Source organism: Xiphophorus maculatus, chromosome 11 (assembly GCF_002775205.1).
Source record: "Xiphophorus maculatus strain JP 163 A chromosome 11, X_maculatus-5.0-male, whole genome shotgun sequence".
Taxonomy (NCBI): Eukaryota; Metazoa; Chordata; class Actinopteri; order Cyprinodontiformes; family Poeciliidae; genus Xiphophorus; species Xiphophorus maculatus.
The window spans coordinates 31,659,843-31,781,738 of NC_036453.1; the positions used below are offsets into that span (position 1 = coordinate 31,659,843).

Below are 121,896 nucleotides of genomic sequence, written 5' to 3' on the forward strand. Positions count from 1 at the left end.
AAAGGCTAAAGTAAAGTCAGAGCATGCAAGATAGGAGGAAAAGACAACAAAATAATAAACATTTACATTTGGTAAAATACTTACCTAGTTGGAAGTCCTCCATTCAAATTCAGCAAGTCGTTGGAAGAAGGTGGTGATCTGGGAGTTGACACTGACTACTTTCCTCTTGACAAGACTTCCCGTCTTGCGGCTTGTACCGACTTTGGCTGTGCATTTGGTACCAACATCTGGATTGATCCTCACAAAGAATCTTTTAACAGAAATAAAATATATTAATTGTAATTTTTAATGAAGACGTACAATACAGCAATCAGCTATGATTCTTCACCAACAGTCAAACTGTCATTAAATTTAATTCATAAATGGCTTGGTGTAGAGTACTTGCCATTGTATCATCTCCAGCGTGGTGGATGCTGACTCCTGATACTCCAGATTGAAGACAGAATATGACCCAAAAAAGACAGCAAGGACGCTGGCAAAGTCATGTAGTTGCTCAGGCTCGAAAAATACCTTCTCCTCCATACTGACCATCCACCGTGTTGCAGACATCAAGCTATTTCCTAAAATAGACAAACCCTTGTCAGGCTAACGCTAGTGAGTAAAAGTACAGACTACCATAACAATTACATACATTGCTACGAAAAAATTATAGTGATAGAAAATATTCCTCTTACCAAGCATGATTACCCTTGGTGTAGTGGGTAAAGTCATTTCCATTTCAACAGACATCTTGGTGGAAGATACCTTTAAAACATAAAAGGAATACTCTCTTAAATATGAATTACTGGTAGTAATTTATATTTAAAGGGCCAGTTCACCCAGATTACAACAGGTTTTTGAAAACCTCATCCCGGAGACTAGACTAGACTTTACCCCTACATCCTGCTACCACTCTGAAACAGCGGATGTGAATGACAGTTTGTGGGGCTAAATGCATTTTTTAAAGCATTACATTCCACAAGTGTTCAGTCTGACTTCTGCAATGGCGGTGACTCCTGTGCATGTGGGACCTGAATGCAGAAAATGTTCTGAAGGAAGCAGGACATTGCTCTCTTCCACATGCAAAACGATAATTAGCTGTGTGTTGATGTTTCTTCACATGACTACAAAATTCTGTAAATTCTGAAGTACAAATGCTGCAGAATTTACACCTGTACATAGTTGCACCTGTTAGTACTGACTTAGCTTTAAATTTGCAGGAGCATGGTTTAAACATGTGAACAGTCCTTATATGTAACCAGGGTTGGAAATTAACTTTTTTGTCCACCTGCCACTGTGGCTGAACCAACTCAAAAAATAACAAAAACCACTTTAATGTTTTTCACCTTTGTCCTCATTTACAGACTCTTATACACTATGTTGGAGATGTAATGGTACTTTAGCAGGCTAACCAGCTGTAGAAAGCTCAAAGTTATAGATTAGGTTAGCTGCTCCTCTACATTTCCAGACTATTTTGTGGCTTCAAATATGTTTGAAGAGCTGTCTTTTTACCTGTTGTCTTGTCTTTTGAAGAGATGAAGCTATGTTAGCAGTCAGCAGGACAGAACTGCAGAACCACTTGGAGAGAAAAAGCTTGGGAGTTAAAAAAAAAAAGGTCATCTGAAGAAAAGGAAGAAAAAGAACAATGTTAGAAATTCATCCTTGCTGACCTACGTAGCTAATCTGCACTTTTAACATTTGCAAGATCATGGTTTAAACAAATGAACAGTCATTAGATGTAAAAAAAAAAAGGGGGGGGATCAATTATTAGTTAAGGTTATATTGTTCGACAAAGGATGTAACAACAATGCTAACAGACACTCAGCACTGAGCTCATCTCAACCCAAAGCCGCCCGAGGAAGATTAAGCGGCAAAAGTCAAGCTAAAAGCTTCAACGGTAAAATTAGCACCTTAGCTAACGTTAATTCCGAACCAGCTCAAAAAATAACAACATCATATTTTCCTATCTTTCACCTCATTTACAGACACGTAACTTATAAGGTTGCAATATGCCAGTTATATAAAACACCAGAGTTAGTAACGTAAAGGTGACGTTATTTTACCAGGCTAACCAGCACAAACGAGCTCATGCTATAATGCTAAGTTATAGCATGATGCTATAAGCTACGTTAACTCCATCTAAAATGTACATTTCCAGCCTAGGCTTTGGCTTCAAACAGTTTTCTAAGAAGTGTTTTTTTACCTGTCTTGAAGAGCTGAAGCAGTGTGAGCCCACAGCACGGAGACAGAGCTGCACTTGCACTAGACCCTTTTCACAGTGACGTCAGACAATGGCCGCCATAACTCAAAACTGGGTATCTTTACTTCCGGTGTGATTTTGCCTTGGGAACCAAGCTGAAAACTTCCCGCATTCTCATAATCTTAAGGATATAATAAAAGGTAAGTTTAATAATAACAGCATTTAAGTGTTAGATAGCTGTTACTAATCATTGTAAATTCACCATTCTCTATCTGTGTATAAAATAAACAGCCTCCGATCGGAGAGTAAACCACCTAGCAGCAGCTTTAGCCACATTTAGGAAAAATATACTCTCTGTCAGCGCAAAAAACGCAACCGGTGAATCATTATTTTTTATAAGTTTAGAAAAAACAAGACAAAAGCCACAAATAACAGTTGGGCTTGACGATATTTCTGTTTTTCCAGCAACAAAATGCGCATCTCCATGCACTGTTCATGTTTCTGTCACTGCTAACTGTCACAGAGTCTCTCCCAAAGACGCAAAGAAGGAATAAAAATAAATACACAAGAAAATATTAATGTGCAATGATTTGGATAAATAACTTTAATCTGATTACTGGATTTGAAATACGAACTCGTTAGATTATTCGTTACCGAAAAAGTGGTCCGATTAAAGGCATTACAAAGCAGCGGCGGCACCGGACATCTCTGCTTATAACAAACAAATCCCTATTTTATGGGATGAGTGGCAACTCCAGTCTATAATTTAATAATCTGATCAAGATTAGAGCCTAAAACGTTATAGTTCAAAAACAGTAAAAAGTTCTGGTTAAGGAACAGTTATGTCACGTAGTTAGCTAGCTAACAAAATTCACTAATGCTAAGCTAACGGTTACGCAAAACAAAAATACCTACCTTCATAGTCAAACAGGTATTGTTCGGTGAAGAATTTGTAGCCTTTGTCTAATTTAGATTTTTTTGTCAGAGAGAACTGGTTTGCAAATCGTGATATATCTTCAAATCTTATTTTAGGCAAATGTTTTAGAGACTGTGTAAACTCCATGCTCCGGTGATCTGTCTGATCAACATATGCTGTCAGATTTATACATCTCTCTCTCTCTCTCTCTCTCTCTCTATATATATATATATATATATATATATATATATATATATATATATATGAAATAGACAACTTTATCATTACTTACTATGTACACCGGAACTAAGGATACACAGCTTCGAGCCAAAACGGAAGTTGTGTGACGTCATGTGAAAAGGGTCTATTGGAGAGAAAAAGCTTCGGAGTTTAAAACAAACGTCATCAGAAAACAGTCGGAAGCGAAGCCACGCTTGATGACGTAGCTAGATAAACTGCATGTTAATGTTAGCTAGGATGTGAAAAAATCAAAAGTACATGCTCTCTTTATGCCTTAAAAATATGTTAACCACTAAAGGAGTAAAAATACAGAAACAGGGAACCACGATGAAGCAGCTATGATGACCGTTGGAAATCAAATATAATTCTTACTGTATATTATAAGTACAGTACCACTACTGTAATGTGTAAACAGTAAATTACTGCAAATTCAAAACATACAGTAAGTTACTGTAATACTATGTACTATACCCATAATGCAATGCAAATTACAGTAACTACTTGTAAAGATGTCTTATGGTAGTTTTACTGGTCATTTTGTGGTATTTAACTGTAAAAAATACAGCAAAGGCTAACAGTGTAACCAGCCATGATGGTAAAGCCAATCATTAATCTAGTTTGAATTGAAGTTGGTAACGTTTTATAGTGACAATTCGCAACACATATCATCTTAAGGCAAGTAGGTAGAACACATACAGTACAGACCAAAAGTTTGGACACACCATTTAATTCAATGAGTTTCCTTTATTTTCATGACTATTGACATTGTAGATTCACACTGAAGGCATCAAAACTATGAATAAAACCTGTGGAAATATGCACTAAACAAACCTGAAAGGTTGAAATGGTTTTCACTTCATAGGTGTGCCCTGTCAGGTTAATAAGTGGGATTTCTTGCCTTATAAATAGTCATGAAAATAAAGAAAACCCATTGAATTAGAAGGTGTGTCCAAACTTTTGGTCTGTACTGTATATGCAGTTATGTAGAATCCAGCTCATGATAACATAATCTAAACAATATCATTAAAATTCAATACTATATAATGCAATACAGTCAAGTCCAATTGATGATTCAGTATTAGCTGGTTTAATGTTATCTGTTTAAGGAAGAGCAGCCATAGCATCATCTCTGACTTTGCGGTAATTTTCAGAGTAGGATGGCAACAGCGACTCAATAGAAATACACCTATCTTGATACTGTTGAAAACCACCACATCATAGCGCAACAACTTTTTATCAAAAAACATGAGTTTTTTCAAAATCTATTCATTTCTGAAATTTTATGTTGCACAATTTTATGGTTAATGGAAATGCAGCTACTGACACGACATGGTGACAGTTTTAATAAATATGGAAAACATATCTTTGTAAAGGTAGCTTTAAAGGAGAAATTGAAACAGTGTTACATTAAGACTGAGTGGGACTCAGCTGAAATGCATATTACTGGTTCTGAATCTGGAATGCTTTACACATAAAATACGCTTGTGTGTAGCAGTAAGTGAAAATCACGAGTGGAACAAGATTGCCAGGAAAAAAATTGAAAATGTAATGTTAAAGAACACTGCTGTAGAGTGAATAGTGCAACCTCCCACGTCCACTAACAAAATTGGGACCTATTTAATTGAAAACCTGCACTCCCTGACTTAGCCTCCAGAGAATCTAAACAACCTATTGTCAAAAAGCTGCTACAAGACCTCTGATTCTTATATTTTTCACAAGGGACTTTGAGACTTTTCCACGCATTCATGCCCACGCAGAAAAAAAAGCTCAAACACCCCTTCCATCAGACCGCCTCGCATGTAGGAGTAAGTTAAATTGTTCTCAGCTATCTGTGGATTGTAGGAGAAAATGCCTGGAGAAATCCCACACAGACACACAGAGAACATGAGATCCCACAAAAATAGGATCAGTTGCTTAGGAACCGAATTGTTCATCGGCTGTGGGTGTGATCACGTCGGAGCAAGGTGTGAGCTTTTATTCACATAAAGACATGTAATGCTCGTGGCACCTGGGGGTGGGTGGGAAAGGTGAAGCAGCCACCAGATGAGGGGGAATAAAGGGATTTTATTAAGAAAATAAACATTACATTGAATAAAGCTTAGTAACTGGAAACTGAACCTTTAATCTAATGTTGTCATCCTGAAAAATAGTTTAATTGAACTTGATTGAGGCTATAACCCCTTATAGTCCATACATACATAGTCTTGTACATCTGTAAATAAATATTATATCTTGTAGAGCACTTCTGGATAGATGCAAACTACATCTCGTTGCTTGTACTTGTGACAGTGCAATGACAATAAAGTTGAATTCTATTCTATTCTATTATTGTGTTATGTAACAAACAGTTGCGTTTACAGTTACTGGCAGTCATAACAGGCGGGGATGTGTTGTTTAAAACGGGGAACTAGAACTGCAGATGAATTCATGCATTAATGTGGTGACTGAGTGAACTGTTAGATGATATAATGGGCTCCTGCAGCATAGACGCTAAAAGGAACGTCCATTTAATTGAATGATTATGGAGAAAAGCGGACAGAATTTGGGTGAACCTTTTCATCACTTTCTGTTTTATTATTCTATCACTTTCAACACCAAAGTGAGCAACATTTTCCCACAGCAGCTGAACTCAGAACATAACAAATAAATAAATCAAATTTAACAACAGCTGCTGTCACAAACACATTTCACCCTAGACACATCGATATTCTCAGTACTTTTCTGAGTGTTTCTGAGACAGTTGAAAGCAGAAGTTTATATACACCAAACAAAAAGACACATAGGCTACATCTTTTTTTTCCCTCACTATCTCAAATCAGACCTAACTTCCCTTGTTCCAGGTCAGGTAGAATCACCAAAATGATTTCCATTTGCTGAACACCACAATAAAGAGAGAAAGAATATGTCATATTTATTTATTATCTTTAAAATTAGACATGTTGGCTAGAAGTTCTTCTGGATATTCTGCTCGAGTGCAGAATCTACGATTTCATCAATTACAAGAAGAACCTCAGAGTGGCTGTTAAAATTGAAACCAGTTTTAAAAACAATTGGTCTTAATCAACTTGAACCATGTATTTTGGTGTCTAGAAAATGAGCAGTTTCTAAAACTTCTTGAGTGTCAAGCCACATTGTGCTGCTACCTATCAACCCCAGCCAAGCCAAGTCTGTCACCTAGCAACCCAAGTGGAGCTCCACTATGTTTGGTCAGTTGGCTTTACCACTGTTTGCATTGTATAATAGGTGCTGGAAAAGACAAGTGTTTAAACTTAGGGGTAGAACTGGCCCCAGGCATAAGCAAACTAAGCAGTTGCTTAGGCACTCAGGGCCATTAGGGGGCCCCCCTCAGTGGAGCTCTTTTTTGCTTTTTGGTTTTTTTGTAATGATTTCTATGTCATTATATAGCAAGACACAGAGAAATACCAATGGATTCCCTGGAATGATGCTAACTAGCTTGTCATTGAATACAACGTTGCTCACCTTTTTTACTCGGACAGAGGATAAAGGTTATGGTGGCATGGGGGGTTAGAGCTGCTGCTGACTGACTCACCTGTTAAGTGTGGTAAAAGGTACAGGGACAAGTTAAATATATGAATATCTTGGTATTTCTTTTCCTTAATTCATTAAATGTTAGTGAAATTGAGGCAAACCGTAGTCTGTAGCTAAGCTAACTATGCTGAATGGTTGATAATGTCATAGAGTCTACCCATCTCTCTTGGAGAAAAACTGTTACACATTCACACTTGTCTTTTTCTCTCTCTTATTTCTCTATTTTAGGGCTGAAATGATTCCTCGAATGATTCGAGTACATCAATTATTAAAATTCCTCGAGGAAAATTTACCTGCCTTGAAGCTTTGTTAATTTATGTTTTATTATTTAGGGCGCCGTGTTCCGGCTGGAACATTACTTGCGTTACGCGTAGCTCTGACTTCCGCCTCTGAGTTGTTGACAAAAACTAAGTGTTAGCGGCATAATGTCCAATTTTCAAGTTCGGCCCGTGAGGATTTTATTGATTAATGATAATGTCCAGGTTTTCATAATTTTTGGGGGACCAATAAGCATCCTTAAAATGACTGGCGCAATGCCTGAAGTACGGCAGCCTTCCTCCTCTGGGAGCTGCTGGTTGAAAGCGAATGGCGGGAAGAGCTGCAGGAGTATTTATACAGGTGAGCAGATAGATTGAACACGGCGGGCAGCTGAGTAGTTAATGCTTACAGTGTTAGTGTAGCTTTACGGACGAATCGCACAATAAATTTCATATCATCCCGGTCTGAACAAACGTTTGGCAGAAATCATCGTGGCGGTAAATGGCTCGTAGATGAGTTTCTGAGTGTAAAGACCGTACTGCTCCCCCCGTTCTTACTTTTGTCCCCTGGTCTATTTATACCGAAGTTTGGCTGTCCCCTGGTCTATTTCCTGCCCTCCACCCCCGTCTTACATTCGTTCATTCGCCTGCGCCCCACCAGCCCGAGCCCCCCCTCCAGGCGACATTTCCTGTATTCTCAAACCCAAAGCTTGACAGGTATGGGGCAAGGTGAGAGTTAATTTATTAAACTCATTGAAGATGAATACATAAACTAAAAGCTGGAGTATAGACATTTTTTATAAGCATATTTGTGAGCTTACCTCTTTATTATTAAATTGAATATAATTTCAGATCTTTATATAACTTTTCTTCTGGTTAACTTAGAAAGTTAACCAGAAACACTAGACCCCCACCAATTTGCATACAGGCAGAACAGGAGCACAGAGTACGCAGTCTCTATAGCGCTGCACTATGTCCTTTCTCACCTGGACAGTAAGAACACTTATGCCAGACTGCTGTTCTTAGATTTTAGTTCAGCATTCAACACTGTCATCCCATCACAACTCATTACCAAACTCACAGACCTCGGCATCAGTCCACTCATGTGTAACTGGTTGCTCGACTTCCTGACCAGTTGACCTCAACATGTCCGGCTGGACAACCACTTCTCATCCACCATCATCATAAACACCGGAGTGCCACAAGGCTGTGTGATGAGTCCCTTCCTCTACTCCCTCTTCACCTACGACTGCAGACCTGTCCATGGCTCTAACGCCATCATCAAGTTCGCAGACGACACCACGGTGATCGGCCTCATCAGAGATAATGACGAGGCCGCTTACAGGGAGGAGGTAGACCGTCTGGCTGAGTGGTGCGACAAAAACAACCTGCAGCTGAACACCGAGAAGACCAAGGAGCTTATCGTGGACTTCAGGAGGAACACTGACCCACATCCACCCATCCACATTAAGGGGACAGTGGTGGAGCGTGTGGACACCTTTAAGTTCCTGGGAGTCCACATCTCCAAGGACATGACCTGGACGACCAGCTGCTCCAAACTCATTAAGAAGGCGCATCAGCGCCTCTTCTTCATGAGGACCCTGAGGAAGAACCACCTGTCCTCAGAGATCCTCACGAACTTCTACCGCTGCACCATTGAGAGCATCCTCACCAACTGTATTACAGCTTGGTACGTGAACTGCTCTGTCTCCGACCGGCAGGCGCTGCAGAGGGTGGTGAAAACTGCCCAGTATATTGCCGAGGCACCGCTCCCTGCCATCAAGGACATCTACAGGAAGCGGTGTTTGAAAAGGGCCGGGAAATTCACAAAGGACTCCACTCACCCAGCACACACACTCTTTTCCCTCCTGCCCTCTGGGAGGCGCTACAGAAGCCTACGGACCAGAACCACCAGGCACCGGAAGAGCTTCTTTCCCACAGCTGCCACGCTTTTGAACGCCTCCCGACATAAAACATAAACTATAAGGACTGGACTCCCCTATCCTCTCATACAACAATAACACATGGACTCACACACACACACACACATCACGGACTGTTTTCTTCACGCACACATACAACCTGTAAATTTTATCTGCCATTATTTATCTATAATCCATTCTCTAACATTCTTGTATATTCTGTATAATCTGTGCATACAGCTCCCATATTTATATTTATACACAATATCTATATCTCTTGCTATAACCTCTTATAGTCCATACATACATAGTCTTGTACATCCGTAAATAAATATTTATATCTCGTAGAGCACTTCTGGATAGATGCAAACTACATCTCGTTGCTTGTACTTGTGACAGTGCAATGACAATAAAGTTGAATTCTATTCTATTCTAAAGTGAGCTATTATTGTTACAGGTTAGTTTTCTAAATTACAAAAAAGTAACTGTTGGGGATGCTCAAATATGAAAAATTGGACTGATATTGATATCTGATAGTAACACTGGTATTATGCCAAATTTATCTTTTTTTTTATCCGATTACTCGATTAATCGTAAGAATAATAGATAATAATATCATTATTATTAATAATAGACTTTATTACTAAAATATTCATTTACAACAGCCCTACTCTATTTGAAAACCTGACTTTATTATTTTTCTAGGCAGCATATAACCGCCACATTCGTTCTTGTCTTGTACTGACTGCTGCTGAACACCGTCGTGCTAAGCAGGAACAAACCATTTCATGCAGATCCAGGGGGTATTCAGTGAAAATATGGATGTGTACTTTTTGGTCTGGGAGTGGTAACATTTAATTTTTACTGCTAAAAACAATTTTAAAAAACACAATAACAGTAACTGACAGAGCCCCATTTTTTTTATATTTCTAAAAAAAAATATATATATATATATATAAAAAAAAATTTTGTGGGGGTGGGGGGCCCTGTCAGTCAGGGGTCCTTGGAATTCTCCCAACTTTTCCCCATTATACAGCGCCCCTGCATGTATCAGCCAATCACAGATCCCCAAAATTAAGGAAATCTGCGCTGATAAATGTAAATAAATGTATCCTATACATCCATATAGGATATAATGTAAACAATGAAATTCGTAAATAGCAGAGGACAGGTCAGGTGTTCGAATAATCTCATTGTCTGACTGTTGATTGCAGCAGTCCACATTGTTAGCAGGAATAAAGAGCCCCAAAGCCAAATTTCACTGGTTCCCCATGGAGACTTAGAGGAACAAGTTGAGATTTAATTTCAGCTGTGTTTTTACTTCCTTTCTACCCATTTTTGTTAAAAAAGCATTGTGTGTGTTGAATTTTAAAGCAATGATTCTCAGGCTACGTTTTAGCTTCTTGTGAGCAGTTACTTGCATTTCATTGGCAATATTTTTTATTTTATTTTTCAACAAAGTTTTACAGCAGGAGAAGAATCATAAAAATTCTCCCTACAACACAAAGCTGTGCTGCAGTGATAACGCTAGCTCAAACAAAAATAAAGGGCCTGGTAGAGAGTTGATTTCAGCTATTATACAGTAGTTTTATTTCAGTCAATTTTTATAACAAATAAAATCATAAAATCTTTCATGACATTTGCGGCAATGTCTCATATGATTTGTTAAACTGCTTCTTTTTTAATTTCCTGTAGCTTGCTTAAACAGCACCAGTTTAAGCTTGAGCATAAACAGATACAATAAGCCAGGTTTTTGTTTCAAATCCCAGTAATCTAATTGATCTAACTTTCTATAAATGCTTCAGCCACAACATTTTTGTTTTTTTATGTTATGAATTAAATTGCAGCATCCTTCCAGGGACTCAGGGAGGGGGGCTTTTTTTTTCTTTTAAGCAGTTAAGCTGGAGAGTAGAGCATTTCTTACGCATCAAAGGATCATTTAAATTATTAGAATAGCACAATGAACGTTTACTTTTTGCTGCACGATGGCTGCCTTAACCCATTGCCACATGCTACTGTCTGGTTCCCCTCGGACCAAGAAGGTTTTAGTATACTCTTTACATCATCTGTCATTTACCTGGTAGATAGACTAGGTAAAAAAGTAAATAGAAAATGCTTCCAAAGTCACAAAAACTAAAAAGAAAAAACCTCAGAAAGCTTTTAGAACTTTGATCAAGATCACTTTAAATGACTGAAGGACAACTGGAAAAACAGAATGAGTTTTGTGCTCTCCGCTCCAGGGTTTGTATTTTCACTTTTGCAAGCTGTCAGAGATTTTATGTCAATAGCTTCCTAATCTTTTGATCCTTGTGAAGCAGTGCATGAGTAGAGCTTTTTCTCTGTTTTTTATTTTTTGAGTTAACCTTGACAAGACTGTGGAACTTGTATCACATTTTCTGGCCTATCCCATGCCAAGAAAGTAAGCCATGCAGAGTAGTGGTCTTATTGGTTTAACAAATTCTGTGTTTAAAATTTTCATGTTTGTTACTCATCACTCTTGACATCACTCACTCATCCCGTAATGTTCATTTCTCTCTGTTAAAACCATGACAAAATGCCTGTAAAACAGAACATTGCTGATCGTCATCTACAAGGCTAGCAGCAAGTTATTCTGAAAAATTCAAAAGTGTAAATCCTCATATTCAAAATGTATACAATTTGTCAAACACCAACATTCAGTGACGGCATCATCATTAAGAAAGAAGTTAAAAGAAAATCAGTTGATGAGAAGCATTTCCTCTTCCCAACATACGACTTGATTCATTTTTTCCGAAGCAGTTTCTGCTGTGCAAAGAAGGAAAGTTGTTTTGTGTCTTGTTTGTGAGTGTGTATATGTGTGCATGCATGATTGCACCATGGTAAACTAGCTTTTGTGCAATTCATTACAAATTCTGCTGACAAGAGACTTGCAGGGAAAGCAGTTGTGTGCGCGTGGAGGGAATATCAAAAATACCTTCTTTGCTCGGAGATGGCCTGCAGCTTTAAAGATATTGCCTCATTCATGCAAGTTCGTGAAATAGAACACAAACAAATAAACACTGGCTGGACAGCAGTGTGTCCATTGATATCAGATTAGTATTCAGAGCCAAAAACCCTTCTCATTATTGCTGGCAGCCCTGATTACAAAGATCTGCAGAGGAAAGGGGAATAATATGGTTTAGTAATAGGCAAGCAAATGAGGTACAGTGTGTCTTTAAGAAAATAGGGTAAAAAAAATAGTACATTTAGACAGCTGTAGGATACTTAAAAATTAAAAATGCTTTTACTACACATGCACAGAGTACATAAATACTGTAGGCTGCACTTGTCAGGGCATAGTGAGGGAAGTGGGTAAGGAAGGAGAGAGGGAGAAAAGGAAGGTAGGGATGGATGGATGGATATCCTTTTCTTTGGCCATTTTCTCTAAATATTCTTTGTTTTTGGTTGGTTATGTCTCATTGTCTGTTTTTTTTCTGTTCTGTACCTGTAATTTAGCTTCTCTTGGATTTCTGCCTTGCAGCACCTTTTAGCCAGGTTTTTGTTTCCTGGCTTAGTTAGTTAATTAAGCTTACTTTTTGCTCGTTTATTGGGTTGCCTGTGGGTTTTATATCTAGTTTCTCTCCTCTTTTATGTTAGGTACCATTTACTAATGTCCGTTCTTTCTCTTGCTGTTTTAAAATGCCTTAAATATCATATTTAAAACCAATCAATCAGATGATCTCTACATATTAGCAGAGCTGTGGTTAGGAATGTGTTGATATACTCCATCTCTCCGTGATATCTCAGCTCTGGTCGTCCCTGCAGAAGATAGTAGGGGAGCTGAGAAGGTGGCTGGAGAGCCCCTCTTTCCAGAATGTCTTTAAAATGGCAGAACTATATATTTTCCAACCAGAGTGCCATTTTACAGCACATTCAAGTAACTATGTTACTTTTGGTATAAAACTGCTGTATTATCAAACTTAGCTTAAAAGAAATTTGACGTTGCAATTTGATGGCCTGAAATTGGCCTCTGTCTCTTTAAGAAGCTCTTTCTGACACTTGGTCTTGTACACATGAAAGGATCAAAGCAGCACTCCAGGTATGTTTTTGATGAGGGAATAACATTATAACAATATAAAGCTCAAAAAAGTTGAATTTATATAATAATCCCCCCTTAAGGAGTGATGGTGGCGACTGTGTAGGAGTTTGCCCCACAATTGGCGGGTTGCTGATTTGATCCCCACCCCACCCTCCTCTGTAGTTGTGTCCTTGGGCAAGACACTTCACTTGCCTTGCCTGCTGGTGGGGATCCGGAGGGCTTGGTGGTGCTGGTGCAGCCTCGCTTCTGTCAGGCTGCCCCAGGGCAGCTGTGGCAACCATCAGTGTGTGAGTGAAAGGGTGAATGAGTGTAGTGTGAAGCGCTTTGGGGTCCTCTGATAAGGCGCGGTACAAGCACAAAGTCATTTATATTTAAGAGCTGTTGCACAGGAAGTTTCATGTTGGATAAGTTTGTAGCAGGATCAAAATGCAGACAGGATTTTGGAATTGTCATGAAATATGCAATTTAATGATTCAACGGAAAAACGTACAGAGTGTAAACTTCAATCAAACTGAAAACCTTTGAGATTGAAGTAATGCAACAGAAGGAGCCAGTAGAGAACAATAGCTGGGTTTCCAAAATAAATTTGGTTAATGAAACAAACCAATTCCAAAAGATTCACTTTATACAATAAAACGCTTTTATGCTAGAATAAAGTGTTTTTTCGGCAGTATCAGTATTAGTGCATTTTACAAAGCTGCAATGGAAAAACTTTTTCTGCATAACACAAGTCATGTGATCATCAACCAGATATTTCTCCTGTCGCAAAACACGAAGAAGATGCCATCATCAGGCAGCTGATGGCATGGCATCTTTTTTAATGACATTGTATGAACAAACTTATTACCATGAGATATTTTTCTTTTCCTTTTTTTTCTCAGAAGAGTTTTTGAGACGCTAGGGGCTCATATTTTTTTGCGACAGTAGGCAGACAGGAAAGAGGGCGAGGGGGGGCATGTGGCAAAGGTCGCCGGGACCGGGAGTCGAACCCACAATGTCCGCGTCGAGGACTAAGGCCTCCAAACGTGGGGCATGCTAACCCCCTGCGCCCCCATTACTGTGAGATTTTAATCACGTTTTATATTTATAATGGAAACCCTGCAATTGCAAAATTGTTGTTTTTTTGTTGTTGCTGTTGTTTTTTTACATAGTGGAATATCAACAAAGTTTTGCATACATTTGAAATAGAAATACAACTATTGTGCCTGGAAAAGTTAAAGGAGGGAGTGGAAATGACAAAGGAACCAAATGAACTAATTACAGGTGACTCCATGAAGCTGGGAAAGGATGATAAAATGATTCACATCTGGGAATATAAGCTCAATAGCAGGCTGAAGGTGAGGTGATAAAAAGCAGAGTATGAAAAAAGGGGAAAGCGATCTAAATCTAAAAGAAACAATAAACAAGAAGAAACACTTATCTAAAGAAAAAAATCAAAAGCACAAACAATGAGAATAAATAAGGGCTATAAAAAATGGTAAGATATATGGAAATAAACAAAAAATGATCAGAACAAAAACACAAATGTACACACTATTATATTACAGATTGAAGATAGAATCTTGTTTTATCCTATTTGTATACAAATGAGAAAATAAACTGTGTTTAATCAATTTATTTTGCCTTATTTTGTCCTTATTACGGTTACTTTTTGCTATTTATCATGTAGTATCATTTCAGGAAACAGAAGAACAAATTAAAACAGATTATAAAAGATGACTCACGGTGGTAAACCGTTAAATATGACTAGAGTGGGAGAAATTTCCTTAAGAAGACCAGAGGAGGTAAAAAAAACAACAACAAAAAAACAAAAACAGGGTTTTTATGAGTGTTAATAAGATTTTCTCTTATCTTTGTGTGGAAATTTCTTCATAAGCTTTATATTTCTTTATAAAGGGATTTTTACTGTCATAGCAAAAGAAAAACTCAAAACAGTAAAATCACATTTGTTCACACTGCTTTAAGGCAAGTAGACCTTGTGTTAACAAGTTGCTAGTTGTTATCATCTTCTTATATGTTTTAAATACGTGTTTCTTCCAATTCTACAAATATTAAAATGTAGTTCCATTTGAAATGATTGTTTGCAATATAAAAAGGTTAGTTTTTCTTGCCAAAATCCAAATGAAAAAACAAGATAAAGTGTTCTGTGACCGCTAAACTGCTCAGGAGACTATTAAAATAATTTTTTTTATTTCTACTTTTTAAATATCCTTTAGGAGCTGGCAAGGAATGCTAAATGCTACTGCTAGCAAGTACATAAATGGGAAAACAAAAACTAATGAGGATACTGTGTACTTTCTTGCTGTTGTTTGGATACTGACTGAACATCCAAGAGAACAATATTTGGGGTTTTAGTCACATAAACGTTTCTTGTACTGTCCTGGACTCATAGTTTGAGATTAACAACACCAAGACCATCTGCTCATCTTTTTTTTTTTTTGGCACCAACCCTACAGTTAAGGTCTTGTTGCTGTTCAGCTCAGTGCTGTTGTATGACAGATTGCAACCTTCTTGTTGTAGCTCACAGTCTCGTCAGCCTTTTTTCCAGCCTCAGCAGGCAGCAAGCAACCACGGTTAAACCGGTGATGCTCGGTGATGGGCCAACAGAACTGGAATCTGCAGAGGTGTGAAATTGAGCAGGGCTTTAAATGTGTCTCTCCAGCTCACTTTTTATTTGTCACACAGTCACTTCTTTGTGTGCAACACTATGAAAGCCCTCAAGGAGAGAATATGAAAACATGTAAACCTTTATCTCTTTAGGATTCATCACACGAGGACTTTAAAAATGTACAAAAGACACTGAAGTCTTCAACAGAGATTCAAGCAGCAGCAGGAAGACTCAGTTCTAAGCATTTTCACCACCTCCAGGTAAGTAGCTAATAGTACTTCACTTAGGACAACTTATTTTCTTAACTCCTCCTGCAGGATTCTTTTATTAGTTTGGGTAATTTTGGGAGCTGCGTGGACCTGCATTAATCTTAGAATAGGTGCCACAATCAGTCTCCATTTAGGAGTCTTCAAACATATGCCACACTTTAAGCTGTGTATGAATATTTGCATAAATCTTTCAGGAGGCACTCATCTACAGCGAGTTCATCATCCAGGGACCCTTACTCCCTCCACAACCATTCATTTTTCATGGAGTCCCACTGGTGATGGAGCATGTCCACAAGTAGGGCCAAGAAATTACTGAGAGACTCTCAGGCACTATATGGTCCAAATACTAAGAAGCACAGAGACCTTAATCTAATTCCAAGTTCTTCTTTGATTTTATGTATTATTGCTAGCCGCCTCCCAAAAATACTGACCTTTTTTACAGACAGCAAGTTGCTGAAATTGCTTACTTCCGAATAAATAAACTAACAACCTGAAAATTGCCAATAGAACAAAAAGAGTACAAAATCTGAAACTAATTCAGTTTATTATTGCAGGTTTGATTTGAACTCCACTTATTTTCTGCATTGCTTCATGGGAGTATCCATTAGCAACATATTCAAAATTCAAACATGCATAACCACTTCTAACATTATGAATTATACACAAATATTAAAACCTTGGTGTGAGACTTTAAATGACCTAACAACATGATTTCAATGAGGTTCTTTAAATCCTCAGTAGATCAAGGTATGGCCTCATTGTTGAAATGTCTCCTTGCTGTGCTCTCCTTTTCTCATGTCTATATTTGGACTACATTTAGAGCAGATTGCCTCCAGCAATCTTCCAGTCAAGGATGAGACCCGTTTGTCTTTAGCAGGGGGCTTTTGTGGACTAGTTTTTGGCAAAAAAAAAAAAAAAAAAAAGAAGAAGAAGAACCTAAATCTAACATAAGAAATCTTCAGGTATGAAAAAGGGCTAAGTAAGGATTTTTGTACCTTTTTTAGAGTCAGACATTCCCATTTCTCAAGTTTTTTACTCAAGTTTATTATTACATTAATTTTAAGTCTGGTATTTGACAATTTTTGAAAGCATTCAATGGCTTTTCAGAGTATGTATGTCCCTGTTAAATTGCCAGGTTTTTGTGATGTAGAAAATTACACTTTTACAGTCAGACTCAGTAACATTTATATATTATTATGAATATGCGTTCTGGTTATGCTAATTTCTTTAGGAAATATAATTACATGCCTTTAATGAAGGTCACATCTCTACTAAAATGTGCTTATTTGTCTGATGTAATACTCTAACCTCAAATGTGTTTTTATTAGCAGTAAGTAGAAAATCATCATAATTAACTGGAACAAAGGCTTGAAAAACTGTTTGTGTGTAACTAATCTACGTGATTAAACTGAGTTGCTGAAGTAAGTGAAATTGTCAATCATACTCTAATTTGACTGTGCATATACGTTGTCCAATTCAATTGACAAACAAAATCTGCAAAAGGAGAGAATGCAAAAAAAATGAAACAGAAAAATGTTATGAAATGCGGTGTAGAGGTGGTGAGGAAGACACTGTAGACCCAGGATGCAATAAGTAAATGATTTTAACGATGAATGTCCAGAATAACACAGTCCAACATGGTCCAAACAATGGGCAGCACAGTCGAGCGGAAGCCAGGGCTTGACGCCGGTAGCAACCGTTAACACAAAGGTCATCCTTTGTGTTAACGGTTGCTACCGGCGTCGACTGGGACTGACGGACTGGGCACACAGATGACAGAGACTAGACACCAAATGAGACGAGGACTCGACAAAGAACAGACACACAGGTGACACTAAATACACAGGAGGTAATCAGGGAACGAGAAACACCTGGGAGTAATCAAAGAGAGACAGGACAACACGGAGACACAGATACACAGGAAACTCAAAATAAACACACAGAAAAACACAGATCCTGACAAAAAAAAAACCTTCTGAAAGTGTGCAAACATGGAAGGAACAGGTATTGAAAATTGAAAATTACATTCAGAACAGCAACAATGAAGATGAATTTCAATTAAAGGTTTCAGTTTATGGAACAATCAATGAGCTAAAACAATCTAAAATCTCCTGCATTTAAAATAATTTTTAAAATCATTGTGATGAAGCATTGAATAAGCTCATGTTTTTTTCTGTGTATTTCAAATATATCTTGAGTTGAAAAAAACTAATTTTCTGTGAATATGGGACATATACTGTATAAGTTTATACTTCTTTCTTTCATTTATGATTTCCTTTAGATGTTACATAAACCATTCATATTTATTATGAAGTGAATGAAATAAACTAAGAAAAAAAAGAAATATAACAACTTGTTGAAGCATCTTTTATTATAAATGTAACGTTCAGTCTTCTTTTCTTGACTTGACACATTTCCATTACAAATGTGTGTAAAATTGTCTTTTTTCCACATTAGCGTAATATTGACAATTTGGCAATTACGGTGTTTCCATTGTGAAACACGATTAAAATTATACATGAATAAGTTTAAGTGTTAAGTTATTAAAAACATCATTCTCCTACCACTTCCTGTTTTCTTCTTCGTGATTTGAGCCAGTTGCAAAATCCGATTGTTGATCATGTGACTCATGTGATGCAATAAAAGTTTCAATTTCAAAAAAATAAGTATTTTTTTGAAATTGGTGTGTTTCTATTAAGCAAATTTATTTTTAAAATGTCAAATTGCACAAAATATAGTCAATTGAAACACTACTATCTACTCCTCTTTGCAAAGGTTCTCCAAATCTATCACATTATGAGGAGAAGTGTAATCTACAGCCCTTCTTGGATCACCTCCAAGAGTTGATGTAAAAGTCAGTGCTTCCCTAAAATTTGGTATTTCCATAGGGGTATGAACAATTTAATATATACTCTAAATAATTTCAGCTGGGTTTTGAGGGCATTTGTTACCAATAGCCTATCACAAATCCATGAAGAATCCATGAATCCATAAAAAACCTAAAGATACCACAGTGTGCTAGACAAAATTGTGTTTTAGCACCAAGAATATTTCCAAAGCACCATTAGCTGAAAACTTGACATATAGAGGATGATAAACTGAAGGATGATGCATTTCTCAGGTTGTGTTGGGTCTTTGACATGTTTATGTGGTACAGCTCATCTGTAGATAGTTTTAGGTCTGGCATGGTTTCTTTTGTAGTGTCACTGTGAGGTGCAAAGACTAGACAAAAGAAAAATAGCAAAACATAACAGAAGACATTTTAAAAAAAATACTTTTGCTCAAGACCACTGTGCGGATTACAAGAAAGTCTGGTTGCCACACAAGCATGTGCACTGTTGCGTACCATTCCAAATCACCTCTCATCTTGATTTTTGCTTCCTTTGTCCATATTATCTTTTTAAAAACTGACAATAATTTATCTGATATCCAGAACTTGATATTAAATTTTCATCACAGCCACAGTTCAATTAATTAAAATTTTTATCAAATCAAGCAGAACATGACCGAAAGAACAAGCAGCCGAAATGGGTTTTTTCCGTAGGGTGTCTGGGCTCTCCCTTAGCGATAGGGTGAGAAGCTCAGTCATCTGGGACTCAGAGTAGAGCCGCTGCTCCTTCACATCGAGAGGAGGCAGTTGAGGTGGCCCGGGCATCTGGTCAGGATGCCTCCTGGACGCCTCCCTGGTGAGGTGTTCCGGGCACGTCCCACCAGGAGGAGGCCCCGGGGAAGACCCAGGACATGCTGGAGAGACTATGTTTCTCAGCTGGCCTGGGGAATGCCTTGGGATTTCCCCGGAAGAGCTGGAAGAAGTGGCCGGGGAGAGGGAAGTCTGGGCCTCCCTTCTGAAGCTGCTACCCCCGCGACCCGACCCCGGATAAGCGGAAGAAGATGGATGGATGGATGGATGGATGGATGGATGGATGGATGGATGGATGGATGGATGGATGGATGGATGGATGGATGGAACGTGTCAAACTCAAGATCCAGGAGCCAAATACAGCCCACTGTAGCTTTTTATGTGGCCCATAAATAGAATCTTCAAGATTACAGTTGTGTGCTTAAATATTATTTTATCAATAAAATTAATGAAGTTTTTATGTGTATACTGCCAAATTATATCTGTCTCTCAAGTTTGAGATTCTGCAATCACCAAAATCCATGTAAAGTCAACAGATTTCTGCAATAAACTCAGTTATGCATAAGCTCAAAAGAAGTGCAAATTTTCAACATAAGTTGTCAAAACATTGTGTTAATGCACTAACTCCCACTACAGGTGGCCGTATTTTTAAATTTTACATTGCTTCCTCAGTCTTATTGGATATCACACTATAGTCTGTGATTGATATGAAATAAGGATGTAATGATAGATTATTTTTCACTTCCAATACCAATACAGATATCTTAGGTTCAGTATCGGCCAATACCAATCCAAGACAGACAAACAGTGCTGAATTGACTTAAAATGTTTCTTTTTCTAATCACAGACATAACTCTGCACCAGTACACTATAATAATAATTTTTTTAGCTTTATGTCATGCTATAGTGTTATTCCCTCATAAACAAACCCGGAGTGTTGCTTTAATTCTTTTACGCATATTTCAGAAATCCTTTAATTTCCATGGCAACCAACCAGGTGCAAAACGCCTGGGTGGACCAAGCTGCCCTGTGAGGCGCAACTCTTCATCAAAGCAGTCCTCCTCTGCAGCTCCTCCACTCAGCTCCTTCAGACTAGCCAGAAGAAATTAGCAAGCATTTTGTGGAACTGCCCATTTGCTGAACTCATTATACAGGCTACTTCTCAGTGCAATACTGGTAAAAAAAAAAAAAAAAAAAAAACATTATGTAAGGGTTAATAGAGAAGCAATGTTGTGACATCTTCATAAAAACATAGCATCAGAAACAGCAGGAGTTCTTAAAGAGACAAAGGACCAATTTCAAGACACTTAATTTACAAAGTCAAATTTATTTTAAGTCATATTTGAAATATAGAATTTTATAACAACTGACAATAACTTTGTTGTTTGATTGTGCTATGAAATGGCACTATGTGTGGAAAATACATAATAACAGTTTGTTAATATATTTTCTCAATACATTCTGTGGTACAAACGGCCATTTGAGAACATTCATGATCTTGATATGGCCCAAAATTAAAGTTTGACATCCTGGAATAAATCATTAAAAAGCTAAAGTTAAAACATTCAGATCAATTACTGTACTTAATTTCACTCAAAATTAGACTCAAATCTGTAGATTTGCTGGCCACCCTCATATGGGTTTGTCATCTAAAATCAAATGAATAAATACTTTTATGGTCCTTTTTGGGTATGATTTATTAATATGCAAAGTGTTGAGCAGAGGAGGAATCGGTGTTTTACCTCTTCTGGGCCGGGGGTTGGGGGAGGAGGAGAAGAATCCACCCATCCCTGCCAGCTGACTGGTAGACTGTCCGGGAGCTTTAATGCAGCTGCAGCTCTTCATTCAGATGCTGAGAGGAGCAGTAGCTCGCCAACGGAGGAGGGGACTTTTTGTCTTGCAAGGGGGGGTGGGGGGAAACAAGAGACAGCCCATTTTTAATCTCATTTCGCTCCCTTCCATACTCACTTTGATGCATATTGAGGGATTTTCCAGCTGCCTGTAATCGTTAATGTGGGGAAGCGCTGCCCTGGATGCAGACAGAGGATTGCGGCAATCCAAGGCACCCTGAATGATCGGATCTTAGCAGCACCAGCAGCATCTCATTGTATGAAATGCGTCACCACGATCCGGTTTACACATTTCAGCCCTGCACTCACAGACTGTTTTATGTGATTACTGCTTTGCCAGGTAAGAATCCGCCTTTTATTGGATTTCTTTTATATTTAGCGTCTAGATATAATTATTTCAGACGTTATTCTCTGCATAAAGCAGTTTCTCGTCCTAATACGCTGCAGGAATTAATAATCTTACAGGCCTATTATTACAGTAGATGAGCTACTGTCCCGACTTTTCAATGTGGGCATTTAATTCAGCGCCTGTTTTTGTCTTAAGAGAGCCAGTAGCGCGCACAGTAATTGCTCACACAGATCTAATTATTGTACCCAGAAGCAGGTCAAATTTGGATTTGGTGGCAAGTTTTTTTCTTCCGGTTCTGGCTCAGCGGGTCACATATATGTCTTCTTATCGGTGCAGGTAACCACATGTGCGGGCCGGTGTCACCGCGCTGAGCCCAGAGAGCACGAAGGATATCAGGGGTCAGTGAGACAAGAGTGCTCGGCAGCGGGGGAAAACCAGGCGGACCGGATGACGTCCAGAACCGCCGAGGCCTCTGGGGTGCCGGCGCCTCCACAGCGCTGCCTCGGCGGTCTCCAGACCAACAATGGCACCTGCGCGGAGCAGCTCAGCGTCAGCCTCTTCCCGCCGCTTTCTTCCACTCTCGCGCTCCTCGTGCTGGTGGCTGTTCTCGTGGGGATCATCCTCGTTTCCCTGGCAACGTTCCTCTTCCACAAGAGGAAGCTCCGGAACAGGAAGATCCAGCGCGCGCAGGAGGAATACGAGCGCGACAGTCGTAGCCCCGCGCGCGCAGGCCCCGGCGCTGGGGAGCCAGCAAGGCCGTGCGTCATCGTGCGACCGGTGAGGCGTGATGAGAAGCCCTCGAGCCGGAGCGTGGACAGCGAGGACAAACAGACAGTTCCACTTGACTGTTAACTCCGAGAAACTTCAGGGAATGAGACTGTGGAATAAACCGGAAAAGCAATAAGGCACAAAGAAATCCCACTTCCCCCCACATCGCTGCCGCTTGTAGACGACTTAGATACATTAGGGCTAGAAAGCAGAATACCGAGCAGACTAATAGACCTAGATATAACTCCAAACTTTCATCATTTCAACATTTCATTAGTAAAGAGCCAAGCTACATCAACATTAGAAAAGCAAATGAGAGTTTGGGTAAACATGGAGGCTCACCCCGAAAAATTTTTATTGGGGTGGCACAGATGAGGAATATATATATATATATATATATATATATATATATATATATATATATATATATATATATATATATATATCGCCCATTGCTCCAGGAAAAAGGAGCACGAGAAACTAGAGAAATACCAGGGCCTCAGGGAGGAACTGGAGAGGACCTGGAAGGTGAAGACCACAGTGGTGCCTGTGGTCATCGGGGCCCTCGGGGCAGTCACCCCCAAACTGGACCAATGGCTACAACAGATCCCAGGAACAACATCAGACATCTCAGTCCAGAAATGTGCAGTCCTTGGCACAGCCAAGATACTGCGCAGAACCCTCAAGCTCCCAGGCCTCTGGTAGAGGACCCGAGCTCAGAGGATAAGAACCACCCGCGGTGGGTGAGAAGGGAATTTTCTGTATATATATATATATATATATATATATATATATATATATATATATATATATATATATATATATATATATATATATATAGGGGCGGGTACTGGAACAAATAATTAGATTAATCATTAGTTTAGCTAAACTAATTTAGTAATGATTAATTGTTAACTGGAGTGCAGACTAAATAAATAAAATCTGCTGAAAAAACGTTATATTCAGAGCAGTTTTTAAGCCAAAGCATTTAAGATGAAATACACCTCAAATGGAATAGCTTTAGCTTCACCTGGTTCAAATTCACTAAAGGAATGTTGTGTTATTGCGTTATAGGCAATATTTTTAGTTTTCCCTATTTAAAAAGGAATTAAACTATATGTTTATTTTCATTTCAAAGTATTTCTAATATTGTACAAAACAGGTTTAAATGGTCAAATGAAAACTATACAATGTGCAATTTTTTTCATCCGATTAACTTCAATAACTGAACAATAAAATAATTATTTGCTTCAGCCATAATTTTATAATTTTATATATATATATATATATATATATATATATATATATATATATATATATATATATATATATATATATATATATATATATATATATATATATATATATACAATATTTGTATTAATTTATTAGGTTTAACACTGATGTCTTCAGTGACTGTATGCCTTTGTATAAATTGAACATGATTCTCTTGGGGGGCCAGTTGAGTAGTTAGCATGTTTCAACGAGGGGGCCATTGACCCCCTCCCCCCCCTTTTTTTGGAGGTGCCACTGTCTCCAATTAAGGATTCCTTTGGGAAAAAGGATAAATCAATGGATAATGTGCCGAAGTGTGGAAAGAAGACTGAGAAGGAAAATGATGCAGTAGATTGACTTCTTCAACTAAGTTGGACTGTTTTAATGAATTTGATCGAGGTGGGCATTGGACATACAGAGGTTAGCATTCGATATGTTTTGCATAGCGCTATGAGATTGCTTTGGCTGTAAACTGGTATTCTATTAATATGTCGAAAGTGTTTCAGCTAAGACATGAGAACAGTTCATACTGATTCATGAGAAAAATAAGTGAGATGAGAAGTTGTCATTACGAGACATGACCAGAGGTGGGTAGCCAAAAATTGTACTCAAGTAAGAGTAAAACTACTTTAACATATTTTTACTTAGGTAAAAGCAAAACATAATTGTCCAAGAAATTACTCAAGTGAAAGTAAAAGAAGATTTGGTAGAAAGGCTACTCAAGTACTGAGTAACTAAACAAAACATTATGTGTTTGATATTTAAAATTTACATCAGATGAACCAAAATATGGAGTTATGTGGAAAGTTTGGTATTTTAACTAACAAAAACTACAGGTGTGCATTTGTGTCTGGTGAATTGCTAGTTAAAACAAGCTTCATACTGTAAAGTTACTCACATTTGGTAGAGTATCTGGAAATTTTACATACGTAAGTGTAGCAACACTTCATAATAAAATTACTCAAATAAAAGTAAAAAGTACAGTATAGTAAATATACTCCTAAAAGTGTTTTGTTCCCAAAAACTACTCAAGTAAAAACTGAGTAAATTTAATTAGTTACTACCCAACTCTGGATGTGATGCAGAAAAGTGGGATGAGCGGGAGAAATAAGTGTTCATATTTAGATAGGAGGATATTTACTGTGATGAAAACAGTTATAATGAGCCATGTGATAGACAATAAGTGTATGAGACAAATGAGGGATAAGATAAGGTCAATAATGAAGCATGATGAGAATTGGTAGGTTGTAGAGCAGTTATAACAATACAGGAAGCAGAAAAGATGAGTTGGGTATGAATAATACATAAGCAGGGCATATTGAGTCACGAGGAGGGTGAGTGGGATGAAAGGGAGTCATAATGAGGCACAAGGAGGATGAGTGGGATAGTTATGACATAGATGAGAAAGTCGAAAACATAAGAACAGATAGAAAAGAGCCTGACAAATGACAACAGGTCTTAACAAGGAATAAGATAAGTTAGAAATGAGGTCATAATGTGGACCAAAAAAATGAGAATGAGAAAAGGGAGGATGGATAGGAAGAGAATTAAAAGGATGAGAGGGGTGAGAAGGACGAAAGGGATGGTTTGAATAATAGACAAGAACTGTAGGTGTTATGAAAAAGAGGAGTAAGAGGAATGAGTAGGTTGAGAAGGACAAGTAGAACAAAAAGGTATAAAGAGGGATAGGGAGGAAACAGTAAAATGGGGCTAAAAGTGGTAGAAAAGTGAAGCACTGAGGATAAAAATGAAAAGTGAGATGAGAATAAAGAAGATTAGTGGAATGAGAAGGATATGTGGGAGAAAATTGAGTTGTAACAAGTGATTAGGAGGACAAGTGGAATGAAAATAAGGTGGAATATGTTATTCTACTTTGAAAAAATTATAAGGGCTGAGGAAGACGAGTGGAATGAGAAGAGTGAGTGGATTTGTTAGCATGAGGAAAACTGTGGTGAAAAGACCAGCCATTTTAAAAGAAGGCTTGCCACAAAATTAAATGTGTTGCAGATGTGTGGTCCTACTCCTGAATATAAGTTAATACTTCATCTAGGAAGCTGACAAGTCCTTTTAAAACTGTAAGTATTTGCCTGCATATTTAATTTAGCCCTGCCTCATTTAAACATCAAAGATGTTCAAACTTTAAATCCTCACTGGGATTTGACACATGGATGTGTTAAATTATTAAGACATGTTGGAACAACTCAGACCTTGGTAGCTCGCTGATCTTCCTTGGCATGCCCTCTGACACACTACCAGTATGTAGTTAGACTATAATGGATGTTGTGGTGCTGTTAGGCAGTGCAAAGCTGCATATATGCTATAGAAATGGCTTATTTGTTTATGTAGTATTTTTTCCTTCAATTAAGTGACTTAGCAAATTTACAAGTACTGTCCTCCAATGTCTTTTAGACATTTGTGGGTAGCTTTAGATAGCTTTAACAGGATGCAAGACCTTTTGCTGTAGTAATTCACACAAACCCTTTTTTCCCTTAAAGTGTCAAATAGGCTAGTACGTTATAGCGCTTATAGAGTATTAAGATTTTTGAGTATTTCTAATGTATTCTCTGACATGTATTATACTGAGAAATCTTCCAGCAGAGGTGTTTGGTTGAAGCCAGTCTTTTTTGATCCTTCATATTGTATCATTGTGAGCCTGATAAAAATACTGTGTCATTTATTATATAAATTCATTGTAAATTGTATGCCACTATGCGAGCTGAAATGTTTTGCAGTAACATCTTTCTGGAGTTCATATAATCTGCCTTATCTGAGAAAACTCTGTAATAATAAAACTTTATAAATAAATGTGTAATACTTTCACCCCTTGTTTCAGTGTTCTGGCTACAGCAAAGGTACATCTGCTACCACCTTTTGATGTAAAAAGAAAATATAAAAAACAGACTAGCTCTAATGTAAATCTACATTTGATAAGCTGCAAACTCGCTACTATAGCAGATAGCCTGACTAAACAGCTAAGACAAGTTTTTTACACTCCTGGTTTTACTCTATGAAGAGCAGGCCAACAAAAAGCCGTGGTATCTTGCACAATGAAATCTTTCCATCTACTACTATTAGTTATTGCAGGTGATTATACAATATTTGGATGAATATTGTATTTTAGATTAATTTTTGGAGATTCTCAAGATAGTCAGATTCTTAGAATTTTACACTAGATCATTAATGTCAGACAGATTTTTATTTCAGGTCACATCAATATTATGAATGTCCTCAAGAGCTGGTTGTTGCACAAACTAAAACTTCCCATTAACTAAACTGTTAAAATAGTAATAAATAGTTGCCTTTGAACTATCATTAACAGCTTATTTAAGTTACTCTAAAAGTTAGATGAAGCTGAACATTTTTTCACATTAGTGTAATTTGGCATTAAAGAGAAAAAATGGCTTTGCCTTGATTGATAAAATAATATTGAAACACACTGTTAGTTTGAAGATTCTGTTTATGTCAGGGCCACATAAAGAGTTACGGCAGGCCGGATGACTGAAGTTAGATGACAATGAATAACAATAGAGTGCATATATTTCTTATATTTTGTAATTAGAAGACTTAAAAATTGTGAAAAATGACTAAAAATATATGTCTTTACATTTGTTTTTAGACATTGAGTATATTCTCAAACAAGAAGAGCCTTTTGAGTAACATTTAGCAAGAACAAAAATATACTTCCAAATTTGGATGATGATTTTTGCATCAGTAAAGGCACCATCTATTTACTGTAGCAGTAAATAGGGTTAGGGTTAACCTACATAATCCCCCCTCCACAAAACTTTACACTTGGCACAATGCAGTCAGACAAGTACCGTTCTCCTGGCAACCATCCCAGACTCGTCCATCAGATTCGTCACACCACAGAACGCGCCTCCACTGCTCTAGAGTCCAGTGGTGGCATGCTTCACACCACTGCATCCAATGCTTTGCATTACACTTGGTGATGTATGGCTTGGATTCAGCTGCTCAACCATGGAAACCCATTCCATGAAGCTCTCTGTGCACTGTTCTTGAGCTAATCTGAAGACCACATGAAGCTTGAAGGTCTGTAGTGATTGACTCTGCAGAAAGTTGGCAACCTCTTTGCACTATGCGGCCCTTCTGCTGACCCCGCTGTGTCAGATTATGTGGCCTACCACTTTCTAGCTGAGTTGATGACATTCCCAAACACTTCCATTTTCTTATAATACAGTTGACAGTTGACTGTGTTTATCAGCGAGGAAATTTTACGACTGCATTTGTTGCACAAGTCAGATCCTATCACAGTTCCACGCTGGAATTTATTTAGCTCCTGAGAGCGACCCATTCTTTCACAAATGTTTGTAAAAACAGTCTGCATGTCTAAGTGCATAATTGTATACACCTGTGGCCATGGTTGTGACTGGATTCTGATAACTTGGATGGGTGAGCAAATACTTTTGGCAATGTAATGAATGCCATTGAGGCACATGCGGTGTCACATGGCATGTTTGCAAATGAGTCTGACTAGATCTTAATTACATTAACAAACTCTCCTGGTGCATAATATTGATCTCCTCAATGATACTTGCACTGTGATTCATGTGCAAGGGTCATTGAAGAATGTAAACTATATGCACTAAAAGCTATGTTTACTGAATAGAGAATCAATGCTAACTGCATAAATGAGCAAAGTCACCTGAGCAGACTTCATCAATTCTTCCATGTGCTTTATTGGTACAAAGGTTGAACATCCCCTACCTAAACTCAACGTCTCTCTGTAATGAAGCCACATCATGTCCTGTGGGAGGGTCAAAGGAAGTGAGTCTACATCTGTCTTTATAGTTGGCCAAGATCCAGGACATCGTGTTCCTAATTGTCCCCAACAAAAAAAGGACATGAGAATATGAAGCAAACTTTGGCAAGACACCAGCGAGCCCTGGAAGATGTTCTGAAAGCCTGCTCTTATCTCATTGGCATGAGTGCAACAAAATGAAACTGTTTTTCTCCCCCTTCAGGGAGACTGGAAGGAGCATAGTGAAAGATGACAAATGCATTTATACTTAAGCATATGCTTTCTTCCGAGCAATTTACACATTAAAGTTGTTGTTCCAACAAAGAAAATTCTGATTGACACAAACAGACATTAGCATTGTTAAATGTCTATAGCACAGTATGTGATGTAGGGCTGAAACAATTAATCGGATTAATTGTGACAAATCAATTATTAAACAAATCATCAACGGGCGTGCCGCGGTGGTGTATGGGATAGCGTGACCCATATTTGTAGGCCTTGAGTCGACGCGGACATCGGGGGTTAGACTCCCAGACCCGGCAATCTTTGCCGCATGTCTCCCCCACCCCCTACTGTAATATAAACGGACACTAGAGCCCACAAAAAGACCCCCTTTAGGAGTAAATAAATAAATAACTTTACGGGGAAAAAAATCATCAACTGAGTGATTGATATAGTAGTTGATTAATTGTTAACTGGTGCATAAAAACTCACAAAAGGCAACATGCTTACAAAACTGTACATACATTTTGTATTTAATATAAAATTTTTGTAAATGTACTGCTCAAAAAAATAAAGGGAACACTGTAAGTGTTAAACACCTGTTTAAGTGTTCCCTTTATTTTTTTGAGCAGTGTATATTCTAAGCAGAATTTCTCATCCCTATTTACACCATTATCTAATTCAAATTCTGCAACAAAACAGAAATCTATTAGATATCTTCTTCTATCCAATTATTAATCAGTTATTTCAAAAATCTATACCATAATAACCTTGCAATATATTGATGTTAAGTCAAGCAGAATGAGCTAGAAGTATTTTTGGCTGCAGATTAATCCTTTACTACAAATGGATACATCTGCTTTAGTTTACGCTTTAGTAAACAAGCGTTTACTAAAAGGAATGCTATTTCTGCCTTTTTATGCAATAACATGTTAATTCTCTTACTTAAAAATGGAACTATTTATTTGCACCTTTTGATGCCTTTCTAATATTGTATAGATAAAAAAGCCTTAAGTGGTGAAACAAAAAATCTCCAGAATGAGAACAGTTTAATTGTTAGTAATCAATTACTAAAATAATTGTTCATAATTCCCCCTCCCCAATGTAATTTTATATATATATATATATATATATATATATATATATATATATATATATATATATATATACTGCTCAAAAAAATAAAGGGAACACTTAAACAGGTGTTTAACACTTAAAGTGTTCCCTTTATTTTTTTGAGCAGTATATATATATATAGTGCAGACCAAAAGTTTGGACACACCTTCTAATTCAATGGGTTTTCTTTATTTTCATGACTATTTATAAGGCAAGAAATCCCACTTATTAACCTGACAGGGCACACCTATGAAGTGAAAACCATTTCAGGTGACTACCTCTTGAAGCTCATCGAGAAAATGCAGAGTGTGTGCAAAGCAGTAATCACAGCAAAAGGTTGCTACCTTGAAGAAACTAGAATATAAGGGGTATTTTCAGTTGTTTTACACTTTTTTGTTTAGTGCATATTTCCACATGTTTTATTCATAGTTTTGATGCCTTCAGTGTGAATCTACAATGTCAGTAGTCATGAAAATAAAGGAAACTCATTGAATTAAAAGGTGTGTCCAAACTTAAACACTTTTGCCTTAAACAGATGAAGCTTGGTGTAATTCATTTGGGTGAGCCACCTTCTCTTGCCAACTGATATATGAGACATTAAAATCTGTCTGCTTCTTAGTGGGAAGATTGGATTTGAGTGGGAATAAAGGGAATTTATCGACGACTGTATGGACAGTAGCAGTTACAGATGGCTAAAAAGTAAGAGGCTAATAGCTTAGGCTGGTGGTGAGTAGCCACGAAAGTGGCCAGAGGTTGCAGTTTGTCACAGACAACAGAAAGTCAGTGCTCAGTGATAAGGCAGAGGAATGCTAGAATATTAGTACAGCCAAATGATGGGGAACATAGATAAGAAGGTGAACCATTATGCAATCATACTATGTATTCATGTGGTAACCTCCGGAATGTAATGTCACAATTAAGTAGCGCTGTCCCAATTTGGGGAAATTTTTCTGCTATAATTTGAGAGCACACATTTTCAGTTTGAAAGCAGGACTACATGTCTTTCTTCTCAAAACTTGTAATGTTTGTACTGGAAATGTATGCTCTCTTTCAAATATTCACTGTGCTCTCTCAAACCTTTCTACTTGCTTGAGCTCAAAACTTGCCTCTGCGCAGTTCAAATCTCCACTTGCAAACCTTTCTGCTTGCGAATTCTTTCCTGCTTGGTCTTGAAACAAAAAAGTACCATCGCCTGGCAACCGCTCAGCAAATAGAATTAAAGTGTTGCATTGGGTGCGTTTGTTTCCTTCTGGTGGGCGTACCCACCAGAAGGAAACAACTTAGAGATAAGGATTTTGCCTATGCAGTTTGGAATCAATAGCTTCACATTGACTTACATGACAGACAGCAAGTCTGTGTTCTCATTCTTCACTAAATATCCGCACTACTCATCAATCGCTAACAGTAGGGCTGTTGTAAACACTTATTTTAGTAATCAAGTATTCTATCATTAACTGATGAATAATTGAGTAATTAAATAAAAAATGTATAAATAAAATACTGTTAAATTACACTATACCAGCAGTATTACTATTGGATATCAACATTGGCTCAAATTTTTATATTTATGCATCGCCACAATTACTTTTCTGTAGCTTAGAAAATTAACCTGTAACAATAGCTCGCTTTTTAAGTTAACCTGGAATTTTTTATATTTTTTATTTTAATTTATTTTATTTTATTTTATTTTTTTTTTACAAAAATCTGATATTATATTCAATTTGTGGTCATGACCTGCCAGTGACCTAGCACCCTTTGCAGGTTGTGTCAAAGGGCGCCACGACCTGGCAGTGATCTGCCACAACCTGGCACAGGCTGCAGGTTGTGGCAGTCGCGACCTGCCACAGCTTAATAACAGCATCTGCTAGCTTCTCTAATATATACCGCAGCTTCTTTGTCAGATTGAATATGAATTATTTTATTTAGAAAAAAAACAAACAAACAAATAACCGATGGATCTGGCACAGCCTGCTACGGAGCCCCCTAGAGGACATGGGGAAAACTTTTCTTTTGCGTTTCCTGTCAAAAGTATTACATTTCCTCTTACGTTTTGCGTTCCCTCGCAATAAGCAAATACACCCTGGTCTATTTTGGATACAGTCAATTTAAAATGTCTAATATATACACATTTAAAGAGCCTCAGTGAAAACGTGTTAGAAAAATTATCTAAGTTAATTTACTTGTGAGTTTATTTGAAAGGTTATGTTTTCATATTATTATTCTGTTTGATATTTACTTGATTCCTTTTCTTCTGTGAAACACTATTAACCATTTTTAGGATGTTTGCCTGGAGGCTAGAGACGTTTGCACATTCCTGTGGTATCAGCTTCATGTGAAACTGATTAGTTGCGGTCAGCCTTATGCCCTTGTAAGGGCATGCCCACAGGAGGTTCCAGAACACCCTGTAGCAAAGGTCATTGGTCAAATTCTTTGTATGACTATGTGAAAAAGCCCAACCTCCTTCCTTGTATTTTCTAATAAAGCCAAATGCAGAGAAAGATCGGGTAGAGTTGATCCCAGGCAGTGTTTGACAGCGGTATTCCGTGTCTCGGGTCCACTCTCCTCTTCTGCAGAAAAGTAAATTGTGTCTCTGGTTGATTCTTTGCAGGTTAGGAATTAAAATAAACCTATCACGTGTTCTTAAGGTGAAAAAAACGGACTGAAAATTGATTTATTCACTACGGAAGTGTATATCATGGAGGAGAAAAATTAGAGCGCTGTCACGTTATAAAGTGATTGTTATATTGTACAAATATGATAATGTATTGTATAAATATAATGTCCATATTGTACGAACTGTTAAGGATTCTGTGTTTTCCTCTATGTCTTTTATCTGCTTACAAGCACACGCTGCAGCTTACATAACCATGTTTATGTGTGACTGTTGTCAGTCATACATAAACAGACTGAAACTGATTAGACTACTGTTTAGGGAGGGTACAGATTGCAGAAAAGAATAAAAGCTGAACTCGCGCTACAATCTCTGCCTCACTTGGTTGCATCCATAAGGTGAGCTAAGTGTGGCCCAGCGCTGGACGGTGAATGTAACTCTGTATCTGTTCCATTTGTATGACATGTATGGCTTGTAACATTTAATCATTTTCTGCATTAAAAGCCTGTTTTATACTTAACCAAATCTTATTATTCCTCAAGGTAATAATAAACTGAGGGGTTCTGGTCGGGTCCCAAAATTTGGTAAACAGACGTGAGTGTGCACAGAGACGTAATAGTATGAGCATTCTGAGCATCCTAAACAGAATTTGTCTGCACAGAAGGAAACGTCAGTTCGATCCTCTAGCTGTGGCGACGTTCCTAACTGAACGTTTGGAACGAAGCTGAAGTTGGCTTCCGATTCGGGAAATGGCTAAAGGTGATTATTACAAAATGAAAGCGTCTTCAATCATAACAAGGTGCATTTGCATCTGAGCAAAGGCTCAGATGCCTTTGCTTAACATTTTCTGTTCAACTCAGAGTGTGCATACTATTACTAATTTCAATCACAATGCGAGGCAGCATCAGTATCTCTCCATATTTTAGACCAAGCAGCATGAAGGAAAACTTGACCAACTCCTATTAGCCACTGTGCTAGCCCTCCTTATGCCTGAAGGAAAAGCATACTACCGCCACCTCCTGGACATGACATTATCACGTTTATACAAGATATTGTATTGTATTATTCTATTACGTTCGTACAATATGAATATTACGTATATACAATAAATGATCATGGTTGTACAATATAACTATCACGTTATAACGTGATAGCACTCAAATGTTTTTCCTCTGTGATAGCAATACACTTCTGTAGTGAATAAATCGATTTTCAGGTTTTAAACACGTTTTCACTGAGGATCTTTAAATATAGTATTGGAAATTTTAAATTGACATTTGTGACTGTGCAATAGACCAGGACGTATTTGCGTCCTGGTCTATTACACAGTCCAGCATTAAGTTTTGCGTTCCCTCGCAAAATTTAAGTTTTGCGAGGGAACGCAAAACTTATTAAGAGGAAATGTAATACGTTTGCGAGGAAACGCAAAAGAAAAAGTTTCCCCATGTCCTTAGGGGGCTCCGTAGCACGTATCTTAAAAACGTCGTTGTGGATGGGGATGCCGTGGAGAGGAATGGTTTCTGGTAGAGATCAGTGTTACAATGACTCTGAATAAGCTGTTGCTATATGACAGCTTCATGGTTGTCATGACATAGTAGCAGTTCAATTTCCAGGCATCAGAGATATTTCACAGTAATGTGTCTTGGATGACGCCATTAGTTGTTGGCAAACATTGCTAATTCACCTCATTTGCTTTTGCCGTTCCTCTCTAAATCTGTTTGGCTGTATGGTTAGAAATCCGGGCAGATAAATGGGGGACACGATCCTCACCCATTAAAAACATAAATAGGTCCATAAAACAATTTAATTAAAATATGAGAAAATAAAATATATATATAATTGATGGAAGAAATGGTGTGAAATTACTCCTCTCTCTCTCTACTATTTGGTCATGTTCTGCATCCATGAAGCCTCCTTTTCAACTCCTATGTAATTTGGGGTCATAGTTCAGGCATCCTTTAAGATTTTGAGATGATAATCAGCTCATTCCAGTTGTAAAAACAATACTTTGTTGCCACGGTTACAGCTTATAAGAATTGCCAGAAAGTAAAAAATAGGAGCAAAGCAGAAGGAGTCAAAAAAAGCTATTCCAACATGATGTAAGCATAAAAATGAAAGCTTTCGGAAAGAAATGACACAGCAGAAGATTTTCTAAAGATATTCAGTATTCCTAGAAACGAGATGCAATCTGTAAAAGGTGAGGTGTGACAATCATTGCTGTAATTAGCTCATTCATTTGGACTTCCTTCAAGCCGTGGTGGAGCTGCTTGCTCCCTCAAGGCCTGATAAATAAATCACTGAGAGCGCTAATTAATAGGACTCCATCTTGAAGGAGTCATTAAACTAACATTCTGTGTGCAACCTGCCAATGTATCTGCTGAGGAGCGGCAAACTCCAAAGGGGACACTTTAATAAGAGAAGCACAGATATAGAAGAAAAAGAAAATAAAAAAAAAAATGTCTCTGCAATAATAAATACTTCACAGTCGACTGCGTCATGGATTGGAAAAATTCACAGTCTGTGCTTTACGGCATGAATCCATGAAGATGAAAACATTTTTCAAGGTGAGGGGATGAATCAGACCGGTGTTTAGTTGCGTCTTTCTCATACTGATGAGGCGCTGCCCCCTCCACTCCCTTCGTCCCACTTGGAGTTTGCAAGTCGCTGCGATTTTTCGGCTGAGCTGCATTAGCAGATTGGTTTGGTGCTCCGTATCTCTGCTCACAGCAATGAATAGTGTCAGTTCACTGTCAGGAGGAGAGCACAGCACTGCTCTCATTCTCACCCCTGCTGTCAGGGTTTGAGGAGAACAATTTGTCACCAGGAGACCCACTTTATATGCTTCATTACTGTGGCTTCAAGCTGGGACTTCAAGGGTACAGTACCAAAAAAACAAATAAATAAAAAAACCTCAGCTGCAAGCAAAAGAAGGGGTAGCCTGAGCTAAAGAGGGTGTTCAAAATACCTGTTACACAAATTTGTTCTGGTTTTGCTTTTCTGTCACCCTCAGTTATTTCAAGTCGTCAAATTAATGTTAATATTAGACAAAGATAACCTGGCAAAGAGCATTAAAATGACCACTTAACTACGTTATCCAAATCAACCTGGCATCCAAGTGGAAAATGTCTTAAAGGGTGTCTGCGCATCCTTAGATAAATTCTTAAATGCATATATCTATAATAAAGACCTAGAAATATCTAAAATAAATTTTAAAAAGATTTGTTTTTTATCAGATTTTGTTTCTGTTGTTCGCATTTGCCTAATAACTGAGTCTACTATTCAGTTGTGGGGAAATTTCAATGTATGACATGTTTAAAATCACTGAAACTTCACTTAATTTTTGTCTGGATTTTGATTTTAGTTTTAGTCCCAGTATGACCAGTGTCGGAGTCTGGTCCGCATTGCCGGCAGTAAGTCGGGCTCGTTTCCGGTGAGAGTTGGACTCCGCCAGGGCTTCCCTTTGTCACCGATTCTGTTCATCACTTTCATGGACAGAATTTCTAGGCGCAGCCAAGGTGTTGAGGGGAGCCGATTTGGTGGCCTTAGGATCTCATCTCTGCTTTTTGCAGACGATGTGGTCCTTTTGGCTTCATCAGGTCGTGATCTGCAGTTCTCGCTGGAGCTGTTCGCAGCCGAGTGTGAAGCGGCCGGGATGAGAATCAGTGCCTCCAAATCCGAGGCCATGGTCTTGAGCCGGAAAAGGGTAGAGTGCCTTCTCCAGGTTGGGGGATGTCCTGCCCCAAGTGGAGGAGTTCAAGTATCTCGGTATCTTGTTCGAGCGGGAGATCGACAGGCGGATTGGCGCAGCGTCTGCCGTCAAGCGGGCGCTGTACCGGTCCGTCGTGGTGAAGAGAGAGCTGAGCCAAAAAGCGAAGCTCTCGATTTACCAGTCGATCTACATTCCCACCCTCATCTATCTCAGGGCGACTGTGGCTCTTTGGTAGAGTAGTCGTCTTGCGATTGGAAGGTTGTAGGTTCGATTCCAGCTTCCTCCTGCCACATGTCGATGTGCCTCTGGGCAAGGCACTTAACCCCAAATTGCCTACCGATCTGCGTATCGGTGTATAAATGTGTGCGTGTTTGTGAGTGCGACTGGGTGAATGTGACTCTAGTGTAAAGCGCTTTGAGTGGTCAAAAATGACTGGAAAAGCGCTATATAAGTTCAGTCCATTTACCATTTTACCATATGGTCATGAGCTTTGGGTCATGACCATAGATGTTACATCAACAAGTGCACAGAGGACGTTAGCATCACTAAGAACATTATCAAAAACCCTGGATGACTAAGGAGGTACGGGAAATGCTAAAAGCACGGAACTCAGCCTTCAAGTCTGGCGACAAGGAGGCATTGAGGCAGCGAGAGCCAACTTGAACCGTGCTATCAGGTTAGCAAAGCAAACCCACAGTCAGAAAATACAGGAGTTCTTCCACGACACTAGCAACACCAGGAGTATGTGGCAAGGCATAAAGGCGATCACAGACTACAATCCATCCTCCTCCCCAGTGGGTGAAATTGATGCTGACTTTCTAAATGGACTCAATAACTTCTTTGGGAGGTTCGAGGCACTGAACAGTACTCCGGCAAAGAAAACTGTTCCCCACCAGGAAGAGGAGGCACTCTGCCTGGACACAGCCGATGTGTTGAAGACTCTGAAAAGAGTCAACCCACGGAAGGCCCCAGGCCCCGACAACATACCTGGGCGGGTGTTCAGGGAATGAGCAGGTCACCTGGCTGGTGTCCTAGCAGACATTTTTAACACCTCACTGGACCAAGCCACAGTGCCAGCCTGTCTCAAAACTGCCTCCATCATTCCGGTGCCAAAGAAACCTCAAGTCACCTCTTTCAACGATTACCGGCCTGTGGCTCTGACTCCCATCATGATGAAGTGCTTTAAAAGGCTGGTAAAAGAACACATCGTCTCCAGACTCCCCTCCACATTCGACCCGTTCCAGTTTGCCTACCGCCAAAACCGCTCCACTGAGGACGCCATCTCCTCCACCCTACACCTGAGCCTGGCTCACCTGGAGGAGAAGAACACTCATGTGCGGATGTTGTTCCTGGACTTCAGCTCAGCGTTCAACACAATCATCCCACGGCATCTGGCAGAAAAACTGGGACACCTGGGCTTCAGCACCCCCTGCGCAACTGGCTGCTAGACTTCCTCACCAACAGACCTCAGTCAGTCCGGATCGGACAACACACCTCCGATGTCATCACCCTCAGCACAGGCTCCCCTCAGGGCTGCGTCCTGAGCCCTCTGCTGTTCACTCTGATGACACACGACTGCGCCCCCAGGTTCGCCACCAATCACATCGTGAAGTTCGCGGACGACACAGCGGTGGTGGGCCTCATCAGAGACGACAACGACCTGGACTACAGAGAGGAGGTGGAGCAGCTGGTGGACTGGTGCAGAGACAACAGCCTGATCCTGAACGTTGACAAGACGAAGGAGATGATCGTCGACTTCAGGAAGAACCGGCCCAGCCACGCTCCACTGCTCATCAACAGCTCGGCTGTGGAGGTGGTCAACAGCACCAAATTCCTGGGGGTGCACATCACAAACGACCTCACCTGGACTGTGAACACCACGTCTCTGGTCAAGAGGGCACAGAAACGCTTGTACTTCCTGCGGAGGATGAGAAGAGCACACCTGCCCCCGCCCGTCCACAAGACGTTCTACAGAAGCACCATAGAGAGCATTCTGACCAGCTGCCTCTCTGTGTAGTGTGGAGGCTGCAGCGCCTCCGACTGGAAGAACGCGAGGAGAGTGGTGCGGACAGCAGAGAGGATCATCGGGGCCCCCCTTCCCTCCATTCAGGACATTTCATCCCAGCGCTGCGTGTCCCGAGGCCGAAACATCATCAGTGACCCCTCACACCCCCACCATGGACTGTTCTCCCTGCTGCCCTCTGGAAAGAGGTTCCGCAGCATCTGGTGCAGGTCCACCAGGTTCTGAAACAGCTTTTTCCCACTTGCCATCAGACTGCTGAACTCTTAACTGGACTGCACTCAAAATCTGGTCTCCACTTCATACCTTGCACATGTACAGAGCTAAGTAACTTCCATTTGTCTGTTATTGCGCAATAGCCAGCCCCGCCCACTCCTCACAACTCTCCTGGGCTGACTACTGACCAGTTCTCTGTCTAACAGGTCCGGAAAATCTCTAAGACCTGGGTATTACCCTAAAAGAGATCTATAAGAGATAATCTATTCAAACTGGTGGCGAAAGCGATTCGTCTAGCTCTAACTACCTCCGATCCAGAAGCTATGACCCTTTACAGTTAAGAAACAATCAGCTGAGTAGCCCTCGCAGCTGCATAATTCCAATAACCACTTCTGTTAACGGTAGCTCGCTTCCTAAAATATAACTCGCTCTTGGAACCGGCTAGATTAAATTTAGTGACTTGGATATAAGTCCCAGGGTCATTATTTACACTCACTAAAGGAAATTATGAAGCCTCCCAATTACTAGAATCATGTACATTTGTTTTACCCCAATTAGAAGAACTGAAAAATAATTAAATGACTCAATTAATTCCAATGTCCACCAACCTCATTAGAATTTTATATTATAAATTTATTGAGCAAGCTTAAGCAGGGATATGTGACATACAAATCAGTAATTAATTGTATATAATTCAAGAGCAGTATAATAAAATCAACATGCATAACCATACTATCCTGTCTCTTTTCCCTAACCTATGTCGCAAGTTCTGAGATGGACTTTTAGGGAGCAGATTCAACTCACACCCAGTTGATGTTGGATCTTGGCAACAGAAACATCCAGAATCCTTGGTCAGAGTTTTTGTCCTTGTGTGGAAAAATCCTCCTTAGAATAGAAGCAAAGCAGAACGGGTCCAAATCCTTTGAAAACCCAGCTCTTTATCCCTCAGGGACCTTTGTCTTTTCTCCAAGTCTGTTGCAGAATTTGAGATCGTTGGGTTGAGGCAGGGCCGACGGTCGAATCAGGAACCAGGGCTAGGGTGGTAGGATCTTGTCCCTTCTTAGCGGCGCGAAGTCTCAACTTCCCCGTGGTTCCGAGGTGCGGTCCTATGCTGTTCCTCAATCTGCTTCTCCGTGTTGACTCGTCTCCAGCGCCGCGGACTAAGAACAGTTGCTTCCTCTTTTCAGTCTCCTTTTATACTTTTTCCACCCATGTATGTGTATGGGGAGCTTGGTCTACGTGACTTTCTGACCATCTGCTGAGTCTCGTGGAAAGCCCCGACAGTCCCCATCCTGTTTGCTGAGTCTTGTGGAAAGTCCCATCTTTCCCCACCTTGCGACATATCCTGACAGCAGGACCTCACCCATCATGCTGACTTTACCATTATAACTTCCTCTCTTTTCTATAACTCACTATATTATTTATGACAAATCATTAAACACATACATCCTGTATTAAACCCATTTGAATCGATTTTTAAATTATCACAACTTTGATATTCATTAAGAATTAATCACATTTCTCACTAAATCATCAAACATAATACACATTGTTGTTTACCATTACAGATCATTACTCAGAGTTACATTTCAGAAAGTTATTTAGTGATTACTTATACCCATATTACCAATTGTATTCATACATATTCAACTTAATTATTATTTTAATCAAATCACAAGATTGCTTTATTTCTCTCAGGCCTTTATGCACCTTTTCTGCGTGTACCTGGAAAGATCTCACAACCCCATGCCAGTTTTCTTGACACATTTTACTGTCAGTCCTGCACTTTATATTTTATATTCATGTAGCAGCATAAATGGTACGCTGCCACTTTAAGACCAATTTCGGCTGCTGCATATAAGCAGGTCTCTACCTGCCACAAGACTACTTGCATCATGACATCAACTCATTCTGCTTAGTTTGTTTGCTGAGCTGTGCTGGGTAAGCGTGGCTGTTTCTTTGTTTGTCAGCTTTTATCATAGCAATTAATCTGGCCGTGTGGTAATTTACAGGTAAGCAGCTACCATAAATTATAGTTTTTATCAGCAGTGTATTAATAATCTACTCTATTTTTTAGCCTCCTGCCAAGTCCCTGACGACTATTAAATTTGGATTAGGCCTGTCACGATAGCAAATTTTGCTGAGCGATTAATTGTCTCAAAAAATTATTGCGATAAACGATAATATTTTCTGAAGACCTTTTTACACTGATTTAATGGAAATGACGTAATAATGCATGTGATTTCCTGCCAAAGATAGATACACTTTATTTTCAAAAGAATATTTAACACTGGAGCTGATAAACTAAATAAACAAAACAACCAAAAACAAGATGGATTCTCAGTCTCCATTAACAAAAAATGTACTTGATAAAAACTAAACAACATAAAGCCAAAGTGGAAATAAATACTGCATTCAACCCAAAGAGTGCAGATTATGAAGTCTGTATATTATGTTGCCCTTCAGTAATAATTAGATTTAAATAGAGAAGATGGGCACATCGACTACCTGATGCAATAGTTCACACTACATGATTTTTTGCTCCTATTTTTCCCCATACAACAATCTTAGACCTTTGGGCTTCCTAAGATTGTGTGGTGTGTTACGGTAGATCCTCGTTGCCGCTCCGATCTAAATCAGGGGTTTTCCCCGACTGGGAGCGTTAACGCAGCCTGTTGAAAGTGACAGGTAGCCAATCAGAAAGCGCGGATTCTCCTCTGCACTTTCTGAGGGGAAATTACGTCGGGGAATCCCAAACAGCTGACACGGCGCAACCCGAAGTCCAGCCGACGTGGAAACAACATTAATGTTTATTCAACATGCAAAGAATATAGAAATGACAAGAGGAGGAGTTGGAGCGAAATTGCTACCGCAGTTGATAAACCCGGTAACTTTTCAGCTGTTCTTCGTTAACGTGACATAAATAGGTTCTAATGATTTTCATTCAGTCAGGACTTTACGCTGACACTAGCCACATGCATTGCAGGTAGATTGTAGTAAAGCATTGATTAATACCTGGTTTTAAAATTAGTTCACTGGACTTGTAGCCATTATTTTGTGCCCATTGTTGGACACCACACGGCAGGACCGAACCCGATGGAACCGTTATACCTAGGATTTCTGTCGACTAATGTGTGGTCTGTCAGGTTTTGAAAATGGGCCGACAATCGGCCGACAGCTCTAAGATCGTGTCGTGTGCGCTGGGCTTTACACTAAGGAAATGAGGAAGGGAGGATCAGTGGAGAGCACCGGAGTTGAGCCTTTTTTCATTCTGTGTCATCAACAGAAAGAGAAAAAGGTCGGGAGAGACGATAATGCCGATAATTGAAATGACGTCGATAGTTTTAATTTATTGTACGATTAATCGATTTATCGTTTATCGCGACAGGCCTAATTTGGATGTACACTCGCTGCTGTTTTGCCTACGATGACATATTTTAAAAGATTTGTATGAACTTTCCCCCGCTGCCGGGAGCGCTGATGGCACTACGAACGGGATAAAAAGCAATATTGTAGTGCTATTGTATCACTGTTTTACTCATATTGTTTCATTTTTTTGTCTTTCTTTTAGGGACTGAGGCTTCTGTGGTGGCGGTGGTGACCCCTGGTGGGGGTGTCTTGTCTTGTGTGTTTTGTTGGAACACCCCTTTTTTTGTGTGTGTTTGCCGTGTCTTTGTAGTGTCCAGGGTGATCCCTTTTCTTCACTGGATGTTGCCCCTTTCCTCACTACTCTCCCCCCACTGGTAAGCCTCAGTTTCCTTTGAAATTTAAACATTTTATAATCAACTTTATTAAAAAGGCATTCACTGTTTTAACTATTCAATTTCAGGTTATTGTTAATTTAAACAACCTATTAAAGTTTAATAAATTTTTTGTAGAACTGTCTGAATCTTGTCTCATTCCCAGTAGAACGTACCTGTGTCCTTATTATTATTATTATTCTATTTTCCTGGAGTTATTCCAGGTGGCGTTGTCGGTTTCCCTTATCTTAAACTTTAACATCTTACATTTGGGTTTCCTAATAAGGAAAATCCACTCCAGGTTGCCACATTCATATTTATTTTCATATTTTATACTGTATTTTATTCTGGAGTAACCTCACAACATTGGAACCTCAAAACATTGTCCTGAGCCGTATGCAACGAAATTTTGTTCTGTATACACCCTGTGCATGCAAAATGATAATAAAGTCAGTCTAAGTCTAAGTCTGACCGAAAGAATGAGATCGCGGATACAAGCGGCCGAAATGGGTTTTCTCCGCAGGGTGTCTGGGCTCTCCCTTAGAGATAGGGTGAGAAGCTCAGTCATCCGGGAGGGACTCAGAGTAGAGCCGCTGCTCCTTCACATCGAGAGGAGCCAGTTGAGGTGGCTCGGGCATCTGGTCAGGATGCCTCCTGGACGCCTCCCTGGTGAGGTGTTCCAGGCACGTCCCACCAGGAGGAGGCCCAGGGGAAGACCCAGGACACGCTGGAGGGACTATGTTTCTCGGCTGGCCTGGGAACGCCTCGGGATTCCCCTGGAAGAGCTGGAAGAAGTGGCTGGGGAGAGGGAAGTCTGGGCCTCCCTTCTGAAGCTGCTACCCCCGCGACCCGACCCCGGATAAGTGGAAGAAGATGGATGGATGGGTGGATGGATGGATCTTCAGTCAGAGGCTTCTTCACATGTGTTGCAAGACTGAAAGCTATCGGAAATCCGTTTTTCATCAACTTGGATGATGAGCTATGACACATTTAATTTACCTTTGGGATAAATTAAGTTTTGTGTTAATGGAATTGGAATTTAACTGAACGTAGAATTTGAGATTGAGTTCTGGGGTTTCTGCAGTTTTTGTAAACATTACACATAAAGACTTTGTGTTGAATTTGCAGAGACATTCACTCAAAAGGAAAGGGTTAAGTAGTGCCTCAAGATTGGGAAAAAATGAATACAGATCAAAATACCAGAGCAAAAAGGGTAAAATCAAGGAAACTGGCAGATAATTGTGAATTTTTGCCACTCTTTTAAATCCAAGTGGACATGTTCTTGATTAAAATATGGATTTAACTCTGCTGCTGTCTCCAACGTTGTGCGGGGGAAATTTGCAGTCCATTGTCTCTTTTAGCTTCCTTACAAATCTATGATGTGAACTGATTTATTATTTTCCAACCTGCAGTGGTCTTTGTGCATATCCTAGTCAGGGAGAGCTTAAGTTACAGCAGTGCAACTGGAAACAAACAACCAGCACAATACACGCTGGCTGACATTGTTAGCCTCCTCCTTGGGCCCTGCAGTGCAGAGAGGAGCTTTAAGATGAGATTACTGATGGATGAGGCGACTGCCCGCTAACACTCCTGCAATTTATGGCTGAGCGACTTCATGTCCTGTATAGTAATCCATTTGGGTAGACACTGCATCATTTTCTTGACAGCAGAATTAGGGTTCTGTGTGATTGCTAACCTTTGTTTATTGCACAAAGGCTTTGCAATATCCAATCCAGCACAAAGGCCAGGGATATTTTTCTTGCTTAGAGTGTTATGTAAAGCAGTTACAGTTGTTTCAGTCTAAGCATGCAGAGCAGAATGGTGACTCACTAAGGTATTCAATTTCAACCCAAAACACTGAACTTGCTGCACAATCCTCTTACAAAATACATACTTTAATGAAAAATAAGAAGTCTATTATTCATGGAAACACAAAAAATCACTCTGAAGGTTGATGGGTGTTTTCAAACTTTTATGTTTTTTTCTTGGGATTTATGTAACCCTTTATCAAATTTAATTATAATTTTATTTTATAATAAAGAAAAAAGCAGTCTCACTGGGATCTATAATGAATTATTCTATCAATTTATTAAACAGAAAATTATCAAAAAGTTTATTTCAGTAACAGCATTCAAAAAGTGAAATTTAAATAGTTTCATTACACACACAGTGATCTATTTCAAATGTTTAATTTTGATGATAATGGTTTTACCACTAATGAAAGACATAGAATTCTGTTTCTCAGGAAATTTAACCAATAAAAAACATTGTTAATAAAGAAATATTATGACCCACACAATCATGGGGTGAACTGCTAACTTGACAGTCATACGAGACGGTCCTTTTTGTGCAGGCTGCCAATGACATGAAAGAAAGTAATGTTAAGGGAGAGTTGAGTGGAAGGAAAAAGTGTCATAGGAAAAGGTGCAAAAGCAACAGAGCTTTAAGACAAAAACAAAAGTCACTCAAGAGTTGTATATTCACTCAGGTTTTAATTGTCTCCTAGACTGCACAGAGGGGGAAATAAGTATTTGATACCGTGATTATTCAAGTTTCTCACAAAGACCATAGAGGGTTGTAATTTCATTTTCATTATAGGTACATCTCAACTGTGAGAAAAGAAAAATTATTTTAATTAATGATAGAGGTCAGACATTAATTCTTGACTGGTGTGAATTTTCTGTAAGACTTTCTCTCTCCATTCTCTGTAGGAAGGAAAACTTGAAAAATCCCATATTCCCACTGATATCAGATGTACAACTGGATCCATCAGTAGGAGGTCTGAACCCTCTATATTGTGTTTCTGTGTTCAAAGCTTTGCAAGATCTGAATATGCCATATATGAGTGAATTTCACTTTAAATAGTTTTCAGTTAAAATTGTAGCAGTGCACTGTAATTAAAGGAGAACCTTACCGGCTGCTTTTAATGACTCATTATGTTATGCTCTTTTCTATTTAGCACTTCTTCTGCTGTCCGACTCAAAAGTCAGTGAAGGAGGAGAAAAAAAGCTTGCTGCTAAAGAGGATCAATCATGAGATTCATTAATGAGGCTCCGGGCACATTAGCATTCATGTGCTAATGTGCTATTTACAATTGGCCAAATGTCCAATACAACCTCTGAAGGAGATAAACACGATTGTATCCCGATGCTTTCTACCTTAGAGCCATACAAGTGAGAATGGATGCATGTGACTGCCAGATGTGGACCAGGCTGGATCTTTAGAAAGGTGTTTTTCGTTTAGCTTTTTTTCTCATTAAATCTGCAGTAGGAAACTTTTGCAAAAATATGTTTTTACCTTATTTGTGAAAACTGTCACCATTTCACGACATTATGGTATGAGACAATCTATGAAAAAAATCAAAATCCTCCACCTCTTTTCTTCCCTTAAAAAATGCATCGCTCTCAGTTAAAAACAACCAATCAGAGCCAGAAGATGTGTAAATCAATGCTGCTCAATGTGCTAGTGGCAGGGAAACAATGTACCGTTCCAGGAAAACCATTTATTCGCCGTCATCAGTGACTTTGCTAACTAGTTTTAGCATTTGTGGCAGGCTAAGTTGTGGTAAATCAGCTGTTGCAGAGAGCAAGTGGGAGCACAAGAGTGATTGACAGCACTAAGACCCTCCTCCTTGCTTTGACTGGTTGTTTCTGAGTTTTGTATTTCTGCAGTTAAAACTGGAAGCGCTAGAAGGCAGAAGAGCTAAATTTTTTACACAGATTATCTATCTTACTGTCTACATAATCAAGGGACTCCAGATGAGAATTAGCTTGTACTATAATCTGGTACACAGCGCCTACATTGTCCCGTTTTAAATGAAGTTTATTATTCACAGTTTTAACAAATATGTAACATGTTTTGTGTAAAAGTTACATGCTGCAGTTTTACTCAAATTCAAAAATACCTTATCGATTCCAAAGATAAAAAGAGAAAAGTATGAAAAGTATTGGCAAAAATCAGTCCAACATCCAAAACAAGAAATAATAATTGTCCAAAATAAAGTAATATTTCCCTCAGAAAGACAGAAACGAAAGCTTGAAAAAAGAAAAAATTCTAACTGAAAATACAGAGCTACTCCATCGGGCTGCCACACTGAGCAGCGCAAATCCAGAATTGAGAATTTAATTTAATGCGGAATAGAATATCACGCTGAAGCTGAAATTATGAGAAACTGGTGGATTTAAAGGCAAAGAAGTATATTTTTATTGTTTCAGAGGGTTTTTTTAAATCAACAGCAGTCACATGTTAGAAAAAATTATCTTTCACTACACTTCCTACAAATCTCCACTTTTTATTTTGTATATATTGGAGTAAACATACAGTTAAACCTGATGTGGTAGCAATAAAGAAACGAAAAGCTTTTATTTAAAATGTTATTTCCTGTTTCAATTTAAATAGTCCACATTATATTTGCTCTCCTCCCTTCTTCTGCTTGGGTTTCTTCTTTTTGCCAGCTTTCCTGTCAGGTTGCGTTTTGCTCTTCTTGGCCGGGTTGGTCTGTGAAGCAGCAGAACTATCGGCTGATCGTTTCTGTTTAGTCTTCTTGTCTTGTTTCTCTTTGGCCATTCCTTTCTGCTCCCCTGGCTTGGTGGCCGGGGCCGACTTCTCCCCTGCTGGCTCCAAAACAGGCTTGTTGCGCTTTTTACGTTTTTTTGTTTCTGGCAGGAAACCTTTCATCTTCTTGGGAGCGGCCGCCTGCTCGCTGTCCTTGTTGGGCTTTGTCTTGTTAACTTTGGGCTTCCTAGAAGCAAAATATATAAGTTATAACCAAATGAAATGATCAATTTTATAAGCTACACCAGACTGTAAATTAGGGCTGGAACAATTAATTGTGATTAATCAATTATTAAAATAATTGTTATCTAATTTAGTAATTGATAAATTGTTAAATGAAATATAAAGACTGAAAAAAGGCCACCTCTCCTTAGGCTGCCACCTTATCGTGGTGGAGGGGTTTGAGTGCCCCAATGACCCCTGGTCACGCAAGGCAGACAAGTCCTAGGTGTGGGACCAGACAAAGCGCCAGAAGACCCTTATGATGGACAAGAACTTTGGACTTCGTGTTCCCTCGCCCAGAAGTGGGTCACCAGGGCCCCACTCTGGAGCCAGGCCTGGAGGAGGAGCAGGATGGCGAGCGTCTGATGGCCGGGCTTTTACCCATGGAGTTCGGCCGGGCTCAGCCCGAAGAGGAGACATTAGTTCCCCCTCCCATGGGCCCACCACCTATGAGAGGGGCCAAAGGGGTCGGGTGTAATGTGAGATGGGTGGCGGCTGAGGGAGGGGGCCCTGGCGGTCCAATCCTCGGTTGCAGAAGCTGGCTCTTGGGACGTGGAATGTCACCTCTCTGGTGGGGAAGGAGCCAGAGCTAGTGTTTGAGGTTGAGAGGTTCTGGCTAGAAATAGTCTGTCTCACCTCCATGCATGGCTCTGGTTCTGGAACCAGTCTTCTTGAGAGGGGCTAGACATACTTCCACTCTGGAGATGCCCACGGTGAGAGGCGTTGGGCAGGAGTGGGCATACTTGTTGCTCCCCATCTCGGCGCCTCTACGTTGGGGTTTACCCCAGTGAACCAGAGGGTAGCCTCCCTCCGCCAATGGGTGGGGGGACGGGTCCTGACTGTTGTTTGAGCTTACGGGCCGAATGATAGTTCAGATTACCCACCCTTCTTGGAGTCCTTAGAGGGGGTAATGGAGAGTGCTCCTCCTGGGGACTCCCTTGTTCTGCTGGGGGACTTCAATGCTCACGTCGGCAATGACAGTGAGACCTGGAGGGGCGTGGTTGGGAGGAACGGCCCGCCCGACCTGAACTAGAGCAGTGTCCTGTTGTTGGACTTCTGTGCTCGTCATGGATTGTCCGTAACGAACACCATGTTCAAGCATAAGGGTGTCCATATGTGCACTTGGCACCAGGACACCCTAGGCCGCAGTTCGATGATCGACTTTGTCATCGTTTCATCGGAACTGCGGCCGTATGTCTTGGAAACTCGGGTGAAGAGAGGTGCGGAGCGGTTTACTGAACACTACCTGGTGGTGAGTTGGCTCCGGTGGTGGGGGAGGAAGCCGGTCAGGCCTGGCAGGCCCAAACATGTTATGAGGGTCTGCTGGGAACGTCTGGCGGAATCCCCTGTGAGACGGAGCTTTAACTCCCATCTCCGGCAGAAATTTGAACACGTTCCGGGGGAGGTGGGGGACATGGAGTCTGAGTGGACCATGTTCTGTGCCTCCATTGTCAAGGCGGCTTATCGGAGCTGTGACCGCAAGGTTGCCGGTGCCTGTCGTGGCGACAACCCTCGAACCCGTTGGTGGACACCTTCGGTGAGGGATGCCGTCAGGCTGAATTAGGAGTCCTATCAGGCCTTTTTGGCCTGTGGGACTCTGGAAGCAGCGGATGGGTACCGGCGGGCGAAGCGGCATGCGGCTCAGGTGGTCGCTGAGGCAAAAACTCGGGTGTGGAAGGAGTTTGGAGAGGCCATGGAGAAAGACTTCTGTACGGCTTCGAAGCGATTCTGGTCCACCATCCGGCATCTCAGGAGGGGGAAGCAGTGCAGCACCAACACTGTTTATAGTGGGGATGGTGTGCTGCTGACCTTGACTCGGGATGTTGTGGGTCGGTGGGCAGAATACTTCAAAGACCTCCTCAATCCCACCAACATGCCTTCCATTGAGGAAGCGGAGCCTGGGGACTCTGGGTTGGGCTCTCCAATCTCTGGGGACGAGGTCGCCGAGGTGGTTAAAAAGCTCCTCGGTGGCAAGGCCCCGGGGGTGGATGAGATCCGCCCAGAGTTCCTTAAGGCTCTGGATGTTGTAGGGTTGTGTTGGTTGACGCGACTCTGCAATATCGCATGGACATCGGGGGCAGTTCCCCTGGATTGGCAGACTGGGGTGGTGGTCCCCCTGTTCAAAAAGGGGGACCGGAAGATGTGCTCCAATTATAGAGGGTTCAGGGTGTTCCAGAGATGTTCCAGGCACGTCCCACCGGGAGGAGGCCCCGGGGAAGACCCAGGACACGCTGGAGGGGCTATGTTTCTCGGCTGGCCTGGGAACGCCTTGGGATTCCCCCGGAGGAGCTGGAGGAAGTGGCTGGGGAGAGGGAAGTCTATGCTTCCCTTCTTAAGCTACTACCCCTGCGTCCCGACCCCGGATAAAGCGGAAGAAAATGGATGGATGGATGAATGGAATAAAAGCCAATTGCTGAGGGAACAACACACTTGAAGCAGAAGGTAAGCCAAAACTGTACATAAATATAAACATATTTTGCATTTTTATATATATACATATATATATAAAACCTTTATAACGGCAAATATGTTCAACCCAAAACTCCTCAAGTGACATAATTGTAGCTTCATTTGTTTCAAATCTTGCAAAAATATTTATAAAGCACCCTTTACTATCCAATTGTTAATTGGTTAATTGAAACGAATTGAAGTTTATGCAATAAAATATTTATTTTCTTATTTAAAATTTTTTATTTGCATAGTTTAATGCATTTCTAATATTGTATCAACATTTTATTTAAGGGATTATGTAAAAAATCTGCAGAATGTGCCAATCTTTTATCCAATTAATCATCTGATTAATTAATACAATAATCAATTACTAAAATAATTGTTAGTTGCAGCCTGACTATTAATACAAAAAATTGTGTTTATAAAAACATCTCTATGATTTACATCACTCCAAAGTGTTTCATCACGGCCCAGTAGGTGTCCTCCAGTTTTCCCGTCTTCTTGAACGAGACATTGCTGGTCAGGGACTGCAGGACCTTCTTTAGCTGCTCCAGGTCCACAAACAATTTCTGCACAAACAGAAAACTTAAAAACTGCATTGTGTTGATTTTTTTTTCTTTTGAGTCCAGATTTATTTGATCACCATGAGCCCACCCACCTGCTGGTGAATGTGTTTGACCACAAACTGACAGAGCTCCAGGGTTTTGACCAGCTTCTCTTTGGCCGCCTTGCTCTCAGCTTGGCCAACCTGAGCCAGACTCTGTAGGCAGAACACAACAGAGACGTTATATTTCAATTCATGTTGGTCCTGCTAATTATGACCAACATAATTAGCAGAACCTACATTTCAAAGTTTGTCTTAAAATGTTCAAGACAAACCATTAAAGGGAACCTTTCAAGCAAAATTCACAATTTCTAGTTTTTATACTTCTGTTTGGGTCTGTCTGCAAAACAGGTCATTTCTAAAACCTCCCGATTGTTAAGTCACAATCAATGGGCACTGTGGCGTTACCTGGTCCCATTACCTAGCAACCCAAGCAGAGCTGCGCTGTACAATGGTTGTTGGAAGAGAGAAGTATTTTGCCTTTTCCAGCAATTCTAAAAAAAACACTTAAAAAAACATTTAAAGTACATTTACAAGGAAAAGACCAGACAAGGAGTAAATCTTATTGTATTTTAGCAAATATTCTATTTTCCAAATAAGTTTTTTTGTTGTTGTTGGTAAATGTAAATACTTATTTTTTCTTTAAGAGACCTAAATGATGGTCTCACAGCTCTCATGTGTCTTTAAGAGACCTTGCATTTGTGATAATATTTCATTGGAAGCATTTGATACCCCATATATTATGGATAGACATTTTAACTTAATTTGAACTCTTTGCATTTCAGATTTGTCTCCATGTATTTGCCCTTTTTAAGTTTTCAACAAAAACTTTAAAAGTTCATTATAATCCTAATGATTATGATTAATTAATGATTATTAATCATAATCATTATAATTCTGATTAAAAATCCTAATCATAAATATCAAATATCAAAATAAGCTGTTTAAAACAAGCTTATCTTTGCACCTTTTAATCAAAAACAGCAACTTAAAAACATTATCTGAAACTACAAGAAATGTTTTTTTATCTTACTTTCAAAATAAATATGCAGGAAACTCTCAGAAATCAAGGACAGAGAAGACAGTTAAGGAGGACAGGACTGTTCTGTTCTTGCGTTTATTTCAGGAGCAAAGGCACCAGAGGAGGAGCTGTTCTGGGACGATTTACAGGAGCATGTAATTACGCAAGTCTTCACCCTCCGCTCACTGGAGGACGCAAGGAGGACAGCGAGAGGAGCAGCGCCTCCAATTATCATTTATCACTGCACCATGCAATCTCATAAAGGTTCCAGATTAATGTAATTAGAACGCAAACAGGCTTGAAGCTTGCATTTGAATGAATATTTCTGCTCAAAGTGGAACCGTGGTGTGCAGCGGCTGCCTTGTGTGCATGAAAAAGACTTTCAATCAGTTCCACAAGCAGAGAGGGACAGAATTTAAACAGGAGGAGGCAGACCTGGCTGCTGATTAGAGTTATTGAGCAGGAAGTGAAGAAAAAGTCTGATTAGTAAATGTAAAATAATCTAAATACCGTTCCAACGAACTGCTAGTTAAGGTTTAGCTCATGCTTTGCTAATGGTTAGGTAACTAAGGGTCAATTTGTTTGTCTAGAAAGTCTGGTTTGTTTTGGGAAGAGTGAATGCACAATTAAGCCTTTCGCAATAAGCAAAATATCAATTAATTGCACGGTAAATTAAAACAAGCTCTATAATTTCCATTTGCATGATTATTTGTTTTTAACGAGTTTTTCTTTCTTTCTACCAAAGGCTGGAGTATTCAGCACTACTTGAAAATGTTCTCAAACAATATTATTGTTTATTGCAACAACTCTTGGGACAATTTATTGTCCAGCAAACTTTGTTATGTTGACTGATCTGAAAAAACAAAGAAAAAAACAACAAAAAATACCCACTCTGGTCTGTCTAAAAACGCAGGTCTCAGTTCAGTTGGAGTGAACTCTGATATGGTTCGAATGCATATGTGAATGCCAAGTGGACTGCAAACTGCTCCAGAAGCAGCAAGCGGACTATAGCACAGGGCATTCTGGGTAAAGTCAACCAAAACAAAGAAGCGAGGTAGAATAGCAGAAAATCTAACAATTTAAGTCCCCAATCAAACCGAGTTAGGGGTGAAAACACCCTAAGTTACCAAACAGGTTGCATCCTCCAAGCCTAGAGAAGTGGGATTTAGACTGGACCTTCACTGTTGGATTTCATCGATTTGATGGAGATGTGTTTCCTTACCAAAACCAGCTGCGCTGAGACCTTCTCACAGAGCTGCGTCCACTCATAGCTGCTCAGAAGCTGCTGGATGTCTTTGCTCTGCATCGCCCGCAGGACCAACACACACGCTTGACACTACATATGAAATGAGATCCATGAAAGCAAGAGTTATGTTCCTTGTAATCAAATTAGTTCAATTAATTCACTCTTGATTTTTGATTTGATATTTGATTTTTGCCAGTTTGAATACAAATAAGAATTTGTTCACGTTAAATGTTAAATTATCAGTGTTTGGTTTTATTTATACCTTATTTTGTGTTTGGGAAGGATTTTACCTGCTGATGTTCCCGGACTCCTGATGTGATGTGCTGCACAGCCGTATCCAGGAGGTTCACACAAAAAACCTGGACCAACCATCACAAAGTGTCATGTATGCTCTGAACGAGACACTATGAGTAAAGATGTGCACCTGGACTCACAGGGAATCTGGTGAACAGGTCGGTGAACATCTGAGAAGTCAGAGGGCTCTTCCTTCGGTTCATGAAGGAGATCAGAGCCTCTCTGAAGAGGCTCGACACCCGATCCACATCCACGTTCCCCATAAACTTTGGCTGTGGTTAAACACGACATGAGACAGGCGTGAGGTTCAGACTTTCTGTCTGAGAAGTTGGCAAAAAGAGAAAGCTTTAAATTTAGACAAGTCAAGCTAGACTCCCATTTAGCTGCTTCTGAGTCCTGAAATCCTTCCTGCTGGCTCACTTCCCACTCATGACAGGATAAAATGACAGCCAGGGGGAAAAAGCCCATCAAATGTGCCGCTCTGCTGTACACTAACCATCTCGTTCCTGTCAGAGCTGCTCTCACTGAAACTTCTTCACTTTCTCTTCAGTTTTTACCTGTAAATGAGGTTTTTTTAATGTACCAAGAGATTCACTGCAGATTTCCTGATTCTACATATGAGCAGCTGGTGAATGTCAACATACTTGAATTAGGGTTGAAACTATTAATCAGATTAATCGATTATTGAAATAATAACCTTTTTATTACTGCGGACCGGTCAAGACTTGGCAATTTTTGCTGCAGCTGGGAGGGAGGGAGCTGGGGGATGTCAGATAATACTTCTGCATGTTGATGTTCCCGCTAAAGCCTTTTCTCCCCCCCCTGATTTTTCCTTTACGACAATCTTACAACGTCCTACAGTGTGTGGTGTGTTACGTGGTGGTGTCAACATTGTCTTGGCCCGATTATCGCAGCCTATGGGGTTTTCCCTGACAGGGAGCGAGAACGCAGCCTGTTGAATGTGACAGGTAGCCAATCAGAAAGCACGATGATGTAAGAACGGAGGGAATCCCAAACAGTTGACACCTCCGATGTCCATGTGGAAATGATTATTATACGTAAAGATCATTTTTATATATGTTTATTATATGTGGTTATGTTTATTCAGTTAAAAATGTCAACTACGAAAAAACATAACTCACCTCCAAATCACAGTGCAGCAAATGGAGCGGCTGCTCCTGCCGTCTTTTATCAAATGCCTTTTCTTTTTGTTTCATCTTTTATTGCTTAAAATGAGTCCACAAACTATCACTGCTGCTTCTACATCGTCATGGCAATGTTATGACCTTTTCTAGGTCATAACATGGCCAAAACATTTCAAATTAAATTGTTTTTTATTTGTCCTTGTTTGATTATTTTAAATTCATCTATGGTATGTTGGGGGTTTTACTGGATTTTCTTCTGGAATCGGGATGTTGGTGAGTGGAATCGGTTCATGTGGTGCGTTGCTCCTGCCGTGTGGCTGGACACACGAACCGATCGAACCTGTTGGACTTTTATCGGCTCGTGTCTGTGTGGTCACAAAATCGTCCAACAATCCTTAAATCGTGCCGTGTGAACCAGACCTAAAACTCACAAGCTCTACTCCGCTCATCTCATCTGGACCACTGCCCTAAAGCTCTCTGACTCTGGTTGCTATGGTAACGTTTACATATCCCTTCAAATAAAATACAGATGCGCCACAGAAAAGAACATTTTACTTTCATGAAAATTTTAACTCACGATAACGACTAATGGAGCCCTGAGCTTGTTTCTCTGCAACCAGACGGTCCATCTGGGAGTGAAGAGAGACAATGACACCCGAAGTGTTGCTTATGCACAGGGTGCTTGGTCTCTATGTGGCGAAGCAGTTTGAAGGCTTCATTCAATCATTAGCGAGCCGGTCACCATATCATGCAGAGCGGGCTTGGAATGTGGGAATAAACTACTGGCATAAATCCATTCTCCTGCCTCTTATCTGGACCTTTTCCCCTCGCAAAGAAACTTTCCAAAGAATCTGATATGTTTCTTACTCATTTTGCTGCTTGTGGGCTCAATGTTGGTGCGCAAGACGTAACCGAGAGAATCTGGTTAAAGAATTTTCAAAAGTAAAGAATCCTCCAGACTCAAATAATACATAAAACGGAAATATTTAATTATTTCTTGCCCAATTGGTCCACGGACCCTTCTGTAGGTGACCTATATGGTAGGACCATAGACTTTGATGCATCTGTCCTAGGTTCTATTCCCAGTCCTGGTCCTTTTACTGCGCTCAGTCTAGCTACTGATGAATAAAGATGACTAGTGCCTAAAAACCAGCCCTCCCAAAAAACCTTTGTTTCATAAAAACATTTGTTGTCTAGTGAAATTTGTCCTACAGGACAAATTAAACGGACTGAACTTATACAGTGCTTTTCCAATCATTTTGAGCACTCAAAGTGCTTTACACTAGAGTCACATTCACCCACCAATACACAGATCAGTAGGCAATTTGGGGATAAGTCCCCAGTGGCTCATCAACATGGGCTGGAATTGAACCCACAACCTTCCGATCACTAGACAACTACTCTACTCATAGAACCACAGTTGCCTCACAGTTGCCTCAAAACATTTCAAATTAAATTGTTTTTTTATTTGTCTATCAACTATGAAAATTATGGCTTGATGGTTGTTACCCTCACAATAAATTGTTGCTACAATTTATCTATATTCACCTTAGTGTGATTAATCTAGATGCTGTTTCATTTTAGAAAATAGAACAAAAATAATAATATTCCACTTAAAAAAACTTTAAATAATTCAGCAATTAAGACAAATCAATGCTTGATGGTGAAAATGTAAAATAAAATGTATATATTATATAACAGAATTTTCTTTTAACACTTAAGAACGTTTGTTTTATTGTTGTGGAGAAATACCTTAAAACCTGGGGAAGTTAAAGCTGTCATGTCTTTTTAATAATAAACTAATTAATTGAAAACACTGGAGATATTTTTTCTTTTAAAGCTAAAAATGTCAGGATCCCTTTTCATGAGATTCTTTTAAATTAATTTCAGACACTTTTGAAGGCATCTGACAGCAGCTTCATCCTTCAGCTGTAAAGTCACTGTGAAAATGTGAGAGAGGCAGCAACTATTTCTATTGTGAACAATGCAGTTTATATTGGGCTGAGGACAATACTTAGTAAACATTATCTTATGTACAGCATTCTCCACAATGTTTGCATTCTTTCCCAATTAAAATGTGTGAAATCTTCAAAAGTAAATATATTTTTGTTACATTTGCATAATTAGAATAAAAATATTTAGAATTATATTATTTAGAAACAGTACATATATTCAAAGATAGGAAAAGAAATCCCATGTAAAAAAATAATTTGTTGCTAAACAATCACTGGCAGAACATTTATCAGCAATTGTGAGTGATTGATCAGTCATACCAAAGGATGCATCTGGGCTAAAAATACTACAAACACCTGAAAACCGCACGCAACATCAATACAGTATTTTCATCTAGTTTCTAGTGCAAATATGTTAGGACACTAAAAATAAGACAAATCCAACTTCCAAATAACTTTTTAGCAAGATATAAGAGATCAGTAAAAAAAAAAGCTTATTAGTGAAATAATAAGATGGTTCTCAACCTTTTTTGGGCCACTGTTCCCCTATCCATTACCCAGGTCTGTTACAGCCCCATCAAAGAAGATGTAGGCTACCTCCACTGAATGTTATTTTATTATTATTATCATTATTGTTGCTGTTATGATGTTTATGAATGTTTCTGTATTTATTATAAAAAATAATTACAGAAAAACACATAACTAAATTGCTAGTTTCCTAGAGAACAAAAACCCCCAGTGTGAAAAGAATTATTTTTACAGGCGTCTAAGAAAATTGCAATGGAGATTCTGCAGCCATAACAGCAGCTAATCAGAACGGCTAAAAAAAAAAAGAAGAAGAAAAAAGATATCAAACTTTTTCAGCTTTTTTTCTTTTTCTGAGCCATTTCGTGATATATTAGTTGCTAAATCTTGCACAAAATTGCCAGATAAAAGATGTACAACTGCACCAGTTTAAACTGAACATTAAATAATGGCAACTACAACTGTATCAATCATAACTCTACTTGTCTTCAGTGTTTCTGTCAGTTTCTTGTGGTGCAGTCGGAGCTGAACTTTTCACTGTTTCAGCGCCGGATTCTCCATTTTCATGCCCCGTTTTACATTTACTTCATTGCTCCATTCTATGGATGCCAGACTGACAAAACCTGCTACAGCAGCAGAAAAAGTCCTGGTATACTGCTAAGTAAAATTTAAAAGCAATGGTACAACCATTGCATACTGGACCATTTAAAGCACAAGTGTTAGCTCTGCAAAATGAACACTCTCTACTAGGCCTGTCGCGATAAACGATAAATCAATTAATCGTACGATAAATTAAAACTATCAACCTCATTTTAATTATCGGCTTTATCGTCTCTTCCGGCCTTTTTCTCTTTCTGTTGATGACACTGAATTAAAAAAGGCTCAACTCCGGTGCTCCCCACTGACCCTCCCTTCCTCATTTCCTTAGTGTAAAGCCCAGCGCACACGACACGATCTTAGAGCTGTCGGCCGATTGTCGCCCATTTTCAAAACCTGACAGACCACACATTAGCCGACAGAAATCCTAGGTATAACGGTTCCATCGGGTTCGGTCCTGCCGTGTGGTGTCCAACAATGGGCACAAAATAATGACTACAAGTTCAGTGAACTAATTTTAAAACCAGGCATCAATCAATGCTTTACTACAATCTACCTGCAATGCATGTTGCTAGTGTCAGCGTAAAGTCCTGACTGAATGAAAATCATTATAACCTATTTATGTCAAGTTAACGAAGAACAGCTGAGAAGTTACCGGGTTTATCAACTGCGGTAGCAATTTCGCTCCAACTCCTCCCCTTGTCATTTCTATATTCTTTGCACGAAATGTTGAATAAACATTAATGTTGTTTCCACGTCGGCTGGACTTCGGGTTGCGCCGTGTCAGCTGTTTAGGATTCCCCTCTGTAATTTCCCTTCAGAAAGCTGGAGGAGAATCCAGGCTTTCTGATTGGCTACCTGTCACATTCAACAGGCTGCAAGCTCCCAGTCCAAAACCCGATTTAGATCGATCATTAAGGAATTATTGACTTAAAACAAAACTAACTTACTTGTTACTTGATCTTACTAGTTTTGTTTCATTTTGAGTGTAATAAGATAATTGCACTAGAAATTAGACAAAGATACTGGGTAAGACTTTGTGTTTTTGCAGTGTGGAAAGTGTCAGCTGCTAACACCTGCTGCCAAGTAAACCATCTGAATGTTGGGTGAAGCACCATGTGTTTCCTGTTTTCTCCTGTACCAATAATCTAAACATAGCAGCCTCCTGCAGTGAGAAGGTCATGACAAGTGAAATCCAACCGTGAACTGGATCAAAGTGTGCAAACATACATCATTTACTGATGCTGTTGCTCCGTCAGCTGTAGTCTCCTCTTTGGTCTCAGTGGGTGGAGCGCCACGCAGCACCTTCACCACATAAAGAGACGCACTGAAGGGAAACATAACATAAGCAATGAATTCACACAAACAGGTAAAAAAAAATCTGCTTTCCTTTGCGAGCTCTGCTCTTCCTTGAGGGGGTCAATAGAGGAGCGTTCACAAACACGGAGGGAGGCATGTGAGAAAGTTCAGCATCATTTTCTGTAGCCTCTTACCTGAAGTAGTAGAGACACAGAGATGAGTCTGACAGCTTCTGGGCTTTGCTCATCAGTTTGTAAAGCAGGTCGTGGAGCTCCCCCTGCCTGTCACCGGCAGTCCTGCAGTAAACTTTGGACCTGCACAAATGGTTCCTGGAGAAAAGAAGGAAAAAGTTCAAATTAGGTTTAAGAATATTAAATTATAATGCTGCAAAGGTTTCGAACAAAAGCTTAGGGAAGCAACACCAGAACAGGGATTAGAATAAACTTAGAATCCAGAAAAACGACCTTAGCAACTACTTGTTTGACTTTTATTCCTCCAACCCAAAAAAGGAATTAGACCAGAGAATACTGACTTATACTTATCTACCAACATTATTAGACTTCTTTTAGACTCTTGTTTTTCCAACCCAGAAATGGAATTAGACCAGAGGATACTTAGCAACCCTGAACAGGAACACCTAGTTTACATACTTTAGATCAACATTATATTATTATACTTCTTTTGCTCTTTCCTTATTTTGTTTGAATTTCCTTTTAATTCCTGTAAAGAATTTTGTATTGCCTTGTTGTTGAAAATGTGCTATATAAATACAATTACCTTTACCAGCAATTATAATTATACCTGATGAGAGAAAATGTATTTTCTCTTTTAAAAGTTCTCTTTAAACTTTCATTGTTACTTATAGGGCAGCAAATAATGATTATTTTAGTAATCGATTAATATGTCAATTATTCTGATGAAAAAGGTAGCCACATCCATCCATCCATTACCATACACACTCAGCGTTTCCCCAAGAAAACCTGGTAGTATTTAAACCGACACCCAGAGATGTCTGGAGCATTAGATCTTAGGAAAGGTTATTATAATTAAGCAAAACTAACAAAACAACAGAAATTGAAATTGAGAAAACATTTTTAACTGAAATAAATAAAAATGGTAATAAATGGGAAAAAACTATAATTAAATTGAAGTATATCATGCGTTTATAAACTAAAACATATTGAAATTATAGATATTATCCTTCATTTGGTGTTTATTTATTAGTCTTTTGAAAAGAAATGAAATTGATTTACTCCTCCAATCAAGCAGTTTCCATCACGTGTCAAGCGCAAAAGTTGGAGAAAAAACTTTTTTTCCCCAACTTCAGTTGATTGTTTAACAATAATTGAATACATTTTTTGAAAATCATATTTTCTGTTGAGTATTAATTACCCAATCGATGTAATTAATACTCAAATTATTCAAAGGGTCAATATTTTGACATTATGAATTCTGCATTTAACCAAAATATGATAAAAGTACACAAACTAAACTAAAACTAAACAATATTTAACTAGCTAAGACTAAAACAAGTCAGAATGGAATCAAAGTAACTATAATGAAAAACCCAAAACTATTATAATCCTGATCAGAGCCTGATGAGACAGTTTCTACCTGAAGATATCTGCTGCTCTGCGGAGGAAGTCCTGCTCCTGCTGCTCGCTCCCAGAACTCATTCCTCTGTCAATGATGTTTAGCAGCGGCTCCACTAAACCCAGAATGAGAGGACTGCCGGCCTGCCGGGCCACAAACACCTCAACCAGGTCCAACACCTGAAATGGACATGTTATCAGGTGATGAGACGTTTTCCCTACTAACTGGTGACCTACTTCAGGCATCTGAAGCAACCAATGAGATTAGTGTTGGGTAATAAATCAATGTTATTGATTAATCAATTTTTAGTCTTTGAAGATTTCATTTTTGGAAAATCTGAACTTTGTTTCATCAGTGCACTTCTTGGATTTTCATAAGTGTGATGCCAGATCGCCCAGAGCTGCCATTTAGTTTGACAAGCATCTTTTACAGCTTCTATTTATTTGTACGTTGAATTCAAGTGAACTCTACAACAAAATGTCTGGCTAAGATTGTTCTTTTCTTTCGTTTTTTATCATTTAACTTTTTATTAGTATTTTTCACTTTTGTTTACATACACAATGTACATGAACACTTCACATTCAACATAACATAAAACTTTAGCTTGGGAGCTATTCCTCTATTTGACCTTTGTCCCGTCTAGTTTGTCTAGTTCTTTATTTTTGTCGCTGTCTTTGGTCTTGAATGATGTCCATTTCATCCACTTCTCTTCCACTTGTGTTTGTTGAAGTCTCAAACGATGTGTCAGTTTTTCCATAATTTAGATTTCTTCTATTATTCCAGTCCATTGTTCTTGACAAGGAGGGTCTGCCTTTCCCCATTTCCTCGTAATAGCTTTCTTGCTAGCTATTAACAATATCTTAATCAGATACCTGTCTTTAACCCTTACTTTGATATTGTTAAAATTGCAAAGATATAGTACCACACTATTCATAGGAATATCATATCCCAGAATCTTTTTCAGTTTCATGTACATTTTTCCAAAATTGAACAATTTTAGGACCGTTCCAGAATATGTGAGAATGAGCTGTGTTCATTGATCCACAATTCCGCCAATACCCCATGTTTGTGTCCTTATATCTATTCTTGACTTTAGGTGTGATGAAAAATCGTATTAGATTTTTCCATGCGAACTCCCTCCATATCCATGAATTGGTGGATGTCTGATGTGTTTTCCACATATCCAACCAATCTTCATCTGAAATTGTCATGTTAAGCTCTGATTCCCACTTTTCTTTTATGTACTTAGTTGGATGTTTATTCATCATCAGTTTTTGATATAGAGTAGAGACTATTTTAATTTTTGTTCCACTGAATTAATTTATCACAATTTTAATCACACCATTCACTTCCACAGAGGGATCCCATCTAATTTCTCTCAATTGCAGGTACCTGTGAAATTCATGTTTATCTAAATTATACTTCTCCTTCGTTTTCTGAAAACTTTCCAGCTCCCCATCTTTCTGAAGGGTAAACCATCCTGTGACCCCTTTGCTTAATCATTGTTTTAACCCTTTATCATACATTACTGGTTTGAAATCGCTATCATATGATACCACAGGTGTCAAACTCCAGTCCTTGAGGGCCGCTGTCCTACAGCTTTTAGATGTGCCACAGGTACAAAACACTGGAATGAAATGGCTTAATTACCTCCTCCTTGTGTAGATCAATTCTCCCAGCCTTGCTAATGACCTAATTATTCTATTCAGGTGTGGTGCAGCAGAGGCACATCTAAAAGTTGGAGGACACCGGCCCTTGAGGACTGGAGTTTGACACCCCTGTATGATACACACCTGAGCATTTTCATTTCTTTCTTTATCATGTGTTTTTTTAATGTTTTGAACCACAATTACAGTGTAAACACTGTAATTGGATTCATGTATTTCTTGATCTTCTCATATCTACAGTATCTTCATCCCCAATAACACTTTGCATTTAGCTATGTAGTCTGGTGTGCACCAGCATATGACATGTCTGAGCTGAGCTGCACAGTAGTACTCCCTTAATTTTGGGAGACCCATAACCCCCTTGTCTTCGGTAGCTGAAGAGTTTCATATTTAACTCTAGGTTTTCTGCCACCCCAAATGAATCTTGATATTACTGTATCTTGTCCCAGATCGCAAATTTTGTTTGAAGAACCTCTATTGGTAATGGCTGGAACAAATATACAGTCATGGCCAAATGTTTTGAGAATGATTCAAATGTTAATATTTAAAAGTCTACTGCTTCAGTTTTTATAACAGCAATTTGCATATACTCCAGAATGTTATAAAGAGTGATCAGCGTAACAGCAATTAATTGCAAAGTCAATATTTGCCTAGAAAATGAACTTTATCCCCCAAAACACATTTCAACTTCATTGCAGCCCCCTGCCTTAAAAGGACCAGCTAACATTGTTTCAGTGATTGCTCCATTAACACAGGTGTGGGTGGTGATGAGGACAGGGCTGGAGATCAATCTGTCATGATTAAGTAAGAATGACACCACTGGACACTTTAAATAGAGGCTGGTGCTTGGCATCATTGTTTCTCTTCTGTGAACCATGGTTACCTCGAAAGAAACACGTGCAATCATCATTGCACTGCACAAAAATGGCCTAACAGGAAAGAAAATTACAGCTAGAAAGATTGCACCTCAGTCAACAATCTATCGCATCATCAAGAACTTCAAGGAGAGTGGTTCCATTGTTGCCAAAAAGGCTCCAGGGCGCCCAAGAAAGACCAGCAAGCGCCAGGACCGTCTCTTAAAAGTGTTTCAGCTGCGGGATCGGGCTACCAGCAGTGCAGAGCTTGCTCAGGAATGGCAGCAGGCAGGTGTGAGTGCATCTGCACACACTGTGAGGCGGAGACTCTTGGAGCAAGGCCTGGTCTCAAGGAGGGCAGCAAAGAAGCCACTTCTCTCCAGGAAAAACATCAGGGACAGACTGATATTCTGCAAAAGGTACAGGGAGTGGACTGCTGAGGACTGGGGTAAAGTCATTTTCTCTGATGAATCCCCTTTCCGATTGTTTGGGACATCTGGAAAACAGCTTGTTCGGAGAAGACAAGGTGAGCGCTACCACCAGTCTTGTCTCATGCCAACTGTAAAGCATCCTGAAACCATTCATGTGTGGGGTTGCTTCTCAGCCAAGGGAGTCGGCTCTCTCACAGTCTTACCTAAAAACACAGCCATGAATAAAGAATGGTACCAGAATGTCCTCCGAGAGCAACTTCTCCCAACCGTCCAAGAGCAGTTTGGTGATGAACAATGCCTTTTCAGGCATGATGGAGCACCTTGCCATAAAGCAAAGGTGATATCTAACTGGCTCAGGGAACAAAACACAGAGATTTTGGGTCCATGGCCTGGAAACTCCCCTGATCTTAATCCCATTGAAAACTTGTGGTCAATCATCAAGAGACGGGTGGACAAACGAAAACCTAGGAATTCTGACAAAATGCAAGCATTGATTGTGCAAGAATGGACTGCTATAAGTCAGGATTTGGTCCAGAAATTGATTGAGAGCATGCCAGGGAGAATTGCAGAGGTCCTGAAGAAGAGGGGTCAACACTGCAAATATTGACTTGCTGCATTAACTCATTCTAACTGTCATTAAAAGCTTTTGTTACTCATAAAATGATTGCAATTGTATTTCTGTATGTGATGACAACATCTGACATACACACATGAAAACCAGAGGGCAGCGGATCATGTGAAAATATAATATTTGTGTCATTCTCAATACTTTTGGCCATGACTGTAGAAGTTTTGCTTGCACATTCATTTTAATAGTTTCAATTCTTGAGTTCAGATCCAAGGGCAGAGTAGTACATCTATCTATATCTTTTTGTATCTCTTGGCTTATTTTATTGTAATTTGCTTTATACAGTGTAGATAACCCTTTGGTAATGTTAACCCCTAGGTATTTAATTTCCTTCATATTCCATTTGATGGGAAATGATTCCTGAATTTCTTTCGATGGAATGTAATTGAGTGTTAGAATTTGTGTTTTGGTTACATTAATTTTATGTCCTGAAAGACAACCATACTTTCCAAAGAGATTCATCAGCGCTGGTAGCAATTCATTTGGCTGTTCAAGGAAAGTTATTATATCGTCTGCAAAAAGCCATATTTTGTGTTCCTCTCCATTTACTATAACTCCCTTAATTTTATCGTCTTGTCGTACTGCCTGCGCCAGAGGCTCTATAAAGAGGGCGAACAGTGCAGGTGACAGACAACACCCCTGTCTGGCTGATCTTTGTATTTTGAATTTGTCAGTCAGGCTTCCGTTTATTTTAATTCTCGCTGTGAGGTGATGATATAATGTCTTTATACACTGTATTGATTTATTACTGAATCCAAATCGTTCTAATGTTTTATATAGAAATTCCCAATTTACTAAATCAAATGCTTTTTCTGCGTCAACACTTACTAGTATGGTACTTTGTTTCTTCAGCTGTGCTTGATCTACTATATGTAGAACTCTTCTAATATTATCATGTGTTTGACGTCCTCATAAATCCTGTTTGATCTTCCTCTATCAATTCTGTTACAAAGGTATTTAATCTATTAGAAATAATGGTTGTGTACGTATATCTTATAATCTACGTTTAACAATAAAATTGGTCTATAATTGCCACAGTGTTCCTGATCTTTTCCTTGTTTTGGGATGACTGAGATGATACTGTAGCTTCACTCCATGATGGAGGTATTTTATTGTTATTGAGTGTCCAATTGAAAGAAGCTGTAAGTACTGGCGTCAACTCTTCTCTAAACATCTTGTACCACTCTGCCGGGTATCCATCACTGCCTGGAGATTTATTATTTTTTAAAGTATTTTTTTGCCTGTTTCACTTCCTCTGTTGTGATTGCTGCTGTCAGTGTCTCATTTTGTAGTTTGCCAATTGTTGGTAAATCTTATGCATTTAAAAAGGTTCTCATTTCAGGTTGTGTATACAGTTTCTCAAAATATTCTAGAAAATATGATGTAATCTTCTCATTATATCATGAGAATTCCCTCTGCATTATCTGTTAGTTCACCTGTGTAGGGGTTTCTAATTTTATATATTGCATTAAGTATTTGTTGTTTGCGTATATGTTTCGCTAACAGCTTAGTTGCCCTTGAACCTGCTTCGTAGTAATTCTGCTTCCTTTTTTCAATCTCTCCTAGTAATATGTCATTTATTTTGGTTTTAACTGCCTTGGTTTCTTGGTAAACCTTTGAGTCTTTTGTTTTCTGATATTCCTGCCCTAATTCCCTAAGTCTCTCCGTATTTGCCCTGTATGTCTGTAGTTTAATTCTTTTATCATGCGCAGTTTCAAGTATTAACTTTACCCCGATGACTGCCTTCATGGCATCCCATAATATTGTTGGGTCTACAGTTCCCTTATTATTTTCTTCAATATATTGTTTTATTTCTGTTTTTATTTTTTCTCTCCGTTGTTCACTATTCAATATTCCCACATTCAGTCTCCATATCGTATTTCTTTTCCTGTTACTTAGACATATCTTTAAATAAATTGGATTATGGTCAGAAACATCTGCCGCTCCTATCCTGCATTCCTTCACTCTGTGTTTGTCATCAACCTTGGTTAAAAAATAATCTATTCTTGACTGTACTCTGTGAGCAGCAGAGTAATGCGTAAAATCTTTTCCTAATGGATGTAGGCTTCTCCATACATCTGTCATTCCCATCTCTTCTAATGAGACATTTATAAATTTTGCTAAATGCATTTTAGTTTTGTTGTGACTAGAATGCCTTCTGTTTCTATCGCTATTAAATCAAATAGGTTTTTGAAATAGTTTTTGTTACTCTCCGGGGTGCGTATATATTTACCAAGGTTATTAATTCATTTTCGAGTCTTCCTTTTAATATTACGGTATGTATCTTCCTTCTTTATCTTTTAATTCCTTTTTGTAATCAAATTGTATTGTATTCGAAATTAATATTGCAACACCTCTTCTACACCCCTCTTTATATGAACTGTGGTATAAATTCCTGTAGCCATACTTTTTTAATTTTTCATGCTCTGTTTTGGATAAATGAGTCTCTTGTAAGAATATAATTTGTGCCTTTTCCTTTTTCAGTTTTGTCATCACCCTTTCTTTTTTACTCAATGCATTCAAACCATTCACATTCAGCGACGTTATCTTGATATCAGTCATAACTATGATTTACTATTCCCTTTAATATGCTCCCAAACAACTCAAAACAGAACCAACATGAACTTTTGCTGACTAAACATAAACCAAAAATCCGACGGACTTTCAAACATGGGGTATCCTTCTTCCCCGAGTCCCAGTTGGTGGGTGGAGAAGAGATCCTCACCTCTACTGAGGGCCCCTCCCTAGATCTAGTACTACTCCCATCCTGTGGGGTACCACTTCATCTAGACATGTCCAACTTAAATATCTTACCCTCTCCCAGTTGGTTTTAATTTTATCCTCTTTTCTTGTAGAGTCAACTACTTCTGAAAGGAAAACATTCCAAGATTTCCACTGGAAGCTTTGTAGTTTTTCTCTCACTCTGTGTACCGCGTCTCGTTCCCATTCTTTCTCCTTCACTCGCTGCCATCCCGCGGCTCCTCACTGTATCTCCTCCGCTGCCGCGGCGTCTCCTTCTGGCTCACCAACTGTGTAGCCCCTTTCCTTCATGTCCTGCACTGCTGTCCTGGCGCTGTTGTATGTCTTCATTCCGTTCTCCCAATGAATCTGAATTTTAGCGAGTGGTGTCTGGAAACGTATTCGTTTCTCCTTCAATATTTTTTTAATGCCCATATATGCCTTTCTTTTCTGGACAACCTTGGTTGGATAGTCGTGGTCAAAGTAGATTTGTTTACTCGTTACCTGGATCTTTTTCTGCCGGGCTTTCTTCAAGATTGTTTCTTTGGTCTCAAATTGTAGAAAGTTAACCACGACTGACCTCGGTGCTGCATTTGGGTTTGGTTTTTGGTGAGGGCTCGATGGGCTCGTTGAACCTGGAGATCGATCCCCTCCAGGAGTTTGAGTTTCAAAAGTTGTTCCAGAAATGGTGCTGTGGATCACCCTTCTACGTCTTCTGGTAAGCCAAAGATTCTGATATTGTTTCTCCTTGATCTCCCTTCTAGATCGGTTAGTTTTTCCTGCATTCGCTGTGCTTGTTCCACCATCTTCGTTAGCACCTCGTTAGCATCCATCTTCCACTCCTCCACCTCCACTATGGGTGTCTGTGCCTCGCTAATGTTCACTTGCTGTGCCTGTAGCTCCCGGTCATTCTCGGACAGCCTACGGTCTATTTCTTGTCGAAGATTCATGATTTCTTCCTTCATTTCTTTCTTCAGCTCGTCCAGCTCCCGGCACAGCTCTTGTTTAAGGGCTTTAATATCACCTCTAATAGCTGCGAGCCCATTTTGCAGCGTCTCCATGCTATGGTGTTCTTCCATTTCCTCTGCTGGGGCTTTTTCGTGCTCGCTAGCTTCGTGTTCGGAGATTTCTTCCGTTACAGGCAGCTCTTCGGTTCTGTCTTGCTTTTTATAATTTTTCCAGCTTCTTCTCTTGCTTTTCCCACTCATACTTTAGATTTATCTATCGAATTCCAATTTTGTTGTGGGCATTTTTACCCGACTCTGGAGAGCTAGCTGACTATGCTCCTATTCCCTCCACCATCTTGTCCCCTTCCCCTCTTTTCTTTCTTTTTTTAAGCAAAGGTAAAGTCATAATATTACAAAACAATATGGTGGAAAATATTAAGAATACTATGGTTATGAGTAAATCAATACATAACAATTTTAAGATTACTATGGTTATTGACTGAATCAATGCCTAACAGTGTCATGATTCTTGTGTAATGAACGTACTCATGAGAGTCTTCTGAAGCCATTTCTCTGAACGCTGCATTACAATAAAGTTATTCAATTGTTTCTTGTTTGCACCCTCAAGATGTCCTTGAATGTTTAATTTCCCTTATGAAAGAACATGTGCATTCTTTCTGTTTTGTAATTAAGTAGATAGTCAAACTATATCGGGGTGTCAAACTCCAGTCCTCAAGGGCTGATGAGCCTCTGCTGCACCACACCTGAATAGAATAATTAGGTCATTAGCAAAACTCTGGAGAACTGATCTACACAAGGAAGAGGTAATTAAGCCATTTCATTCCAGTGTTTTGTAGCTGTGGAATATCTAAAAACTGCAGGACAGAGGACTGGAGTTTGACACCTGTGAACTATGTGAATAGAATGAAACTGTAAGAGCCATATGAATGAAATAAGTAATTATTGATATGACAGGAGCATGAGGCTTTGACACTTGGGTGGTGGGTGCGTCAATGTGGGCGCGCCTGCTGAGGAGTGAAAAGAAGGTTACCATGAACGAGACATTCCAGCGTTGATTGTCCAGAGGAACTGCAAACCTATCTTATGAAATATGCTTTTGAAGATTGTATGAATGAGTTGTATTCATGTGAGTGTGCAGCTGTTTCTGCTTCCCCTTCTTTCAGAGCTGCACACTGAATGTAACTAGGGTATTCCCAATTCTAATAGAAGCAGGGTAAGACTCAGTTGAAGCTTCAGAGCATAGGCCGAAATCTGTAACTGGGTTTCAGCTGTGTTCTCCTTGCAGGTAAAAAACTAAGTTCTGATTCTTGTTTCTTCTTTGTGTCTGTGTTTAGGTAATTTAAACCCAACAGTGTGACTGTCACCAAGTATGAATGGGAAGGTTTACTGGCTTTGTGTGTATGAGGAAGGGGGTGCGCGGGGTCATCATAATTTCTGTTGATAGTGTTGTGGTGCCGTTGATTGTTGGAACTGGTGCATTGTTTGTCCTGGTCAGTCTGTGTTTCAGTCCTTGCAAAGTTTGTAGTATTTTAGATGACAATCTAAAATGGAATAAACCAATAATTGACGGAACAAAGAAGTGACCTGGAGTTGATTGAAACGCATCGAACAGATGAGAGTCCCTGAGTTAACCCAGTGGGGCCCTCTACCACCACTAGTTTACGGCACATTTAGAAACCTTTTCTATAAAACTGTGTGCTGTGTTCTGCTTTAAGCTCTTTTTCTCCTGTGTTCAGTGAGCAGAGTCTTCAAACGCATAAAGCCTTCAAATAAATACCGATAAATATATATTCTTACTTTGGTTCTTGAAACAGTTTTTTCTCATTCTTTGCTAAATATAATTGCTAAATATTATTGACAGTTATAATTGATAACTGGTAGTCTTAAGATTACCAGAATAAAGTCGTAATATTATGAATAAGCCTGTCACAAAGAAAAAAGTTAATTTTGGACGATAAATTGTCACAGAAGTTATTGTGATAAACAATAATATTATTGCTTTGAGACAATTTTCTAGTAATATAATGGTAATGGTAAAATAATGCAAGAACACTGTACATTATTGATCTTTGGTTTCCAAAGATCAATAAAATTAACATTTAGCACTGGAACTGGAAGACATTTTAAATTCGATGTCTCTAAACAAAATTGTCCTTCAAAAAAGGGGCTATTTGAGACCAATGCACCAGACTGAAGAGTTTTGTCATCCAGTTTTTGGTAGAAAGAGAGATAAGAAAGAAAAACAATAAACAAATAACAAAACATTAATTATCCAAGCTTTTTTCCTCATTAAAACAATTCTTTTCTTGTAATTTTAAGACTTTATTCTGGTAAAATTTATTTTTAATTCTGCTAATATAATGATTAATTTCTCGTAGTTCATACAATTCATATTGAGATGATTGAAATAAAAAACATTTTTGACATTTTTTTTTTGTCATTTGCATTTTTGTCTTTTAGAAAATAAAGCAACAAAAGAAAACTTATTAAAATCAAATGTGGTATAAAAGAGATTGGAGATTTTATTTTTAAGCCATCTTGGCCAGCTCTAGCTGAGGGTAAGTTACCTTAATCTTAAATTCCCGGACCAGACCCCTCTCTTTCTGCAGCTTCATCTTCTCATTTTTCTTTGCCTGAATCTTCTTCTTTTGTTCTGAGAACAGCGCCGACAGGCTCTTATCGAGCTGCATCATAGCTTCATCATCCAGATCTTCATCGCTGCTGGCGTCCTCCTCTGTGGCCTAAATAAGCAGCATTTTATTACAAAGATAAGCTGAAGAGGTTTAGACTTAGAACCAGACAGGAAGTGCTGACTGGATGACTCACCAGAGCGTTCTGCTGCTGGAGGACCTTCATCAACTCATGGCGAAAGTTTTGGTCCACTTCTCCCTCCTCCCTCTCTTTTTCCTCCTCCTCACCCTCACTCTCCTCATCAGAGCCATCCTCTGACTCATCATCCTAGCCATAAAATATTTTTGTTAAATCAGCCTCTACATCTGTAAACTGTGTGAAACTACAGAAGAGGGAAAGTCTGTAACCTCCATGTCTTCATCTTGTTCCTCGTCATCATCATCCTTCAGTTTCTTTTGTGTTTTGTTTCTGTCGTCAGTGACGACTACAGCGCTGTCTTCCTCATCTTCCTTCTCTGGGTCCAAGACCTTTCAGAAAAACACAGCAACACTTCCTAAAAATATGCACACAAGCAGTAAATCTGTTTTTGTATCAGACTAAAATTTTTACCTTTTTCTCCAATTTTCTAGGGCTGCAACTAAAAACGGTCTTAGTTATTGATTCATTTATTGATTATTCTGATGACTAATTAGCAAATGCTCCATATCTTCATTTAAGGTGTTTTTATATAACATTAGAAATACATTAAAAGATGCAAACAAACAAATAAATCAATTTATATTTTAAATATAAAATAAAACATTTCATTGCCTACGATGCAACAATATAGCATCCTTTTGTGAACTTGAACCACGTAAAGCTAAAGCTATGCCACTTCAGGTGTTTGGTTATGAAATATATGCGGACAAAAGTGTTTTTCCCCAACTTAAATGCAACACGTATTTTAGATAAAAACAAATTGAATGTTTTTGTCTTAAAAACATGCAATTTTAAGACAAAAACATGTCTTAAACATGCTCGGAATATTTTTGTTTTCAGCAAATGCCCTTTTTTGAGTCTGCATATTTCAGTTAGCAATTAATTAATTACTAAATTAATTAACGATTGATGATTTATCAAAATTAATTGTCTTGACCTTAGTTTATTCTAATAATTCAGTTATGGCAAAATATTGGCATGCAGTGTCCGGTATCGGATGCAAAATGTAATTTATTAAGTTTTGTTTTGAAATATAAACACTACAAGCTCCTTAAGTTCCACCTTAATAACTCTCATTCAGTCTCATGGTGGAGTAGTACACATTTACAGACAAAAGAAGGTGCTTTTGTTAATTCAGTCAGCATTTATTACAGCCAACAAAATGAAGTTAAAATGTAATAACTTTTTTAAATCCAGCTTATTATAAAAAATGTAACCCATTGTGTTATGGAAAGATGGTGGATACAAGAGCCTCTTAATTAATCGTTAGTCGATCGATAAAAATCAATTTTAGATTAACTCAATTCATAACTTGCACTCCCATTTTCAATGAAAGTTTCTCAATAAATTCCCACACCGCCCATCAAAGGTGTCACAGAAGTAACATTTAAAATCAAGATGTTTCAGCCAAGAAGGACAGAAACAAATATAAGCAATTATAGGGAAATTAGTCAAATAAAATAATTAACAGGTTACTTCCTGAAAATGTACAGGTTTAAAATCCAGTTTCTACCGGTTACTCACATCTACGATGGCAGTGAGTGCTGCTGCAGTTACGTGGGGGCAGATGGAGCTGAAGACCGCCCTGCAGACCTGCCTGATGTGTCTGCTCTGCTGGGACAGCAGGGACAGCAGGATGTCGACCATCACCTCCACCCACTCTGGCTCCTCTTCGTCCATAGCTGCAACACGTTCATGTTACAGGTGGAGTTAATTATTATTCTGAAGGTCGGTGCTGATTATTTAAATCGGAGTTACTCAGCCTCACCTTGTTGTTTCTTCTTCTTGTTGGTTTTCTTCTCCTGGGCTTTATCAATGCAGCTCTGCAGGTCCTTCATAATGTCCAGCACCTCATCTGGAGCCTTAAGGACAGAGAAATTCAAGTTAAACATCTGGACTCTAAGAGCTACAGAAATCCTCTCCTGCAGCAGAGTTTCCAAAAGTGCTCAAAACTTTGTCGATATTCCATATTCGTCAAAAAATAACCAAACAATTTATGTTTTTTTTTCCATTGACGAAGAAATGCAATTAAAATCTTGTGAATAAGTTTTTTAAAAAAAACATGCTGCGCCATAATCCTCCTACTACTTCCTGTTATCTTCTTCCTCTTTTCCACCAGTAGTAACATCCGGGTGTTGATAATGTGACTACTGATACAAAAAAATTGTTTCCATTGCAGTTTTGCGCAATACACAAATTTTTATACAGCCGAAAAACCACGTCACCCTAGCAAAAAGCGTTTTATCGAATGTCATGAGTTTTTTAAAAATTTGTATGTTTCCATTAAGCAGATTTTTTTTCCTAACTACAATTATAGGTTCAATGGAAGCACAGTTATTAATCCTCAAAAAGCTGTTTTGACCTTGAAGAGGAGCATGCCGATCAGCAGGAAGAGCTGCTGGAACGCAGCGCTCTCTGTCGTCAGGCCTTTCTTTGCTTTTCTTTTCAAATTCGCCACTGACTGCAGCATGCTGACAAACAAACAAACAAAAAAAAACATTTTCTTTAAACTGTAAGTGATCAGGCATGTAAAATAAGACATAATCCTTCTCTGTCCTACCCGTCCCAGGCCTGTTTTTGCTCAGCGCTGAACGGCTGGACGCTTTGGACGTGTTTGGGATGGCTGAGCAGCAGCTGAGTATACTGGACCAGGTGGTAGATCCACATGGTGCCATCTGCCGTTACACCAACAGATCGCTTCTGATTGACAGCTGTGCTGTCGTCGATGAGTGGCATGTGGTGCAAGGACATGAGAAGCCTGGATGGAAGATAGAAAAATGTATGTATACCTTCCTTTGGACAAAAAAAGAAACTCACTCAGCCATCTTGTTTAACAAACCTTGCTTAAAATGGGTAACAAAATTAGTGGGGCTGAAACAATCACATTAATTGTGATCAATCAATTACTGAAATAACAGTCAGCTAATTTAGCAATCAAGTAATGATTATCTGGCGCATACATATTCAAAAAGAGGCAATTTGCTGAGAGAACGACACACTCAAGAGCAGTAATTAAGCAAAAACTGTACAAAAAATATTAACATTTTGTATTTAAGAGAAAAAAACCCTTTGTGGCAGTTTTATCTTCACATGGTTCAAATTCTGTAAAACAAAATCCCATCAAGCACCTTCTTATATCTAATTATTAATCAATTAATGTAAAAAATAATCAATAGTTCAGCCCTACACTGTACTGATGTTAAGTCAAGCAGAAAGGGCTGAGCTTTTCACACTTTGATTTTAAAAGCATTTTTAGCTGCAGATGAATCCATTGCTCCAAATGATCAAGTGTTCATTAAAGAAATGCTGTAGGTAATACAATTATCATTTCATATTTGAAATATTAATTGAATTTAGTTTAATTTATTTGCATCTTTTAATATATATTAGAGGATTCTTGTTTCCTGTTTTAGTAGAAGAAGTTTTACAGGAACATTAATTTGTTTTGCTAAAGTCAGCAAGAAAATGTGTTGCCATTCCTGCCAAGTGCCAATACAACAGCTGTAGACAGATGCAACTTATTCAGTTAAATTACACTATGTGGCTAAAACTAAAATTACATATTTCATGTGTTTTCGCAGTAAGTGAATAATCTGCACAAACGTTTATTCTGATGATTAATCATTTATTCAGGTAAAAAAAAAAATGACGCGTTCTGCAGATTTTTCCTTTAAAAAAATAAAATGCAGGGCTGATCAGTTGAATATTTTTTTTGATTGACTAACTAAAAATGGGAAAGCAAAAGGTGTTCAATAAGACTTTTCTTTTTTTTGTTGTACCAGTTGTATGGGGGAATTTCTCTGCCATAAATTGAGAGCACACATTTTCAGTCTAAAACCAGGATTTCATGTCTTTTGTTCTCAAAATTTGTAACGCTTGTACTCAAATATTTCTCCTCGCGCTCTTGCAGAGCTCTCTGCTCGTTTAGTTAACATTTTCTGCTTGCTTCTGGAACAAAAATGCACCGTTGACTGGCAACCTCTCAGTCAATAGAATGAAAGTGTTTTACAGGTGTACCTGTGTGGCTACTATCCATTGCAGCAACCTGCACCACCAACTGGATGTAAGCAGAAACAACAACTTTCTGCTCCATGTTACACTAACATCCACTAGCAGTGTGCTACTGATCACTAACAGCCTTCTGACATGACCTTACCAGAGGGGCCGCTTTTCATTGGCTGATGCCCATTCTACGTGGTCACATGCGTGGCCGTCTCACAAACACACGCTTCTCGTTAGCCAAGTACAGCATAATGACAGAACTGATACAACTTCTACACCTTGAAGCCTGTCTGCTACACAGTCTTATGTTAGCTAAACAGATCAATATGCAATGTGTCTGTATCTGACATACACTAAAGATTTTATTTTAGCAGGAAAGGCTTTGGACTAAACTGTTACTCGTGTTAGCCACTCTAGCACCAAGTACAGCTAGTCAATCAACCATGGCTGTGTTCAGGGAAGCACTGATTAATAATCAAGAAATAAATATCAAGCCTGGAAACTTGATATCGTAACGGACTGAATGTTATGTTTTTAACGTAATCTTTGCTCGTCTTGTGGGGCGCAGGCGGTTGCCACGGTAACAGGTATGCTTAAACTACAAAGAGAGACAGAGAGTAAAAAGGTATGAGTGGTTTTGAGTTGATCACCTGTTCGGGTTATTTTACCTTTGTTTCCCTTTGCTGTGGCGCGTTACAGCCGCTGTAGTTTCTAAACGTTGGACTAATTACCTCGTTTGTTTGTGAGTATACATCATTCACAACAAACATCAAATAGAACAAATATATTTCATAAAATTTTAACAAACAAATGGCTTCTACCGCAGTAATTATGTGAAATTAAATTAATTATATCTCAACTTCAGAAGATTTGCCTTTACCTTTACAGAGCTCTTTGGTTCCTCCTGTCAGTCTGTAGCTTCTCATATTGTGGTCATCAAACCAAATTTCAGATCTACCATAACTGACTGACACCTGCTGGCCTCAGCTTGTGACTAAGAAACCAGTAACCTCCTCCCAGATGATGACATGAACTTGTTAGTTCCTCTGTCCATTGTAGTAGCTGATATATTGTGAAAATCTGGTAGAAATGATGCACTAATCGGGCGTGCGTGGTGGCGTAGGGGTTAGCGCGACCCATATTTGGAGGCCTTGAGTCCTCGACGCAGCCGGCGACTCCCGGACCCGACGACATTTGCCGCATGTCTTCTCCCCTCTCCTTCCCCGTTTCCTGTCAGCCTACTATCATAAAATGGACACTAGAGCCCACAAAAGACCCCCTGGAGGGATTTAAAAAAAAAAGAAAAAAAAGAAATGATGCACTAATCGAGTCATGTTTACATAGAAACAACGAGCTGGGAGGCTTTGTTTGTGAGACTTGCGGTCACATGGGTCGGTTATGGGTGGAGCTTGGTAAGGTCCATTAAGCAGGAGTTTGTTCACCCAACCAACTCCCTACATCCACTGGGTGGTGCAGGTTGCAGGCTGAAAATGTGTGCTCTCAATTTATAGCAGAAAAAAACAACGGTGAAGCAAAAACTATGCCACTTAAGTTCTGGGTAGGACATATTTACAGACAAAGGTTTGTTTTTTTTTTATCTTAAATGTAAAATTTAAATTTTTTTATACAGTTTTGGCATAAATACTTCTCTGAGTGTCATTCTTTCTGGAAATTGACTTTTCTGAGTCTGTACATTCTAGTAGCCAATAATCGAATACTAAATTAGTTGAGAACCTTTTCAGTAATCCAAATAATTACAATTAATCTTTTCAGCCCTAATTGTTGCTTTCCTTGTATTGGTGCAGGTTAACATAAATGGAACATAAATGAATGTTTTTCTTGAACTCAAAATCTCTCTCCGAGGTTATTCCGAGATAAACTTTTCCTTCTTGTTGGTTTCAAAAAAACAAAACTACTGCAATAAATAAATGTTGGAATAAAACTGTCTAACCCAAAGAATGAATTAACAAGGGCTCCTCTGGTTTCGTCATCCAGTGGGATGGAAAGATTTTCGCTCGTCTCTGCAATATCCGAGGTAGTAGCCTTCTTGGCGCTGAAGAAAGCATGGAAAAAGACAAACCTGGAAAAAAAGACAAAACAAACTCAGTGACTTCTCTTCAGCTTTACAGAGGACTTGAATGTTGCTGGCTAGGAGCTACATTTTGATGCTCAATTCGGATATTTTGCTAAAATCAGATCTGGTTTTGCATGGTCATTCAGACTAGTAATTAAACTTGACCTCAATGAGACTGTTGTGTGAACAGTGTACGCATGCGCAGAAGAAGAACATTCACGTCGCACAGTAGTGCATCGTTTACAGAAGTAATAATGTGTAGATTAAGTTCTTCAGCAATGGGAGCCGACAGTATTGTCACAAGATCATAAGATGAAGGAAGCTAATAAAACGAAGGCAATAACAACGGCCTTTTGTTTAGGATTGACTCCAATGGTAAAATTAGCCCGTGGTAATGGCAAGCTATTTCTCTGTTGTTCCAAAACAATGTTAACACTTATTTGGCTTTAATACATTGGACTGATGATTCTAACTTGGTTTAATGATCATTTGAGATGATCTCTCCCAAAAAGAGTCCAGGGCAACGATAAAAATTATGATGAAAAACTATTTATGTTTATTTATGCCCACTACTAATTATGACATGTCTCAAATCAATGGCATAAAAGTTGGATAAAAATGACATGACTGTTCAGAGTGCAAGTGCTTTGAAAACAATCGTTATGTGTCCGAATTAGTTCCACATATAGAAGTGGCACAGATCTGATTTTTTGGGCGGAGGGGAGAAAAGACTGGAATTTGGCGGTTCAGACCATGCATATATAAAACTGTTGAGGATAAAATTATTGTGGAGAATGTATTTTTACACTTTCTTTCTATCAAACTCAAGACTCTTTGCCAGGATGAGATTGTTTTGTTGGCCGTCAACACTTTTGACTCAGACTGGATAGAAACGTCAAAGAAGACGCTGTATGAGCTCTGCACTTCTTCTCAGCATAACATCTCGTATAACAGTGATTCTTGAGATAAGGGACAAAATGGTTTTAAAATTCTTCCACCAAAAATGTTATTTATTCCTGAAGTTATGTATTCATACATGACAAATAATGTTTTGGGAATGTAAATATGTTAAGGTGCAGGCTCCCAGCTGCAGCATTTTCTTTTAAATTACATTTTTACTGGATCTGACTGAGAAATTTGTCAACACCATCAGACAAAAATAAATTGGTATAAAATTATTTTTTAATGAACTTATGACTGATATTTTTACTCTCTGTGGTGTCTTAATTATTTTAATTATGTCCATGTTTTTTAAATTAATCATACCACAATTTAAACATTTATTTAGTCTGTATTTAATTACTCCAGTTCAATTGATACAAAAAACAATTTTGAAAGTAATCACCACAATGAACAGTGTCATTTATTAGTAAAAAACACATATGCACCAAATACATGAATTCAGACATTTCACAAACAAATGCCTATCAAGAAACAAAATAAATATTATTTTAAACAAAATGCAACATAAACTACATCTGACAGAGTTGACGGCACATGACGGTGTTGACACAAAACTGATGGTGGTGACAAACTAGTAAGTAAAAAGAAAACACTGAACTTGAAATGACATTTAAGAAGAATTAAATGCTGAAATGTTGTAGAATGTGAAGATATGAAGAAAAAATGTGAAATAACCATATTTAGATTTCAAGGAACATCTAAATTTTTGAGAATGTACCTTTGTCACTGAAGTCATCAACCAGGACGATTTTCAATCAAAATGTAAAAGATGAATACAAACAAAAATATACACGACAGAACTTTTTGAAATATATTGTGAACTAATTCATATCTTTCTAAATCGCTTAAAAGTCAGAATATTTAATCCCCAGGCAATAGACGTGTCACATATTCTCCTTCAATGAAATCCATAACAGCTGGTGAAATGCGGTATACACCCCTGGTGCTGCTTGTGCGGACTGGTGAGGATGGTTTTCTCAGCCTAACTAGGACATCCGAAAATGGCACAAAGCAGATATCCCGACGACCTTGTTTTTGCTTGAAGCTAAGAGTTGGTCCATGAGGATGAAAAAATTCCACTTGTACATCTTCGTGCTCTTTGTCAATTTGTAAGGCTTTAGCCAGCCACCATTTTCCATCATACATCACAACAAGCCAGTCTTCACTTTGGACATCACAAGGATCTATCAGGGTTGTTGTTCCTTTAGGTGTCTTGCTCGGCTCCTTCTCCATTTCCTCCATCAGCATTTCCAGAGGATTTTGAACTTTAGCAGTGGTTGAACTTTCATGGACATCTGGGTCCTGTGTTGTGTTGCCAAAAGAGTGAATGGTGGGACTGAAGCACTTGCAAATCTGTGGCTCTCCGCAAAAACATGAAAGGAACCTACAATGGATGACATTCCCCTGAGCTAGCACTTGGTGAATGTTTCTTGTTCCTGGAATTGATTTCAGGGTTTGCAGGAGGAGAGAGTCATAAGACTGAAAATCTTCATTTGTCACAAATTGCAGCTTGACACCACTTAAGCTGTTGGACACCTTGTCAAAGAATAATTTGCCATCTATGATATCCTGACCTCTCAGCACAATACTGTCAGCACATCTCTTCACCGTCGCCCCAATGCCATCTGGAGCGCCTTTGCCATGTGATGTTGGGAAGAAATTCCATGTAGCTTTCTCAAATCCCAGACGTTGCGGGACAACACAGAGGAGAAAGAAGTTCTTCTTATTTTTATATTGTTTGCTTGGACCATCAGACCAAAAGTGGATAGTGTTTATAGCCGGATATCTGATGTGAATATCTGTGAGGATTTGATCCATATAGGTCCATATGGCTGCAGCATCCTGACGCTTTGACTCCGAGATTGTGCAGAATCCTGCTTTTTGTTGCCCAGTGTAGAACATGCCTGTGTGAAGTGTGATCTGCGGGAGATTTTGTCCATAGTGACAGGATTGTACTTCTGAGCTGAATTTACATTTCCAGGCCTCAGAAAAGTCAACATGAACAATGGCTGTATTTTCATCACAATTTGCTATCATATTCCGATACTCCTTGGTTTGATTTCGAACCAAGTGGACATGAGTGGTTGTCTCATTTTTTAATTTGTCTTGGTAGAGACACATAAGCTCTGACAAGGTGCCAGTGTATTCCTGCAGTTTGGTGTGAAAGTGAGTTCCAACTTCTGTTTGCTCCTCTACGCGTTTCCACTGTGACCATTTTACTGGTGTTGTCCCTTTTTCTGGAGAAAGACTTGAGCATTTGTTTAAACAGCGGGAGCAAGCACGCAAAAGACAAGACTCACTTGCTGGAGAACAACAGATAAGTTTGAAACTCTCTTCAAGGTTGCTGGTTGCCACAGCATTGAATGATTTCAAGACCTCAAGCATCAACATGGCATTCTCATGGTACTGACACAGACAGGTTTTTCGATCTGAGGCTCTGATAGGTGTGATGTGGAAAGGATGCAAGGCACAGAATGATGAGTAACTAAGCTTAATATTTGGGTTTTGTTGGAGAAATACACCATGAAGGTTTTGCATAGTATTAGTTAGAATCATTCTTTGACGTTTTACTTTATTTCTGGTGATGGTGTCTTGCTTGTCAGTCGTCACCCTTGAATTGTTTTCCAAAAACATGTGCACACTCCGGGAGATGCGCTGGAGAAAGCTAGGCTTCCTTTGTTTTTGCATTTTTTCTCTCAGTGTTTTGTAAGTCAAGCCAAACTCATGAACCAGATGAAGTAGCCGATATTTCTTGAGAATTCTACCAGACAAAGAAAGTTGTGCGTGCTTTGCTACAAGTTTGCTTCTTCTGGGAATATGATGGGCATTGCTTTTCAACTCTGCAGTCAAGGCATGGTGGAAAACTAATGATCTTTTGATTAATGGATTCCTTAGTTTGCTCCCTTGAAGCATCTTTTTGGTCTTAGTCTGAGGTGAGTCTTTTGTTTTTTTCTTTTTACGTCTGTTTTTTTCTTTTATGCGTACAAGTCGCTTTTTTAGAGTGCTTCTCTCTTTTGATAACTTGTGGATTTTGTCTTTTAGTTCTTTGACCTGTCTTGAATGCCTTTTCCTCATTTTAGATCTTTCCCTTTCCCCTGCTGCCCGCTGCCTAGTGCTCCTTGGTTCTTCAAAATTTAAATCTACAGGACTCTGCGGTGGGGTATCTACACTTTTCTGGCCTTCCTTTGCTCTGTTTCTGCGTTCTCTTGCCTCCTTTTGTTTTTGCTTCCAAAGTCTTCTCTTACGTCTCTTATCTCTTTCACCCAGATTATTGATATGTTTTATTTTTCCCTCTTCCACTCTCTGTCTCCATCTTTTCCTTTCCTTTCTTAAAAACTCTTCCTTCAGCTCAGGCTGGCTATTTATTTTTTCTCTCCTTCTTTTCTGATACTCCCTGTTCCTTCTCTTGCGCTCCTCCACTGACAGCTTTTCTCTGGCCATTGTAGCCTGAAATATAGGCAATTATCATCAGTACACTGCTTGTCATGGGATAAACATACCCTTCCCTTACAAAATAAACTACATCTTATTAATTTTAAAGGACTAATAAAATTGTATTAAATTTAAACCATTAAACTTTACAAGTTGCTGAAAATAATCAGAAACATTTTTAAAAAGAAATACATGATGAATGTGAAGTGCTGTCAATTATGTAAAATACAGTAAAATGAATTAACTGCACACTTAAGTGACATTTGTCAACACCATCACTAAGAGAGTCAACACCGTCAGTTAAAAAATCTGATGGAGTTGACATCTGACGGAGTTGACAAAACGCCATGCTAACTTCATTTATATGATGATATTCTGAAGGAGGCCATATTGTAGCTCATCAGTTCTTTTAAATCCTTAAAATATACTAAAATTAAGCATTTATTTAACAAAATTTCATCAAAATTTTGAAAAATGTTACTTATGGTGTTGACACTTTATGGTTGTGACAAACAACTTAGGAATAAAAAAGAAGAAAAAACAAAAGAATAATATAAGCTTACAAGAGCTGCTTATCCCCCCAAGCACAGGAAGAGAAAGGAAGTGGTCATGGGGTCCTCAGAATTTCTGGTGCCCTTCAATAATGCCTGATTTTTTTCACATTCTTTCTATGTCTGACGGTGTTGACAAAAACTGAGGACACAATTTCAATTGAATTTGAAAATACATTAAATGACTTTTAATTGCATTCATTGATAGTTATGAAGTTAGTTGTTTGAATACTTATAAAATAATATATTATGACAACTAAATATAATTATTTTAGTTCTTTTAAACTATGATAATGTATTGAGTTCTACACCAGGACAAGGGCTTTTACAGACACCATTCACCTACTACAATGTTTAAAATAAAAAAATATTCAGCAAACACCAGGAAAACATACATTGTTGTGCTCAGATGACCCAGGTTAGTTTAGTCAGATATTTAAAAAATATATATTTGGTGTATATTTTATTCAAATTTTGTACTTTATCCATGGGACCTGTTTTGTCCCTATTCTCAAGAATCACTGATAAAGGAGCACAATAGGATATCAACAATGTGAAGGCCTGCCTCAAAGTGCTAAACGAATACCGGGACAAAATTCCCAGACTTGTGTCCCATTACTTGGATGAGTTGCCTCCTGTGACTTTTACCAACATGGATGTCTGCGGCTTGCTACGCAAAACAGCTCCACGTTGCAGTATCTGCCAGGAAGCAACCACTTCAAGCTCAGGCTGAAGTAAGTGAAGGTCTTCACGATGTTATGGCAGACCTGCGAAGCCGGGTGTCTGCTCTAGAACAATGCACCGATCAAGGATGCAAAAGCCAATCTGTACCGGTGAAGGAGAAGGGTGCGGCGGACATGGATTTGAACATTGACCTGGATATGGAACACCATCTTCAAGGTCTGGAGGAGGATTCTCTCTCAACTGTAAAGGGAGATACTCCAGCGGTGTGTACCGGAGAAACTACGCCATCTCCGGGATCTCCTAAGTGGAGCCAGGTCATGAAACAGCACCACCGACAGCCCAAAGGTCCCACGGTTGTGAAGACGACAACTCGCTCTGGCCCTTCACTGGGACACAGGAAAGCTGGCCAAACTATTGTTGGTACAGGAGCCGCAGGGAACATCAAAATGGTGAAAACAAAACTGGTGAGTGTTTTTGCCTCTAAATTCTCACCTGACTTGGAAGCGGAAACACTATGTGTTTATCTTAAAACCAAACTTGGGCATAATGTAACATGCCAGAGAATCAGTTCTGTTAATACCAGGTACGCCTCATTCAAGGATTCTGCCGAATGTAGTGAGGTGGTTGTCATGTACAACCCAGAGCTCTGGCCTGAGGGAACCATTGTGAGAAGGTTTAATGAGCCACGCGAAACTATCATCGGCGTAAATGCTACCCTTTCTTCCATAGACATATGCGCGCCTATTGCTGGCGTGAGCACAAAGTCATAAATATTATGGACATTAAAGTCATCTCTTACAACTGTCATGGCCTGCACTTAGGGCAGAGAGCAGATGATAAAGCTCGCCGTTTGGTTGTCGACCAGTTGTTGCTGCACTGCGACATCTTGTGCTTGCCAGAAACATTTTTAGCCAAACAGGATTTAAAAGGACTAACTATCAATGACAGTTTCCTGGGTGCTGGAGAATCTACTACTGATCTCAGTTTGGGAATTAAGAGAGGAAGGATACCAGGAGGGGTGGCTATATTATGGAAAAAAAGCCTGGACTCAGTGATAAATCTCATGAGATTAGGTGTGGATTGGTGTATTGCAGTACATGTGAAACAGAATGACAAAGAATTTATTATTTTAAATGTCTATGCTCCATATGAATGTCATCATAATGAAGAAGAATACCTCAGTAAACTTGCTTATATTAGCTCTTTTATGCAAGATGAGAAGCCAAAAAGTATTTATGTTATGGGTGACATGAATGCAGACATCTCAGATAAAAACTCGCTGTTTGCTAAACATCTGATTAAATTTTTTTTTTTTTTTACCCCTCCAGGGGGTCTTTTGTGGGCTCTAGTGTCCCTTTTACGAAAGTAGGCTGACAGGAATGGGGAAGGAGAGGAGGGAAGACATGCAGCAAATGTCGTCGGATCCGGGAGTCAAACCCGCGCCGGCCGCGTCGAGGACTCAAGGCCTCCAAATATGGGTCGCGCTAACACCTACGCCATCACGTCACGCCCACATCTGATTAATTTTTGTATAGATTTTAATTTAATATTGTCAAGTAAAGAACTTTTGCCAGCTGCAAGTTACACTTATATAAGTGAAGCCTGGCATACTACATCTTGGTTGGACCACTGTATCAACAGCAGATGCTCATGCTGCTTTGATATATACACTGCTCAAAAAAATAAAGGGAACACTCAAATAACATCCTAGATCTGAATGAAAGAAATATTCTCATTGAATACTTTGTTCTGTACAAAGTTGAATGTGCTGACAACAAAATCACACAAAAATCATCAATGGAAATCAAATTTATTAACCAATGGAGGCCTGGATTTGGAGCCACACACAAAATTAAAGTGAAATAACACTACACGCTGATCCAACTTTAATGTAATGTCCTAAAAACAAGTCAAAATGAGGCTCAGTATTGTGTGTGGCCTCCACGTGCCTGTATGACCTCCCTACAACGCCTGGGCATGCTCCTGATGAGGTGGCGGATGGTCTCCTGAGGGATCTCCTCCCAGACCTGGACTAAAGCATCCGCCAACTCCTGGACAGTCTGTGGTGTGACGTTGGTGGATGGAGCGAGACATGATGTCCCAGATGTGCTCAATCGGATTCAGGTCTGGGGAACGGGCTGGCCAGTCCATAGCTTCAATGCCTTCATCTTGCAGGAACTGCTGACACACTCCAGCCACATGAGGTCTAGCATTGTCCTGCATTAGGAGGAACCCAGGGCCAACCGCACCAGCATATGGTCTCACAAGGGGTCTGAGGATCTCATCTCGGTACCTAATAGCAGTCAGGCTACCTCTGGTGAGCACCTCTGGTGGGCCCTCCAAAGAAATGCCACCCCACACCATTACTGACCCACTGCCAAACCGGTCATGCTGAAGGATGTTGCAGGCAGCAGACCGCTCTCCACGGCGTCTCCAGACTCTGTCACGTCTGTCACATGTGCTCAGTGTGAACCTGCTTTCATCAGTGAAGAGCACAAGGTGCCAGTGGTAAATTTGCCAATCCTGGTGTTCTCTGGCAAATGCCAAGCGTCCTGCATGGTGTTGGGCTGTGAGCACAACCCCCATCTGTGGACGTCGGGCCCTCATACCATCCTCATGGAGTCGGTTTCTAACCGTTTGTGCAGACACATGCACATTTGTGGCCTGCTGGAGGTCATTTTGCAGGGCTCTGGCAGTGCTCCTCCTGTTCCTTCTTGCACAAAGGCGGAGGTAGCGGTCCTGCTGCTGGGTTGTTGCCCTCCTACGGCCTCCTCCACGTCTCCTGGTAGCGCCTCCAGCCTCTGGACACTACGCTGACAGACACAGCAAACCTTCTTGCCACAGCTCGCATTGATGTGCCATCCTGGATGAGCTGCACTACCTGAGCCACTTGTGTGGGTTGTGGAGTCCGTCTCATGCTACCACGAGTGTGAAAGCACCACCAACATTCAAAACTGACCAAAATATCAGCCAGACAGCATAGGTACTGAGAAGTGGTCTGTGGTCCCAACTGCAGAACCACTCCTTTATTGAGTGTGTCTTGCTAATTGCCAATAATTTCCACCTGTTGTCTATTCCATTTGCACAACAGCAGGTGAAATTGATTGTCAATCAGTGTTGCTTCCTAAGTGGACAGTTTGATTTCACAGAAGTTTGATTTACTTGGAGTTATATTGTGTTGTTTAAGTGTTCCCTTTATTTTTTTGAGCAGTGTATTAATATCTTATACAATGTGTCCACTGTTGATCACATCCCCTTCGAGGTATCAATTAGATTTGATCATGTACCTGCAACTGTAAATAAGAACAGTATTCAAAATCAGACACATATAGACTGGTCTTCTTTATCTACTGAACAAGTAGCCCGTTACTATGCCCAAACTGATCAATTGTTATCTACCATTAATTTATCAAGAGAGGCAGTTACTTGCACAGACTGCAACTGCTCTAATATTGCACCTATGTCAGTTAGTTGGATTCCAGTTATATTGGTTCTGTAACCAATATAACTGGATTATATTGAAGCGCTACTGGGAGCTAGCCTCCCAGTAGCGCTTCAATATGTGCGCTACTGGGAGCGCACATATAGGAGGTCTGTGGTCTGCAGTTGGGACCACAGACCTCCTCCTATTGTAAAGATTAAAAATAGACCAGGCTGGAACACATATGTGTCTAAATTCCACAGTGAAGCCCGCGAAGCTACTACTTCTTGGGCTCTAGCAGGTAAACCTAGGTAGGGCCCTATATTTGAATATAAAAAGTTGTCTAATGCAAAATACAAATATGAACTACGCTTTATTAGACAGAATGAGCAAACCATGAGGGCTGATTCCTTGGCAAGAAAAGCTTATCAGTAAGGATACAAAAACCTTTTGGAAAGAGATTAAAACTATCAATAATAGTAAATCCTCCCTCCCTTGCACTGTGGATGGTGTTTCTGGGGTGAATATGATTGTAGATTTTTGACAACACCACTACAGCAAGTTATTTACCTGTGTACTGAGTGAACCCTTCCAGGTTGACAAGGTTAGTACTGTAGAAACTATCAAAACACACGAGGTCTGAGATGTTTGGGTGGACGCGGAGCAAGATGGCAGCATAAGTTCGAGCTTCCTTGTCGAAGGAAAAAAGAAACCTCCCTAATCCAAGGAAATCAGTCAAAATACAATTCTAACCAGACACGAAATGAGTGGAGGACGCAAGCAGAGAAGTATAAGGAAGAAAATGGCAGAAGTATACAACCCCGACGCTGAGGAAATGGAAGAAGAAAGCGGCGACTCGAGTCAGCTACAGGCCGTGTTGGAGGGGCTACATAACATCACGGCGGAAATCCGAGACTTTAAAAAGGAGGTGAAGGAGAACCTCACACAATTCAAAGACGAATTCAAAGAGGAGGTGAAGCGAGAATTTATGGGCTTTAAAGAAGAAATTAAGAAAAAAGTGGCACAGAATGATGCGGAAATACAGAAACAACAAGAGGACATGACCGAGGCGCAGGGCCGCATAGCAGAGCTGGAAGAGAGCAACACGGAAGCGAAGGCCGCCATTCTGAACCTCTTAAAACAGCAGAGAAAACTACAAGAGAAGCTAACGGAATTGGAAGGACACGGCAGACGCTGCAACATGAGAATTTACAACGTGGCTGAACAAGAAGGTGAATTAGTCCAAGAAAGGGTGGAGAAGCTGCTACACCGTGAGCTAGCTCTACCGGCCGGAACCGAGTTACAGATCCAGCGGGCTCATAGAAGCTTCGGAAAGAGACCTCCACCCGAAGCTAATCCCAGGTCAATAGTGGTTAACTTTCTTAAATACAAAACCAAAGAAGAAATCCTGACAAAAGCATGGAAAAAGAAAATCCAAGTCGAGGGGAAGCGGATATTTTTCGACCATGATTACCCCACTGAGGTAATAGAAAAACGCAAATCCTACTCCGAGATTAAAAAGGCTCTGAAAGACCGAAAGATCCGCTTTCAGACGCCAATGACTAAAATACGGATTCACTGGTCAGACGGGATCAAGATTTACAACAACGCAGAAGAAGCTGCAATAGACATGAGGAGACGAGGGCTGGAGATGGAGAACCAGAATGACACCGGACCTTCGCCCGAGGAGAGGAGCCAGACGGCGGCATCCTGGCAGCGCTTCGGGAAGAAACATGGGTCGGGCGACGGGACCTCCGCTACGGGCTCTGGCCAGAATGCGAGTAGCCGAGCGAGGGAACGGCTGCAGGAGTTTCAAAGAGGAGGACACTGAAGACGCGGAGGTAAAGGGGGCATAAACTGCTCATTGAAGAAGGGGGATGGAAGAGACTATAGTCTTCTCTGAAGTTTGAATAAATAACGACAGGGAGATCCACCAAGCAAGGGACTGTTGGACTCGCCTAGCAGGTCGGGGGAACCCAACACAGGTTTGCCCAAAACCACTAGGGGGGGGCCCTCTTCATAAAAGGATACCCCCCTCCCTTTCCAGCAGGGGGACAGGGCCTCTTGGGAATATGGCCCATATTTAGTCGGGAGTTCAGATTTGTTTTTAGTTTAGTTTGTGTTCATAGTTCAAGTGGAGAGGCTGAGATTCAAACCAAGATATACAAACAATGTCTAAGGTTATAACTGTGGTATCACTGAATGTCAATGGTTTAAATAATATCAAAAAGAGAGATAAGGTCCTAAATAAATTTAGAAAAGAAAAAGTACAAGTTATTCTCTTACAGGAGACACACCTAACAAAAAAAGGGCATGAAAAGTACAAAAAATTAGGGTATAGAAACTCATTTTCCTCCTCATTTGGAGAAAAGCATAAGCGAGGAGTTATGACACCGATTTCAAATAGTGTAAAGTTTGAATTGTTGGAGGAGATTGGGGATAAAGAAGGAAGATACTTGATGATAAAGGGCAAATTGGAAAACCAGTTAACCACACTACACAATGTATATGCCCCTCCAGAAAGTGGCAAAGTACTTTTTAAGAAAATATTTGATCTCATTAACTTGGAAACAGAGGGAATATTGATATGTAGCGGGGACTTTAATGTGGTGTTAAATTATAGGATGGATACTACAAGCAAGAAAAATAGTAAAAAACAAATCAGTAGGTACATGAACACCATGATGTCAGAAATGGCAATTGTAGATGTGTGGAGAGAATTTCACCCCTTAGATCAAGACTATACTCATTACTCAATACCACACGGTATTTATTCCAGAATTGATTATATATTAATGAACAAGAGAGAACTACACAGAGTGAAAGAGTGTAGGATTGGAGTTTCAGACGTTTCTGATCATAACGCAATCTATCTTAAGATTCATTTGGACAGCAAAAAGAACAATACTCTGTGGAGACTAAATGAAGGCATATTAAATAACAAGGGACTAGTTGGCGAAGTAAGAGAGGAGATAATCCGTTATAAAGAGGAAAATGATAACGGTGAAGTGGACCCAGTAATTCTTTGGGATGCTCTGAAGGCAGTAATACGGGGGAAAATGATTTCTTACACAGCATTTATGAAAAAAGCAAGACTAGAAACATACAATAAACAAATAAGAAAGCTAAGAGATTTAGAACAACAACATAAACAAACAAATGACCCAGACGTATTTGATCTGATTAAAGAAACCAGGAAAGAAATGGATGAGAGTTTATGGGAGGAGGTAGAAAAGAAGGCTAGATTTACTAAACAAATGTACTATGAGGGGGGACCGAAAGCTACAAAAAATTTGGCTAGGCGCGTTAAGAAACAACAAACATTAAGTAGCATACATAAAATAAGAGATCCACTATCCAATACAATCTTATATGAACAAGAAGAAATACAAGGAACATTTGAGCGATATTACAAAACTTTATATGCACAGCCACCATCGGCAGGGGAAGAGGAGGTGAGTAATTTTCTGGAAAAATTGGATTTACCAGCAATAGGCACAAAACAAAATGCGACATTGACTTCTCAAATTACAGAGGAAGAGATTACAAAGGCAATTGGCAGGACCAAAATAGGAAAGTCACCAGGGTCAGATGGTTTAGGGGCTTCTTTTTATAAAACCTTCAAAGAACAATTAACACCACTGTTATATGACTCGTTTAATTATAGTCTCAGGACTGGCAAGATGCCTCCATCTTGGAAAGAAGCCATTATTTCTGTAATTCCAAAGGAAGGTAAAGATCAAGAATACTGCCACAACTACAGACCGATATCAGTACTAAATGTAGACTATAAACTGTTTTCCTCTATCATAGCTAAAAGAATGGAAAATTTAATGCAGGATTTAATTGATGAAGATCAAACTGGTTTTATAAAGGAAAGACAAACACAAGACAATATAAGGAGAACTCTTCATATCATAGACCATCTGCAAAGAAGAGAGGAACAGGCAGTTCTGATAAGTATAGATGCGGAAAAAGCCTTCGACAGTGTTAATTGGAACTTTTTGTATAAGGTCTTAGAAAAATTTGGATTTAATGAAACATTTGTAAATTGTATTAAATCAATTTATCAAGACCCAACTGCAAGGATTAAAATAAATGGCAACCTGTCAGGAAGTCTTACTCTGGAGAGAGGAACAAGGCAGGGATGCTGCCTCTCACCGAGTCTTTTTGCACTGTTTATAGAGCCACTAGCTCAGATGATTAGGCAGGAAGAGGAAATGAAAGGAGTGGAAATAGGAGGGGAAGAACATAAAATAGGGCTGTTTGCAGATGACATTTTGATTTATCTAAAAAACCCAAATGAAATGTTTTTAAAAACAGTAAGTTTGCTTGAGGAGTTTGGGAAATTCTCTGGATACAAAATCAACGTGGAAAAAACACAGATCCTAACAATAAATTACTCCCCGCAGCAGAAAATACGGGATACTTATAAACTTAAGTGGAATGAAAAGTCTATAAAATACTTGGGGGTGAACATAACCAAAATAATTGACAAACTCTATGATGCAAATTATTTAGAAATAAACCACAATATTAAGAAAGACCTGGGGCGATGGATGGACATTGGCTTGGATCTTAGCTCTAGAGTGGAGATAATTAAAATAAATATTTTACCACGACTGTTATACCTGTTTCAGTCCCTGCCACTGATTATCCCCCAAAAACAATTTGTAGAATGGGACAGATGGATTTCAAGGTTTATATGGAACGGGAAGAAACCTAGGGTTAGATATAAAACACTTCAGCTCCCAAAAGATAAAGGAGGCCTGGGTTTACCAGCCCTAAAAGAATATTTCTGGGCCGCACAAATTAGACCCCTCGTATGTTGGTGCAATGATGACTATGTTTCAAAATGGAAAAATATGGAAATAAGTAGAAAAGACATAGAAGTTAAAAATTTAATAGCACATAAAATACTCTTAGGAAAACTAAGCAATAAGCTAAATTCAATAACTAAAACTACGATTGAAATATGGAACACAGTGATTGATAATTACAATTTAGAGAAAGAAACAAAGAGTTTGAGCTGGTTTGCTTGGGACCCGAGGTTTAAACCAGGTATTTATGATACAGGTTTTAAACAATGGGCAGATAAAGGAGCCACAGCAATGTGTAAATTGACTGAAAAGGGCAATCTGCTGAGCTTTAATAGCTTAAAGGGAAAATACGATCTGGAGGATCAAGACCAGTATAGATATCTGCAAATAAAAGATTATTATGAGAAAGAGATAAAAACCAACGTAAGTGAAATAATAGAGATATTTCATAAGGCCTATGAGGGGAATAAATTGCGGGTTATTTCAGCACTATACCAGGGACTGATGGCAGGCAGGAAGACATCTACTATGTACATCAAAGAAAAATGGGAGGACGAATTGAAGGAGCTCATAAGCGAGGAGGAATGGTTTAAAATTTGTAAAATGCAGTGCACGGCCACCTGCTCCCGTGTGTGGAGGGAATTTAATTGGAAAAACATGATTAGATTTTTTATAACACCAAAGATCAAGTCTGGGATGACATCCAGTTCACAGCCATGCTGGAGACTCTGTGGCCAGACTGACGTAGGCCACACACACATATTCTGGTCTTGTCCAAAGCTAACCACATACTGGCATGATGTTAGCCTTATCTTGAAAAACATATTGGGATACGGAATACCCAGATCATGTAAAACACTCTACCTGGGATGCCTCACACACGATGTAATTCAAAAGGACAATGAATATCTGTTAAAAATATTACTTTCTGCATCAAGGAAAACCATCACAAAATTATGGTATAGACAAGACCCTCCTGCAGTGGAGCAGTGGCTGAGCATTGTGGAAGAGATTTTCGTAATGGAGAAAATCACATATAGACTAAGACTGCAGGAGGACAAGTTTGATGTTAAATGGGAAAAATGGAGCGACTACAGACGCAGGCCGAATGCCACTCTTGTATCCAGCTAAATATGGACACGGTTGTCCAACATTGTGTATGAAGTTGAATGTATTGATGCCTCTCCACTGTATGTGTTCAGAAATGTTCAATAAAAAATAAGTATAAAAAAAAACAAAAAAAAAAACGCACGAGGTCTATCAAGCAATTAAAGAATTGTCTGTACATAAATCTATAGGAATGGATCTTATTTCAGCTGAATATCTCAAATTTGCCAGTTCAGGGGTAGTCCCTCTTCTTGCCTTGTGTTTCACTGGTTTTATTATGCATGGTTTTATTCCTGAAACCTTGATGAATGTTCTTCTACTTCCTGTGATTAAAAACAAAGCTGGTAATACATGTTTGTTCTGTCCCAACAGTGTCTGGAGCCTCTTTCCATGCCATTTCTTGTGGTTGCTTTAAATTTTATTGCATTACTATTTTCCTATGGTGTTCATGAAGGTCAGTAAACTATGTCTCCAAAATTTATATCAATGTGGGGCGTCTACACCTACTCCATGCCCACTAGGAGCAGTGGTTAGTTTGCTATAGGTAGTTCTGCTTTTTCTTATTCCGAGGTTGTTAGTTACTGGAAAATTGGATCTCTGAGAATGTTAATTTTGAAGAGCTTGCTGCCACATTGTTGTTTTTTGTTTGGGAGCTGTTTATGTTTGGGGGGGGGGGGGGGGGGGGTATGGGAGAGGCTAAGGTCACAGCCAGGGGTCTCGCAGGGTACTGTAACTTATCTTCACCTCTTTTGTTTCAATCTCTGCCTGCCATACTGCCATCACACATCAAAGTAGGGTAACACACAAACTCTGAAATCATACGAGTACATTTTTTAAGTTGGAATGTCAAAGGTTTAAACCACCGAGTGAAGAGAAAGAAGGTTTTTTCCCATATTAAACGATTTAATACGGATGTGGCGTTTCTGCAGGAGACTCACATCAGGAGCTCGGACGGGGGTCGTCTCCTGGCATGCTGGAGGGGACAATGTTTTCACTCCCATTTTCAAGTTAAGGCACGAGGGGTCTCTATACTGATCTGCCAGAACACTCCCTTTGAGGCCGATAATGTGGTGGCTGATAAACATGGCAGATTTATTATAGTAAGTGGGAAACTGCAAGGCACTCTGGTCACCCTGGTCAATGTTTATGCTCCTAATACAGATGATGAGAACTTTTTTAAACAACTATTTTCTTTCCTACCTGACATTAATAAAATATTCACTGGTCCTAGGGGGTGATTTCAACTGTTGGCTGGACCCAGCTTTGGACCGCTCATCCCTTAAAAGTAATGTCATAAGCAAGTCTGCATCTGTCATCCAAACCTTTCTATCTGAGTACGGGCTGTGTGATGTGTGGCGTACTTTAAATCCTGAGAAGAGAGAGTACTCGTACGCACGTCTCACATGTACACAAAACCTATTCAAGAATCGATTATTTTATTACAGATGCTAAATGGCTGCAGCAGATACGTTCCTGTGACTATCAAAGCATAGTTATTTCAGACCATGCCCCACTCACTTTGTCCCTGTCCCTTCCTCACCTCCCCCTAAGAACTGGACCATGGCGTTTCAATTCAACCCCACTGTCGGATGAAAACTTTAAGTTTATTCAAGATGAGATACGTGTCTTTTTTGCTACTAACTCTTCCCAAGAGACCTCCAGCCTTGTGGTATGGGATGCTTTTAAGGCCTACATTAGAGGCCGGATTATTGCCTATTCAGGCAAAATTAAAAAGGTTGATGTAAAATATGCTCTGAATCAGTGTCCTGAACAGTTCAAAAAGCGTGTTGAACTTAAAACAAGGCTTGATCTATTGACAACACACTCATCTGAACGCCTGCTTTTACACAACAAATCCAAATTGTATGTGCATGGCGACAAACCCGATAAACTATTAGCAACCATGCTGAAGGGCCGTAGGGCAAGACATTCTAGAATTCGAAAACAAGATGGCAGTATAGTCACAGATCACGGTCAAATTAATGATGCATTCAGGGACTTTTATGAGGAGCTCTACAGCTCACAATCACAGACCAATTCTAACATGACTGATGATTTCCTAGCTAAACTTCACATCCCTGTAATTTCACCAGAACTTAAGAACAAGTTAGATGAACCCATCTCCCAGTCAGAAGTCTCCCTAGCAATAGCCTCAATGCAATCTGGCAAATGCCCAGGACCGGATGGTCTTCCCTCGGAATTTTTCAAACAATTCTCAGACTTACTCTCTGTGCAGCTCAGCTCCACCCTTACTGATTGTTTTAAACAAGGATCCCTTCCTCAATCATTTTACCAAGCTTGTATCACACTTAATTCAAAAAAGGGCAAAGATCCAGTGGAATGCACCTCATACAGACCTATCTCCCTTCTAAATACAGATGTCAAAATCTTAGCCAAAATTCTTGCCCGTAGACTTGAAACTGTTTTACCATCGGTTATTTCAAAAGACCAAACAGGCTTCATTAAAGGTCGGCACTCATATTTTCATGTTAGAAGACTGCTTAATATCGTTTATTCTAGTGCCCCAGATTCGGCTGAGTGTGTTGTCTCTTTGGATGCTGAAAAAGCCTTTGACAGGGTTGAATTTGATTATCTTTTTGCAGTCCTGAATAGATTTGGCTTTGGAGGAAACTTCATTTAACCTTCCTCTGGTGTTAGCTTTCTGCTGCCATCTGTAGTGTTAGCGGGTCATTTTGGACCCGTGTATTAAATCAGCCATAAAATACCCTAAAAACAATCTTTTATCATCCAATGTTTTTCTTAACTCTTGTTTAGCTGGTTGGGCTCCCTCATCCATGAAAAGATTGGTTTTAATATTTTTTTGTGGCCCCCTGGGCCTTTGTTTTAACAGCATACCCCTCGTTTTCAATGTCTAAAAAGTGGTCAAATGAACCTTAAGAGAAGAGGGCAACAAAATAATCAGTTTTTCTGTTACCTGAGTGTAACTGAGAGATATTAAAACACATTTCTTAAAGGTTGAACAAAAAAAAAAAAAATTATTTTAATATTATCAAATATAGTAACATCTATGGTGTTTCGGGTCATTTTGGACCCGTATATATTTACTTCAAGAAAAGGGCAAAACCTCTGGCCCTGGGTGGAACATCAGTGGAAGGAGTTGCACCCATCTCTCCCAAACATCCCTGATGGGAGCAAGCTTGTCAGATTTTGCTCTGGTGTCTCGATTGTCAAATCTGAGGACTCTTGAGATCATCTGAAAGGTCCGAAGAGACATTGTTGCCCGGAAAATATTTCTGCCCGTTGATGCATCCCAGAGACTCTCAGTTGCCTCATTGCTGGATCTGTAAACTCCAGCAAGGAGGAGAACACCAATGTAGGCATCCAGGTACGTCTCATCAATGTCTTTCCACGTGTTGCCATGGACTTTTTTCCCCTCAAGGTTTGTCATAGCAATTATGACGTTTTTTAGTGACAATGGCAAAAAAAGATCAAAGCACGTCTTGATGTCACTTACTCTTGTCACAGCAAACCTCGTGACCCCAGGGGTCATTTTGATGATGTTTGCAGCAGCTGTCCTTCCATGCACTTCAGGAGGAACTGTGCTCCAACGGATGTTGCCACGTTTGGATTGGAATGATTCAGCAGGAGCAGCTTCAGCACCAGTGACCTCCTCTTCAGACTGATCAGTTGTGTCTGTTTCTTCCAATTGGTACTCCACATCATCTTCATTCTCAGAGGCCTGCTCATCTCCATCGCTAAAATCCTGTGTGTCCTCTGCCTCATTTGCAGCAAAGATGTGATCCAAAGCTTCATTTACAGTGAATCTTCTCCTCATTGTTGCATCCTGTGAATTGGAGATGTGTACTCTGCAAGTCACCACCTCTACATTCAAATGGCTTGACAAACCTGGACATGTCTCCCTTTGTTTGTTCTCACAAAAAGGCAAAGAGAAAAGCCCCTAAATGAAGCTCAAGTGGTTGGAGGAAGAGGCTGTTGGTTGATTGTGTGTTCATGATTTAATTTTTGGCATTTTTTATTGTTTTATAATTGAAAATTTTAACCGGGTCACAAATGACCTGAACACCACAAAAGTCATTTTTTTCACCAGAGCACTTTATAATTTAGCAAAAAAAAAAAATTTGATTTTACTTTGTTTAAATGGAAGTCCCTGACAAAGTCAAAAAGTTTCAACGCAAAAAACAAATGTATGAAGTACTTTTATGCATGCTAAAACTCAAAACGGGTCCGTAGGGACCCTAACACCATAGGAAGGTTAATGGATTAAACTATTATACCAGCAACCGTCTGCTACGGTTCGTACCAATTTTCAGACCTCAAAACCATTTAAATTACAAAGAGGCACCCGTCAGGGCTGTCCTCTTAGCCCCCTGCTTTTTGATCTGGCCATAGAGCCCCTCGCCAATGCACTTAAAACCAGTAAAGAGATATCCGGCATTTGGAGGAATGATATGGAACATAAAGTGTCCATATGTCATATGTAAACGGTCATCTTTATGCAGATGACCTTTTACTTTATATTTCCAAACCATCAACCTCATTGCCTTTTGCTCTCGATATATTTAGCCAATTTGGTCAGATTTCTGGGTATAAGCTGAACCTCACCAAAAGTGAGTTTTTCCCCTTAGGTAATAAAGTTAATATGTCAGATTTAGCTAATCTGCCGTTCAGAATTGAAAGACAAAAAATCACACACCTTGGTATCACAGTGACAAAAAAACATAAAAACCTGTTCAAAGAGAATTTGATTCAACTGTTGAACCAAGTGAAGGGATCCCTCACAGAGTGGACGCCCTTTTCCATGTCCCTTGTGGGACGTATCAACTCAATTAAAATGAATATACTACCCAAATTTCTATATCTCTTTCAGGCATTACCTATTTTTATTCCTAATACTTTTTTTAATGAGCTAGACTTGACTCTTTCATCTTTCATTTGGCAGGGTAAACGCCCAAGGTTTAATAAATTACAACTCCAAAAACCTAAACAGCAGGGGGGGGTTGCCTCCCCCAATTTCCGGTTTTATTATTGGGCCGCCAATCTTAGATGCTTAGTGTTTTGGTATTTTTACTATAACCTGGGTGGCTGTCCTGACTGGGTGGCTATGGAGCTACGGAGTGGTAACAATCTATCCATCCCGGCCGTGCTCTGTTCCCCACTATCACTCTTTTCATCTAACCCTATTTTAAACCGTGTAGTGAAACACTCGCTGAAAATATGGGGTCAGTTTAGGAAATACTTTAAACTTCACAATTTTTCCCTCTTAAGTGCACTTAACCATTTTTTAAACCATCTGTTCAGGATGGAGTGTTCCTAGAGTGGCATCGGAGGGGGCTTACTTATTTTAGGGACCTTTTCATAGAGAAGAATTTGGCATCCTTTGAGGAACTTAGCCATAAATATGGTTTACCTAAATCCCATTTTTTTTAGATATTTGCAAACCAGAAACTTTATTCAGTCTCACTTATCAGGCTCAGTTTCCCCGACAGAGCATACACTGTTGGAAACCGTCCTATTATTGAACCTGACTCGTAAAGGGCTGGTTTCGTGGCTTTATAATAAAATGTTGAATATGAAAGAGACCTCCTCACCTGAACTTAAAACTTCATGGGAAGAAGACTTGAATATGACTATACTGGATGAGACATGGGACTCTATACTAAAACTGGTGAATACAACATCTCTGTGTGCGCGCCATTGTCTCATTCAGTTCAAAATACGTAGTACATAGAGCCCATCTCTCCAAAAGCAAACTATCTCGTTTCTATCCAGAAGTCACCCCATACTGTGACAAATGCAAAACTGCCATAGCCACACTGGTCCATATGTACTGGTCCTGCCCCGCTCTTGGTCAGTTCTGGACAAATGTTTTCCATACGATGTCCGGGTTGGCCGGAGTGGTGGTAACATCCGGTCCTCTCTTGGCTCTCTTTGGTTCAGTGGTGAGGGGTTGCCTTTACCAGCCTCTAAACGACAGGCACTGGCATTTTGCTCACTGTTAGCAAGGCGAACCGTTCTGACCAGATGGAAGGGTGTTGCTCCTCCAACTCACAAGCAGTGGCTCTGTGACAAAATGTCGTCTTTGAAACTGGAAAGAATTAGATGCTCTCTTCAACACTCAACTGGTAAATTTGAAAAAAACATGGGGGCCCTTTCTTGACTCATTCAAAACATACAATAATTCTCCAGATTAATTAAGTTAATTAATTTTATTAAAATGTGTTCCATTTCTGTCAGGGATAGGAATGCAGTGCGTGGACCTACCGGGCAGTGACCTGGGTGGGCTAAATGGGATTGCTTTGTAGGCATTAATTTTTTTGTGTGTATTATTTTATTTCTGTGTTGGATTAACACTTCTTTGCATTCACAAACTGTATGTATAAAAGGAAAAAACTCAATAAAAAGACAGTGACTAAAAAAAACAAAGCTGGTAAAATTGGCAGCTCTGATAACTATAGACCTATAGCCCTAGCTAGTACAGTCATGGCCAAAAGTATTGAGAATGACACAAATATTATATTTTTACATGATCTGCTGCCCTCTGGTTTTCATGTGTGTATGTCAGATGTTGTCATCACATACAGAAATACAATTGCAATCATATTATGAGTAACAAAAGCTTTTAATGACAGTTAGAATGAGTTAATGCAGCAAGTCAATATTTGCAGTGTTGACCCCTCTTCTTCAGGACCTCTGCAATTCTCCCTGGCATGCTCTCAATCAATTTCTGGACCAAATCCTGACTGATAGCAGTCCATTCTTGCACAATCAATACTTGCATTTTGTCAGAATTCCTAGGTTTTCGTTTGTCCACCTGTCTCTTGATGATTGACCACAAGTTTTCAATGGGATTAAGGTCAGGGGAGTTTCCAAGCCATGGACCCAAAATCTCTGTGTTTTGTTCCCTGAGCCAGTTAGATATCACCTTTGCTTTATGGCAAGGTGCTCCATCATGCTGGAAAAGGCATTGTTCATCACCAAACTGCTCTTGGACGGTTGGGAGAAGTTGCTCTCGGAGGACATTCTGGTACCATTCTTTATTCATGGCTGTGTTTTTAGGTAAGAGCCGACTCCCTTGGCTGAGAAGCAACCCCACACATGAATGGTTTCAGGATGCTTTACAGTTGGCATGAGACAAGACTGGTGGTAGCGCTCACCTTGTCTTCTCCGAACAAGCTGTTTTCCAGATGTCCCAAACAATCGGAAAGGGGATTCATCAGAGAAAATGACTTTACCCCAGTCCTCAGCAGTCCACTCCCTGTACCTTTTGCAGAATATCAGTCTGTCCCTGATGTTTTTCCTGGAGAGAAGTGGCTTCTTTGCTGCCCTCCTTGAGACCAGGCCTTGCTCCAAGAGTCTCCGCCTCACAGTGTGTGCAGATGCACTCACACCTGCCTGCTGCCATTCCTGAGTAAGCTCTGCACTGCTGGTAGCCCGATCCCGCAGCTGAAACACTTTTAAGAGACGGTCCTGGCGCTTGCTGGTCTTTCTTGGGCGCCCTGGAGCCTTTTTGGCAACAATGGAACCACTCTCCTTGAAGTTCTTGATGATGCGATAGATTGTTGACTGAGGTGCAATCTTTCTAGCTGTGATTTTCTTTCCTGTTAGGCCATTTTTGTGCAGTGCAATGATGATTGCACGTGTTTCTTTCGAGGTAACCATGGTTCACAGAATCGAAACAATGATGCCAAGCACCAGCCTCTTTTTAAAGTGTCCAGTGGTGTCATTCTTACTTAATCATGACAGATTGATCTCCAGCCCTGTCCTCATCACCACCCACACCTGTGTTAATGGAGCAATCACTGAAACAATGTTAGCTGGTCCTTTTAAGGCAGGGCTGCAATGAAGTTGAAATGTGTTTTGGGGGATAAAGTTCATTTTCTAGGCAAATATTGACTTTGCAATTAATTGCTGTTACGCTGATCACTCTTTATAACATTCTGGAGTATATGCAAATTGCCGTTATAAAAACTGAAGCAGTAGACTTTGTAAATATTAACATTTGAATCATTCTCAAAACATTTGGCCATGACTGTACACTGTCTAAAGCAGGGGTCTCAAACTCCAGTCCTCGAGGGCCGCAGTCCTGCAACTTTTAGATGTGCCTCTGCTGCACCACACCTGAATAGAATAATTAGGTCATTAGCAAGGCTGGGAGAACTGATCTACACAAGCAGGAGGTAATTAAGCCATTTCATTCCAGCGTTTTGTACCTGTGGCACATCTAAAAACTGCAGGACTGCAGCCCCCGAGGACTGGAGTTTGAGACCCCTGGTCTAAAGTTTTTGAACTAATTCTTTTGCCAAAATTTGCAAAGATAGTTATGTCTACAGACAATCAATTTGGGTTCAAGTCCAAACATGGCACTGATAGGTGTATATATGGCCTAAAAGAATTACTGAATAATTATAACAGCAAAAATTCTATGTTTTTTCTGTGCTTTTTAGATGCCACTAAGGCTTTTGATCGTGTAAATCATAGAAAACTATTTTTAAAATTGTGCCAAGCTGGTGTGCCCAAATATATAGCAAGAGGTCTGTCCTATTTTTATGCTAATCAAACTATGCAGGTGAAATAGGACAACTGTGTGTCTTCATCCTTTCGTGTCGGCAATGGAGTCAGACAAGGAAGCATTTTATCTCCTATTTTGTTTAATTTTTATATGAATGACCTTTCTAAGCAGCTAAACCTGTGTAGAACTGGCTGCATGGTTGGTGATACTATTATTAATCATTTAATGTATGCTGATGACATAGTGGTTTTTAGTCCAAGTTCAGCTGGTCTTCAGGAGCTGCTTAATGTCTGTTCAGCATATGGTGAATTACTTGATGTAAAATTCAATCCATCAAAAAGTATCATCTTGATTTGTCGCACTAAAGAGGACAAAAATAGAGTATTTCTAAATTTCAAACTGTCGGGGATTTTATTGAATGTCTCAAATGAAGTAAAATATCTTGGCCATGTGTTGACAGACCATCTGTCTGAAGATGAGGACATTTACCGTCAGGTTCGAATGTTATACACTCAGGCAAATATCCTTGTCCGTAAGTTTGGATTCTGTTCTGATGAAGTGAAACTGAACTTGTTTAGATCATATTGTACATCACTGGATACTGCACATTTGTGGTGAAATTTAAAAAAAAGCCACTCTTCAAAGATTGAAGGTGGCTTATAATGATGCATTAACACTTTTGTTAAATAAACCCAGATGGACCAGTGCCAGTGAACTGTTTGTATCTGCTCGCATCAGCACTTTGATGGCTGTTTTAAGAAAGCTTATGTATAAATTTATTTGTCATTTAAACGAGTCTAATACTAGAATTATCCTACTGTTGACTAATGTTAAATATAGTGCAGTAAAATACTCATCTACTCTGGAGACATTGGTATGATTGCCTTCTGAATGGTTAGGAGTCGGGGGGGTTATTGTACTTTTATTCTTTAATCATCTTTGTTTTCTTTTTTATGTAATTTGAACTCTGAGTCTGTAATAAAATCTATCTAGACTGAAGTCAAAAAGTCAGATATACTATAGGTTGCATATGGGCAAAATAAATGGATGTGGATGGCATTTCTTTGCTGTGTACATGCAGCTTAAAACGCTGGTCTCACCTGGCCACATCCATGATAAGATCCTCATGCTTCTTCACTTGATGGTTGTCGATGATCGAGGCGAGGCGAGCGATAATCCACTTCCTCAGGCGGAATATCAAGCTCTCTTTCCTAAACAAGAGAACATCAGAGTAATTACAAGAAGAGAGAGATATTATCTAACATATTTACATTTGAATAAACGCTCACTGCTCTTTGCTCTTGTCTTTCTGCTTGCGGGTGCTGAAGTCCAGCAGACGGTCTGGCTGAGGCTGCAGGAACGTCCCTTTGAGCCAGTCCACGTAGCTCCGCAGAGCTGCCGGCTCCAGGTGCTGCACCACCCGCCACACTGTCGGCACCACGGGGTAACCGTTGTTGGTCAGTGAGGAGAAGCTCACCATGACCGCCAGCTGTTTGTCAGAGTCCCGACAGCCCTGCAGAAAGTCTGACACGTATGTGTCCATTTCTGGGGCCAGTTTAAAGCGGTCCGGTTTCTGGGGAGAAAAATCAGGGATTCTGATCATCCAGCTGGTTTTGACTACATCCAGGAGGGGATAAAATTTTTTTAAAAAAGTATCACCAATCTTTTTTCGCCAATCACCAATAATCAGCCATTATTATTGAAAAACTAATAATGTAAACTTTTTAGGCGATATTCTAATGCTTTTTTTAAGCAGTAAAATTTGTTGATCATAATTTTGTAGAGCACTTAAGATTTTACTGTGCTGAACCTTTTTGAGTTTCTCTCAAAATGTTTGGTTTTGTAGTCTTTGGATGTGTAACAATTCAAATGATGTACATGTAGTTTTAAATAAAAATAAAATAGCAACAATTCTAACCTTTTTCCAGCTATCGCTTACATACATGCTCCTTTTCTCTGCTAAACTCTCAATTCACCATTTATGTCTTTGTTTTTCCATCCTTGTATCCAGACTTCCCTGCTGCAACCCCCTGAAAAGTTTCTTTTAGTGCATTTATGACTGCTGTAGAACAGCCAGACTCAAAAACAATTGAGTCTGTTTTTGACTCAACTGTCAAAAGCAGTTGAGTCAAAAACTGTTGCCCATCAGATTGTTCAACAATCCCATCACTAAGGCTGTCTGAAAATGCTAAATTTTGTTTATTTAGCAACATACAGTATTATTTTTTGAGAGGTTTTTTTCTGCGTGCTCTGGTGGCCAAGAAATGACATTTCATTACCAATTTCATTGCTGTGTCTTTGGGCAACAACAATAAAAGAAGTCTAAGCTTAACTCTAAGTCTAAAGAAAATTTACGGAGCCCTCTAGGGCAGTGGTCCCCAACCACCGGGCCGCAGACCGGTACCGGTCCATGGACCAATTGGTACCGGGCTGCGCAAGAAATAATGAACTACTTCCGGATCTTTTATTTTGAAAATCCTAAACCGGATTTTACCGGTTACGTCTTGCAAGTCAAAATTGAGCCAACTTGCAGCAGAATGAGCAACAAAACAACATCGGAGTACAGTGAACCCTCGCTATTTCGCGGTTCACCTTTCACGGTCTCGCTGCTTCACGGATTTGCGTCATGCATTGTGTTCTGCATTCTGATTGGCTAAACAGTCTCTCCGCTTCTTGTCTACCTGTGTGTCAACAATGTTGCGTTTTAAGATGTACACGTACGTAAAACACCTTGCCAGATTTAACATAATCGATGGTGGCATGTCGGTTTATAAGAATCTTTTTGCTCAGAAGAAAAAAGAGCAACAACAGCTACCGATAACTATGTTCTTCTCTCGAAAAAACACACCTGCACCGCGGGCTTTAGAAGGAAAAAAAAAAACGCTACAGAGCGGAGTCAGGATGCAGCAGCTCAGTCAGAAGAGCAGTGAAATGCATGGCCAAAAAAAAAGTCGCCACCAAAAAATGGTCACACTCTCTAATGTTTTGTTGGACTGCCTTTAGCTTTGATTACAGCCCGCATTCGCTGTGGCATTGTTTCAATAAGCTTCTGCAGTGTCACAAGATTTATTCCCATCCAGCGTTACATTAATCTTTCACCAAGATCTTGTATTGATGATGGGAGAGTCTGACCACTGCGCAAAGCCTTCTCCAGCACATCCCAAAGATTCTCAATGGGGTTAAGGTCTGGACTCTGTGGTGGCCAATCCATGTGTGAAAAAGATGTCTCATGCTCCCCGAACCACTCTTTCACTAGGTGAGCCCGATGAATCCTGGCATTGTCATCTTGGAATATGCCCGTTCCATTTGGGAAGACAAAATCCATTGATGGAATAACCTGGTCATTCAGTATATTCAGGTAGTCAGCTGACCTCATTCTTTGGGCACACTATGTTGCTGAACGTAGACCTGACCAACTGCAGCAACCCCAGATCATAGCACTGCCCCCACAGGCTTGTACAGTAGGCACTAGGCATGATGGGTGCATCACTTCACCTGCCTCTCTTCTTACCCTGATGCGCCCATCACTCTGGAACAGGGTAAATCTGGACTCATCAGACCACATGACCCTCTTCCATTCCTCCAGAGTCCAATCTTTATGCTCCCTAGCAAACTGAAGCCTTTTTTTCTGGTTAGCCTTACTGATTAGAGGTTTTCTTACGGCTACACAGCTGTTCAATCCCAACCCCTTGAGTTCCCTTCGCATTGTGCGTGTGGAAATGCTTTAGCGTTCACAATTAAACATACTCCTGAGTTCTGCTGTTGTTTTTCTTCAATTTGATTTGACCAAATGTTTAAGTAATCGCCGATCACGATCATTCAGGATTTTTTTCCGACCACATTTCTTCCTGAAAGACGATGGTTCCCCACCATCCTTCCAGTTTTTAATGATGCGTTGGACAGTTCTTAACCCAATTCTAGTAGTTTCTGGAATCTCCTTAGATGTTTCTCTGCTTGATGCATGCCAATGATTTGACCCTTCTTAAACAGACTTTTCCACGACCACAGAATGTGTAGGCCTGTCACGATAGCGAATTTTGCTGAGCGATTAATTGTCTCAAAAATTATTGCGATAAACGATAATATTGTTTGAAGACCTTTGTACATCGATTTAATGGAAATTACGTAATAATGCATGCGATTTCCTGCCAAAGATAGATACACTTCATTTTCAAAAAAACACTTAACGCTGGAATTGATAAACAAAATAAACAAAACAACCAAAAACAAAAATAAAATGGATTCTCGGTCTCCATTAATAAAAAATGTACTTGAATAAAACCTAAACAACATAAAGCCAAAGTGGAAATAAATACTGCATTCAACCAAAAGAGTGCAGATTATGAAGTCTGTATATTATGTTGCCCTTCAGTAATAATTAGATCTAAATAGAGAAGATGGGCACATCGACTACGTGATGCAATAGTTCACACTACATGATTTTTTGCCCCGATTTTCCCCTTACGACAATCTTAGAGTGTTAGGCGTTCTAAGATTGTTGCTTACGATTTCGTAGCGCTCATCCTGTAGTGTGTGGTGTGTTACGGTAGATGTTGTGGCCGCTCCGAGATCGGGTTTTCCGACTGGGAGCTTAATGCAGCCTGTTGAATGTGACAGGTAGCCAATCAGAAAGCGGATTCTCCTCCAGCTTTCTGAGGGGAAATTACAGAGGGGAATCCTAAACAGCTGACACTGTGCAACCCGAATTCCAGCTGACATTGGAGATGATATGTGGAAACAACATTAATGTTTATTCAACATTTCGTGCAAAGAATATAGAAATGACAAGGAGAGGAGTTGGAGCGAAATTGCTACCGCAGTTGATAAACCCGGTAACTTTTCAGCTGTTTGTTAACGTGACGTAAATAGGTTATAATGATTTTCATTCAGTCAGGACTTTACGCTGACACTAGCCACATGCATTGCAGGTAGATTGTAGTAAAGTATTAATTGATGCCTGGTTTTAAAATTAGTTAACTGAACTTGCAGCCATTATTTTGTGCCCATTGTTGGACACCACACGGCAGGACCGAACCAATCGAATCGTTATACCTAGGATTTCTGTCGGCTAATGTGTGGTCTGTCAGGTTTTGAAAATGGGCCGACAATCGGCCGACAGCTCTAAGATCGTGTCGTGTGCGCTGGGCTTTACACTAAGGAAATGAGGAAGGGAGGGTCAGTGGAGAGCACCGGAGTTGAGCCTTTTTTAATTCAGTGTCATCAACAGAAAGAGAAAAAGGCCGGAAGAGACGATAAAGCCGATAATTAAAATGAGGTTGATAGTTTTAATTTATCGTACGATTAATTGATTTATCGTTTATCGCGACAGGCCTAAGGATGTGTCTTTTGCCATGGTTGTTTAAGAAATGAGGAGTTACTCATTGCATCAGCTGGGGTTAAATAACTTGTTGCCAGCTGAAAGATAATCGCCTATGCAGTACTTATCCAATAGGAGGGTTGTACCTATTTGCCTAGTTAAATCCAGGTGGCGACATTTTTTTTGGCCAGGCAGTGTACACGTGAGTCACTATTTGTCCTACTGTACTTTGTTTTTTTTTTTTTTTCATAATCATTGTTTATTTTCTCCCATTCTAATCCAATAACTCAGGTCTCGGTGGGGCGGCGCTGATCTCCGCAATTCGGGCACGGGAATCCGCCTTCAGTTTATATTAAAATTATTATTTTACAGTACAGTAGTTATTTGTAAAAAAAAAATAAATGTTTATACAGTACTTTTTATTTGTTAAACAAATGCTTGGGCTCCTCCATGGGCTGCCACCTTATCGTGGTGGAGGGGTTTGAGTGTCCCAATGATCCTAGGAGCTATGCTGTCTGGGGCTTCATGCCCCTGGTAGGGTCACCCAAGGCAGACAGGTCCTAGGTGAGGGACCGGACAAAGAGCAGCCCGAAGACCCCTTATGATGGACAAGAACTTTGGACTTGGTGTTCCCTCGCCCGGACGCGGGTCACCGGGGCCCCACTCTGGAGCCAGGCCTGGAGGGGGGGCACGATGGCGAGCGTCTGGTGGCCGGGCTTTTACCCATGGAGCCCGGCCGGGCTCAGCCCGAAAAGGAAACATGGGCCCCCCCTCCCATGGGCCCACCACCCGTGGGAGGGGCCAAAGGGGTCGGGTGCAGTGTGGGATGGGTGGCAGCAGAGGGAGGGGACCCTGGCGGTCCGATCCTCGGTTGCAGAAACTGGCTCTTGGGACGTGGAATGTCACCTCTCTGGTGGGGAAGGAGCCGGAGCTAGTGCGTGAGGTCGAGAGGTTCCGGCTAGAAATAGTCGGTCTCACCTCGACGCACGGCTCTGGTTCTGGAACCAGTCTCCTTGAGAGGGGCTGGACATACTTCCACTCTGGAGTTGCCCAAGGTGAGAGGCGTCGGGCAGGAGTGGGCATACTTGTTGCTCCCCATCTCGGCGCCTGTACATTGGGGTTTACCCCGGTGAACGAGAGGGTAGCATCCCTCCGCCTACGGGTGGGGGGACGGGTTCTGACTGTCGTTTGTGCTTACGGGCCGAACGACAGTTCAGATTACCCACCCTTTTTGGAGTCCTTAGAGGGGGTACTGGAGAGTGCTCCTCCTGGGGACTCCCTTGTTCTACTGGGGGACTTCAACGCTCACGTGGGCAATGACAGTGAGACCTGGAGGGGCGTGGTTGGGAGGAACGGCCCGCCCGACCTGAACTCAAGCGGTGTTCTGTTGCTGGACTTCTGTGCTCGCCATGGATTGTCCATAACGAACACCATGTTCAAGCATAAGGGTGTCCATATGTGCACTTGGCACCAGGACACCCTAGGCCGCAGTTCGATGATCGACTTTGTCATCGTTTCATCGGATCTGCGGCCATATGTCTTGGACACTCGGGTGAAGAGAGGTGCGGAGCTGTCCACTGACCACTACCTGGTGGTGAGTTGGCTCCGGTGGTGGGGGCGTAAGCTGGTCAGACCTGGCAGGCCCAAACGTGTTGTGAGGGTCTGCTGGGAACGTCTGGCGGAATCCCCTGTGAGACGGAGCTTTAACTCCCATCTCCGGCAAAACTTCGAACACGTCCCGGGGGAGGTGGGGGACATGGAGTCTGAGTGGACCGTGTTCCGTGCCTCCATTGTCGAGGCGGCCGATCGGAGCTGTGGCCGCAAGGTTGTCGGTGCCTGTCGCGGCGGCAACCCTCGAACCCGCTGGTGGACACCTTCGGTGAGGGATGCCGTCAGGCTGAAGAAGGAGTCCTATCGGGCCTTTTTGGCCTGTGGGACTCCGGAAGCAGCTGATGGGTACCGGCGGGCGAAGCGGCATGCGGCTCGGGCGGTTGCTGAGGCAAAAACTCGGGCGTGGGAGGAGTTTGGAGAGGCCATGGAGAAAGACTTCCGTACGGCTTCGAGGCGATTCTGGTCCACCATCCGGCGTCTCAGGGGGGGGAAGCGGTGCAGCACCAACACTGTTTATAGTGGGGATGGTGTGCTGCTGACCTCTACTCGGGACGTTGTGGGCCGGTGGGCAGAGTACTTCGAAGACCTCCTCAATCCCACCAACATGCCTTCCACTGAGGAAGCAGAGCCTGGGGACTCTGGGTTGGGCTCTCCAATCTCTGGGGACGAGGTCACCGAGGTGGTTAAAAAGCTCCTCGGTGGCAGGGCCCCGGGGGTGGATGAGATCCGCCCGGAGTTCCTTAAGGCTCTGGATGTTGTGGGGTTGTGTTGGTTGACGCGACTCTGCAATGTCGCATGGACATCGGGGGCAGTTCCCCTGGATTGGCAGACTGGGGTGGTGGTCCCCCTGTTCAAAAAGGGGGACAGGAGGGTGTGCTCCAATTATAGAGGGGTCACACTCTTAAGCCTCCCTGGCAAGGTCTATTCAGGGGTCCTGGAGAGGAGGGTCCGTCGGATAGTCGAACCTCGGATTCAGGAAGAGCAGTGTGGTTTTCGCCCTGGTCGTGGAACACTGGACCAGCTCTACACCCTCGGCAGGGTCCTGGAGGGTGCATGGGAGTTCGCCCAACCAGTCTACATGTGTTTTGTGGACTTGGAGAAGGCGTTCGACCGTGTCCCTCGGGGAGCCCTGTGGGGGGTTCTCCGGGAGTATGGGGTACCGGGCCCTTTGATACGGGCTGTCAGTCCCTGTATGACCGGTGTCATAGTCTGGTCCGCATTGCCGGCAGTAAGTCGGGCTCGTTTACGGTGAGAGTTGGACTCCGCCAGGGCTGCCCTTTGTCACCGATTCTGTTCATCACTTTCATGGACAGAATTTCTAGGCGCAGCCAAGGTGTTGAGGGGATCCGATTTGGTGGCCTTAGGATCTCATCTCTGCTTTTCGCAGACGATGTGGTCCTTTTGGCTTCATCAGATCGTGATCTGCAGCTCTCGCTGGAGCGGTTCGCAGCCGAGTGTGAAGCGGCCGGGATGGGGATCAGTGCCTCCAAATCCGAGGCCATGGTCTTGAGCCGGAAAAGGGTAGAGTGCCTTCTCCGGGTCAGGGGGGGTGTCCTGCCCCAAGTGGAGGAGTTTAAGTATCTCGGGATCTTGTTCACGAATGGGGGAAGAAGGGAGCGGGAGATCGACAGGCGGATTGGCGCAGCGTCTGCTGTCAAGCGGGCGCTGTACCGGTCCGTCGTGGTGAAGAGAGAGCTGAGCCAAAAAGCGAAGCTCTCGATTTACCGGTCGATCTACGTTCCCACCCTCATCTATGGTCATGAGCTTTGGGTCATGACCGAAAGAACGAGATCGCGGATACAAGCGGCCGAAATGGGTTTTCTCCGTAGGGTGGCTGGGCTCTCCCTTAGAGATAGGGTGAGAAGCTCAGTCATCCGGGAGGGACTCAGAGTAGAGCCGCTGCTCCTTCACATCGAGAGGAGCCAGTTGAGGTGGCTCGGGCATCTGGTCAGGATGCCTCCTGGACACCTCCCTGGTGAGGTGTTCCAGGCACGTCCCACCGGGAGGAGGCCCCGGGGAAGACCCAGGACACGCTGGAGGGACTATGTCTCTCGGCTGGCCTGGGAACGCCTCGGGATTCCCCCGGAGGAGCTAGAAGAAGTGGCTGGGGAGAGGGAAGTCTGGGCCTCCGTTCTGAAGCTGCTACCCCCGCGACCCGACCTCGGATAAGCGGAAGAAGATGGATGGATGGATGGATGGAAATGCTTGGGCCTGTAAAAAGGTTTTGTTCTTTGGTTTCAATGTATTGTGGAATATTTCATTGTATAATAATTGTAAAAAAAAATAAATAAATAAAGGTTACTACTTCGAGGATTTCGCCTATCACGGGTTCTTTTTGGAACGTAAGCCCGCGAAAAATGAGGGTTCACTGCACCCCCCCCCCCCCCCACCCCACCCCGGTCCGCAGCAAAATTGCAAAGTGCTGACCAGTCCGCGCGACTAAAAAGGTTGGGGAACGCTGCTCTAGGGGACATGGGGAATTTTTTTCTTTTGGGTTCCCTTGCAAAAGGTTTTGCGTTCTCCCGCAATATTGTACTGATCAGTTCATGCGGCATAATTGAATACTGTAAGCCTTTCTTATAGTGGCCGCCGTATTTTCTGCTTTAATACAAGGTTATGTAAGGTTTTTCCATGAATGTTAATATCTCGTTGTGTATATCTCTTTCTTTAGTATAGAAATGCACCACAGACCTATAATATAAACAGAAACTTTCCGTAAGTAGGAAAGAAATAAAAATACATCCAAACTATCTTGACTATTTGCAAGGTAATGAGACAGTTTTGTATCTCTACTGTGCTGGTAGTCTGAATGGTAAAGGGCCATTTTCATGTGCAGTTCCATCTCAACCTTACACAAACAGACATAAACATGCAGCAAATACATTGAGTCTCAATCAGTTTTTTGCTGCAGAGTTAATAAAAATAAACACGTTTTTACAGAGGCTTTGTTAGAGCCATTTGAATGAAATAAGTAATTATTAATATGACAGGAGCAGACGGCTTTGACACTGGGGTGGTGTGTGAGTCAATAGAATAGAATAGAATAGAATAGAATAGAATTCAACTTTATTGTCATTGCACTGTCACAAGTACAAGCAACGAGATGTAGTTTGCATCTATCCAGAAGTGCTCTACGAGATATAAATATTTATTTACGGATGTACAAGATTATGTATGTATGGACTATAAGAGGTTATAGCAAAGAGATATAGATATTGTGTATAAATATAAATATGGGAGCTGTATGCACAGATTATACAGAATATACAGATTATACAAGAATGTTAGGGAATGGATTATATATGTATATAATATGATACAAGATAAATAATGGCAGATAAAATTTACAGGTTGTATGTGTGTGTGTGAAGAAAACAGTCCGTGATGTGTGTGTGTGTGAGGATAGTCCATGTGTTATTGTTGTATGAGAGGATAGGGGAGTCCAGTCCTTATAGTTTATGTTTTATGTCAGGAGGCGTTCAAAAGCGTGACAGCTGTGGGAAAGAAGCTCTTCCGGTGCCTGGTGGTTCTGGTCCGTAGGCTTCTGTAACGCCTCCCAGAGGGCAGGAGGGAAAAGAGTGTGTGTGCTGGGTGAGTGGAGTCCTTTGTGAATTTCCTGGCCCTTTTCAAACACCGCTTCCTGTAGATGTCCTTGATGGCAGGGAGCGGTGCCTCGGCGATATACTGGGCAGTTTTCACCACCCTCTGCAGCGCCTGCCGGTCGGAGACAGAGCAGTTCACGTACCAAGCTGTAATACAGTTGGTGAGGATGCTCTCAATGATGCAGTGGTAGATGTTCGTGAGGATCTCTGAGGACAGGTGGTTCTTCCTCAGGGTCCTCATGAAGAAGAGGCGCTGATGCGCCTTCTTAATGAGTTTGGAGCAGCTGGTCGTCCAAGTCAGGTCTTCGGAGATGTGGACTCCCAGGAACTTAAAGGTGTCCACACGCTCCACCACTGTCCCCTTAATGTGGATGGGTGGATGTGGGTCAGTGTTCCTCCTGAAGTCCACGATAAGCTCCTTGGTCTTCTCGGTGTTCAGCTGCAGGTTGTTTTTGGTCGCACCACTCAGCCAGACGGTCTACCTCCTCCCTGTAAGCGGCCTCGTCATTATCTCTGATGAGGCCGATCACTGTGGTGTCGTCTGCAAACTTGATGATGGCGTTAGAGCCATGGACAGGTTTGCAGTCATAGGTGAAGAGGGAGTAGAGGAAGGGACTCATCACACAGCCTTGTGGCACTCCGGTGTTTATGATGATGGTGGATGAGAAGTGGTTGTCCAGCCGGACATGTTGAGGTCGACTGGTCAGGAAGTCGAGCAACCAGTTACACATGAGTGGACTGATGCCAAGGTCTGTGATTTTGGTAATGAGTTGTGATGGGATGACAGTGTTGAATGCTGAACTAAAATCTAAGAACAGCAGTCTGGCGTAAGTGTTCTTACTGTCCAGGTGAGAAAGGACAGAGTGCAGCGCTATAGAGACTGCGTCCTCTGTGCTCCTGTTCTGCCTGTATGCAAATTGGTGGGGGTCTAGTGTGGGGGGAAGACAGGATCTGAGGTGTGCTAGGACCAGCCGCTCCAAGCACTTGGTAATGATGGGGGTAAGGGCTACCAGGCGGTAGTCATTGAGTCTGGTTGGGTTGGGATTCTTGGGGATTGGGAAGATGGAGGTAGGACTTGAAGCAGGTCGGTACCACAGCGCGGGCCAGGGACAGGTTGAAGATGTCCGTCAGCACTCCTGCTAGCTCCCCAGAGCACGTTCTGAGGACACGTCCAGGTATGCCATCAGGACCCGCAGCCTTGTGGGATTTAATCCTGCTCAGAGCCGCTCCTACGTCAGTGGGGAGGAAAGTCAGTGGCTGTTGGCCTGGGGTGGTAGCTGCTTTGGTTGCAGTTGTGGCATTCCCTCTCTCAAAACGAGCATAGAAGTTGTTAAGTTCGTTGAGGAAGGAGACATCAGTAGAAGCGGGGGTGGTATTGGGGGCGTGACTGTCACCAAATATGAATGGGAAGGTTACTGGCGTGCTGGCTTTGTGTGTTTGAGGATGCGGCACTTGTGCATTGTTTGTCCTGGTCAGTCTGTGTCACAGTCCTTGTAAAGTTTGATTCATGATAATCAAAATGAAATAAATCGATAATTGTGACAGAACAAGAAGTGACCCGGAGATGATTGACACGCGCGTCGGACAGATGAGATTCCCGGAGTTAACCCAGTGCGGCCCTCTGTCACCATTTCCTGCACATTTAGGCTCTTTAAACATGCATATATTTGAAATATTAAATTGACATTCATGACTATATACAAAATAGACTAGCAAATATTGTAGTAAGCATATAGCAAGGTACCGCAAAAGAAAAAAATTTGTAAAAATTCCCTCTTGAGATGCTCCATAAAAATTCACTCTTGAGATGTTTTTGATGCAAATATTTTTGTATGTTAGCATCTAACAGCTTCTGCAATTGTATGCATCGGCCAGGATTTATGGTATTCAGATTATTGGCTTTTTTCATAAACATTTAGGTAACAGCATACCAGCTATCTTCAGCATAGCGGGTAATGTCACCTATTTAAAGCTAAAATGCTAATTGTAACATGTTATGGTCTACTGCAAGATAATATGCCAATGGACATATGGGCCGCCCACAACCGACCCACATGACTGCAGGTCTCACAAACAAAGCCTCACGACGCGCTGTTTCTATGTAAACATGACTCGATTAGTGCATCATTTCTACAGGATTTTTCACAATATGTCATCTTTTTCAGATGAGATCAAGGTATTTGAGCCACGCAATGCCTCCAACATTGTGCACGTCACAGCAAAATGCTTTCGATCGATGAGGAAAACGGCAGATCCACACACCCTCTACATCAGGGTAGCCCAAACTTTTTGAGACCAAGATCTACTTTTTCTCTCACCAGCCGGCTGAGATCTACCTCATGACACGAAGACATAAAAATTGTAAATTAAACCCTATTGACTTATTTTATATGTGAATATACATCAGTTTTATCAGAAATATTAAAGTGATAGAAAACCTAACGCAGTTTCTTCCTCAGTGAGACTCTGTCACTGGGAGGAGGTTACTGGTTTCTTAGTCACAAGCTGGTTGCAAACCTGAGGCCAGCAGGTGTCAGTCAGTTATGGTAGATCTGAAATTTGGTTTGATGACCTCAATATGAGAAGCTACAGACTGACAGGAGGAACCAAAGAGCTCTGTAAAGGTAAAGGCAAATCTTCTGAAGTTGGATATAATTAATTTAATTTCACATAATTACCACGGTAGAAGCCATTTGTTTGTTAAAATTTTATGAAATATATTTGTTCTATTTGATGTTTGTTGTGAATGATGTATACTCTCAAACAAACGAGGAAATTAGTCCAACGTTTAGAAACTACAGCGGCTGTAACGCGCCACAGCAAAGGGAAACAAAGGTAAAATATCCCGAACAGGTTATCAACTCAAAACCACTCCTACCTTTTTACTCTCTCTCTTTGTAGTTTAAGCACATCTGTTACCGTGGCAACCGCTTGCGCCCCACAAGACGAGCAAAGATTACGTTAAAATCATAACATTCAGTCCGTGATGATATCAAGTTTCCAGGCTTGATATTTATTTCTTGATTATTAATCAGCGCTTCCCTGAACACAGCGATGGTTGATTGACTAGCTGTACTTGGTGCTAGAGTGGCTAACACGAGTAAGTTTAGTCCAAAGCCTTTTCTGCTAAAATAAAATCTTTAGTGTATGTCAGATACAGACACATTGCATATTGATCTGTTTAGCTAACATAAGACTGTGTAGCAGACAGGCTTCAAGGTGTACAAGTTGTATCAGTTCTGCCATTCCGCTGTACTTAGCTAATGGGAAGCTAAGTGTGTTTGTGAGACGGCCGCGCACGTGACCACGTAGAATGGGCATCAGCCAATGCAAAGTGGCCCCTCTGGTAAGGTCCATTGGCTAAGATACTATTGCTAGTATCTTAGCCAATCACAGCATATTAGCACATTTGAATGTAGTACGTTCTTTTAGTACCATGCCAAAATAGGATGCTTGCTTGTGCGAGCTGAAATTATTATGAAACAAATTGTTAGCAAGCACTTTTAGAATATTTTTTACTACTACTTGGTTTCGTTTGTCAGTTCTTGGACAGAAAAGAGCAGAGAAAGAATAGGAGGGCATGCAGTAACTCAAGAATCAACATCCTCAAGACAGTGCACTCGCTGTAATAACTGAGCTTCACTGAATGTCATCATGGTAACATTTCTATCTTATCATGACTTCAACTCAGATTAGATTTTTACCAAGTTATGTTCTTTAACTAGTCTTAGTCTGAGATACCACCATAAACAAATCAGCTTCAGTTTAGCTATTGACCGAATTAGTTTACAGTATCCACATTTGCAAGATGGTGCATATCTTGTACAAGCCTGTTGTGGAGAGTATAATCTCTTCTACCATCATTTGTTGGGGTAGCAGTATTCCATCCCTGGTCCTCATGGGTGGGTTTTTTGCCATATCAAAATTGGTTTATTTTGCAAAACTGCAATGTAAATACATGATTTACATCACACAAGACACATAATCAACAACTGGATGTTGCCTATGATGCACAACGACCAAGAAGACGACAGGAAGTAGTAGGAGGATCATTCTGCTGCATGTTTTTTAAAGACATTGTGTGAACAAACTTATTTACATGTGATTTAAATGTGTTTCTTATTTAATGGAAACACCACAATTGTGAAATTGTGTTTTTTCAACATTGGAGGAATATGGACAAAGTACTGTGCACATTTGTAATGGAAAGGCAGCAAGTGTATTCAGTCAGAGGCTTCATCAGAACAGCTGCAATACAGACTGCTAAAGGAAATTCTGTAGCAATCTGTAGCCGTCTGTAGTAATTCTTACAGCTGACAGTATCTACAACAACTATGAACAACCTGGAATAATATGAGTTATAAAAACATTGAATTTTCCGTTCAGATTAATACAAGTATTTTTGAATTTGAAACAGAAGGTTCAAGTCTTCTTCACCATATTATGTTAGAATATGTTATTAACTTACATTTTTCTTTATAAATACTTGAAGGAAATTTGAAACTGAGACTGACCTGAGCTGAAACTACGTGTTCGCCGTAGTGCATCATCACTTCTCCAGATAAAACCTCCTTTAGTTGGGATAAGGACAGCAGAGGGAGGGCACTGCCCAGCAGACGGTAGCTCAAGTAACTACACAACAGGAAAATATATCATTAGACTGAAAATGACTAGAAGAAAAAGAGGAAAGGTGATGTCTACAGAGTTGAAAACATAAAGACTGAATAAAAAGTTAAATGTTAAATATAGCTGGTTAGTAGGAGTAAATTCCTCTTTTCATCAAACTGCCTCATTTCAAAGCAATCCATCCCAAAAAGTGACGGTTTAGCAGCTGCCAGTTATGGACTCACTGTGTCGGTCCGGACGGCTCCTTAAACATCCCCTCAGTGATGGCTTTGTCCCAGAACAGCTGGAAACTGTCTTCCTTCAGGGAGAGCTTCAGCAAGTCCAGGGCCACAGACGGAAGGACACGTTCCTTCTTCACTGAGCGGGCCGCCATCTTCAACACCTCCACTAGCCTGCCAGATGGAAGATACAGATGAGTAAACGAACTGATTTAAATTAGAACTAATTTTACTTAAGTAGGGTCGTTGCAGATGGAAAAAAAAGAAGAAATTTTGAGATTAATCGCAGAAATTTTTAAGAAAAAAACTTGGAGCTGAGATGTGAAGGGGGGTTGGTTTGTTCTCTAGCTGCATTTTGAATTTTAAACTTTTTCATCCATCCATCCATTTTCTGTACACCCTTGTCCCTAGTGGGGTTGTCCCTAGAGGGGTGCTGGTGTCTATCTCCAGCTAACGTTCCGGGCGAGAGGTGGGGTCACACTGGACAGACAGGACACACAACCATGCACACACACTCACACCTAGGGAGAATTTAGAGAGACAGTCATGTTTTTGGACTGTGGGAGGAAGCTGGAGTGCCTGGAGAGAACCCACGCATGCACAGGGAGAACATGCAAACTCCAGAGCCGGGAATCGAACCCAGGACCTTCTTGCTGCAAGGCAACAGTGCTACCAACTGCGCCACTTTAACCTTTTTCATTTTGTTGAAAAACAACAAAAAAGGGCTGAAACTGGTGCACTGAATATTTTTCTGATGCACCATTTTGTCAGTATTATATTGTTAAGAGCATCAGAAGGTGTATATGTACACAATAAGAATTATATTTTTAATTTGTTTGACTGGCTCTAACAAAACTATTTGAAATAAAAAAGAAAAATGCATTGAAATTTCTGAGGTTCTCAGGTTCCTTGATGGTGGCAGTTTTGCAATGGAAAAAAAATTGAAGGAATTACAAGACTATCTCCATTTATACGTTAAATTTTCTTTACTGATCTCAAAACAAAGTGCAACAAAAGAAAATACTGTTTGTTGATGCATTTATAAACAAAAACAAAATGTGTTTCCTTTTAGTTTTGACATTTTTCAGGATTTAACAGCTGATTACCGATCAGAGCAAATCAGGGGAAATTTGGCTGATTGCTTTGGTCCATCCCTTATGTTGTTTTGGATTGAGATGGCAACCTTTGACCATAAGCTATTGTATCTATAAATTTTTTTTTTTAAGTCTTGAGTTAGGGCTGGACGGTATGGCTGAAAAGCATATCACAATTTAAGGGTTCCATATCAGTCGATATAGATTATTAATGATTAATTATTTTGTTTTAAATATCTGAAATACTGACCACTGGTAAAGTAAACTTTCCCGTTTTATCCTCAAGCTATTGTACTATTTTTTTTTCTTTCACGCTACATTATTGCTGTTTACTTTTAAAGAGTTATGAGGCACAGCGGTAAAACCCTAATCTGCAGCTGTGCCAATTACTCAACAAGTTGTTGCTAGGTAATCAAAGAGTGAATCAGTTGCTAAGTAACTAAAGCGTGACTGAGTGAATTAGTTGATACCACCAATCTTGCTTAGCTCGCCATGAGAGGTTGAGCAGCTAAAGCCTTTCCTCAGAATACATCCCCCAGAATGCTGTGCGGTGCTGGATCAGCGTTCAGTGAAATTTTTTAATACTCCATCAGACACTCTATTGATACTGATCACGTGTCTATTGCAATAGGCAATGTCATTGATTTATTGCCCACCCCTATATTCTAGATTATTTATCTTTTAAATTCAAAATAAAATGCAGCGGTGCAGATTAAGTAATGGCTATGCTGTGAGTTGTGGAACATGTTCTCACTTTTGGATGTTGTCTGCGTTGATGATGGTGGAAGAATCCAGCAGCTTCTTTAGCTTGTTGGGTTTCAGGGCCTGCGGGAAGTGTTGCAGCGCCACCAGCAGCAGCTGCATCTGCTCCGGGGTCCTGAAGGCCGACGCCAGGTCAGCCTCCAGAGAGCTCAGCAGAACCTCCTCAAACACCTCTTCCGGTATCTGTGGGCCCAGAAAACAGCGGCTTAAAGAAGGAGAACAGGTCATAGTGGTGGGACGGTGAAGCTGTTACCGTTACCTCAGTGAGGATGTCGGTCATGGTTTTGCTGGGCAAGTCCTTCAGGTGCTGCTTGTGCTGGATCAAACACTGAAGGAGCTGCACACATCCCAGCACCACCTGGGGTTCCTGCAGAGTAAAGTAAACAAGTTCAAAAGCCTTTGGATATAAGGGCTAAATCAGTGTTTTACAAAGTCAGGGCCTCAAGAGGGCGCCTCAGAGTTGGAGGGAAGAAAAGAATGTTATCCAACAAATGTTTTAATTAGGATGGAATAGTAAGGCCACACTAAAAAAAAAAAATTCTATGAGAATAAAGTATTTATCACTTTATTCTAGTATTGTCACAACTTTATTCTTGTATTATTTTGACTTTATTCTAGTAATATTACGACTTTATTCTTGTGTTAATTTGACTTTATTTGTTTTCATGGACAAACTAAGAAGCAGACTTACTTTGACGAGGCGTCCCGACTGATGGAGGGCAAGGACACCAAACAGATTCCCAAACATGGCATTTCTGGCAAGTTTCTAGAGAGCAAAAACAAGGTTCAGCTGTTTAAACATCCTTTAAATGAATGTTTCTGTGCTAAATGAAGTCCAAAAGATGAAAATGTACCCTTTTCACAGCCTGTAAGTTGTGTTTTTCTTTGATCCTGTCAAGTATGCTCTGCAGGGAAATGTCTTCAAAGGCACTCAACACCTAAGGGAGAAGAAAACTCATAGGTTTGACTCTTTACTTTCTCCTAATCTCTGAGAATTAAATGGATTTTCTTAGTTTTGTCTCTAAATTTGATCAGTTTTTAGCAGCTTTATAGTTGGAAAATTAACAGAATTGTATCAATTTCCTTTTTGTACCACAGGACTCAGGCCGGCGGTCCACTCACCTGTCCCAGAGCCAGGCTGAACCCGGGTCGGGCCGTCTCCCGGGTGTGGGCAAGGCCATCCACCAGCCTTTTAAATGTGTATTCCAACTCATCAGCCTGCAGCACAAACAGCAGCCAGGATATCTTAATTTACTCCTGACTTCACAATTACTCTTTGAACAATTTTAACTTTCTTCATATTTAGATTTAAATTTCTGTTATATGAGATTTTGTCCAAAACAAACAAATACATTTTATTAACTGAATTTTCATAATGCCTGTATTTTTTGGGTCGTGTACATTTATCATATTGTTTATCATTTAGTGTGACAAATTTCTTGATGATCGCGATAATTTTCATTCGTTGTTGTCACAGTAAATTCCGTGTGTTGTGAAAAACCCCCACAACTGTCCATATTGACAGGATTGTAAGTTTCAATATTTTCTGTTTGTTCAATATTCAATATTTTTTTGTTTTTTGTTTGTTCAATGTTCAATATTTTCTGCACTGTTTGTAAGCCTGTTGCAATAATCAATCAATTAATCACATGATAAGTTCAAAGAGCTTAATAATTTTCATTTAGATAAATATTTTTTTAAATAATTTTATTTATGGTTTAAATTTATTCTTAAATAAATTTATTCCTAAATAAATGTATTCCTAAATAAATTTAAACCATACATTTATAAATAAATGTATTTATGACTTCACTAGGTAGGTTGTAATTTCTTTGTTTTAATGTTTTTGGTGGTTGTGTTTTATTTTGTATATTAAGAATGTCTTCCACTCCTATTGTGGAGTGTTCTGTACAAAATTAAAGTTTTCTAGTCTTTGAAAGGGCAAATTTATATTTTTATGCTATTATTGTAACACTACGATGTGTGTCAATTCGGTGTTACCATAGAATTAAGAGGTGGTGGGTGGAGAAAGAGCAGAACACTGAGAGGGAATAGCGTAGCTGTCCAGACTTTTACTCAACCTTCATTTTAACAGAACAGGACCTGTCTCTGGCACACCTAAAAAAACAACAACGAAGAAAGAAACAAACATCCCCTCTTAAAGGCACAGCACAATTCCTTAGCTATGGATCAACTGTAGTAAATAACTAATCTTGTATGTAACTACATTAATTCAAAAGGAAAAATAAATCATCTTACATTATCATTATATTAATTGAAAATCGTATTAAAAGCAAAAACGTTATTGTTTATCAAAAATTATTTCTGAGACAATTCATCATCCAGCAAAATTTGTTATCATGACAGGCCTAAATGAAAGAATCAATAATTATCAATAAATTTGAAAACATGACTAATGCAATTACAATTTGCAGGTTAGTGATATAAAACTCACTTCTTTATAGGATTGAGTGGCATCCAAAAGCAGCATATTACAAATGGAAATGTTTTTCAAGAGCATTATTTGTGTTAGCAGGGGTAGCCCTGCTACAGTTGCTGTTGCACAGTTGCAGCCATATAACTACCTAAAAAAAGAAGTAATAAATAGTTCTTATCGCCACTTTTATCAATAGTACGACAAAATATCGTGATAAAACTTTAAATCCATATCGTCCACTCTTATGTAAAACTTCGGACCATCCTGTAGTGCTCTGCAGGCTCTCACAGTTTCATTCACTCTAAACAGCGTCCCTGTTTAAAAAGCTAAACAGGGACGCTGTTTAGTTTCCCCGTTTAGCTAAACAGGGAAGCTTTCTTTCAAAATGCAGATGGAGGTTTTAGAATGGGATACAGTTTACTTATTAAATTAAATCATACACATGTAAAAAAAAAAATACAATCCCCACTTTTCAGTTACTTGTAAATGAAAAATTGTCTTCTCCTTTTGGACTTTTCTTTGTATCTAGTTTTATTATTTTGCCGTGCTTTAATTTATTTGCGTTCTCTTGGATTATAAGGATTTATGTATTGTTGTTAATATATTTTGTATCAGGAATTCAAATTTTACTCGATTAGAAACATCTTATTTAAATTATCCTCTTATTTTCCTTCGTGTTAACATTTAACGACATCACTACTGTATTTATAGTGATGTTTAATTTTTATCCGGCGGGTTTTCAGACTGAATAGTTTCATAATTTCAACAGCGACGAAGTTTGAAAACTGTCCTAGAGGACATGCTGGGTGTCTCTCACCTTGTTTTCTGTTTTCAGGTAATGGATCAAGTTCTCCACCGCCTTCAGCCGGACCTCCTGGTCCGGGTTAGCCAGGTCCCAGAAGAAGTCGAGGAAGACCCGGTTCTGTTGTAGAATCCCAGCCGGCCGGAGCGGCTCCGCTGAACTCACCGAAACCTCCATCATTTCCACAGACATCAGCTCTCACATCCAGCATGGGCTGCTAGTCATGCTGCTCAACAACGTGCAGCAAGAACATGAACCACATCCGGGTCGAATCTTCTTCTTCTTCTTTTTGTTTTATGGCGGTTGGCAAACAACATATAGGTGCATTACCGCCACCTTCCAGACTGGAGCATGAACCAGATGTAAAACCACTATAATCTTCCCATAATGCCTGTCCTCCTAAGAAAACTAAAAATACAGCTGAATACCACATCCTCAGACGATCTTTGCAACAAACTTCTAATATCTAATTTATTTTTGTTTCTATTTAACTCTCTGATTAACACCTCTCTTTCCTGATTATATTTATTACATACTAGAAAAATATGCTGTATTGTTTCTGTCTCTCCACAATATCTACACATACTGTACCTGTACTATGTTTGTTAATCATTTTTAGAGTACTATTTAACCCCGTTTAGTTAAATAGTAACTAAACGGGGTTTAGTTACCCCGTTTAGGGGGTTAGGACCAGGGTCCGAAGTGGCAAAATTTCTCCATAGACTTTGACACAGCCGTGTTCTGCTACTAACCCTAGGGTTAGTTAGTTAGTTAGTTAGTTAGTTAGTTAGTTAGTTAGTTAGTTAGTTAGTTAGTTAGTTAGTTAGTTAGTTAGTTAGTTAGTTAGTTAGTTAGTTAGTTAGTTAGTTAGCTAGCAGTTTCTCCTGAGCTCCAGTGGCATCTCACTCATTTCAACTTGTAAAGCTGATACTGAGGTTGTTTTCATTGCTCCGCAACAAATTCTTAATGCCTGATATTGTATTCTATCTATTTCTTTCAGTAAACTATTAGAAGCTGAATTATATACAATACATTCATAATCAAATACTGATCTAATTAGTCCGATGAATATTATTTTTAAAGCTTTCCTACCAGCTCCCCAATCTTTACCTCTTAAACATCTCATTATATTTAGTTTTTTTTTACTTTTCTCAATTATTTTTTAAATATGTATTTTCCATGTAAGTTTTTTATCAAACCAAATTCCTAAACATTTGATCTCATCTATCCTTTCTATAACATTCTCATATAATTTAAGATTTGCATTAATATTTATTTTCCTATTAGTAAATGTAACAACCTTAGATTTAGATACTGAGATTCTAAATCCCCATTCTAAAGCCCAATCTTCAACAGCGTTGAACAGCCAAATTTCCCCTATTGCCTCTTGTATTTTCTTATTTACAAATTTTACGTTTTTCCCCCTTTTCCAAATAAAACCATCATCTGCAAATAATGTCACTCCAAAATATTTGTCTATTTTACTAAAAATATCATTATAATAAATAGCGTAGGACTTATTATACTTCCTTGAGGAGTACCGTTTTCAATTCAATGTTTTGAACTTACTTCTCCACCTATTTTTACTTTTATACTCCTTCCGGTTAAAATTTTTTAATCCATCTATATATTTTACCCCTTATACCCATTAGATTTATTTTAATCAATAAACCTTCTTTCCATAATATATAATATGCTTTTTCTATATCCAAGAAAACTGCTATTAAGATATCTTTATTCACCTGTGCCCTCCTAATTTCATGTTCCAAGTATAACATAGGATCTACTGTACTTCTCCCTCTTCTAAACCCAAATTGATATAATTTAATCTTCTCCTTAGATTCCAAAAAATATATTAACCTATTATTCACAATTTTTTCCATTATTTTACCAATACAAGACGTTAATGCTATTGATCTATAACTCTCAGCTAAATATGGATCTTTACCCGGTTTACAAATAGGAATAATGATAGCTTCTTTCCATTTATC

At 40.0% G+C, this 121,896-nt stretch overlaps 2 protein-coding genes and 1 long non-coding RNA gene across 3 annotated transcripts; 2 read left to right on the plus strand and 1 right to left on the minus strand.

Annotated features, from left to right (window-relative positions):
- Positions 1-21,472: 21,472 nt before the first annotated feature.
- Positions 21,473-22,987, plus strand: c11h11orf87 (chromosome 11 C11orf87 homolog). The gene is made up of 2 exons (XM_005813977.2): positions 21,473-21,827; positions 22,173-22,987. Exon 2 carries the CDS (start codon positions 22,284-22,286, stop codon positions 22,686-22,688), a length of 405 nt encoding a protein of 134 aa, XP_005814034.1. The 5' UTR covers positions 21,473-21,827; positions 22,173-22,283; the 3' UTR covers positions 22,689-22,987.
- Positions 22,988-46,076: 23,089 nt separating this feature from the next.
- Positions 46,077-120,170, minus strand: mybbp1a (MYB binding protein 1a). Its single transcript, XM_023342066.1, has 27 exons — positions 119,921-120,170; positions 117,789-117,884; positions 117,521-117,604; positions 117,358-117,432; positions 116,926-117,033; positions 116,659-116,849; positions 114,817-114,984; positions 114,481-114,598; positions 100,726-101,009; positions 100,537-100,647; positions 75,845-75,973; positions 72,452-72,649; positions 72,254-72,362; positions 71,660-71,753; positions 71,416-71,573; positions 70,101-70,220; positions 69,889-70,020; positions 69,630-69,803; positions 59,797-59,954; positions 58,377-58,511; positions 58,114-58,210; positions 52,805-52,936; positions 52,661-52,729; positions 52,347-52,460; positions 50,158-50,259; positions 49,944-50,068; positions 46,077-47,013 (listed from the first exon to the last, which is right to left on the minus strand). Exons 1-27 carry the CDS (start codon positions 120,095-120,097, stop codon positions 46,677-46,679), a joined length of 3,795 nt encoding a protein of 1,264 aa, XP_023197834.1. The 5' UTR covers positions 120,098-120,170; the 3' UTR covers positions 46,077-46,676.
- LOC111610031 lies at positions 49,138-51,818 on the plus strand. The gene is made up of 2 exons (XR_002753462.1): positions 49,138-49,490; positions 51,230-51,818. It is a non-coding gene; the product is annotated as an uncharacterized LOC111610031 (long non-coding RNA).
- Positions 120,171-121,896: the final 1,726 nt, after the last annotated feature.

What these genes read in the sequence shown, in the direction of transcription:
- c11h11orf87 (XM_005813977.2), top strand. Translation starts at nt 22,284, where the DNA reads ATGACGTCCAGAACCGCCGAGGCCTCTGGGGTGCCGGCGCCTCCACAG.
- mybbp1a (XM_023342066.1), bottom strand. Translation starts at nt 120,097, where the DNA reads ATGTCTGTGGAAATGATGGAGGTTTCGGTGAGTTCAGCGGAGCCGCTC. An exon ending in ACTTACAGGCTGTGAAAAGG is followed by an intron (nt 117,433 to 117,520) that starts GTACATTTTCAT and finishes TTTGCTCTCTAG; the next exon opens with AAACTTGCCAGAAATGCCAT. An exon ending in CACTCACTGCCATCGTAGAT is followed by an intron (nt 70,221 to 71,415) that starts GTGAGTAACCGG and finishes TTTTTCTGAAAG; the next exon opens with GTCTTGGACCCAGAGAAGGA.